Source organism: Capra hircus, chromosome 7, assembly GCF_001704415.2.
Source record: "Capra hircus breed San Clemente chromosome 7, ASM170441v1, whole genome shotgun sequence".
NCBI classification, from domain to species: Eukaryota; Metazoa; Chordata; class Mammalia; order Artiodactyla; family Bovidae; genus Capra; species Capra hircus.
This window is the reverse complement of record NC_030814.1, coordinates 51,006,260-51,141,463: the sequence shown is the minus strand read 5'-3', so window position 1 is coordinate 51,141,463 and position 135,204 is coordinate 51,006,260. Positions and strand designations below refer to the sequence as shown.

General features: G+C 38.3%; 2 protein-coding genes across 6 annotated transcripts; both read left to right on the top strand.

Annotated features, from left to right (window-relative positions):
- Nucleotides 16,001–104,014, top strand: LOC102174022 (serine protease inhibitor Kazal-type 5). Of its 5 annotated transcripts, none has more exons than XM_005683119.3 (36): nt 16,001–16,133; nt 17,408–17,433; nt 21,186–21,313; nt 23,170–23,242; nt 33,300–33,427; nt 35,519–35,582; nt 36,670–36,797; nt 38,541–38,607; nt 44,891–45,018; nt 46,652–46,733; nt 48,062–48,189; nt 49,382–49,463; nt 50,567–50,694; nt 51,129–51,210; nt 51,545–51,672; nt 55,142–55,190; nt 61,400–61,527; nt 63,079–63,163; nt 68,314–68,441; nt 70,102–70,186; nt 71,053–71,180; nt 71,763–71,826; nt 74,100–74,227; nt 75,770–75,866; nt 77,334–77,461; nt 79,120–79,192; nt 80,162–80,289; nt 80,435–80,513; nt 83,329–83,456; nt 84,256–84,328; nt 85,031–85,120; nt 85,230–85,357; nt 86,335–86,434; nt 94,343–94,473; nt 96,569–96,647; nt 103,707–104,014. In XM_005683119.3, exons 1-36 carry the CDS (start codon nt 16,079–16,081, stop codon nt 103,713–103,715), a joined length of 3,465 nt encoding a protein of 1,154 aa, XP_005683176.2. In that variant the 5' UTR covers nt 16,001–16,078; the 3' UTR covers nt 103,716–104,014. The 5 variants fall into 5 exon arrangements, with proteins under 5 accessions (XP_005683176.2, XP_005683179.2, XP_005683178.2 ...); XM_005683122.3 differs by having other exon boundaries at nt 50,570–50,694; nt 103,707–103,727; XM_005683121.3 differs by having other exon boundaries at nt 70,105–70,186; nt 103,707–103,727.
- On the top strand, nt 118,364–121,854 carry LOC102171242 (double-headed protease inhibitor, submandibular gland). The gene is made up of 5 exons (XM_005683344.2): nt 118,364–118,512; nt 119,042–119,163; nt 120,644–120,686; nt 121,139–121,251; nt 121,688–121,854. The coding sequence occupies exons 1-5, from the start codon at nt 118,465–118,467 to the stop codon at nt 121,743–121,745; spliced, it is 384 nt and encodes a 127-aa protein (XP_005683401.1). The 5' UTR covers nt 118,364–118,464; the 3' UTR covers nt 121,746–121,854.

Below are 135,204 nucleotides of genomic sequence, written 5' to 3'. Positions count from 1 at the left end.
AAAGATGTTTTTATTGGGCACAGAGTCCTAGATTGACAGTATTTCCTTTCATGCTTTAAAGATCTTTAAAGATGTTACTTCGCTGTGGTTTTAGTTGTGCTATTTCCAAAGAGAAAACCTGTCGTTCTCCTAGTCTTTATTACTCTATACATAACAGAGCCTTTCTACACCCACCCTCTGGCCCTGTAGTTGCTGTAAAGACTTCCTCACTGTTTTTGAGCAACTTGATAATGATATGCCTTGGTATGGGTTCTTTCTATTTCTTATATTTAGAGTTCATTGAGATTCTTGACCTGTTGGTTTATAGTGTGGAAAATTGGGGGCCATTATTACTTCAAATACCTTTTCTGCTTTCCCAGACCAACTTTTGAGAACTCTAGTTACATTTATATCAGTCTTATATTAGTTGTCCCACAGACCACTGATGCTCTTATCTTTTTCCTCTGTGTTTTATTTTGTATTATTTATGTCATATGTCTTTATATTAATTAATCTTTTTTTGATGACATCCAATTTACCATTGATCATATGTAGTATATTTTAAATTTTGTACTCCAAGGTCCAATTTTTATTTTTTGTAATTTGTATCTTCCATGTCTCTTCTTTATATTTTCAAACATATGGAGCATGGTTATAACTGCTTTGTTGTCCTTGTCTGATAATTACAACATCTGTGACAGTTTTGAGTTAGTTTTAATTGATTTACTTTGTTCCTCCCTATTTTCTTCCTTATTTAGCATGCTTGGTAATTTTTATTGAATACCAGACATTGTTTTATATTATTGAGTAGTGAATGATTTTTTATTTCTGTAAATAATTTTTAATTTTGTTCTCAGATACAGTTCTGTTCATTGAAAACTGAATTCTTTTACGTCTTGCTATTACCATTTGTTAGGTAAGAGGGAAGAAATATTCACACTATAGGTAATGATCACCTACTACTGTGACACAGCCCTTTTGAGTATTCTGTCCAGTAGGGATGAGTTGCCTTATGAATTCTGAGATTTTTCCAGTGCAGTTGATAGGAACAGGTACTAGTCCTGATCCTGTATAAACATAGGGTACTGTTCTCTTTAATCATTTCAGATGGACCTTTCTTTGATCTTGAGTAGTTACTCATATGTGTTTGGTGATCAGTACTCTGCGGAATCCTTAAGGGTTATTCATATTTCTAGGGTTTCCACTGATCAGCTCTCTCATCTCTAATATCCTGCTTTGATAAATTTCAACTGCCTTTACCTTCCTGGAATCTCAGCTGTCTCCTTGACACAGGGTCTGCATGGCTGTACCTGAGCTTCTCCTCCATTCTCTGTGACCTGTAAATGTTCAAAGGACAGTAAGCTGGGGCAATTTTAAGGTTCACCTTGTTTGTTTACTATTTGTTTATCATGGGTCACTTGTCTCCATTTCAAGAGACGACTGTTCAGTATCTTGAAAACCATTGTTTCATGTATTTTGTGTGTTTGTTGTTATTTGTTTACTTCCTGCAGAAGTGTAGTAAGTTCTGCAGTACTGCAGAAGTGTATCTCCAGTTCCTAGTATTTGCTGGAAGCATGAGTCCAGCCTGTTCTTTGGACTGATTTTTCCTTCTTACCATGAGTTCCATCTCCTGTTTCTTGGTTTGTCTGTGGTAATTTTGGATTGTATGCTAGTCATTTTCTGTTTACTTTGTTGGGTGATGCATATTTTTCTTTCCTCTAAATGTCCTTGAAGTTTGTTCTGGAACATAGTAAAGTTACTTGAAAATACGTAGATAATTTCTAGACTTGCTTTTAAGCTTTGTTAGGTGGAACCAGAGCAGCCTTTTGTGGATTATTTTGTCCCCCTACTAGAGAAATACCTTCTCAGATTTCTAACCCAATGACAGATTTTTTCCCCCCATTTTATTGGTGGGAGCACAAGCCATCTCCTCTCCTGTTTAAACTCAAATATTATTTCCTCTGCTTCTTAAGGTGATTTTTTTCCCCCAGCCTTGAGTAGTTTTCTCATGTAGAATTATTTATTATCACGCATTTGAAGACTCTAGGTGGATAATTTGCTGCAAATCTCTCCTTGAAGTTCTCTCCTCTTGGTACCATGCCACGTAAATTTTAGTTCTCTTGGTCTCCCCAACTCGCAGCTTTGTGTCCTCATCTCAGGAAGACTGTTGTGCTCTACCTGTGTTTTCTCTCTCTATGCAACAGCCTACAGACAGTAAACTGTGGCAATGAAGATCTAACTGGGGTTTTATTCTCACTCCCAGGGATCATGGCCTGCATTATCTAATGTCCAATATCAGAAAACTATGGTTTAATGTAGTTTTTATCCTAATTAAAAATTTTTTTTTCAGGGGGAGGAAATCTCCTTTCCTTGTCCCTGTATCTTGGCCAGAAACAAAAATCTTATCATTAAAACAAAATAAACAAAAACCCTGGTGTACCCTTTAGCATGAGCTTCCCAAGTGGTGCTAATGGTAAAGAGCATGCATGCCAACGCAGGAGACGTAAGTGACACGGGTTCGATCCGTGGGTTGGGAAAATTCCCTGGAAGAGGAAATGGCAACCCACTCCAGTATTCGTGCCTGGAGAATCCCATGAACAAAAGAGCCTGGTGAGCTACCGTCCATAGGGTCCCAAAGAGTCGGATATGACTGAGTGACTTAGTACGCATCTCTTAGCACAGATATCAATTTTTTGTTTCTCTTTTCAGAGAATAAAATAGGTATTTTAGTTCTCTTATTTGCCTTCTCATCATTTGCTTTCTAATGAAAGTATGAAAGTGGTACCTTCAAGCATCTTTCTCAGTGTTAGAAAAACCTAAGGGCATAGGGAAAAGGCAATGGAATCTTGATTGAACAGACTTCTGTTGAACTCCAGCTTTCACCACTTACTGTTTGTATCTTTGAGAAAGTTACTATATCTCTAAGTTTCACTAAAATGAGAATGTTAACAATAATGTACGTCCAGCCTGTTCAAAAGCTGATCTTGAGGCCCAGATGAGAATACGTATTCAAATTTTTAACCTGTGGGACTTCTCTGGTGTTCCAGTGGTTGGGACTTCACCTTTCAATGTAGGGGTGCAGGTTCAGTCCCTGGCCAGGGAGCTAAGATCCCACATGCCGAGTGGCAAAAAAAAAAAAAAAAAAAAAAAACCCCACCCAGAAACGTAAAATAGAAGCAATGTCGTAACAATGAAGACCTTCAAAATGGTCTGTATCAAAGAATCTTTAAAAATTGTAATTTGGAAAGCATTTAACACGGTAATATTTGTCCTTTATCACCAAGATTGGTTCAAATTTAATTATTTCTCTCTTTCAGTGTACTTGGTGTCCTTCTGTTCTCTTTATTTTCTTTCTGAATACTTCTGTACTCTTTTCATGTTTTCTTCTTTCTTATCCTAATCTCACTGAATTGGTGTTTAGACCTCATGGGAGAGTATAAAAAATGTATATCAGAATGTATATATATATATACACGTATATGTGTGTATATATATGGATATTAGGAGACTTGAATTCCTGACAGTGGTTCCATTTATGGCTAATAGACATGAGGGAAATCATTCAACTGGGCTGATTTTCAGTGTTACGGACTCTGAATGGAAATAAGACATTATCTGCTTATCTGAAAGAGTTAATGTGAGGATCAGGTATATAAAATATAGACAGCATATAAATATTTCTATATATACATATTATGTACAAATTGGTATTGTACTATTGTTGTTGTTTAGTCTCTGAGTCATGCCCGACTCTTTGTGACCCATGGGCTGTAGCATGCCACACTCCTCTGTCCATGGGATTTCCCAGGCAAGAATACCAGATTGGGTTGCCATTTCCTCCTCCATGGAAACTTTCTGATGCAGGCATTGAACCTACATTTCCTACTTGGCAGGTGGATTCTTTACCATTGAGTCACCTGGCAACGTCCTTTTTGTACTGTATTATTCTATAAATATTATTATAAAATAAATCTTTTACAAAATTACTCTGTAAGTACAATAATGTAAATGCCTTTATTAATGCTAGTAAGTGGATTGAGTTCTCAAATAATTTCCTATACACTTTTATAATACTTCTCAGAAGCATAAGTAGTATTTTCTGTCTAGAAGTGAAAGAAAAATAATTTTCTCTTATACTGTAGGCTAAAGCTGATTAATGCATTTTCCAAGGCTGTTTATGTGGATAAATGTTCACTACATACAACTTCTTGCTCAGAAATATTAAAATTACTTTCTGGAAAATACTTTCTTAAATAGAGGGGTTTAAAGTAAGGACTTGGTGATGCAATGCATTAACATCATGCAGGAGGTGTCACTCAAAAGAAACAAAACCCCACTAAATGCAAAATAATTTCTACATTCATGTTTAGATTCAACTCCTGACCCCAAAATACTGTTAGTTAGCTAACACTTTTAGTGTTTGTTAGTGATATCAGTTCAGTTCAGTCGCTCAGTCACGTCCGACTCTTTGCAACCCCATGAATCACAGCACACCAGGCCTCCCTGTCCATCACCATCTCCCAGAGTTCACTCAGACTCACGTCCATCGAGTTGGTGATGCCATCCAGCCATCTCATCCTGGGTCGTCCCCTTCTCCTCCTGCCCCCAATCCCTCCCCAGCATCAGAGTCTTTTCCAATGAGTCAGCTCTTTGCATGAGGTGGCCAAAGTACTGGAACTTCAGCTTTAGCATCATCCCTTCCAAAGAAATCCCAGGGCTCATCTCCTTCAGAATGGACTGGTTGGATCTCCTTGCAGTCCAAGGGACTCTCATGAGTCTTCTCCAACACCACAGTTCAGAAGCATCAAATTCAGATAAAAAATTTACTAAAGCAAATTTTTGGTTTTCTTAATTATTTAAGGAGTGATTCATGATTTAAAACAAAAAAATATTGGAGTATAGTTGATTTACAATGTTCTGTTAATTTTAAGTGAACAGCAAAGTGAATCATTTATACATATACATATAACCACTCATTTTTAAGATGCCTTTTCCAGATAGGCCATTACAGAGTATTGAGTAGAGTTCTCTATTCCATACAGTTTGTCCTTATGAGTTATCTATTTTATATGTAGTAGTCTGTTTATGTTGATCTCAGTCTCCCAATTTTCCCTCCTTGCCCCTTACTCTCTAATAACCATAAGTTTATTTTTTTTACAAGGAATGATCCATTTTGATTTACTGAATTTTTCATGTGGATGAAGTCTATACATCTTTTTAACTCCAGCTTGTTTTTTTAGAATTGAGATTATCATCAGGGAACGCCCTTCTAGAGGTCAGATATCTTATTTCATGCTAGTTGGACTTGATGGACATCTTTTTAAAAAGATTTTTGCAGATTCAGGAAAACAATGATTTGTATGATTATTTTCTACTTCTTCAATTAGACTATATTTTCTTAGAGATTAGAGACCATATCTTTTATTAACAAGTATAACACTGGGCTCTCACATTATATCAAATAAATGAAGGCATTTATTTTTAAAGAGATGAGAATATCAGACCACCTGACCTGCCTCTTGAGAAACCTGTATGCAGGTCAGGAGGCAACAGTTAGAACTGGACATGGAACAACAGACTGGTTCCAAATAGGAAAAGGAGTATGTCAAGGCTGTATATTGTCACCCTGCTTATTTAACTTATACACAGAGTACATCATGAGAACCTCTGGGCTGGAAGAAACACAAGCTGGAATCAAGATTGCCAGGAGAAATATCAATAACCTCAGATATGCAGATGACACCACCCTTATGGCAGAAAGTGAAGAGGAACTAAAAAGTCTCTTGATGAAAGTGAAAGAGGAGAGTGAAAAAGTTGGCTTCAAGCTCAACATTCAGAAAACTAAGATCATGGCATCCAGTCCCATCATTTCATGGGAAATAGATGGGGAAACAGTGGAAACAGTGTCAGACTTTGGTTTTTTGGGGCTCCAAAATCACTGCAGATGGTGATTGCAGCCATGAAATTAAAAGACACTTACTCCTTGGAAGGAAAGTTATGACCAACCTAGATAGCATATTGAAAAGCAGAGACATTACTTTGCCAACAAAGGTCTGTCTAGTCAAGGCTATGGTTTTTCCAGTGGTCATGTATGGATATGATAGTTGGACTGTGAAGAAAGCTGAGTGCCGAAGAATTGATGCTTTTGAACTGTAGTGTTGGAGAAGAATCTTGAGAGTCCCTTGGACTGCACGAGGTCCAACCAGTCCATCCTAAAGGAGATCAGCCCTGGGTGTTCATTGGAAGAACTGATGCTAAAGCTGAAACTCCAATACTTTGGGCACCTCATGTGAGGAGTTGACTCATTGGAAAAGACTCTGATGCTGGGAGGGATTGGGGGCAGGAGGAGAAGGGGACGACAGAGGATGAGATGGCTGGATGGCATCACCGACTCGATGGATGTGAGTTTGAGTGAACTCCAGGAGTTGGTGATGGACAGGGAGGCCTGGCATGCTGCGATTCATAGGATTGCAAAGAGTCGGACATGACTGAGCGACTGAACTGAACTGAGTGAATATGTGTTATATTCATGTGGGCAATATTATGGAATCTATTGGAATACCATAACACCTAACTTTGGACTTACATTTAAAACTTTTAAAACCACAGTTTGGTAATTTAGTCCCATACTTGACAATTCTCTAATTTATTAATCCTTTTTTATGTCTTAATGAATCAGAATTGTGATATGACACAATGGTTGGTGCTATTTAACTTGCTGCTTTTAGAACAAAATTTTAAGTCTTAAAACCTAGACATGAGCTCCATCTTGACCATGAACAAACCATGTCGCCTGGGGTAAGTCCCTGTGCACAGGCATCCCTCGAGTCTGTGTCCAAATTTCTTCTTATAAGGGCGCCAATCAGTTGGGTTAGGGCTCAACCCTAATGGCCTCATTTTAACTTGATCACCTTTGAAAGGATTTTTTTTCTTAAATACAGTCATGTTCTGAGATACTAGGGGTTGATTAAGACCTAAAAATATGAATTTTGGAGGGACATGGTTCAGTCTATTCCAGGGAGTGTCTGAGATAAGTTAGTTATAGGTGTAGATAGTATGGTCACTACAGTGTGTGGTAGTTTGGAGTTTGGGCTCTGGATTTAACTGCCTCCATTAGTACTGACTGTTAGCATTTGCAACAGCCACTGCTTACAGGCTATATGACTTTGGAAAAGTAATAGAGTTCACCAAACCTCACATCACCAGATGGTCGACACCAAAATCAGATTGATTATATTCTTTGCAGCTAAAGATGGAGAAGTTCTATACAGTCAGCAAAAACAAGACCGGGAGCTGACTGTGGCTCAGATCATGAACTCCTTATTGCCAAATTCAGACTTAAACTGAAGAAAGTGAGGAAAACCACTAGAACATTTAGGTATGACCAAAATCAAAACCTTACAATTATACAGTAAAAGTGACAAACAGATTCAAGGAATTAGATCTGATAGAGTGCCTGAAGAACGATGGATGGAGGTTTGTGACATTGTACAGGAGACAGGGAGCAAGGTCATCCCCCCAGAAAAAGAAAATGCAAAAAAGCAAAATGGCTGTCTGAGGAGGCCTTACAAATAGCTGTGAACAGAAGGGAAGTGAAGAGCAAAGGAAAAAAGGAAAGATATACCCATTTGAATGCAGAGTTCCAAAGAATAGAAAGGAGAAATAAGAAAGCCATCCTCAGTGATTAGTGAAAAGAAATAGAGGAAAACAATAGAATGGGAAAGATTAGAGATCTCTTCAAGAAAATTGGAGATACCAAGGAAACATTTCATGCAAAGATGGGCTCAATAAAGGACAGAAATGGTAGGGACCTAACAGAAGCAGAAGATATTAAGAAGAGGTGGCAAGAATACACAGAAGAACTGTACAATAAAAGATCTGCACGACCCATATAATCATGATGGTGTGATCACTCACCTAGAGCCAGACATCCTGGAATGTGAAGTCAAGTGGGCCTTAGGAAGTATCACTATGAACAAAGCTAGTGGAGGTGATGGAATTCCAGTTGAGTTATTTCAAATCCTGAAAGATGATGCTGTGAAAGTCCTGCAGTCAATATGCCAGCATCTTTTGGAAAACTCAGCAGTGGCCACAGGACTGGAAAAGGTCAGTTTTCATCCCAATCCCAAAGGAAGGTAATGCCAAAGAATGTTCAAACTACTGCACAATTGCACTCATCTCACACGCTAGTGTATTTTACTATGCTTGAAATTCTCCAAGCCAGGCTTCAGCAATACATCAACTGTGAACTTCCAGATGTTCAAACTGGTTTTAGAAAAGACAGAGGAACCAGAGATCAAATTGCCAACATCCGCTGGATCATCGAAAAAGCATGAGAGTTCCAGAAAAACATCTATTTCTGCTTTATTGACTATGCCAAAGCCTTTGCTGTGTGGATCACAATAAACAGGAAAATTCTGAAAGAGATGGGAATACCAGACCACCTGACCTACCTCTTGAGAAACCTCTATAGAGATCAGGAAGCAACAGTTAGAACTGAACATGGAACAACAGACTGGTACCAAATAGGAAAAGGAGTATGTCAAGGCTGTATATTGTCACCTTGCTTATTTAACTTATATGCAGAGTACATCATGAGAAACGCTGGGCTGGAGGAAGCACAAGCTGGAATCAAGATTGCCAGGAGAAATATCGATCACCTCAGATATGCAGATGATACCGCCCTTATAGCAGAAAGTGAAGAAGAACTAAAGAGCCTCTTGATGAAAGTGAAAGAGGAGAGTGAAAAAGTTGGCTTAAAGCTCAACATTCAGAAAACTGAGATCATGGCATCTGGTCCCATCACTTCATGGCAAATAGACTGGGAAACAGTGGAAACTGGCTGACTATTTTTTGGGTCTCCAAAACCACTGCAGATGGTGATTGCAGCCATGAAATTAAAAGACGCTTACTCCTTGGAAGGAAAGTTATGACCAACCTAGACAGCATATTGAAAAGCAGAGACATTACTTTGCCAACAAAGGTCCATCTAGTCAAGGTTATGGTTTTCCTAGTGGTCAAGTATGGATGTGAGAGTTTGACTATAAAGAAAGCTGAGTGCCAAAGGATTGATGCCTTTGAAATGTGGTGTTGGAGAAAACTCTTGAGAGTCCTTGGACTGCAAAGAGATCCAACCAGTCCATCCTAAAGGAGATCAGTCCTGGGTGTCACTGGAAGGACTGATGCTGAAGCTGAAACTTCAGTTTTTTGGACTGAAGCGACTTAGCAGTAGCAGTAGCAACGCAAAGATCTGACTCATTTGAAAAGACCCTGATGCTGGGAAAGACTGAGGGCAGGGGACGACAGAGGATGAGATGGTTTGTTGGCATCATCGAGAAAATGGACGTGGGACTCCAGGAGTTGGTGATGGACAGGGAGGCCTGGTGTGCTGCAGTTCATGGGGTGGCAAAGAGTCGGACTCAACTGAGTGACTGAACTGAAACCTTTATTTTTTTTTTTTTAATTTTTACTTTTACTTTATTTTACTTTACAGTACTGTATTGGTTTTGAAACCTCTATTTTTTAACCTGTAAAAACAGAACAAAATGATACTTACTCCTTATTGTTGTCCCTGTCACTTAGTAAGTACACCTTAACGATGTACTTTATGTATATACTTTATGTAATAATGTACATATGGTACACAAAATGACGTACCATAAATGATAGCAAATTTTGTTTCTTTGCAAACAATTGAATAAAGAAAGCTGAGTGCCGAATAATTGATGCTTTTGAACTATGGTGTTGGAGAAGACTCTTGAGAGTCCCTTGGACTGCAAGGAGATCTAACCAGTCCATCCTAAAGGAGATCAGTCCTGGGTGTTCATTGGAAGGACTGATGCTAAAGCTGAAACTCCAATACTTTGGCCACCTCATGTGAGGAGTTGGTTCATTGGAAAAGCCCCTGATGCTGGGAGGGATTGGGGGCAGGAGAAGAAAGGGACGACAATGGATGAGATGGCTGGATGGCATCACTGACTCAATCACATGAGTCTGAGTGAACTCCAGGAGTTGGTGATGGACAGGGAGGCCTGGCATGCTGTGATTCATGGGGTCGCAAAGAGTTGGACATGACTGAACGACTGAACTGAACTGAACTGAAAGATATTTTCCTAATTTTACTTACAAATCTTCTTATTGCAAGTATGTACATAAAATATTTCAGTATAAAATATGCATTACTCTTTTACCTAAATTCAGTATACTAGCTACTTCAGAATTAAGTCATTGTAATTTTCCCCAAAAGGACTACAGTTCCAGAAACCTGTTTTCTACAGTCAGAATAAATCCTAGGAGACTTCAGAACATACAGAATACCCAGGTAATGGATAGTATAGTTTCATGGAACAGGGGTCTCAGTAGTATCAACGGTAGGAGAAGCTGGATATTGTATTTAAGAACCAATTTAATATGGTCAAACATTAGGTATTGAATCATTCTGTTTTCTTAATCCTAATCTAACAAAAGCAACAATTATATCTATAAATAGTAAAGTCTGTATGCTTAGTGATCAAACAGCACCCATCTCATCTTGATCTTAGATAAAATGATATGCTTATCTCTATAGTCTCTTAGCCTTTCTAGACAAACAGAAAGAAATTCTCATAGAGGGAGTGAAGGTACAAAGAGGTGATTAAATAGATAATCCCAGTAAGGGATTGTAGGCTTCCCTAGAGGCTCAGATAGTAAAGCATCTGCCTGCAATGTGGGAGACCCAGGTTCAATCCCTGGGTTAGTAAGAACCCCTGGAGAAGGAAATGGCAACCCACTCTTGTACCCTTGCCTGGAAAATCCCATGGACAGAGGAGCACGGTAGACTACAGTCCATGGAGTCTCAAAGAGCCGGACATGACTGGGTGACTTCATTATTCATTATAAGGAATTGTAAGTAGAAAAAAATATGGGAGACCCCTACAAGTTAATGGATTTCTCAAGAAAGCAGGTTTACTTAGCAATAAAACCATGCAAGAAGCACGAGACAGACCCCAAAACAAAAAAACAGTGGTGACAGGAGATCCCCATCCCGCCCAGTGAACTCAATAAGTTAATGATCTCCAGGACATTGTTCTCTGCACACATAAAAACAATAATTTGTGCACCTAGCTTGACCATGTAGGGGCAAGAAAAATCCCTTGCTCAACCTGGAGGAGGAGCTGATGATGGAAGCATGACATCTACTTAAGAAAGACAAAGACGGTCTTCTCCCTCTCCCCACTTTCCCTTTGATTATAAAACTGTAGCGGCATCAGTTCTCAGAGCATGGCATTTCTCACTCGCCCACCTGTAAACTTTGCAAGAATCCTATTCTTAAAAAATCACTGCTTATCTATCACTTTGCTCACACTGAATTCTTCTCTGCACTGAAACATAAAGGACTGTGGTAACAGAGCTCTTCAGAGCCCCAGAAAAAAACACAATTGGTTTCAATACCTGTTAATAGGACTTTCTAAAAAAAGAAGTGGGGGGTGGGTAAAGGCTGTTTTCCAGTTAGTGTCTTCAAAAAAGGAGAATACAGACTTGTTAGTCAGGAAAAGCATGAGAATCTTAGGAAAGGAAACAAAGAATTAAGTAAATAAAAAACTAATTCATCTTCTAAGAACTATTAGGTTATATACTTTGTCAATCATGGTCATAGCATGCTTCTTTTCTTCATTATGGGTTTATGGTTGTGTGTATGTATGAATATGTGAGAGCAGGCAATAGTTAGAAAGGACTATGTTAGCAATGGAACACTGTACCTAGTTTAAAGCACTGAAACATCCAGATTCTCTTGAACTGCCTGAAAATCTATGCACTAGCAATGTGCGGTGTAAAAAATAAGAAAGTGGCAAGGCTGGGACTACCACTGAGGCCAGTCCCTACTCTGAGGTTTATGAATGGCACCATTTTTGGCAGGTAAGGAAAGGACAGTGACGCCTGCTCTGCTGCCTCACAGCACTGAATAAACAAATCAAGAGAGCTCATGGAAGACAGACTGTTTGGAAAGATGCAGAAGGTGGTTTAGCTGTAAGGGACTATCGTTATTTATTAAACTGCTGTAATCATCAAGGAAATCTCAGCATAGAAAAAGAGAATATCTGAACAGTGATCTGCTAACTTTGGATTTCAGAAGTAACCTTTGTCTTTAGTAACACTGCTGATCTGTAAAGTCTTGTTTCCTTCCTAGTTTTCTCATCTCTTCCCCCTGTGTGAATATACTTGATGAGAATTCAGAGTCTGGGCCACTTAATACCTGCGTTGAATTGTAAAGTCTATACTTTTTGCAACCTAATTCCATTCCTTTTTAATGGGAAGGAAAAGGGTTGTGCATATTTGATGAAAAACTAAAACAGCTGGAAAAAAAAATTTAGAATTTAAGGAAAGTATTCTGACAATCTAATACAAAAGTACTCTATTAACCCAGCTCTCTAAAACCTCGGTTCCTTTCATTCGAATTTCAAGTCTATGGTTTTCGAAGTAAGAAGTGATTAACAGAGTGTGTGATCAATCACCTCTGGATTTACATGTCTAAAATGAAGTGGAGAAGTAGCTTTGATGACAAGAGCCAGCTGACACATGCTTCTGGTATTGCAGTGCTTGCTGAATCTTCTCGGCGATTTTATTCTCCTGGAAGAGGCTATGAGTTTCAATCCTCTTATGCATCGTTTCATAAGGTTCTGGGTGTCAGTGAGGAACTCTTCTCCAGTAAGAAGGGGAACTAACTCCTTCCATCCTTCCTCATAGCTGGGATACTTCAGAGACACAATCATCTTTCGGTTCTTTGTTACACCCTCTGACCACTTCCACTCCTGGGAAGACTGTCCACCTGGGCTAGGTTTGATTTTCATCATTGCATATTGCACAGTCACCAATTCAACTGTAAGGCATTAAACTTTCCTACCATCAATAATGGGCTTCCCTGGTGGCTCGGGGATAAAGAATCTGCCTGCCAGTGCAGTAGACATGGGTTCAATCCCTGGGTCAGGAAGATGCCCTGGAGAAGGAAATGGCAACCCACTCCAGTGTTCTGGAAATCTCATGGACAGAGGAGCCTGAAAGGCTACAGTGCATGGGGTTGCAAAGAGTTGGACATGACTGACCACACACTCACGCACACAGCATCAGTAAGAGTGTATGATTAGGACACATTTCATATGTTCTACCAGAGCAAATGGAAGATTAAAAAATTAGTATTGGCATGTCGTTATACAGAAGAAGATTTTACAGGAATCAATGATGACCAAAATCTAGCAACAGCTTCGGCAAATTTAAATGGCTAATACTTTGGTTTGTTTTAGGTATCATGGTTGAGAACACAATGATAGGATGAAAAAGAGAGCTTGTATCTTGACTTTTTGATTTTACTTCAGAATGTGTTGGGATTGTTATTTCTATGCTGAGCAAACTTAAGTCTGTCATTATGGACCACGTCTAAGAGATGTTGACTTTTCTTGAAATCTTGGAAATTACCTAGGAAGCCACATCATTATAATGAGATGAAAATGCAAGACCAGCTATCAACTATAAAGCTTATCACATGTACTTGGAATTTTCCTGAACATTACATACACATACACACACACACAATTTACCTCTAACTCTTGATAACAATTGTACAATATAGTTTTACTATCCCTGCTTTACATATGAGGAAACAGGCTGAAAGAAAATAAGTGATTTGCCCAAGGCAACATGGCTGGTAACTCATGATCAAGATTTGAACCCAGGTTTGCTATGAGCCAAAGCCATGTTCATTTCCATTACACTGTATAGTTGCAAAGACAGAAATAGAAAATTTTTCTGATTCCCTGTCCCATTCTCTTTCCATTAAGCTATGACAGATATCAATTTTCTAACCTGTGATAGTAATGCAATCTGAACTTCCTTTCTATGGTCACTAATTTTACTACACTGTTGGAAAGAAATACAGCACAGACTTAGAGACCAATGATTATATTTTATAGGAAAGAAATTATTTCATGAAAGAAAGAAAAAGAAATAGTCTGGCTTTGATGGTATATTCAGAATTTTGACATGACCTCAGCATTGGCTAGCCTTAGATCAGTTTTCTGGAACAATCTTTAAAAGGGCTTTGATCCCATTGAATCCAAAATTTCCTTTCTATAGATTTGGAAATGTGTAGAATACCAGAATCTAACCATTTGGCTTTGATTTCAGTCACCTTTGCATAATTCTCCAGGTGCTTTATTGAATGGAGTAAAATAAACCAGTAGACAAAAGGCATTACTTGTAGAACAGAAGAAGGAACTAAGGGGAAGATACTTTCTCTGGAAAAGTTATCTATACTTTTAAATATTTTGTTTCTTCTTTACTTCTTGGGAAACTAAATAATGAAGTATTACAGGAGTAAACTTAATCTAAAACTGATTTAAGTGAAAATTTCCAAACAGTAATTTGGAAAATGATGGACTGTGGAACTAAAAAGCCTCTTGATGAAAGTGAAAGAGGAGAGTGAAAAAGTTGGCTTAAAGCTCAACATTCAGAAAATGAAGATCATGGCATCTGGTCCCATTACTTCATGGGAAATAGATGGGGAAACAGTGGAAACGGTGTCAGACTTTATTTTTGGGGCTCCAAAATCACTGCAGATGGTGACTGCAGCCATGAAATTAAAAGACACTTACTCCTTGGAAGAAAAGTTATGACCAACCTAGATAGCATATTCAAAAGCAGAGATATTACTTTGCTAACAAAGGTCTGTCTAGTCAAGGCTATGGTTTTTCCAGTGGTCATGTATGGGTGTGAGAGTTGGACTGTGAAGAAAGCTGAGCACTGAAGAATTGATGCTTTTGAACTGTGGTGTTGGAGAAGACTCTTGAGAGTCCCTTGGATTGCAAGGAGATCCAACCAGTCCATTCTGAAGGAGATCAGCCCTGGGTGTTTTTTGGAGGGAATGATGCTAAAGCTGAAACTCCAGTACTTTGGCCACCTCATGCAAAGTGTTGACTCATTGGAAAAGACTCTGATGCTGGGAGAGATTGGGGGCAGGAGGAGAAGGGGACGACCCAGGATGAGATGACTGGATGGCATTACCGACTTGATGGACATGAGTTTGAGAAAACTCCGGGAGTTGGTGATGGACAGGGAGGCCTGGGGTGCTGTGATTCATGGGGTCTCAGAGTCGGACACGACTGAGTGACTGAACTGACTTACTGGACTGTGGAAAGTTAAATCGTACATCTCTAATGTTTATGATTATGATGTTTGGCTAGACTACAGATAAGGCTTGCACATTTAAAATGTCTTTCAGACTGAAAAACTTTAAAAGTAGCTGTGTGCAAGCTTTTTTTTTGGTGGAGAATGTGAGTAGCTATGCACAAGTTTCGATTTCACATCTTTCTGCCTTTACTAATGTATAGTGGTGAAGCAGCATATGGAGTTGAAAAAATGTTGAAATTGTGGTCTTCTCTTCCATCTCAATGGTGTGCTTTTGGGAAACTCATAGCTTCTTCTGTTAGTTTCTGTTTCCCCATGTCTTCAGTGTTTGAGTTTTGATAGTTATCCCTTAGGGTCATTTTATAACTTATATATGAGTCTGTGACACTGAACTGAAACACTCTAGGACAGATGCAGATGGAAGCCAAAGGAACCCTAGGTGCTCTTGCTATCAGCAGCATTCTCCAGATGCCTTTAAATCTTTACCTGACTTGTAGGACAACCCATCTGCCTTATTTTCCCCTCCCTTCTCACTTATGAAGGGAGCTGAATTAGAAACACGTTTGTGTATGAGGAAATGTGTCTAGGGTTGGTGAGAAATTCAGCTCTCATATTGGAATCTGGAGTGTTAAACTTTGAGTTTTGGACATAATCTCTTGCCTTCCAGGGCAGATATCTTGAAAACACATTAGAACTATTTTAGAAATAGCTTTTGTGCAAATCTGCCACCTTGACAGGATCCTAAAAGATGGAAACTAAATTGATGTGTTATATTAAGTTTAGCATGACCTTGAACAACTGGTTTTGCAGTGTTGGCTGTTGTGGGTGTTACCCACAGTTATATTATAAAAGTGAGCTGCGTCTCCACAGCTTCAGTCTTAGAGCACCAGCTGGTGAGCAATGCAAGGAGCAGGCTGGTAACCAACTTACATCATCATTCAACATGAGGATAACCACAGTGCCAATGCTTCTGACCCTGGCTGTTTGTCTCATACAAGGTGAGCAATTTGCCTGTAATCTAAGCCTCTTGCCACATATCCCAAAGCTCCAGGCAGGGACTTCTCTCCCTTCCTCCCTCCTCAGTGTGTGTGTGTGTGCGCGTGCATGTGTATACAAAACCCTGAACTATCTTGCCAGACATAGAGTTTTGAAGAATTACATATGCAACTTTCTAAATAGGGTATCTTTATAAAGGACATGTAGTTTGAGATAATCTGAATTTTTATCCATCAGAAATTCTTCCATTAATTCAACAGTAATTCTGAAAAGCTAATAGAGTCTTCTCTATATTCCCCTCACCAAACATATAAATTCATAGTGATATGAATTATATATATATTATACATATTTAGAATATTAAATGTATGAAACATAATTATATGAATTATGTATACAACAGATATTTAAAACTTAGATGTACTTAATATGTATACTTTAATACTCTACTTATAAATAAACATTAAAAAATCAAATTCAATCATCTGGTTTTAAACCAGTATGCTTTCTAGCAAATTTTATTTTTGTGCTTTCAAATCTGAAATGAATTGAAAGTATTTCTTCTACATGGTAAGGGTCTTCTATGAGTGCCAGGATATAGGTGTTTGCTTTTGCTATCTGAATTTGAAGGGAACACAGATTACCTAGACTTAACTTTCTATGAAGTGTTTACAAATTTTAAAAGGAAACTTCAGAGATGGAGATTGAGGAGACTATTAACACAAATGATACCCACTTTCCTAAAATGAGTGTCTTGGTACCAAAAAAAGCCTGTTAATGAGAGAGCATATTGGTCTGTGATTTTAATTAATCATAATATTTACTCTAAATTTTGTGGCTGTGATGAGGAGACAGTATTACCAGAATCCAGAAAATTAAATTTTATGTATAGGATATAAACTTTATGCTACATTATTCCTTAAAACTGTGATTGATATATTGGAAATGTGTGTTATAATTTTAAAAGAAGTCTACACTACTTTGTTCTGAAAGGATTTTTTAAGAAGTTAGATATTTTGAGGGGGTCAGAAAGTATATGAATATTATTTTTCAAAGAAAGTGGCACTTTATGAATGAGAGATCTTTGTTATTGTATATACTGCCGGTGCAACACCCTCACTTTATTTGCCATGGTGCATTTTAACGTATTCAAATCAATTTGTGGTTTTAAAATATATTGTTGTTAACATAAGCAAGATCCTACACTCAGTGGATTGTTCGTTTTACTTATTAAATGTACAATCCCTTAACTTTGGTTTCTGTATTTTTGTCCCAGATGCTGCCAGTGAAGATGTTAATCAGGTTAGTCCTGCTTTTTCTGTTCATTGAATTCATTCCAAGATCCCTGAAGAAAAATGTTCTGTGACCAACACCTTCATATTAATAATACAGACATATTACACTGATGGGCACTAATAGCTTTGTTAAAAAAAAACACAGAAACAGGTCTTTATGAATCAAGGCATAAATCACACACACACACACACACACACACACACGTGTCAATGCATTAATGATAACAGAGGTTGGCAAGAGGTTGTCTGTCACACTAAAGGAATGCTTTACAATTCCACAGACAAACACATTAGTGAATTATTCTTGTTCAGCTTAACAGCTGAAAAAGTCATGACACAAACAGGAAGCTGAACTAAGTTTTCTTGTGATCACTATGCAAAACGGAGTTGTCTATATCTTGTATATATTCAGTGTATATGGTTCATTCAGTACATATTTACTGAGCATCTTTTGTATGTCAGATCCTGTTTAAGGTGCCAGGAATATAAAAACAAAAAAGAATCCTGCCATCATGGAGCTTACATTGTAAGGGAAGAAAACAGACAAGTTAATAAGTAACTTAGCAAAATATACAGTACATTAAATAATGATTAGTGCTAGAAGGATAGAAGATAGGAATTTCTGTGGATGGAAATGGTATCAGTTCTTCTCAATAGTCAGGTAAGTTTCCTCTGAGAAGATAGCCTTAGAACAAGGATAGCATAAGATGCAGAGGGAGTGAATCATGAAGACACTTGCAACTCACGGCAGACTGAGCAGAAGCACCTGCGTTTAAACATTTTTTAATATATTTGAAAGCCACATTGAGAGAGCCAATTATACACACACGCAGCACAACTGTGCCATTATTTCAGATTTAAAATATTTCTGGTTATGTGGCACATATTTCCTATGTCTCTCAAAGATCATGAACATTAAAAGAATAAAGTAGTACAAAGATTGTTTTCTACACCAAAACTCATAAACATGATTAAAATACTCTTGCTGTATTTTATTGTTAACTATTTTTAAAAAGAAACATTACAGGAATATTCTAGAGAATTCCATTATAGTCTATTATTTCATTAAAGTTTGCTGATTAAAGAGGTTCAGAAACTTCCATTGCATAAGTAGAGTGGGATGATAGGGTAGGAAAAAAGACTGGATTTTTGAGACTCAAAGAGCATGCTTGTTTGGATATGTTATACTCAGCAAAGAAGGGTATTGTGTAAATCTCACTATGCATGAAGAAATACGGTTTTTTTTTTAGAGTCTGTGATAATGGGTGGTAGTTTCCACTGCATACTTCAAATTTTGCACTGATATTTCGCATACTGTTAAATTCTTATTTCACTGAAAAGCATTTTAAAAACAGACATTTAGCCTCCCCTTATGTTGGCAAAAGCAAAAAGAATATGAAAAGTGATTATTTATCTGGAAATAATTCAGATCATAGTCTGAATATTTTGTCAGAAACGAAAACTATTGATTTGCTCTTCCTTACAAATGCTGAATTTTTTTATTTTCCGAGTTCGGTAGCTTGAGGTCTTTCTAGTACCATAAAAACATGTTGAATGTTACAAACACGAGCCAGAGCAGCACAGAAAAGCACCAGAGTGATCTACAAGGATCTTTACCAAATGCTTACATTTGTCATCCCAGAAGGGTAACTATGAAGCCACATCAACCTTGTTGGTGCTTTAACATAGAGCAGGGGTGATGCCAGCTTCTGGGGGGTTATTTTGATGCCTGGGGAGGAACAATGGAAGACAGTGAGATGGATATCACAGCCAGTGAAAGAAAACGGAAAGAGCTTGGCCCTACAGGGCTCCAGTTTTTCTGAAATAAGTGGAGAAAACACAGAAAGCAACAAACAAAACAAAATTGAGCCAAAGACTGGAAATTATATCATGAGTAAACAGTTGCAGAGAAGTCATCTCGCCATCTCAGGACCCATTACGGTCCAGACCTGTTCCTGTTTCAACCCTCTCTATTGTGGTCATTGGGAAGCTATTTCACTTTTCCCAGAGAAAAATGAAACTGTTTCTTTCCATTTTTATGGACTTTTCCTCTTGCCCAAGAGAATACCCTGGATAACCTCATAACTCAGAAAAATAGCACTGAGTTCCATCTTTACTGATTACAAACTGTGAACAAATTTCTAAACCTATTCTCTGGGACTCTGTTGTCCATTTGTGTAAAAAAAAAAAAAAAGAGAGAGAGAGAGAGAAGAGGGTCTTTCTCAGATTTAGGAATTTATCTAATTGTGATATTGGAGAAATCCAATTCAGGAATTATTTTGGTTGATAATGTTCTTTTTCAGTTGACCAGTAGTTTCAGTTGAAACTATTTAAAGCTTCATTCTTCATGAATTTTTGTTTTTAGTATGTTCTTTAAGACCTACCTCACAAGAAATATATTTCTATTACAAAGATACCAGGCTCTTCTCTCATTCCATGACAGGTTTTTTATCTTGACTTTGTAGGTTCAGTTATATCCGGCCAGTTATGGAGTAACTTGCAATATCGACATAAGATACTACAGAATCAGAGACCAGACATGGATCTCAAGAGACCTAGTTGTCAGTCTGCTGCCATAAATTGTTGTTGTGCCACTCAGATAAAATCACTGGTTGGTGATCATAATCTTAGAGATTTCTTAGTAGGTTAGCCTTAGCAAAATTTCCCAGGGCTGGTCTCTGAAATTATGTATTCTTCTTCACCATTAATCATTCTTCATTCTGCAAATGCTATCACTTGCCTCCCAAGTGTAGGATGCTGGGTTAGGTACATCATTATCCATTAGATGGTAAACATCATTTAGGCCAAGGATCCTTCTGCCTTATTTACTGCTATATCCATGACACCTAGAAGAGTATAGTATCCTCACAGTAAGTGTTTGTTGACTAACTGAATGATTACTATAAAGATATAGGAGGTTGAATAGAATTCTATAATCAATCCTTTGGAAGAGGTGCATTTATCAGCATTGGATCAAAGGCTTGATTTAATTACTTATTTTTTCTGTTACAAGGATATTGAAGCCTTTTTTCAAAATAAAAACAGAACAAAATATAGACCAGTGAATTTCCTAAACTAATAGGTAATGTAATATTTAAAATCAGTGCTTTACTAGGTAGTGCAAATGCACCATTAATACTAAGCTCCTAGAAAAAAATTGAGTGTCATATAGCAGGCCTTCATTAAATATATTGAATGAACCTTCTCAGCAACCTTTACATATGCCTTTCAATGGCAATTATTATTGAACTATGATATTAGACATTTTTATATGTATAAGCTTAGCATATTCCAATAATAAGCATGGCAACAACAACAACTATACTAAGCAGGAAGAAGAAGTGAGGTAGAGAACCTAATTATTGAATATCCACAAAGTATCAGGCCCTCTTTGAGGGATTTACATGCTTATGATATTTAATCCACACAAAACTTATGAAGCATGTACACTTATAAGTGGGCCTTTGAGAATTTCATTTGCCATGATTATTGAACCCTGTCATATAGGCTCAGATTTTTTGATTCCAAGTTCCTGTTCTTTCCATTTTGCTAATATGGTTTCAGATGAATGCTTTTAGGTGAATTTTCAGTCTCCAACAAACAATCCAGATTCATTATTTTTATTTGTATTATCTGTATCAAGTTGAGTGAATGTCTTCCATACAAAGAGGGTAGTGGTTATGAAATAACACTCTTCTTAGAAGGTAAAATTTGCTGTGATGAGGTTTCTGTAAACACTGTTTTCATATTTTTCCTAAGGAAACATGCAGTGAATTTCGAGTGTTGATGAAAAATGGAAAACTGTTCTGTTCCCAAGATAAAAAACCTTTTCAAAGTCCTGATGGAATAATGTTTGTCAACAAATGTGCTATGTGCAAAATGATATTGTGAGTAAAGTTTATCTATCTTTCAAGTGTTTTGAATTACCACTATTCTGTGAACTCAATATGTTATCTTTATTTTCTGTCATGTATATTTTTCTGAATCTAAGTTGGTAAATAATAATGCTCAGCAGATGATACCTTTTGTCAGGTAAAGTTGGATAAATGCCACTCACCCACAAAGATTTTATTTATTTATTTTTTTTTTCACAGAGATTTTAATGATCACTCATGGTGTTCCAAAATATCCCAGAGGGCTCAGTATCAATACCTTATGTAGTACTTAGTAGTCTTTTGAGGATGTAGTTCCAAGTTGAGTTTTCTCACCTTGGGAAAAAAGGATTCTTGGGCCTGTTAAGACCTGACACTGTTGTACCCCTGAGAATGACGTGAGAGCCAACCAGGAGAAGTAGGATATACCCTGACTCTGGGAGCTGCCAGTAGGGCTTTAGACATCTAGGATCATGCTAGCATGAAAGGACTCTAGAATCGATTGTGGCTTCCAACTGCCTGTAACACAGAATTAACATCCTGGAAGTTTACTGACATCTTTGCAATGCTTCCTAACTTGATTTCCTTCTCTCCAGTGACACCCAAAAAAAGTTTGGGTTGGAAAAGGAAAATCCTCAAATCAAAGAAACTTAATTTACTTTTGAACAGGGAATTCATTCTCAGTTTCTGACCATCAAAACTTCAACTCTAGTACCAAGACAACACTAAGCTAACCCATTGAAGATAATTATGTTATTACTGGTAATGTGTCAAGGGATTTTATCTGACATAGTTATTAATATTGGGATAACAAAGCTCTGATCACATACACTTCTAATGAAGACATTTTGGAAGATGAAGGAAGGCAGGGGTAACTTTAGGGAGGGGAGACTCCCAGGGAAAGCTGAAGAACCCTTAGTCTTTTGAAAGCTGAATGTAAACCAGTAGGTGTATTACTTACTAAAGAGTTTTCTACTTGTTAACATAGGATGTTTTGATAGGAGACTGAAACTATGAGTAGAATAAATTTATTGAAAAATAAAACATAAATACAATGCCTTTACATATGCAAGGCAAGTTATTTATCACTTTGAAGTCACTCAGTCAATTATTATGTTACTTATGTAAATTATATTGAGATAAACTTGGTTTCTTAACCTAGAAAGAAGGAGCCTGCATGAGGCATTAAGGTTTTCTTTAAATTGTTCAGTTTGCTCTGTGGGTCCTTAAGAGGCTGAAGCCTAAGACCAGACAGGCGAGCAGATTTGGGGTTGATGTGAACATAGCCTTTCAAATGGTACAAATGGCTTTTAGAGCTGGTGACCACCTGGATCTTGGCAGTATTTGAGGTGGGTAGTGTCTTGTGCTGGAGAAGGCAATGGCACCCGACTCCAGTACTCTTGCCTAGAAAATCCCATGGATGGAGGAGCCTGGTGGGCTACAGTCCATGGGGTCGCTAAGAGTCAGACATGACTGAGCGACTTCACTTTCACTTTTCACTTTCATGCATTGGAGAAGGAAATGGCATCCCACTCCAGTGTTCTTGCCTGGAGAATCCCAGGGACAGGGGAGCCTGGTGGGCTGCCGTCTATGGGGTCGCACAGATTCGGACACGACAGAAGAGATTCCGCAGCAGCAGTGTGTTGTGCAGTTAACAATAGAGATTGTTGCCTTCAATAGGAATACATTTAAGATGGATGTATTTCAGTACTAAGAAGTTTGTGGTACCTGTGGTCATTTCTGGACATTCTTCCATTTCTGACAAGTTAGACTGGGCTGAGAACAGCCAAAATTCAGTTTACCATGTATGATGTTAGTCCTAAAAATTGGGCAAGCATGTCTGAGCTATTCTATTCTTTGCTATCTTCCAGGGAAAAAGAAGCAAGATTCCAGAAAAGGTCTAGGCTTTTAACAAGAGCCTCCAGGGCTACTGCCCCAGGAAAGGTGAGACTATTTTGAGTCAACTTGTCATATTTGCTTTGGAGATCACATTCAACTCTATTCAGTCAGATCTGTTTATTTCCTAATTACTAGGTTGTGAAGCCAGCTACTTAGAAGGGAGTGAACAGGGCTTAGTCCAGGGGTGGGCTAAATATCTGGTACAGCTTGTCCATAGGCCCAACCCATGACCCAACTCTGAAAACATTCTGGGAACTAACACATGCTAAGAGCAAACCAGTGTGATGACTGCCTGGCACGGTCATTTCTCATTCCTACTATCCTGTCTTGGTTCCCACAAGGCCTTCATGGGACTACAGAACTAAGTTTAAGTCTCAGAATTTGGACAATTTATGCATCTCTGAGCCTCAGTTTATTCACTTTTGATATGGAACATGGATCAAAAGAGAATCTAAATTTAAAAGGTCAGCTACAGTGTAAAATAAAAAAGCTATACAGATGCAACCCAACACACAACCACTTCCCTTTATACATAATTTTTTCATTATACAAAGATTTTTATTTGTTTAAAAAAATAAAAATTCTAAGCCCTGATTGGGCAACGTCTCTGGCTGGCCTACCACATCTCACAATAAGGTATTGACGAAGCTGGGGCTATCACAAGGTATTCTGACAACTAGTCATATTATTCCAGGTCTCCTATGTAGCTTCTTCTCCAATATCTTCTTTCTCTTCCTCCTCTCATGCCTCTGACACATAACTAAAATGATCAGTCAAGGAAGGTACACCCAAATTACCTTAATATCTCTGGTCTAACCAAGCTAACATCTTCCTTGTCAGTGTTACTCAGGACTGTCTGAGCACCTCAGCTTCCACAATAGACCTAGTCAACCAAAGTCTTTGCCTGGGCTCAAACGGTCTCACTTTTAAAACAATAACACAGTCACCATGCAACTGATCAATAACTACAAACTCTGAGGAAAAGGGGGATGCTTTTATGCTTCCCAAATCTGTGAGGGTCAGAAAAGTTTACTTGATTTTCAAATCTGCCTTTCTTTGTCACATTTAGAGAGAGGCTTATAATGTAAAATCCATTCTCCTCCTCCTCCTCCTCCTTTTTCATCATGAAAAGCCTATATATCAATGGTGCTTAAAAAAATACAAAATACAAGTGGAAGTGACAAAAATCCCCCAAACACACCACACACACACACACACACACACACACACACACTCACACACACTCACAGACATACACATATATAATTTTAAATACTACTGTTTAAAAACATTACTAGTGATGTGTTTTCATATATAGACATATATTTGCTGAATTTTAAAATAAGATTTTTAAGAAAATTCTAGAATATCGAGACATTATACTTCTCTGTTATAATTTTATGCCTGAATTATAATTTTGACTTCTCAATAAAGTTCTTATGGTTACATATTTTGATACCTAGGAAATGATTTACTTATAAATTAAGGCAGTTAATATTTGGCTGTGTGTCTTAAAGTAATTTCTGTCTAGATTTTTACATGTCTGTGAATAGATTAATGCAACTATACAATTTTATTGTTGTTATTTTTCTCCTTACTATAAAAGAAAACAATCTACTCTCTCTGTTTAGATTTCTCCCATCAAAAATTAACCCTGCCTCTTAGAATAAGATGCTCTACCCGTTCAAGAAAGTTTCTCCTACGGACATCCTCTCTCTTACGTCAACAATCTATTCTTCATTAGTGTATCTGTCATTCTTTAACCTTATAATTCTGATATCAATTTGTTGTTATTCCATCAACAAAACTTATTGGCTTTGCCTCCAGATAATTTTTCAATTTGACTCCTTTCATGATTTCCATTCCTACCACCCAAGTTTTCTGAACTTCCATAATTTCTAATCACTAACATCTTTGGTTTATGTAGAAACTTTTGTTTTATAATTGATCAGTTCATTCTTTCAGTATTTCTCATTGATTTAGGTTGCTAGCTTTCTAGTATATTAAGTAGGGTTACATGTATGTGTTTCTAAGTTTCTCATTTGTTCATATTAATTCATTTCTTTAATAACTAATAAAGCAATTCCTCTTCCTCACTTTTTCAAAGTTGACTTACCTATGCACAGGTAATATATTTTCCACATAAATATTTGAAATAAAAAAATTTACTAAGTTTATAAAACAGTCAAACTTGAGTTTGGGAACTCAATATAGTTCAGGATACAGAGAATTTATAAATTAATTTGCATAAAATCGACTTTTTACAATAGTAACTTTCCTATGCCAAAGGCATAGAATATCATATCATTAATTCATGTAATTTTTGTGGCTTCCCTGGTGGCTCAGAGATTTAAGTGTCTGCCTGCAATGTGGGAGACCCAAGTTCGATCCCTGGATCAGGAAGATCCCCTGGAGAAGGAAATGGCAACCCACTCCAGTATTCTTGCCTGGAGAATCCCATGGAGGGAAGAGCCTGGTAGGCTATAGTCCATGGGGTTGCAAAGAGTCAGACATGACTGAGCAACTTCACTTTATGAGATCCACAAAATATTCTCCACAGGTATTTTAATGTTTTTGCTAAGACCTAGAAAATTGGCAATTTTGCTGCTCTTTTGAGTGGTATTTTTGTTGTTTATGGCATTTATACCTGATTATTGTTGGCATAGACAAATTCTATTGATTTCTGTAAGTTGATCTTATATTAAAAGGCTGTATGATACCTTGTTATTTATTATTTTTTACATGTTAATTTTCTTGTATTTTTCTTGGAAGTTGATCACATTATCTGAAAATAATAGAAGTTCTGTAACTTCCTTTTCAATTTTGTTACTTTATTTCTTTTTCTTTCCTTATATATTGGCAACAATCTAAAGTTCATACAGTAGTTCAGCAGTAGCAATGATAATGAACTTCAAACTGCCCTTTATTGGCCTGTCTTAAATGCCATATATCTATAAAGTTTCTCCATTATATATAATGTTTACTATAGGTATTTTTTTCTGTAAACTTTAATAAGTTTACTTACTGAAGTTGCTCAGTCGTGTCTGACCCTTTGCCAGGCTCCTCAGTCCATGGAATTTTCCAGGCAAGAGTACTGGAGTGGGTTGCCATTTCCTTCTTCAGGGGATCTTCCCAACCCAGGGATTGAACCCAGGTTTCCTGCATTGCAGGCAGACACTTTACTGTCTGAGCCACCAGGGAAGCCATAGGTATTTTTTTCTGTAAACTTTAGTAAGTTTAGAAGTTCCTTTCTGTTTTTATTCTTCTGAATATGTTTTAATCATTATCACATGCCTTCTTGGCAACTATGGAAATAATTTTACAATTTTTCTCTTTCAATCAATTAATATAATACATTTCTGGATAACCACACTAATGCTAAATTATTATTTTCTCAGAGTAAATCATACTAATCACATTGCATTTTTAGTACACTGTTGAATTTGCATTGTTAATATTTAGAAAATTTGAAGCTATTTTTTATAAGTGAGATGATTCTCTACTTTTCCCTTTTAATTATTCTCATGTAGTTGGGAATCAATGTAAAATTACCCTGAGGGGTGGCACTTCAAACTATTGCTGAATCAGGGGTTCAGCAAATTCCCTCCCCAAGGAACAACAATAATGAGTAAAATAAAATAAAATTTACACAAAATTGAGTAAAATAACCACTTTAGCACTCTAGAAATTGACCAGCAGCCTAGTTAATCTGATAATCAATTATGCTTGGAAAACTGTTGAACTTTGGTTAAGAATGATGGGAGTCTATGGTCCTCTTACTTAATGATAGTCACTTCTTACCCCCGTGGCTTGGTTGATATGAAGAGTCTACCAAAGAAGAGAAGACTATATGGATCAGTAACTGCATTGCCAATGTTGAAAGGGGTTTATTTAATTTGGAGTTGTGGGCAACTGTCATATCCAGAGATATTTTTGGTTACTCCAGTAAGGAGAATGATTTTACGGTTGTAGCAGTAAGCATATTTCTGGCTAAGTCTTCATAAGGGGCAGCAGAGGCAAAAAGGAACTAAGCAATTCTCAAAGTTCTGGCCAATCATGAAGCTATGTGCAAGCACTTAAAAGACACAAGAATATCCCCAAGAAAAGCAAATGCTGAGGCAGATATAAAAATAGCCTGAGTTTTTAATATTCTCCCATACATACATAGGTCCTTCTGTGGAGGATGAAAACTTTACTGGCTTTGAGAAGTTTGTTCACAAACTGTGTCCAATCACTGGCCTTCTGCTAAGTTACACAGATCTAGGGAGAAGCAGCTCTGAGTCTGCATTAAAAAAGAATTAGTAGGAGACTTCTCTGGTGGTCCGGTGGCTGGGAATCTGTGCTCCCAGTGCCAGGGGCCCTGGTTCAATCCCTGGTCTGGGAGCTACATCCCACCTGCCGTGGCTGAGAGTCTGTATTCTGCGACCAAGAATCCTCATGCTGAAAGTAGGAGTCTGCGTACCACAACTAAAGATCCTCATGCTGCTATGAAGATTGAAGATCCTGTGTGCTCCAGCTGGGACTGGGCACAGCCAAATAAATAAATAAAAGCAAATGTTAAAAAATTAGGAAACTTGAAGATAGCTTAATAAAGTTTAACAGAAGTAGTACAGAAGGAAAAAAATATTAACCAAAATTGTACAGAGTCGCAGAGTCCTTGAGACAAGTATATCAATACATGTGAAACAGGGATGTCAGAAATAAAAGAGGGAGACTGGATAGAACAGTTATTTGAAGAAAAAAATGGCTTAAAATGAATCAAATTACTGGGCTTCTCTGCGAGTTCAGTTGATAAAGAATCTGCCTGCAATGCAGGAGACACTGGTTCGATTCCTGGGTTGGGAAGATCCCCTGGAGAAGGGACAGGCTACCCACTCCAGTATTCTTGGGTTTCCCTTGTGGCTCAGCTGGTGAAGAATCCACCTACAATGTGGGAGACCTGCATTAGATCCTGGGTTGGGAAGATCCCCTGGAGAAGGGAAAGGCTATCCACTCCAGTATTCTGGCCTGGAGAATTCCATGGACTGTGTAGTCCATGGGGTTGCAAAGACCTGGACACGACTGAGTGACTTTCACTTTCATGTATCATATTGGATGAAAAAATTAATCTTTATAGGATTTCAACAGATTCAAGGATTTCAAGGATTTCAACAAATTCTAAATAGGATAAAGGAGATTTACAGCTAGGCTCAGGCTTCCCTGGTGGCTCAGTGGTAAATAATCTGCCTGCCTATACAGGAGATTTGAGCTCCATCCCCAGGTTGGGAAGATCCCCTGGAGAAGGAAATGCAACTCAATTCAGTATTCTTGCTGGAAAATTCCATGGACAGAGGACCCAGGACAGCTACAGTCCATGGGGTCACGAAAGACTCAGACATGACTTATGATTAAACAATACCTCCACCACCACCTAGGCTCCTCATGATGAAAATGCTGAGATCAAGAAAGAATTTTAAAAGCAGCAAAAGAGAAAAGAATGCATTATATATACAGGTTATAATTGATGACTGGCTTGTCATTTAAATAGACTTCCCTGGTGGCTCAGATGGTAAAGCGTCTGCTTGCAATGCAGGAGACCCAGGTTTGACCCCTGAGTTGGGAAGATCCCCTGGAGAAGGAAATGGCAACCCACTCCAGTACACTCTCCTGGAAAATCCCATGGACAGAGGAGCCTGGTAGGCTACAGTCCATGGGGTCGCAGAGTTGGACACGACTGAGCGACTTCACTTCACTTGTCATTTAAAATAATGAGGTTCAGAAGGCAATGGAATGAGATGCTCAAAGTGCTGAAAGGAAAAAAAAATGTTAACCAATATTCTATATCCACAAAAATTATCCTGTAAAATTAAGGCAAAATAAAGATATTCCCATATCAATGAAATCTGAGAGAATTTGTTGCCTACAGATCTTACAAGTAATGATATAGTTCTTTAGTTGAAAGGAATGACCACCAGATGATAACCTGGAATTATACAAGGAAATAAAAAGCACTAGAAATGGTAAATATGGTATACTCTATAAATATATGTTGCTTATTTTCACCTAGCTTCTTCTGAAGATATTATATACAGCAATGATTATAATGCTGTTTTATGGGCTATACAAATAATATATAATATATATTAAAAAAGTACAAAAAGCAATAGAGAAAATAGAGCTACAATTAGGGCAAAGTTTCTATATTTTACTAAAATTAAGTATTAATTGGTAGTAAATTGTGATCAGTTAGGATGCTTATTATAATCACCAGAGTAACCAATCAGAAGTGACATGTATACCTCCAATTAAAAATAAATTAAAAGAAAGAAATGACATGTATAATAAATACATAAAATCAACATGAGAATAAAAGAGACACACTAGTAATATTTAACCCAAAATAAGGCAGTAGTAGAAGAATAAAGAAGTAAAAAGAACGAGAGTGTATTGAAAACAAATAGAAACATAGCATATATAGATACTATCCTATGAATAATTAAGTGAAATGGTTTTGACATCCCAATCAAAAAGCTGACATTGTTATATGCTAAGGGAAGAAAGCAACTGTGCCTCTAGTACATACGCCTTGAATTCAAAGTTTTAGAAAAGTGGATTTTAAAGCTATTTGAACTGGGGCATTTTGGGGAGAGAATATCTCAGATTAATATATCAGTTGATATTTATTCATCTGTTCAACTTTCCTCCTGCTTATTACCCCAGTGTAGATATTTCATATGATTTTTGCAGCCATGTCTCCATTTTGATATCCATACAGACACTCACAGTATGCTTCAACTGCGTTTCTCAATGTTGATACAATTATTTCTAGTATCATTGTGCATGGGTGCTAAGTTGCTATTCTTAAACTATTGTCTTCTCTTTCATCAGCTGTACTAGAAACTATAACCTTAGATTTTTAAAAGAGTATTAATTTGCTTTTGGCTACGCTGGGTCTTCATCGCTGTGGGGACTTTCCTCTAGCCGCACTGAGCAGGGGCTTGCCCTTGAGTCGCGGCGCGTGGCCTCCCTTGCGGAACACAGGCGCGAGGTCACATGTGCTTTAGTAGTTTACTACGGAGCCGCCAGAGAAGCCCAACAGTAGCTTCTAGATTAGTTTTCTCCATAGTTTCTGTTCTTTATGTCATTCATTCCTATTTATGTCTGCTCTGCTGCTCATTTCACAGTGAATTGAGCCATACTTGGTCTTTGAATGTTCATTTTTAAAGTTTCATGACAAGGGTATTTGAAGGTATCAGTGATTATCTACCTCAGATTTGCTCCTGAAGTGTTTTCATGTGTCATTCTTTGCCAGTCATTTCTTAATTTTCCTCCCTCCCAAAGTTATTTAGTAATACATTATTTGATTTTCAAATATGGGATAACTTTTCCATTTAAAATTAACCTTGAATGTTGTTGAATTATGTTCAAAGCACATAGGCCATTTGACATTGATCCTCTGGAATTTCATAAAACTTTGTGGCCTGATAAATATTCTGCTTTTATAAATGTTTTATATGTTCTGAAAAAATTGTTTATTTCCTGTTTCTTGGATGTAGTTTTCTATTAAAATCTAATAACTTAAGCATCTTAATTTTTTCCTTTGATATGTCAGTTTCTGAGAAGTATGTGTTAAAACCTCTAATATCAGTTATTGATTTATGTAATGATTACATTCTATTGCTTATTGTTTGACATATTTAGAACCTATATTATTGAATATATGCTCATGGTTATCATGCATTGTTATTTTCTTCCCTTATGTAATGTCCTTCTTTGTTACCTATGATGCGTTTGGACTGAATTCTATATATTAAGTATTATTCTTGTTGCTTCTGCTCTGTTACTTGTCTTATCCTGTTATATTTGTGTATTTTTCAACTTTAACTTTGTTTAGTAATTTTTTTTCTGCTAAAGTGAGCTAGAAAATATTCAAGGCCAAGCTTCAGCCTCTGCCTTTCCTGGTGAGTGTCAGGAGAGAACAAGGGATAAGTACCAGAGCTGAAGGTTCTAGAACCAGTGTTGCTAACTCTAGTTTGCTGCCTCTTGACCAGGTCAGGAATCCATTTGTAAGCTCTCAGAAATTGTCAGCATCAGGAAGAGGTGTTCTCTGTGGGCTGTGATCCACTAGCCCTTGGAGTTTGGAGGAGGTGGAGGTGGAGTAGTGAATGCTTGCACCTGTTCTCACCACCTCCCACCTGGGCTTTTCATCTGCCAATCACCCTGCCAACACCTGTGACTTAGTAGCTGCTGTTGAGTTCACTGGTGAAGGGGCAGAAGAGGGATGGCCCCAAGGTAATTGCTTGGATCCTTATTCCCTTGCTTCTGCAGTTTCTCCAGAAATAATCTGTGAGAGAAAATCAACAGCTTTTCTTCATGCTGCTGCTTTTTCCTTATGCTCCAGCAACACTTCTCCTCTCTCTTCCTTAAGCAGGAGAATCTAGTTCCTATCCCCAGTCCTTTGCAAGTCTCCATTCCTGGAATGTTCTTCCCACGGATCTTTAATGCCTGGCTCCTCCTCATTAGTCTCATCTCACAGTAAATGTTGCCTTTGCAGAAACATCTGTCTCGACACTATATTTAATATAGCCACCATCTGGGTGCTATATTTCATAGCACTTATTATCATTTAAAGTTGTGTTTACTGTCTATCTTGTCCCACTAGAATGCAAACCCCTTGGAGTATGTATTCCATTTCTCTTTTTTGCTGTGCTAGGGTCATGGTCTAGTGGAATACCTGGAGACTAGTAAATATATAATGGGTTTTGAGGAATAAATGAACAACCAAACGAATAACATAGCACATATGGCCACGGCTTATCCTGTTCTCTATTTTTAACTTCTTCCTAAACATATGACATGAAGAGTGGGCTATGTTTTAAAGATTTTCTTTTCTAGTTTAAATTCTTTTTCCTTTTTAATTGTCTTCTAGGAGAGTTCCCTCTGTGTAATCTTCTGGTTCACAAATGTATTTTACATTTGTGGCTGTGCTACTTTTATCTTTGGTATTGTGTGGCATGCTAGGTCATAGGACCATATTCTAAGTTTTCAAATCTATACTTAAAACATTTTATCATGACAATAATGGCAACAATTTTTTTTGATAAATGTAATATCATATTCTTTGGTTTTAGGTAGAGATTAAATACAAGTTAACTCTGTGTGTTCTTTAGCTAGCTTATGTCACAATAATGAGTTGCCAAATAATGTTTCACAACTATTTCTTTCTTTCCCACCATAAGCCTGTAATGTGGATTGGGTGTGAATTCCCATTTTTCAGATTAGGGAAGTAAAGTTCAAAGAGGTGAAGCGAGTAGGTGGCCAATCTGAGATCTGAATACTAGTCTTCGGTTGTTACCTAGTGTGGTTGATTTCCTCACCAAACAGGTTTGTTGCTTTGTATACATCATATTATTAGAGCAGAGATTTTGGAATTTCTCTCATCATCCCTAAAAGGTGTTTAGCTTCGTTGGCTTATCAGTACAGAAAACATTTAAAATAAGAACAGCAACAACAATAATAAATGGCCAGGATATGTTTGGTACTGTTCTAAGAGCTGTATGTGTGTCAATACATTTAAATATCTTTATAATCCTGAGAATCTGGTAATATATGCATTTTACAAATGAGGTCACTACAGCATAGAGTGGATAAGTAACTGTCCCAAATCACACAACTAGTAGTGGCGGATTTAGAATTATGAACCCAGCAATCTGCTCTTGATCATTACTCTAATCTATAATACTCTAAAAACTTTATTGGAGCTTATAGTTTACAGAGAGCTTTCATATCACTGTCTACTGGGCCTTATGACTACTCTGTAGAGAAGGCAGGCAGATTTTGACAAACAGTTTGCTAAATATCAGAGAAGTGACTTGGCTCACCTCACCCAGATAGCAGGTGTCTGAAATCTTACTGAAATAATTTCCTTTGATATTAGACTATATCTCTGTTCTTGGACCATGTTTTATTATTCATGATTTTGTTAGCTCACTGTAACCTCCTTATTATATTTTCCTTTTCCACTGTATTATACTGTTGTGGGCTTAAAATATTAATTGATTTATGTATCTGAGGAATATCTTCTCTCTTACATTTTGATGTTCCTTGATTATGTCTCTTGCAGTTGAATTGTGATGATTTCAAGCAAGGAGAAAGGGCTGGGGATTTTATCTGTACCCTTGGTGGTACAGCTGTCTGTGGCACAGATGGGAAAACATACAGTAACAGATGTGCGCTGTGTGCTATGAATGCGTGAGTATTCTCCGAAGGTTTTCTCCCTGAAGCATGTTCCCTGTATAATTATGAAACATTTTTTGTACATCTTTAAGGTAACAATTTATTTTGTGGGAGTTAGCCATCTATAAATTATTAGGATCACTTCTTTTACTATTCTTAAGAGAAAAAATATGTATGCAATATGACACTCTATATTTAACAAAGCACACTTGTGTGCAATTTATCAGATGGTTAACACTTTCTGTGAAGTAGACAGATATCTGATATATCTATATCTGTATACACATACACACACAAATATATATTTTTATATATATATACACAGGCTTCCCTGATAGCTCAGTTGGTACTGAACCCATCTGCAATGCAGGAGACCCTGGTTCGATTCCCGGGTCGGGAAGATATGCTGGAGAAGGGATAGGCTAACCACTCTGTTATTCTTGGACTTCCCTCGTGGCTCAGCTGGTAAAGAATCCGCCTGCAATGCGGGAGACCTAGGTTGGATCCCTGGGTTGGGAAGATCCCCTGGAGAAGGGAAAGGCTACCCACTCCAGTATTCTGGCCTAGAGAATCCCATGGACTCTATCAGTCCATGGGGTCACAAAGAGTCGGACACGACTGAGCGACTTGCACTTCACTTCACTTCATACATATATACACATCTATCTATCTGGTTTCTTTCTACCTATCTATTTAGGTATATCTTTTTTTTCATAGAGAATGATTTAATCATCAAAAGATACTTACTTACTACATTCTCAGTAATTTATCATATTAGGGCAATGGGGCTTAATGCTTAACTCCACCCATCTACTCAGTGTTCACCATATATAGCTAAAGCATCTCACTGCCCTGCATCTTGTCCTTGTTCAATTCTTTCTCTGCCCGCAGTGCTGGGTTTGGCTATCAGCTGTCTTCGGCCAACAGGATGGCACACCTGCTTTGCAGGTTCTGGCTTATGATCTCCGTCTCGAATTGACTGCTCTTCAGTTTTAGCAAATACAGCAACCAATGTTTGAGAAGGTTAATTAGAGATGCTGATAAATATTCAGTCTTGAGGTCTACAAGCTTTGTCCCTCCTTATAATAAATATCTTTACCAAGCACAACTGAATTAAATCACTCTGATGTCTCACATGATTGCATTTTCAGAAATACACACTAAAACTGTATCTTCAACTTTCACCAAGGGTCAACATAAAGAAACAGAAAGCAACAATAGGCACAGAAAGAACAAGTTGTTATTAGGAGTGCATTTGTAACACCACTATGACCACACTGTGTATTAGTTCTGACCTTGTTTTATGTGGGGAATCTTACATGTTTTGTGTGGAGAGCTTATTTAAGCCTCTCATTTCTGGTGTATGACTTTTTAATTATACAGTGAGAATCATCTTGCTCACTGCATTTCCTTCTTAGTTCTGTCTGCTAAGAAACTCTGTAATGCCACTGGAATTCAATTTTTATATTTTCCTTCAGCTGATACCTTTTGGTATAATTCTTCTTCCTATCAGTTTTAACTACTTAGTTTTTTTTTCTTTTATTTTTATCATATTTTTATAGGTATATAGATGCTACAGATCTTTTTAGAATAGAAAATGTATCTTATATTTGTGCTACTATGTTCTCAGGCATGCTTTTAATGCTCTTTTAGAACAATATTAATTAGGGCCTTATGTATTTTCCATGAAAAACAAAATATTATCATAACTCCAATAAAGAATGGTAGAATAGTATGCTGGATACTATACACTTGAATTTGATTATTTAAAATAACATCATCATCAACAATAAAATTCCTTAGGTGGCATCTAATGTCTAGTTACAAGATTTATTTCTTAACTATTCTTCTGTATGGATCCTCTCTGGAAACAGGAAAAAAAAATCTGGAAATAACACTTACAAGTCTGAATCTTACCTCCAACATGCTCTCCAAATTTCTTTGTAATTTATAGAAATGGGATTTCATTATAAAGAGTAAGTAAAGAATGCAATGTGATACCTATTTTCAAAAGCAAAGGAGGATCAAAATATGATGAAAAGAAACTGCATATGCTGAGAAGTTCCATGATATTAAACTGCTGTGTCTACTAACTTTGAATTCCAGTGAAACCAGAGCTCAAGTTGGCATAAAAAGTGAAGGAGAATGTGAGAACAAGAAGCCAGAGCAGGTGAGGACAAATGTCAGAATTGGGGGAAACACTGGGGGACTGACTTTGAAAAGAAAGAAGATGCTCTCTTCTTCCTTCTTTGATGGAGGTGTTTGGAAAGAAAGAATTCTTGCTGCACCTGAAATAGAATACTGCTCATTTAGATGAAAAGCAACTGATAGTTCCTGAAACTGGAGTGGATTACTTTGGTAGTTAGACCTTTCATCTCTATTTCTGCTTTCTATGAAGAAAAGAAAAAGAAGAGGAGGGAAGGAGGGAAAGAAAGGAAGCTACATGTATTGTACAAAGGGATCTACTTCAGCTACTGAACCTGAGTAGAAAGCCCTGTCACTGATAGTCAGGATCTCAAGCAGATTACTCAACCACACTTTACCAGTGTTTCCATATCTTCAATGAGAATTGGACCACATACCTTCTTTTGATGCTAAAATTCTGTGAGCCTGTGATAATAGAGGAAGTGAGTGAGTGTCTCTTACACATCACACTTGATTTTTTATAGTTGGATGATTTTCCCAAGTCAAAGTCTGGTGACTTTCTGATATGCAAATACAGCACCTGAGGTTACCTCCACCGAGACATTTAACACATTGTATTTTTTTTTTCAGATTCATTTAAACTATATTTTTGTCCTTTTAAAAATTGAAGTACAGTTCATTTACAATATATCATGTACACCGAAGTGATTCAGATACACACACACACACTCTTTTTAATATTCTTTTCCATTATGGTTTATCATAGGATATTCAATACAGTTCTCTGCAGCACATTGTATTTTAAAAGTCTCTTTGTATCACCCAGTAGATTGTGAATGAGTTCAGGGCAAGGACTGTGTTCTACCTTGGTTCTAGCACATCACAGGTTATCTATGTTTACTAACAAATGAATAAACAAGTACATGAGCTCTGTAGTTAACCATGTGAATTACACAGCACTTAATGACCTGCTTCTACACACAGGCACTGCTCCAGGTAGCTAGTGTGTCCTGGGCAGAGAGGGCCACTGGGCTCTATACAGTTTCTGAAGACAGTGTTGTAAGCATTACCATCAGGATGGTAAATGTCAAGTTCCTTTCTCTGCTCTTCAGGATATATGTAGTGATTTTCGGCCTTATGTGAAGGATGGAAGACTTGGATGCACAAGGGAAAATGACCCAGTTCGTGGTCCTGACGGAAGGACGCACGGCAACAAGTGTGCAATGTGCGCGGAGCTTTTGTAAGTATCCTCACCCCCTCGCAGGCTCCCAGGTGAGTCTGTTGAGCATGCACTTGGTTGCTGATCTGAGAACCACCCCACAGAGCAAGAAAGTCCTTTTCCTGAAGCATTTTATTCTTGGTCTTTATAGGGTGAAATGGTTCCTGCTCCCACAGTGTCTTCTTCTCTTTTTAATTCATATTATCTGATAATGTTTCTTAAAAGGAGTGGATAGAGTGGTTGTACTAGTTATCTAATTCAACACTAATTTGTTTAATTATAATGACTTAAATGCATAGTGTTGTTTAAGGCACAATATTTCAAAATTTAAAAGGTGCTCTCTTCTGGAGTAATCTAAATAAGTCATTTGACATGCCCTACTTTATTCAGGCATGTATAGATACTCTTTCTGAAAATGGCAGTTGAAAATAATTATGTCATGTGCCTAAATGTATTAGTTGTATAAAAGGTGGGGTGGGCTTTATGAAAGGGAAGATCTCTTGGGTTAATCTTTCTCTCAGTGCCTGATGCTACCCTGAGTACTGAGCCCCGGATATGAATAAGATCCAGTTAGTCTTTAATACTCTGGCTGTTAAACAAAGCAAAAATCAGGACAGAGAAAGATTCAACAGATTAAAGAACTTTGCACCTGTCTTTGAAAATCACAGTACGCTATTGTAGAATTCAGGCCTTCCCTGGTAGCTCAGTTGGTAAAGAATCCGCCTGCAACTCAGGAGACCCAGGTTCAATTACTGCACCAAGAAGATCCCCTGGGGAAGGGATAGGCTATGCACTCCAGTATTCTTGAGTATCCCTGGTGGCTCAGACTGTAAAGAATCTGCCTGCAATGCAGGAGACCTGGGTTCGATCCTTGGGTCGGGAAGATCCCCTGGAGGAGGGCATGGGAACCCACTCCAGTAGTCTTGCCTGGAGAATCCCCATGGACAGAGGAGCCTGATGGGCTACAGTCCATGGGGTCGCAAAGAGTCGGACACGACTGAGCAACTAAGTACAGCACATTGTGGATTTCAAAGGCATGTCCTCTCAGGTTTACAAAGCAGAGACTAACTGGTTTCCAGACAGGAAATCAGCCTCATTTCCATGTTCTTATCTACAAGGCATGCACTTTCAGTGCTCAAACCTGCCCTAATTCTGTGATTTTGTGTTTCTTTTCATTCCCTAGCTAAAAAAGAGAACTTGACCTCCTTGACTCCTGGTTGGTTTCTTGCTCCATAGAACTAACTAAGATAGTCATGCCTATTTCTAAGAGAAGACTGCAATTATATAATAGATCTGAAAGGATTTCCAAGCTTTGTTCAATGTAACTTTTTAGTGACAAGGGTGCTTCTACATGAAGAGAAACAAATACTTTACAAGGTATAAAGAGCTATACATAAGGGTGTGTGTGACAACATGTACTTCAGATGCTTAGTTTGGTTTCACCCTTGTCACAGTATTGTTTGAAAGCTCTTGGTTCCGCCTGTTAAAGCAAGTTTTCCTGACAATCTTATGTTTGTCAATCAAGTAGTCACACCCATCCAGTTTTACAGAACAAAGCTTCTAATTGACTGTCAGTGAGTCAGTTTCACACCCACCCTTATCTCTGGCAATTTTCTGGCTCAAACATTCAAGACAGGGGAAAGCTTGTCTCATGTACGTGGATGGGTTTAGCAAGCTAGAGCACAGGGTACAGGACTGCTTAGCACAGAACTGGACATTGAAAATCTGATACAGTCATAAATCAATCACCTATTTTCCTAACAGCTTAAAAGAAGCTGAAGAAAATGCCAAGCAAGGAAATGAAACTAGAATTCGACGTAGTGCCGAAAAGGTAAACTTCTCACAACATAATTTAGTTCCTGTGACATAAATATTAACAACTTATATTTGAACCTTTAAGGTAATTCAGTAATGTCACTGTCCATTATTATATTGAGCTTTTTTCCTTAAAGTTCCCCAAGTTGAATTCCTACTATACTACTCCTAGAATAATCTTCCTAGTTTATTAATCATTAGATTCAACATTAAAATTGCTTTTCCCACTTAAAGCTCAAAACGTGCAGTTTCTCTCCTTGCTTAAAAAAAAAAAAGACAAAATTTATGCAAATTAAATACTAGTTCTTTTCCGCTAGTCTTCTCTTTGGCTTAAATTACTTTTGCTTTGACTAGGTTAGTTTAAAAGCAATATAATATAAATTTGACAGAAATAACTTTAAAACAATTCCAGAGTCTTTTAAACAGTATATTCACTGGTGTATTTCATGTATAATCCTACTAATGCAAGTTAGTTATTCATGTTTCCATTATGGTTATTATGTTCAGAGAGGCTTGCATTTATAAAGGTCATGCTTCTAATTAAACAAAAACTTCAAATACTGATACTGTGGTTTTAAAAATACCTTTAAGGTTTTTTTCAAATTATTCGATGATTTAGCTTTTCAATCTAGTATAAAAAATTATTCCTTTTGTTAACTGAATACTCATTGTGGGTAACGTAGCCTGGATTTCTTAAATCACCCAGGTTATTAAACCTTACTGTCAATGAAAATGATGGTAGTTATTTTGGTAATAAGGTTCCCTGGTGGCTCAGTGGTAAAGAAGCCACCTGCCAATGCGGAAGACATGAGTTCAATCCCCTGGAGAAGGAAATGGCAACATACTCCAGCATTCTTGCATGGAGAATTCCCAAGGACAGAGGAGCCTGGCAGGCTACAGCCCACGGGGTCACAAAGAGTCAGACACGACTGAGTGACTGAACAACAACAAAGTCTTTTGCTGAAAAATGAGGACACTTGAGTTTTAGCCCTGCTCTGAGTGTGTGAAACTGAGCAATTCATTTCTTCTGTCCATATCTCAGTTTTCTTATTAGTAAAATATGGAGGCTGGGTAAATGATTTCAATCGCACCCTCCTGTTGGATTCCGATTCTGTGTCCTGCGCTCTTTTGTGCTAATATAAGGATACTATTTTTGCGGATTGTAGGGCCTGTATTTTCCTAAAGGGACACGCAGGTCCAATTCTTGGTAGTTAAGAGCTGAAGTTCCACTTGATAATGCAATTCAGTGAATCAAATGTCCCGCCCTAAATAGGGCATTCAGAGTTTAAGAAACACAGAACACTCATAATTATGAATACTTTGTTCAACACTCACTGAGACTTCAAAAACACTTCTTTTGTGGTGGTTGTTAAATTTCAGTTTAACACTTTGGGTCATCTTGTGAGATCAATATTTTATTACTTCATCAACAGTTTCTTTCCCCTTGTCTTTCATCCTGTCTCAGCTACTTTTCCTTCTTTTATTCTCAATGGCTGGGGTCATTGTTTTGATGGGGTCATTAGATGTGATTTTGTTGAACGGGACTGCATTAGAGTGATGGCTCAATATTTACCCCATGATTAACTTGTCAGTGGGTTGATCACACAGTATTCCCCTAGAATCTCCTTGGATGAATCATAATTTATAAACTGAAATTATCATTGTTTCTTTTATGGGAACCATTGAGCATTAATTTTATTACCATGCTATGATTATCACGTGACAGTCTTCTGTGTCTGTATTCCTGCTGCTGCTGCTAAGTCGCTTCAGGCGTGTCCACCTCTGTGAGACCCCATAGATAGCAGCCTATCAGGCTCCTCTGTCCATGGGATTTTCCAGGCAAGAGTACTGGAGTGGGGTGCCATTGACTTCTCCGGTCTGTATTCCTAGATTGTTACAATCAGGAAGTTGAGAGCATACCCATTACTCCTCCAAAAACAAGTATCTTCTCATTAGATTCTCTCTTAAAGTATCCTAGTGAAATGTGAGGTTTTTTTTTTTTGTTTGTTTGTTTTAATTAGAGAATACTAGATCTAGGAAAGGTCCTAAAAAGCAGCTGTTCTGAAAACCTCTTTTGTGTTGGTAGTGAGAATGAAGTTTCAAACTTGATGGGACTTTGCTATGGTTTCCCAGTGAGTTAGGGCCACAATTTAATTTCACTTCTGACTCCAAATCACACTCTTTTATTAAATAAGGTTTTTAATTGAAGTATAATTAACATACAGTATCACATTAGTTTCAGGTATGCGTCATAGTGATTCAATATATACATATATATGTCAAAATAGTTTTATTTAATTACATGTATTATAAATATATAAAAAATTTTAAAATATATTTATTCCAAAACATTATATACATCATTATTCATATATACATATATATATGCCCCCATCAAATAAAATTTTATATATGTACACATATATATATTCACACACATATATATATGTGTATACATATATGGCCCTCATCTAATAGAATTTTGAAAACACAGAAACTTTAAAATACTGAAAGCATCAATCAGGAAATTTGTGGATACAGACTTCTTCCGAATTTTGGGATTAAGTCACAACCTTCTTAGGTTTTCTATATAGCTATATCTACTACTGTGGTTTTTCCAGTGGTCATGTATGGATGTGAGAGTTGGACTGTGAAGAAGGCTGAGTGCCAAAGAATTTATGTTTTTGAACTGTGGTTTTGGAGAAGACTCTTGAGAGTCCCTTGGACTGCAAGGAGATCCAACCAGTCCATTCTGAAGGAGATCAGCCCTGGGATTTCTTTGGAAGGAATGAAGCTAAAGCTGAAGCTCCAGTACTTTGGCCACCTCATGCGAAGAGTTGACTCATTGGAAAAGTCTCTGATGCTTGGAGGGATTGGGGGCAGGAGGCGAAGGGGACGACAGAGGATGAGATGGCTTGATGACATCACTGACTCGATGGACGTGAGTCTGAGTCAACTGCGGGAGTTGGTGATGGACAGGGAGCCTGGCGTGCTACGATTCATGGGGTCGCAAAGAGTCAGACACGACTGAGCAACTGAACTGAACTGAACTACTATGGGCAAGAATCCCTTAGAAGATATGGAATAGCCCTCTCAGTCAGCAAGAGTCCAAAATGCAGTACTTGGGTGCAGTCTCAGAAACCACAGAATGATCTCAGTTCATTTCCAAGGCAAACCATTCAATGTCCCAGTAATCTAAGCATAGACCCCAACCACTAATGCTGAAGAAGCTTAAGTTAAACAGTTCTATGAAGACCTACAAGACCTTCTAGAACTAATACCAAAAAAAAAGATGTCCTTTTCATCATAAGGGATTGGAAAGCAAAAGTAGGAAGTCAAGAGATACCTGGAATAACAGGAAAGTTTGGCCTTGGAGTACAAAATAATGCAGGACAAAGTACAACACGCTTTATAATAGCAAGACACGATCCTGCACTGTGACATCACCAGATGGTCAATACCTAAGTCAGATTGAATTATATTTTTTGTAACCAAAGATAGAGTAGCTCTAAACAATCAGCAAAAACAAGACCAGGAGTTGACTGTGGCTCAGATCATGAACATCTTATTGCCAAATTCAGGCTTAAATTGAAGAAACTAGGGAAAACAACTAGGCCATTCAGATATGATCTAAATCAAATCCTTTACAATTATACAGTGAAACTGACAAATAGATTCAAGGGATTAGATTTGATAGATAGTGTGCCTGAAGAACTATGGACAGAGGTTAGTAACATTGTACAGGTGGTGATCAAAACCACTCCCAAGAAAAAGAAATACAAAAGGCAAAATCGCTGTCTGAGGAGGCCTTAAAAATGGCTGAGAAAAGGAGAGATATACCCATCTGAATGCAGAGTCCCAGAGAATAGCAAGGAGAGATTAGAAAGCCTTTTTAGTGAATAATGCAAAGAAATAGAATAGGAAAGACAATAGAAAAACAGAATAGAAAAGCAATAGAATAAGAAAGACTAGAGATCTCTTCAAGAAAATTAGAGATACCAAGGGAACATTTCATGCAAAGATGGGCAAAATAAAGGACAGAAATGGTATGCACCTAATGGAAGCAGAAGAAATTAAGAATGAATGGAAAAATGCACAGAAGAACTATACAAAAAAGATATTAATAACCCAGATAACCATGATAGTGTGATCACTCCCCTAGAGCCAGACATCCTGAAGTGTGAAGTCAAGTGGGCCTTAGGAAACATCACTACACAGATAGTAGAGGTGATGGAATTCCAGCTGAGCTATTTCAAACCATAAAAAATGTTGCTGTGAAAGTGCTGCACTCAGTATCCCAGCAAATCTGGAAAACTCAGCAGTGGCCACAGAACTGGAAAAGGTCAGTTTTCATTCCCAAAGAAAGACAATGCCAAAGAATATTCAAACTACCACACAATTGCACTCATATCACATGCTAGCAAAGTAATGCTCAAAATCCTTCAAGCTAGGCTTCAACAGTACGTGAAGTGAGAACTTCCAGATATACAAGCTGGATTTAGAAAAGGCAGAGGAAACAGAGATCAAATTGCCAACATCTGCTGGATCATAGAAAAAGCAAAAGAATTCATTACACTAAAGCCTTTGACGGTGTGGATCACAACAAACTGTGGGAAATTCTGAAAGAGATGAGAGTATCAGACCACCTGACCTGCCTCCTGAGAAATCTGTATGCAGATCAAGAAGCAGCAGTTAGGACCAGACATGGAACAACAGACTGGCTCCAAAATGGGACCAGTAATCCTTCAGTATGTCAAGGCTGTATGTTGTCACCCTGCTTATTTAACTTATATGCAGAGTACATCATATGAAATGCCAGGCTGGATGGAGCACAAGCTGGAATCAAGATTGCCAGGAGAAATATCAGTAACCTCAGATACACAGATTTTACCACTCTTATGGCTGAAAGTGAAGAAGAACTGAAGAACCTCTTGATGAAAGTGAAAGAGGAGAGTGAAAAAGCTGGCTTAAAACTCAACATTCAAAAAATGAAGATCATGGCATCCCATCCCATTACTTCATGGCAAATAGATGGGGAAACAATGGAAACAGTGACAGACTTTATTTCCTTGGGCTCCAAAATCACTGCAGACGGTGACTGCAGCCATGAAATTAAAAGATGCTTGCTCCTTGGAAGAAAAGCTACGACAAACCTAGACAGAGTATTAAAAAGCAGAGATATTACTTTGCCTACAAAGGTCCATCTAGTCAAAGCTATGGTTTTTCCAGTAGTCAAATATAGATGTGAGAGGTGGATGATAAAAAAGACTGAGCGCCACAGAACTGATGCCTTCTAACTGTGATGCTGAAGACTCTTGAGAGTCCTTTGGACTGGAAGGAGATCAAACCAGTCAATCCTAAAGAAAATCAATTGTAAATATTCATTGGAAGGACTGATGCTGAAGCTGAAGCGCTAATACTTTGGCCACCTGATGGGAAGAGCCGACTCATTGGAAAAGGCCCTGATGCTGGGTAAGATTGAAGGCGGGAGGAGAGGCGGACAACAGAGGATGAGATGGTTGGTTTTCATCACTGACTCAATGGACATGATTTTGAGCAAGCTTTAGGAGATGGTGAAGGACAGGGAATCCTGGGGTGCTGTAGTCCATGGGGTCACAAATAGTCAGACATGACTGAGCAACTGAACAACAACAAAAGATAAAGGTGAGCCTTGATGGCCCACAATTCTAAGTGAAAAGTGAAGAAAATTAGGTTCTCTCTCTAAGGTTTCCACCTGCAGTGTTAGAAATGAACACTGATAAAGGAGGAAGAGTAAATTGAAATGATCCACAGAGTGAAAAACAGAGTAAGCATAACGCTGTTGGATACTGTCTTATTCCTTTTCCCTTGCAGATTATGCAGGTTGTTCTTGACTTGTTCCTATTAAGTGGCTCTTAAATATCTTATCTCACAGATTCTATATTCTGCTTATTGGTAACATTTCTTTTGTCTTGGCTGCTATGTTTTGTTATGTTATTATTTTTTTGGAACCCCATGACAGATCTTTTATTTTTTTCACAAATTTGAAAGTTAACAGTAACTGATCTTAGAAAATATTTCCTCAGCCTTATTCTTTCCTAGGCTTTTTTACCTTTTAGTATATGAACCACATAGTAGATACAAGTACCAAGTAATTTGACAATATAATTTCTATTTTCTCATTAACTCTCCTTAATATATTGTATGTGTTTATGAACACCTTCTGGATAGAACGTTCTTTGAAAATAAATACATGATGTACATTTTTCTAGGTTAAAGGGCAGAAAAGTGCTAAATGTAATTACTTGCCTTTTTTAAAGGATCTTTGCAAGGAATATGAAAACCAAGTGAGGAATGGAAGACTTTTCTGTACACGGGAAAGTGACCCTGTCCGTGGCCCTGATGGCAGGATACATGGCAACAAATGTGCCCTGTGTGCTGAAATTTTGTAAGTATAGATGTGGTTTCTTTGGAGTGACCCAAAAGGTGAAGTGAAGATTGACTAAAATGATGGATAAGAACAGTGTTTATGGGAAGATTTGCTGTTGAGAACTTCTGAGCATTGTTATATCCTCTACAAATCATAATACCACCTAACAAGCAAGCTCTAATATTTCTTTTTTAATACAAGCGGATTCTAGTTTCCAGTAAGATGACTGGATCACAAAGTACTTGTTGACATTTCTTCCCATCACCTCTGTAAGCCTTCTTGTGAGCTAGTCATAGTGTGTGTGTGCGCTCAGTCACGTCCCACTCTTTGCAACCCTATGTACAGATGGAGAGTTAAAAGCAGGCACCAGGACTGATTGTTTTCCTTCAGTAATCACCACATCAGGGCTTCCCAGGTGGTGCAGTGGTGAAGAATCTGCCTGCCAACGCAGGAGACACAAGAGACGTAGATTTGTTCCCTGGGTCAGGAAGACCCCCTGCAGTAGGAAATGGCAATCTGCTCCAGTATTCTTGCCTGGGAAATTCCATGGACAGGGCAGCCTGAAGGGCGATACAGTCCTTAGGGTCACCAAAGAGCTGGACATGACTAAGCAACTGAGCACACACATACATACATTACCCCACTGTGGCACCACAGATGGGATGCCCACAAAAAAAATCCATGTTCATATGTGAATGAGATTAACTCTATCTTTTCATCTTGGACATCTGGCCCTGGAAAAAGAGCAAATCCCACACCACATAAATTAGGACATATATAAAGATGGCTCAGGAAAGGTCTCATCACACTTTCTTTCAGATCCTTGAACTTTATAAGCTCTTTCTTCTGAACTAGTTCTTCTGTTGGTAAGCTAATGTCTCTTTTGTGTATTTCATATCAAAATTATACTTCCTTGGATAAGATCTCTTAAAATCATTAATTAAATCTTTATAACATTTAATAGTTTCATAACAATCATAATAGTTTATATTTGTATAATTATTTCTAGTACTATCACTCTGCTCTACTGGTCTGTAAGTTCTAAGAAGATAGAATATGTAGTCATATTGCAAACTACTATATGCCCAGGGTGCTATCTAATGCTTGCCAAAAAATAATTACTAATCAAATGTTGAATAAATAATGGATGAATGTATGGACAAAGATCCCTGCTCTCAAGAAGCTTAAGGCTAACAGCAATACACGGATGTGTATGCACACACGTGCACGTGTGTGTGCGCGCACACACACTCTCTCTGCCAAAGAGAATGAAAACTATCCTATAAGAGAAGAATATCCAATATGAAAACACAGAAAAGATGTATAACTCATTTCCACTCTGAGGTATGGGGTGTCTTCTTAAAGAAGGTAGAATTTAAGTTGGGGGAGATTTAAAAGAGAAGATGACAAAAAAAGATTGCTACAATGGGAAGAAATGGCAAACAGCAAACTTGAAGGCAAAATGAAAGGGGTTCTTCGGGGAAATAGTAAAGATTTCAGTGTAATCAAGGGCTTTAGGGTGATTTGAAAATGTTTATTCTAAAACTCAGGAACAATTAGTTGTTTGTTTCTACCTGCATCCAAATGACTGTTTTGCTGCTTGAAGATTCAAAACATCTATATTCATTCCCCTTTTCGTTTCTGTCTCCAGCCAACGGCAATTTTCAGAAGAAAAAAATAAAGCAGATGAAATCTTGAGAGAGGCTAATGAAAAAGTTAAAAGAGATACTGAGGTAAGGATTAGTTTGACCAACTTAGTTATGACTTTTACAGGGGGTGTGTGTGTGTGTCTTTTACCCCAGAATGGAATGACTACCTGCTCCAATATTCTGGCCTAGAGAATTCCATGGACTGTATATAGCCCATGGGTTGCAAAAAGTTGGACACGATCGAGCGACTTTCACTCATTCACTCACCATCTTAGCTCAGATACCTACCAGCTTTCCTTTGCACTGATGCATAGGCATCCTGCCTGGTCTCTATACTTCTAGCCAGCATCCTCCTCAATCCTCAAGATTCATCTTCCATGTTGTTTTCAGAGTAGGAAACATCCACGAACCAATGGCATTATGGAAATCTAATGTTTAAAGTATACTGGGCCATTTCACTCCATGAAGAAACTACTTAAAATAGCTCACTCCCTTAGTCCACCTTCTGTCTTCACGTAACTCATATTGTTAAGGTCTCAGTTTCAGTTGCTTTCTCCCTTCAATTCTATGTTACCAAAGCCTTTTGATTTTAGCTATCAAATGCCCCCCAGCTATCCTTTTATGTTTCATTTTCAATTTCTTCCTTCTCTCTTTTACTTCCTTCCCTCTCCCTTCCTCGTCTTCTATAGGTTCCCTAACTTCAGTCTTCAGTCACCTAAACCCTCCACACATCTGACTGGATAAACTTTTTAAAACCAAAATCTGATTAGATTTTGCTCTGCTATAAATATTGTTTTCCTGTTTCCTATGAATAAAGTGCAGAAGTCTTTTCAAAGTTTAGCGGTCTGTTTCTGACTTACCATCAAATTCTCCTTTGACCAGTTCCCAAACCTTCCTCTTTGTGTCCTGATAATTCTTTAGCCACTGTACTCATGGCTGTGATAGATTATCTGAAGATAACCTGTTCTTTTACACCTCTGGCTTGGCATATCACAATTCCTCCTGGAGTACATTTTTTGCCACGCTGTTTTCCTAGACACATTCTAAAGATACAACTCATGTGTAAATTCTTCTGGGAACTTCCTTAAATCATTCTTCCCTTTATGCTGGTGCACACTTAATTTAGACGTGTGCCATATCCCTTAGCTTTTTATACTGTAATCCCTTATCCTCTTCATTCAACATAAAAGGGCCAAATCACATTCATATTTAATCCCTCTAACTTAACACATTTGTTGAATACTTAAGTGAATGAATCTTTTAAGAAGAAATATCACAAATTTTAGAAAATTCTAAACCCTAAAAGTTTTATTTTTTATCCTTAATTCCTCTTTTCTAACATCTTTGATAAAGAATATCATACATTTATAAACAAAGAACCATCTCTAAACTGTCTGATTTCCATTATTCAGAAACTGTGCAGTGAGTATCAGGATCGTGCCAAGAATGGAGTACTTTTCTGTACCAGAGAAAACGACCCTATTCGTGGACCAGATGGGAAAATGCATGGCAACCTGTGTTCCATGTGTCAAGCCTTCTAGTGAGTACAAACTTTTAGATTGTTGAGGGGTAAAAGGATCCTATAGTAATTTAATAGAACTGGCTTGTTTTCAGAACTGGGGAGGGAGCTACAGAAGTTACACAAAGAATGTTAATAATAGAGGCGGGAGGAAGTATCTAGAGCTATTTTTGCCAAGATGTCTGTTTCCCCTAACATCTATTCCTTCGCACTGGAACATCCTGATTTACACAAATATCAAATTCTCCTACTGCCGAACTTCATATTGTGAACCTGTTGTACAAGTTTATAGGCATTTAGTCTTCCCCCAAATTAACACATAAACTGCAGAAATTGATTACTGAAGTTGTACATGAAACATCCATGAACTCATAAAATAGCATGTTTCTTTTTATAATGTGACATTTCTCAGTAAGTTATAATTGAGTTTGGTTTTAAAATCTGGGATTGGGCTCAGTTTATTTGATTGAGTTCAGATTAAGTAGTTCACTACATTTAGTTTGACCTTTTGCTTTGACTGACAACCATGTATGGTTGAAATACCATCAGTTAACTGTACATATCATACAATTCCATTGTACAAAACAAACAGGCTCATTTGGCTTATCAAGGTATGGCAATTATTAATCTTTTTCTATCCATCCTACATTTCCTTATGGAGAACACAGTCATGAGTAAGCAGTACATATAAATTGAATTCATAAAAGCTAGGGTATACATGACGTGGTAGATTGAACATAGACTTGAGATGAAAGCTCTTGGTTAGTTGTGGTCATATCCTGAGATTATAAGCAAAGCCCTCACTACTTCACCTTGTCTCTGTGACAAGCGGACCAGTCAGTGTGCTTTGTTAAGGCCACTTTCAGCCTCCAGGTATAATGTCACTAAGCTAGTCATTTTGGTATCTCCTTGATGAATGCTGATGATTTCCTTTTCTGAGCATGGTCAAGAAAGGTAATTTTCAGAAAGCAAGTCTCCCAGATCCACAAGTATTGCTATCTTTATTTCAGTGTTAAGCAGAAACAATGAAGAAGATATGGTACTTTACCACAATGGAGGCTGTTGTGTGCTGTTTCTCATTAATATGTAGTGATAAAGGGACCACGTTGCTCCTTCCTAAGGAGGGAGGGCAGATTAGCAGTGCAGGAACATGGAGAAGCCATTGCCTGGGTTTGGTTCTATGGATCTGTCCTTTTTCCACCCCCTCATTCAGCCAAGCAGAAGCTGAAGAAAAGAAAAAGGCTGAAGCAAAAGCAAGAAGTAGAAGAGAATCTGGAAAAGCACCCTCATATGCAGTGAGTAGACTATAATTTGAACACACTTCAAAGAACCTAAATGCTGGCATACTGCCCTGCAAAAATCCCCAGAAAACCTTAACCCTTCAATCTAGAGATGACAATTGAGATGCATGCTATGGCAGACTGATCAACTCTTGCTGCTTCAGAGACTAACTGTACAATGAAAAGGACTTATTTGCAGTCTGGGAAAAAAAAATGAGTGCTAGTTCTGCTTTGATCGTGTAACAGACTGGACTAGCTTTTGCTACTCAGTTTTCAGAGACACTTGGTGTGTATTTTCTACAGGTGAATTTTTGAAATTTCACCTCTGAGTTGGGTTAAAAAATACCTTGCACACCTGGAAAAAACATGGGTTTTACCTTTGAAATGCTACAATATTCATTTTCATGGCCCTATGTAAGTTACTGTAACTTGTTTAAATGCTAAAAGTCAAATCTTCCCTAATTTTTTTTTTCTTAATCCAGCCATTCTCCCTAACACAGCTGGACTAAAGTTTCAAAATATCAACCAGCTCGTAATACTTATCTTCTTAAAATGCAGAAATGACTCACTGTCAACTGAAGGATGCATTTTAGTCTCTTTAGCCCTCTTATTTGGCTCCGTACTGCCGTTCAGAAATTCAGGTGCTGCTGTAAATGCCGTGTAGTCTCCAACACGTGCCCCTCAGCTCATTTTAGCAATCTCAAACGTGTATTTCTCAATCTATTTCTTAACCAGGAAAATCCTACTTACTCTTCAAAGTCTCACTCAGATTATTCTAATTCCCAGAAAACCTCTTCCCTGATTTCCACAATGAGATTTCATGGTCCCAAAATTTGGGCTTTCAGATTTTCTTGGACCTGTATGTGTGTACTTATTTCATCCTATATCTAATAAAGTTTACTTGCCTCCCTCTTTTATTATGCATCCTCTGATGTCTTGTTTGTTTCCATCTCTTAGCAAATCATGAGTTTTGCTTCTTGAATTGAATTTCATATTTGAGAGAAACACAACTAAAGTCCTGGACTCAAAAGATTAGTTTCTACCAGTGGAGATGCTCTGAACTTCTGCTTTGAGTGGGGATGAAATGTATTTCTAGATTACCTTCTCTATTTTGGCAGGAGGTGTGCAGTGAATACCGCCAGTTTGTGAGAAATGGGAAACTCCCGTGCACCAGAGAGAACGATCCCGTCCAGGGCCCAGATGGGAAGATGCATGGCAACACCTGCTCCATGTGTGAGGCCTTCTTGTGAGTAGAGCTGCTGCTGGGAAAATGAGGGAGGGTTCTGTCCTTTCTGCTTCATGTCTCTCTCTTTGGGAGCTTTATTCTCTTTCTTAAATTGTGTCTGTTTCTTGTCAATGGCATTTGTATGTGTGTGTGTGTGGCACATTTTAGCACAATGCTGTAATAATCCAAGAATGATTCTTACCTATCACTTGCTGGTTGAGTTCCCATGGGAGTGGAAATGATCTGAAACAAGGATCACAGCCTTGTGGAGTGGGATATGAGATCATCTGAAATCATGCAACAGATCACTAACAAACACACCAATATGCCCAACAGTTCACATAGTTCATAATTTATATCAACTGTAATAATCAAAAATTTGAGTACTTTAGATCACTTTAAATCTGGATCTTCTAGAATTCTTACTCATTTCTCTTTAAATGACTCTCTTTTAGCCAAGCAGAAGAAAAAGAAAAGAAAAAGAAGGAAGGTGAATCAAGAAATAAAAGACAAACTGAGACGACACCTTCCTTTGAGGTAAGAGGACCTTCTGCAACAAGTCAGAGGCATATGGACCTGGGGTCCACAGGTGGCGTTCAGGGCACCCAGAGATTCTCTAAAACCGTATGAAACATGAATGCAGTTTGTGTATTTGCTTTTATGTGTGCATGCATACATGTGCATAGATACCTGTTTCTAGGTTGAGGGTCTATAACTTCCATCATTTAAAATTGCTTGTGTCCTCAAAGTTATTCTCAAATTTACCAACTGATGAACCCAACTTGAGAAAAAAAAGTCTAAACTTCAGGAAATTTTGCAATCTGATCCAACTTGTGTTCAACAGCTCAGACTTCCCTCCTTGATTTCACAGGAGCTGTGCAGCGAATACCGCAAATCCAGGAAGAATGGACAGCTTCTCTGTACTCGAGAGAACGACCCCATCCAGGGCCCAGATGGGAAGATGCACGGCAACACCTGCTCTATGTGCGAGGCCTTCTTGTGAGTAGAGCCCAGGGCTTCTGAAGCTTGGGGACAGGCACCTGCTAAGCGAAGTTTTCAAATAATTATGAATAACACAGTTTCCTCTTAGGCATAGCTAGCCTTTTTTTCCTGTGTCACATTTAAATGAACTGAAAAATTTAAAAAAAAATCCAAAACTAAAAAACAAATGGAGAATTTTCAGTTGATAACTTCTGTGACACAAAGAATCATTTCAGGACGTTTCAGAAAGATCTTTTTTTTCAGAGAAGAGACTACTCTGTGAAAACCACACTAAATGATTTTAGTTTTCTGAAGGATTATTAACTGAAAGAGGAAATATATGAGACTATACATATTGATATCATTATGATATATAGCAGATTTTAGGAATTTTTTGTTTTGGCTCACTATTTTTCTTTCTACTCATTCTGTGTGACCGCAAGCAACAGGATTAAAACTGATGAGAGATACAGGGAGACAGATTTGGATACAACGTGAAGATGAGCTCTGCGATAGCTAGAGAAGGACTGCTTCAGGAATGATGATTCTGTTGTGCAGGAGTTCAATACCCATTTATAAGGACTAACGTATGACTCTATTCTCAATAGACAACGTGCTATGTCCTCTTAAACTGGAGTCAACGATTTTCCTTAAGTCTTTTGCTCTTTGTCCCAAGGGATACTCTATTTTCTATATGCCTAAAATTTATGAAGGAGAAAGCAATGGCACCCCACTCCAGTACTCTTGCCTGGAAAATCCCATGGACGGAGGAGCCTGGTGGGCTACAGTGCATGGGGTCGCTAAGAGTCAGATATGACTGAGTGACTTCACTTTCACTTTACACTTTCATGCATTGGAGAAGGAAATGGCAACCCACTCTGGTGTTCTTGCTGGAGAATCCCAGGGACAGGGGAGCCTGGCGGGCTGCCATCAATGAGTTGCACAGAGTCGGACATGACTGAGGTGACTTAGCAGCAGCAGCAGCAGCAGCAGCAGCAAGCCTTTGACTGTGTGGATCACAATAAACTGTGGAAAATTCTGAAAGAGATGGGAATACCAGACCACCTGGCCTGCCTCTTGAGAAACCTATATGCAGGTCAGGAAGCAACAATTAGAACAGGACGTGGAACAACAGACTGGTTCCACATAGGAAAAGGAGTATGTCAAGGCTGTATATTGTCACCCTGCTTATTTAACTTATATGCAGAGTACATCATGAGAAACGCTGGGCTGGAAGAAGCACAAGATGGAATCAAGATTGCTGGGAGAAATATCAATCACCTCAGATATGCAGATGACACAACCCTATGGCAGAAAGTGAAGAGGAACTAAAAAGCCTCTTGATGAAAGTGAAAGAGGAGAGTGAAAAAGTTGGCTTAAAGCTCAACATTCAGAAAACGAAGATCATGGCATCTGGTCCCAGCACTTCATGGGAAATAGATGGGGAAACAGTGGAAACAGTGTCAGACTTTATTATTTTGGGCTCCAAAATCACTGCAGATGGTGATCGCAGCCATGAAATCAAAAGACGCTTACTCCTTGGAAGAAAAGTGATGACCAACCTAGATAGCATATTCAAAAGCAGAGACATTACTTTGCCAACTAAGGTCTGTCTAGTCAAGGCTATGGTTTTTCCAGTGGTCCTGTATGGATGTGAGAGTTGGACTGTGAAGAAAGCTGAGTGCCGAAGAATTGATGCTTTTGACCTGTGGTGTGGAGAAGACTCTTGAGAGTCCCTTGGACTGCAAGGAGATCCAACCAGTCCATTCTGAAGGAGATCAGCCCTGGGATTTCTTTGGAAGGAATGATGCTAAAGTTGAAACTCCAGTACTTTGGCCACCTCATGCGAAGAGTTGACTCATTGGAAAAGACTCTGATGCTGGGAGGGATTAGGGGCAGGGGGAGAAGGGGACGACTGAGGATGAGATGGCTGGATGGCATCACGGACTTGATGGACGTGAGTCTGAGTCAACTGCAGGAGTTGGTGATGGACAGGGAGGCCTGGCGTGCTGCGATTCATGGGATCGAAAAGAGTCAGACGACTGAGCGACTGAAGTGAACTGAACTGAGGCTTATTTCAGTCTATTCTTGATATTAATGTTTCAGGGATGAGGAAGTAAGACTGCCACCTAGTGGTCATCTCTGCTGTTTCCTCTAGCTACTTTATAAAAGGGAAATGAGTTAAATCTTACAAACAATTTAGACTCGTAATAAAGTTTGGATCAGTTTTCAAATAATGAAGTTTAAGAAACTCCACACTTTTGGAGCTATTTTAGTTTCTTCCATCAATGTAAAAATTCTTTATTCAATTAAAGTTTTATTCTCTCATATTTTAAGGATATATTAGCAAAGGCTATTGCCTTTCTTAAGAATCATGCTTTTCTCCATAGTCATTTCTTGCACACTTTAATAGCATATACAAATAGAGTTCTCAACTTTTTAAGTTTTAATTTGATCAATGAGAATTTATGGTGATTGTAACATATAAAAATTATTTTTGTCTCTATAATATGATTGAATTGTCTGCATTATAGATCAAATTATGCTCTAGACTGAGCAAATTAAACTCAATTTGCAACACTGTTACTTTTCCAAAATGGCTAAGAGCTGTTACTCTCATTTAAACATATCCCTGTTCTTGGAGAGTTAATTTTCAATAATGTTGATAATGCTGATGATATTGATCACTTTTATCAATCCCTTTATTATATACCAGATACTTAGTCTAATTGCTTGGCATGTATCAACTCATGTAATGCTCACAACAGTCCTATGAGAGAAGTATTCTTATTACTTCTCCTATCCTTCCACGCTATCTCCCGCACTTAAAGATGACAAAGATACAGACAGGTTGACACTTTCTGTGTTTCTTGTTCAATTTTGCTGCAAAGTCTTTCTTCTTAATCATCATGCTATACTCCTCCCAGAAACTAAATATTACCACTTTTTATAAAGAGTTTTTTTTTGGAGGGGGACTTCCCTGGTGGCTCAGACAGTAAAGAATCTGCCTGCAATGCAGAAGACCCAGGTTCAATCCCTGGGTCTGGAAAATCCCCTGGAGAAGAGAATGGCAACCCACTCCAGCATAACTGCCTGGAGAATTCCATGGATAGAGATAGCTGGTGGGCTACAATCCATTGAGCAGCAAAAAGTCAGACATGACTGAGCCACTAACACCTTAACTTGCATGAAGAGTTTTGTACCTTTTGCAAATGCAAAAGAATCAGCAAGTAAGAAAGTCCTATTGCAAGTTATTTGCTGAGAAGCTAAATAGGTTTCCTTGTTAATTAAGTGATTATTTCTTGAATACCGTTCTCTTGAGATGAAATAAATCATTCTAATTATTACCCAATAAAATGACACCTACTATAACTGTATCATTGGAGTTGCTTGAGAATAATGAAAGCAATGAATGATCAACCTGTGAGTGTTAAGAATCTACCATATTAAGATTCATTTCTTTTCTCTTTTTTCCTGTTTCTTCCAGTCAGCAAGAAGACAGAGCAAAAGCAAAGGCTAAAAGATACGATACAAAGGTAATTTTATCACAAATTCTTATATTATACCCTGACACGATTTCTCTACAATAACACTCTAGGTATCTCATTAGCATAAATGCTCCCCTGTTTAATTTTTATGGGACACAAAAAGACAAATACCATATGATATTGCTTATATGTGGAATCTAAAAAAATGTGGTACAAATAAACCTATTTAAAAACCAGAAATAGAGTCACAGATCTACGTAGAAAACAAATTTAAAGTTACCTAGAGGCAAAGTTGGGAGGGGTTGTAAACTGAGAGATTGGGAGTGTGACATATACACTTTAGTATATATAAAAACTGGGATTCCCTGGCGGCTCAGGCAGTAAAATGTCTACCAGCAATGCAGACACCTGGGTTCGATCTTTGGATAGGGAAGATCCCCTGGAGAAGGAAATGGTAACCCACTCCAGTAGTCTTGCCTAGAAAATTCCATGGATAGAGGATCCTGGAGGCTACAGTCCATGGGGTCACAAAGAGTCAGACACGACTGAGCAACTTCACTTTGTTTTATAAATAAAATAGATAACTAACAGGAACCTACTGTATAGTACAAGGAACTCTCTCTATATATATAATTTCAGTTCCGTTCAGTCACTCAGTCGTGTCCAACTCTTTGTGACCTCATAGACTGCAACACACCAGGCCTCCCTGTCCATAAGAAACTCCTAGAGTTTATTCAAGCTCATGTCCATTGAGTCAGTGATGTCATCCAACCATCTCATCCTCTTTCGTCCCCTTCTCCTCCTACCTTCAATCTTTCCCAGCATCAGGGTCTTTTCAAATGAGTAAGTTCTTTGCATCAGGTGGCAAAAGTATTGGGAGTTTCAGCTTCAGCATCAGTCCTTCCAATGAATATTCAGGACTGATTTCCTTTAGGATGGACAGGTTTGATATCATTGCAGTCCAAAAAACTCTCAAGAGTCTTCTCCAACACCATAGTTCAAAAGCATCAATTCTTCGGCGCTCAGCTTTCTTACAGTCCAACTCTCACATCCATACATGACTACTGGAAAAACCATAGCTTTGACCAGATGGACCTTTGTTGGCAAAGTAATGTCTCTGCTTTTCAATATGCTACCTAGGTTGGTCATAACTTTTCTTCCAAGGAGTAACCGTCTTTTAATTTCATGGCTGCAGTCACCATCTGCAGTGATTTTGGAGCCCCCCAAAATAAAGTCTGACACTGTTTCCACTGTTTCCTCATCTATTTGCCATGAAGTGATGGAACCAGATGCCATGATCTTCGTTTTCTGAATGTTGAGCTTTAAGCCAAATTTTTCACTCTCCTCTTTCACTTTCATCAAGATGCTCTTTAGTTCTTCTTTGCTTTCTGCTATAAGGGTGGTGTTATCTGCATATCTGAGGTTATTGATATTTCTCCCAGCAATCTTGAATCCATCTTGTGCTTCTTCCAGCCCAGCATTTCACATGGTGTACTCTACGTATAAGCAGGGTGACAATATACAGCCTTGACGTACTCCTTTTCCTATTCGGAACCAGTCTGTTGTTCCATGTCTAGTTCTAACCATTGCTTCCTGACCTGCATACAGGTTTCTCAAGAGGCAGGTCAGGTGGTCTGGTATTCCCATCTCTTTCAGAATTTTCCACAGTTTATTTTGACCCACACAGTCAAAGGCTTTGCCATAGTCAATAAAGCTGATGTTTTTCTGGAATTCTCTTGCTTTTTTGATGATCCAACAGAGGTTGGCAATTTGATCTCTGGTTCCTCTGCCTTTTCTAAAACTGGCTGGGACATCTGGAAGTTCACAGTGCATGTACTGTTGAAGACTGGCTTGGACAATTTTGAGCATTACTTTGCTAGCGCGTGAGATGAGAACAATTGTGTGGTACTTTGGCACTGCCTTTCTTTGGGATTGGAATGAAAACTGACCTTTTCCATTCTTGTGGCCACTGCTGAGTTTTCCAAATTTGTTGGCAAATTGAGTGCAGCACTTTCACAGGATCATCTTTTAGGATTTGAAATAGCTCAGCTGGAATTCCATCACCTCCATTAACTTTGTTAGTAATGATGCTTTCTAAGGCCTGCTTGACTTCGCGTTTCAGGATGTCTGGCTCTAGGTGAGGGATCACACCATTGTGATTATCTGGGTTATGAAGATCTTTTTTGTTTAGTTCTGTGTATTCTTGCCCCCTCTTCTTAATACCTTCTGCTTCTCTTACGTCCATACCATTTCTGTCCTTTATTGTACCCACCTTTGCATGAAATGTTCCCTTCATATCTCTAATTTTCTTCAAGAGATTTCTAGTCTTTCCCATTCTATTGTTTTCCTGTTTCTTTCCATTGATCACTGAGGAAGGCTTTCTTATCTCTCCTTGCTATTCTTTGGAACTCTGCATTCAGATGGGTATATCTTTCCTTTTCTCCTTTGCCTTTTGCTTCTCTTCTTTTCACAGCTATTTGTAAGGCCTCCTCAGACAGCCATTTGGCCTTTTTGCATTTCCTTTTCTTGGGGATAGTCTTGATCACTGCCTCCTGTACAGTGTCACAAACCTCTATCCATAATTTTTCAGGCACTTTATCAGCTCTAATCTCTTGAATCTATTTGTCACTTCCACTGTAAGGGATTTGATTTAGGTCATACCTAAATGGTCCAGTGGCTTTCCCTAGTTTCTTCAATTTATGTCTGAATTTGGCAATGAGGAGTTCATGATCTGAGTCACAGTCAGCTCCCAGTCTTGTTTTTGCTGACTGTATAGAGCTTTTCATCTTTGGCTGCAAAGAATATAATCAATGTGATTTTGGTATTTTTTACATATATATATATAATTTTATATTTATATAAATACATAATGTATGTTATATATATATATAATATATATAGTTGATTCACTTTGCTGTTAACGTAACATTGTAAATCAACTCAGCAGTGGCCACAGGACTGGAAAAGGTCAGTTTTCATTCCAATCCCAAAGAAAGGCAATGTCAAAGAACGCTCAAACTACCGCACAATTGTACTCATCTCACACGCTAGTAAAGTAATGCTCAAAATTCTCCAAGCCAGGCTTCAGCGATACACGAGCCATGAACTTCCAGATGTTCAAGCTGGTTTTAGAAAAGGCAGAGGAACCAGAGATCAAATTGCCAACATCTGTTGGATCATCAAAAAAGCAAGAGAATTCCAGAAAAACATCAGCTTTATTGACTATGGCAAAGCCTTTGACTGTGTGGGTCAAAATAAACTGTGGAAAATTCTGAAAGAGATGGGAATACCAGACCACCTGGCCTGCCTCTTGAGAAACCTGTATGCAGGTCAGGAAGCAACAGTTAGAACTGGACATGGAACAACAGACTGGTTCCAAATAGGAAAAGGAGTATGTCAAGGCTGTATATTGTTATTCTGTATATTTAACTTCTATGCAGAGTACATCATGAGAAACGCTGGACTGGAAGAAGCACAAGCTAGAATCAAAACTGCCAGGAGAAATAGTAATCACCTCAAACATGCAGATGACACCACCCTTATGGCAGAAAGTGAAGAACTAAAAAGCCTCTTGATGAAAGTGAAAGAGGAGACTGAAAAAGTTGGCTTAAAGCTCAACATTCAGAAAACGAAGATCATGGCATCTGGTTCCATCACTTGATAGCAAACAGATGGGGAAACAACGGAAACAGTGTCAGACTTTATTTTTTTGGGCTCCAAAATCACTGCAGATGGTGATTGCCGCCATGAAATTGAAAGACGCTTACTCCTTGAAGGAAAGTTATGACCGACCTATATAGCATATTAAAGAGCAGAGACATTACTTTGCCAACAAAGGTCCATCTAGTCAAAGCTATGGTTTTTCCAGTGGTCATGTATGGATGTTAGAGTTGGACTGTGAAGAAAGCTGAGTGCCGAAGAATTGATGCTTTTGAACTGTGGTGTTGGAGAAGACTCTTGAGAGTCCCTTGGACTGCAAGGAGATCCAACCACTCCATTCTAAAGGAGATCAGTCCTCGGTGTTACTTGGAAGGACTGATGCTAAAGCTGAAACTGCAATACTTGGCCACCTGATGTGAAGAGTTGACTCACTGAAAAAGACTCTAATGCTGGGAAGGATTGGGAGCAGGAGGAGAAGGGAACGACAGAGGATGAGATGGCTGGATGGAATCACTGACTCGATGGACATGAGTTTTGGTGAACTCTAGGAGTTGGTGATGGACAGGGAGGCCTGGCGTGCTGCGATTCATGGGGTCACAAAGAGTCGGACATGACTGAGCAACTGAACTGAATATCATATTTGATTTTTGTCAGGATCCAGCTATGGATGAATACTTGTATTCCCACCTTCAATTATGATTATTAAGTAAATCTTTTGACTCTTTATTTTAAATCTGCATCACATGATTTTATAATTGTACATTTTTACAAGTAGCAGAGCAAACTGTTTTGGATTACTCTCAGTTCAGTTCAGTCGCTCAGTCATGACCAAGTCTTTGCGACACCATGGACTGCAGCACACCAGACTTCCCTGTCCATCACTGACTCCTGGAGCTTGCTCAAATGATGTCCATTGAGTTGGTGATGCCATCCAACCATTTCAACCTTTGTCATCCCCTTCTCCTCCTGCTTTCAATCTTTCCCAGCATCAAGGTCCTTTCCAATGAGTCAGTTCTTTGCATCAGGTGGCCAAAGTATTGGTGCTTCAGCCTCAGCATCAGTCCTTCCAATGAATATTCAGGGTTGCTTTCCTATAGGATTGACTGGTTGGATCTCCCTGTTGTCCTAGGGACTATCAAGAGTCTTCTCCACCACCACAGTCAAATAGTCTTATAGAAAGTTTATCTTTATTCTATTTCCTAACAAGAGTTGCAAAAGTATAAGCCTAATAATTTTGGAAGGTGGGGAGGTGGGGCGGGGGGTGGGGGATTGGGGGGATGGCGAGGTGGGGCGGAGGGTGGGGAGGTGGGGCGGAGGGGGGCAGAAGTCAACAGAAATTGAAAGTTTTCCTTTATACTGACTAATTTTCTCAATAACTCTGTTACCTGGAATGATCTTTTTATTAATATTAGTAATTCAGAACTGAAAATTAGTTCTATCCATAATGTCTGATCAGTTTCTAAAATCCCCTAAGCTTTTTGAATGACCTTAACACATTCCTCCTTCTCGCCACTCCCCCTGTTATTCTTCTGTTTCAAGTATGCATCCTCCAACCCTGGACTCTGTCTGTCAAGTACCTCTCAAAAAGATGTCAATCAGTTTCTCCAGGCATCATACTTTCCTATTTGCTCTCCCCAGATCTTTATTTCAGATATGTCTTTATTTTTAGTTTGAGAATGTTTTTTCTCTTCTTTCTCAGCCTTTTAAAGACAAATGGAGGCTCATAATATTCTTTAGGGGGGCCACATTCATTTAAAAAGGTCCAGCTTTACTGAGATATAATTGAATTAAAACATTGGGTAAGGTGTTACCTTGTATATTTGGTACCTCATAAGTTGGAAAATGCTTGCCACCAAAGCTTTGGTGAACAACTCCATCATGTCACATAATTACATTTGTCTTTTGTGTGGAGAACATTTAGTCTCTTAGAAACTTTTACATATATAATACAGTATTGTTAACTATAATCACTATGAACTAGAACTTATAACTGCAAGATTGTATGCTTTGATTACTTTCTCTCTTTCTCCTCTCAGACACACACACAGTAAACACCATCTAATTCAGTTTCTGTGAATTTGGCTTTTGGGGATTCCACAGATAAGTGATACTATACAGTACTTGTTTTTCTCTGACTTAGCATAATACACTCAAGTTTTGTCCAAATTGTTGTAAATGGCAGGATTTCCTTCTTTTTTTATGAAGACCTAGTAATATTGTCAGTTTTTCCAGGAAGCCTCCTCTTCTAGGTCTGTTGAATTTCCTCCCCTTTGATCATTCCTAGCTTTTATAGACTGTGATGTGCAATACAGCATAAACATATATATTTTATTTTGGTCTCCACCAATTTTATCAGCCTTCCTCTGCACCTCTGTTGTATGCACCCTCAAGAGGATGCTGACGTTAAACATTTTCAGATCCACTAAACAGTCAGTACAATTCTGCGTCCACGATAGAAGACTTTTAAATGCTTTTGATTTACTGCTACATGTAATCACTTTTTTTTTCTTAATTCTGCATTACTTCTTCTTCATAACAGACAGAAGTGTATGAAGGGTAGAAAACCACTCTGAGAGTATATTTTCTTCATTTTCTAGGAACTCTGCAGTGAGTTTCGGAACCAGGTGAGGAACGGAATGCTCATATGCACCAGGGAGAATGACCCTGTCCGTGGCCCGGATGGCAAAATGCATGGAAACAAGTGTGCCATGTGTGCAAGCCTGTTGTGAGTGTCTAAGCTCTTCTCTCCCCTTCATTCTCTTTAAAATTTATCAGCCCTGAGTCTCAGTTTCTCCATCAATGTGTAGAATATAGACCATGACTTGAATGCTAGACAATTTTAAAAGCACATGGAAAAGACATTAAGTAACACTGGATCGCACAATGACAATATTATTCTCTATTCAGCTATCTTTCTTTCTTCTAGCTAAGGCATGGGAAGAGTCTAAATTTAGTGCAAATATGTTTTTAACACCTGACAATCATCATTTGTAACAAAAAGCGACCAGAAGTTTGATGATCTGGGTGAGATTAAGTGTTTGGTCCCCGACCCGTGACATTTTATGATTCTGTGAGTATACTCAGATACCAGTTAAGGGAAAACCAGCTGAACAGAAGTCTCTGGGGTCAGTGTGTAAATACTTCTAAAATAGCCTGAGTAAGAAACGGAATAGAATGGACTGCATTTATCTTTTCAGGGGTATTACCATATGCAGGTGAAATGAATACTCTGATAAGTGGCTTACTGTAAGAGTGAAATCCGTAAGAGGCAGGCCCCACGAGGGATGTTTCCTAAAAGTCTTCTTCTTTAGCCACGGCCGGGTCTTCTGGGCCACTGTTTTTCTAAGTGGAGCCAGAGCTCTATTGTGTAGGACAATACAGAGGTGGGTTATTACCACCTCTGCTTCACCTCCTCTTTAGATTCTCAATCCTCCAGTGAGCCTCACACTAAACTGCTGAAAAATATTTAAATAATGTTTGTGTAAAGAAGTGCAGAGTTATTGCCCCTTAACTTTCACATGTCTTGGTCTAATCTAAGTATATTCACATAGTTCCTTAGAGGAAAGATTAATAGGGGCAGTCAATAAAAAGTGCCCGAGATTCAAGAAATCAGGGTTCTCCTCTTATCTGCTTGATTTGCTAGTACTGTATTGGGTGACTATATTAGATGTGATAAATACTAAGGATTTTTCCAGCTCTGATATGCTATATGTCAGTAGAAAATAACAAGAATGTCAGAATTTTAGGCTCATGATTGACCTCAAAATGTTAGTTGTTGAATCTTCTTGGACTTGAATCATTATTATACTCTAAAACTTGAGTTTCAATTTGAATATTAATCCCATGAAAAAATATTAAAAATTTAAATTCTATATTAAAACATGATTCATTGCCATTATGAGCCCCTCATCTGCTATGGTGTCACCCCTTGCTCTCATCATTAATATGGTAATTATTTAGATATAAAAAGCAATTTTAAATTTTTTAAAAAATTAAAAAGAAAATCAAGGCAACTGTGATTTTTTTTCTGGATCATTGATTGAAGTCACTGAAAAAAAATACTACCCAAGGTTCACATACTGATAAAAAAGCGTACTAGGTTTATTTTTTTTTTAAGGATGATTGTAAACTACTGAATTTATCTGCATTACTGGGAAATTTGTACTGAAGACTAAATCTGACATTTGGTCTGGAAGATTCTTACTCCTTTTTAAAATACATTACTGAAGATAATGAGAAATTGCATTTAGCTTGTATCTTCTGTATTTTATTGCAGCAAACTTGAAGAAGAGAAGAAAAATAATGGCAAGGAAGAAAAGGATAAAGCTGGGTTTGCGAAAGCTAAGAGAGAAGCAGTACAGGTAATTGCTTCATGTCATCAGAGCCACATAAATATTCCATTCTCTCTGGCAAGGCTCCTGCTTCCACTGTCCTCAGTGACTCTGCAAACTGAGGAGTTATATTTGGATCCCCATACTTAAGAAGATTCCTTCTTCTTTACGCAGCTTATCTATCTCATATCTGATCTAGTGCTTGTGCATTTAAGAAGATAACCACCCTTTCCTCCACTGACCACGTGAATTATAGTAATTGCGGTAAAGATGTATCTGAAGGCAAACCAACAGAGGCAGAGTTCAGACTTTTCTCCACATTGTTTTGTATTCGAATGTTTAGTTTCAAACAAAATCCCAGTTAATTCTCTGGAAGATCTTGAGAAAATTACTTAAAAGCATCTTGAAGCCTCAAGTTTACAGTCTATAACCTCTCACATGATGATGACAACAATGATGATGGTCATGGCTATTCATTATGTAGTGGCTACTGTATGGCATGTTGTATAACAATTTTATAACTGATCTTTGTAGTAACCATTCAAGATAAATATTATTATCTGTATTTTTTAAAAAAAGGAACTGGAGGCTTAGATAACAAGTTAGGAAATATATATTTAATGACTATATATGTGTGTGTATATATACATACACACACACACAGTAACTTGCGAGCTAACAACTGAACCACATGTTCTGGCTCTGAAGCCTATGACGCTCTTTAGATGTCGCCCCCAACCTCCAAGTGTGATATTTCTGAAGGCTGTGCTTCCAGTCTTCATCACTCCTTTCCTTTGTCTTTATCTAACTTGGAAGATCTCATTTCTGACTGTTTTTTCTGCTCTCATCTTTGGTTCCAGTCTTTGAAGGAAGACTAATTATTTACAAATATAAGGCAGGTTATTTATGCCACCCAGTGGCTTCTCATCTCACTCAGAGTAAGAACTAACGTCCTTCTGGTGACTGACAATGCTGTATGGAATGTGACCTCTGTTCACCTCTCAGACCCAGTTTCCTGCTCTTCTATCCAGGGCCGTACTGGTCACCTGGTTGCTTCATGGACATGCCAAGCATTGATTCCTGGCTCTCTAGCCTGTGAACTCAACACTGTGGTTAGAGTCCTGGACTCTGGACTCAGACTGTCAGGGTTCAATACTGGCTCCATCTCCCTACCAGTAAGGTCAGACAGATAACACCTATGCATTTTCATCTCATTTATAAAATAATAATATAGTTATCATTACATATATTATGTTTATGGAGTCCCCAGAAACCTACCCAAGAATAACAGCACAGCCCTACACACATATTATGTCCTTAGTATTGTGCATACAGTGAACTCTACCTTCTATGTGGCTTTCTTCCAGCTCAGACACGAGTGTTCATTTCCACCAGCTGTCAAAATTCTGACCATTTCTCATGACTCAGATTAAGTATTTTCTATTTCTTAAAGATTTTCCCCATTTATTCCATAGATGTAATAGCTCTAATATGTATCATTTCTCAATTATACCATTTTAAAATTGTAACATATAGATGCATCTACGTAGTTTATCCAAAGAAACAAAAACCTGTGTTCTAGGTTTTTTTTTTTTTTTAATGGTTTCTCTGACAAATTACCACAAACTGGGTAGCTTAAAACAGCACAAACATATAATCTTATGATTATTTAGGTTATAATCTGGCATGGATCCCAAGGGGCTAAGTGATAGGGCTGGCTTCCTTCCTGGAATCTCTATGAAAGGTCCCGCTCTTTGCTTTTTCTAGCTTCTGGAGGCTGTTGCTGTTCCTTGACTCCTGGACTTTTTCCATCATCTTCAAAGCTGACAACACTGCATCTCTAATTGTTCTCCCTCTTATTAATTTCAAAGACAGGGTACAAGAGCCCTATCATTCACCTTAGTTTAATTTACAAAACAAAGTGCACATATATTATCATATTTTATGTCTGTCGTCATCCAGGTATGGAGGAATACCAGTATCCCCACCTTCAATTATGATTATTTAGTAATCCTTGACCATTTTATATCGACTTCACATTACTTTATAATTTTACAATTTACAAGTAGCGAAGCAAACTCTGTGTCTACTCTCACATAGTCTTACACAAGGTTTACCTTTATTTATTCCATTTCCTAACAACAGCTGCCAAAGTATAATTCTGATAATTGCTTTTTTTGGTGGGGGGGTATAGTTGACACAGCCTAAAAGTTTGCCTCTAAACTGATTCATTTTCTTAGTAATTTTTTGTTACTTGGAACCAACTTTTAGTAATTCAGAACTGAAAGTTTTATCCATAATGTCTGAAGAGTTTCTAAATCCTCATAGGTTTTTCAAATGGTCTTAGCACAATCTGCCTTCTCTCCAGTGCCATTGTTATTCTTCTGTTTCAAATATGCATCTCCCATCCCTGTACTTTATCAAGAAACTCCTAGAAAGTTGTCAGTTTCTCTAGGTATTGTACCTATATTTTTCCCTCCGCATATCTTTGTTTCAGGTATATATTTCTAAGCTTAGGAATGTCTTTGCTTTTTCAGCCTTTTAAAGACAAAAGAAGGGTCATAATATTTATTTTGGGGGCACAGTATTTTAATTTAGAAATGTCCAACTTTATTGAGATACAATTGGATTATAACATTGGGTAAATTGAAGGTGTACACTCTGGACACATATATTGAAAAATGTTTGTCACCATAGCATTAGCAAAAGTTCCATCATGTCACATAATTGCAACTGTTTTTTGTATGGAGAATATGGAATCTCTTAGGAACTTTTAAGTATATAATACAGTATTCTTAACTATAATCACCATGAACTAGAATGTATTCATCTTATATCTGCAAGTTTGTACTTCTGACCACTTTCTCTCTCGCTCACACACACACACACAAACACACATGTAGCCATCATTACTTTCTATTTCTGTGAATTTTGGCTTTTGGGGATTCTACAGATAAGTGATACCATATAGTATTTGTCTTTCTCTGACTTATTTTACTTAGCATAATACATTCAAGGTTTTTGACTCTATGATATGACATTTATTGATCTAATATATGATGTTTATTGATATAGTAATAAATTGACAGTTAAGGAGACTGAAGTAGAGAGGTCAAGGCCAACAGTTGGACAATACACTGTCACATAGTCTTACTGCTATACACTATAATGCCTACTAAATTTTATAGTATTTCAGCTTCATAACTCATTTAAAAAATTTTGTTTTTAAATTTTGGGGGCTGTGCTGGGTCTTCACTGCTGCTCAGACTTTTCTCTAATTGTGGTGCACAGGCTTCCTATCGTGGTGGCTTCTCTTATTGCAAAGCAAAGGCTTTAGGGCACATGGGCTGCAGCAGTTGCAGTATATGGGCTCAGTAGTTACGGCTCCCAAGTTCTAGGGCACAGGCTCCACAGTTGTGATCTGCAGGCTTAGTTGCTCCGTGGCACGTGGGATCTTCCCAGACAAGGGATCGAACTCATGTCTCCTGCATTGGTGGGAGACTTAAAAAAAAAAAATTTTTTTAAGCCTTATTTATTTTAATTGGAGGCTAATTATTTTACAATATTGTGGTGGGTCTTGCCATACAGTGACATGAATCTGCCATGGATATACATGTGTCCCCCATCCTGAACCACCTCCCTCCCCATCCCATCCCTCTGGGTTGTCCCAGTGCACCGGCTTTGAGTGCTCTGTTTCATGCATCAAACTTGGACTGGTCAGCTATTTCACACATTTCAAGGCTATTCTCTCAAATCATCCCACCCTCGCCTTCTCCCACAGAGTCCAAAGTCTGTTCTTTATGTCTATGTCTCTTTTACTGTCTCAAATATAGGGTCATCGTTACCATCTTTCTAAATTCCATATATATATATGTGTTAATATACTGTACTGGTGCTTTTCTTTCTGACTTCACTGTGTATAATAGGCTCCAGTTTCATCCACCTCATTAGACCTGATTCAAATGTGTTCTTTTTAATAGCTGAGTAATATTCCATGTATGTGTACCACAACTTTCTTATCCATTCATCTGCTGATGGACATCTAGGTTGCTTCCATGTCCTAGCTATTGCAAACAGTCCTGCAATGAACACTGGGATACACGTGTCTCTTAAAATTCTAGTTTCCTCGGTGTGTATGCCCAGTAGTGGGATTACTGGGTCATATGGCAGCTCTATTTCATTTTTAAGGAATCTCCACACTGTTCTCCACAGTGGCTTTACTAGTTTGCATTCCTACTAAGTGTAATCCCTCAGTGTAAGAGGGTTCCTTTTTCTCCATATCCTCTCCAGCATTTATTGTTTGTAGACTTTTGGATCGCAGCCATTCTGACCAGCGTGAGATGGTACCTCATTGTGGTTTTGATGTGCATTTCTCTGACAATGAGTGATGTTGATCATCTTTTCATGTGTTGGTTAGCCATCTGCATGTCTTCTTTGGAGAAATGTCTGTTTAGTTCTTTGGCCCATTTTTAGATTGGGTCATTTATTTTTCTGGTATTGAGCTGCATGAGCTGCTTGTATATTTTTTGAGATTAATTCTTTGTCAGTTGCTTCATTTGCTATTATTTTCTCCCATTCTGAATGCTGTCTTTTCACCTCACTTATAGTTTCCTTCATTGTGTAAAAGCTTTTAAGTTTAATTAGGTCCCATTTGTTTATTTTTACTTTTATTTCCATTACTCTGGGAGGTGGGTCATAGAAGATCTTGCTGTGATTTATGTCAGACAGAATACAGTCATTTTATCCAAATTGTAAATGGCAGGATTTCCTTCTTTCTCACGAAGGCCCAATAATATTCTAAGTTTTTCTAGGAATGCTCCCCTTCTAGGCCTGTTGAGTCTCCTCCCTTTTGATGTTTCCTAGCTTTTATAGATTGTGATGTGCAACACATCATAAACGTATATTTTATATTGGTCTCCACCAATTTTATCAGCCTTCCTCTGCACCTCTGTTGTAAGCACCCTCAAGAGGATGCTGACATTAAACATTTTCAGATCCACTATAGAGTCAGCACAATTTTGAGTCCACGATAGAAACTTTTTAAATGCTTTTGATTTACTGCTACATGTATTCACTTTTCTTTTTTCTTCTTACTCTGCATTAGTTATTCTTCAAAACAGACAGAAGTGTAGAGAGGGTAGAAAACCACTCTCTGAGAGCATATTTTCTTCATTTTCCAGGAACTCTGCAGTGAGTTTCGGAACCAGGTGAGGAATGGAATGCTCCTGTGCACCAGGGAGAATGACCCTGTCCGTGGCCCGGATGGCAAAATGCATGGAAACAAGTGTGCCATGTGTGCAAGCCTGTTGTGAGTATCTGCACTCTTCCCTCCCTTTCAATCTCTTCATGATTTATCAGCCCTGTGTCTCAGTTTCTTCATAAATTTGCAGAATATAGACTATTACTTGGATGCTAGACAATTTTAAAAGCCTATGGAAAAGACATTAAGTAACACTGAATCACAGTGACAATGTTATTCTCTATTCAGCTATCTCTCTATCTTCTACATAAGGCATAGGGAGTGTCTTAATTTAGTGCAAATATATTTCTACACCTGACAATCATCATTTGTAACAAAAAGAGACCAGAAGTTTGATGATTGATCTGGGTGAGATTAACTGTTTTTAATGCTTAATAATCATCATTCATAACAAAAAGCAGAAATTGGATGATCTGGGTGGGATTATATCTTTGGTTCTTTCCCCACCCCTGACAATTTATGATTCTTGAGTATATTCAGATACTGGTTAATGGAAAACCAGCTGAACAGAGGTCTCTGGGATCAGTGTGTAAACACTTCTAAAATAGCCTGAACAAGAAATGGAATAGAATGGATTGTATTTATCTTTTCAGGGGCATTACCATATGCATTATTACCATATGAAATAAATATTTGTGTAAATGAGTTACTGTACAGATTGAAAACCTTAAGACTTAGGGCCACATAATAGATGTTTACTGAACTGTGTTCTTTTTAAGCAACATCCATGTTCCTCTCTTACTGTTTTCCTGAGTGGGGCCAGAGCTCCACTGTGTGGGACAATATAGAAGTGCAATCATTATCACCTCTGATTCTACTCTTCCTTAGATTCTCAATCCTCTAGTGAGCCCTGCACTAAAATAAATGCTGAAAAAAATACTTAAATAATATATCTGTTTAAAGAGGTGCAGAGTTATTGCCCCTTAACTGTCATATGTTTTGGTCTAATATAAGTATATCCACATAGTTCCTTAGAGGAGAGATTGACAGAAGCAGCCAGTAGATTAAACAGTGCCTGAGATTCAAGAAATCAGGGCTCTCCTCTCACATACTTGATTTGCTAGTGCTATATTAATGACTAGAATAGATGTGATATATGCTAAGGATTTTTCCAGTTCTGATAATGGCACATGTCAGTAGAAAATAGCTAGAATGCCAAAATCTTAGGCTTATGATTTCCCTCAAAATATCAGCTGTCAAATCTTCTTGGACTTGAATTATTATTATACTCTAAAACTTGAATTCAAAATTGAATTTTAATTCCATTAAGATAATATTTAAATTTTTAATTTTATAGTGAGACATGGTTTATTTTGACTATGGGTCCATCATAGGATTGTATCACTCCTTAGTCTCATCATTATAATTATAATTATTTAGATAGCAATTTTGAAAAATCAGAGCAATTGTTGCTCTTTCTCAGATCATTGATTGAAGTCACTTGACTGATAGAAAAAAGTCCACCCAAGGGTCACATACTGATAAAAAAAAAATACTAGTTTTGTATTTTTAAGGGCAATTGCTAACTATTGAAGTTATCTGCATTATTGGGCAAAGTATTAGCACCTCTTGATTGGATAAGTTTGTACTGAAGACTGAATCTGATTTTTGGTCTGGAAAACTCATTCCTTCTTAAAATATATTACCAAAGAGAATGGAAAACTGAATTTAGTCTGTATCTTCTTCTTCTTCTTTTTTTTTATTGCAGCAGACTTGAAGAAGAGAAGAAAAATGTTGGCAAGGAAGAAAAGGAGAAAGCCGAGACTGAGAAAGTTAAGAGAGAAGCAGCACAGGTAACTTTTTCAGGTCCTTGGAGCCGCATGAACACCCCATTCTCTCTGGGCAAGAAAGAGAGAGACCCCAAGTACTAGTTTTTTTAATAGTTTCTCTGACAAATTACCAGAAACTTACTGGCTTAAAACATTACAAACTTATGACTTTATGATTCTTTAGGTTATAACTCTGACATGGACCCAAGGGGCTAAATCATAGGGTTGGCAGAGCTGTGTTCCTTTCTGGAATCTCTACAGGAGGGCCTGTCTCTCTGCTTTTTCTAGCTTCTAGAGGCCTTCCATGCGCTTTGGGTCTTGGGCTCTTTCCATCACCCTTAAACACTGCATCTCTAGTTGTTCTGTAGGTACAGCTCCCTCTCACTGTGCAGTCTTAACTCGTCCAGTTTTAAGGTTTGACCCTTATGATTTCATTGGGCACACTAAGATAATCCATGATAATGTGCCCATCTCTAGGTCCTTAACTTATTCACAACTGCAAAGTCGCCTTTGCTCTGTAACATGTTCACAAGTCCTGGATATCAAGATTTGGACAGATTTCGGGTCAGGAGCTAATATGCTGCCAACCACAAACTGCTTTACGAAAGGGACAATAAATTACTGTTTTTAATCTCTCACAGTGCCCAGCCCAGAATAATATTTGAATTAAGTTGAAGGTTTTCTAATGAGATAAGTGACAGTAATCTTATATTCCAAATAATGTGTGACCTCAGCATCTGAAAAGTATCTTGTCTAGTATTGACCTTCTGCATCATCATCTTGATGCATCCATTATGTTTGGGGCATTATATCCTAGTCTTCAAAGGGGTACGTGGAGGAAGCATTCAGTATTTCATTACCTGATGCTTAACTCCTCCCTCATTTGGCAGGAGCTGTGCAGTGAATATCGTAACTACCTGAGGAATGGACAACTTCCGTGCACCAGAGAGAACGACCCCATTGAGGGCCCCGACGGGAAAATCCACGGCAACACGTGCTCCATGTGTGAGGCCTTCTTGTGAGTAGAGCTGCGGCCACTGTTCCTCCTAAGCGCTGGAGAGGCTAGGCCTGTGGTAGGCGAGAGAGAGCATGCTGAAGACTTCCTCTCTGAGGCAGACAGTGAAGGTGACCTTTTCACTGAGTTTGGGGATTTACTATTACAAAGCTGTCTACTTAGTGCATTTCTTTAGAGTGTTCTCAGTGTTCTGAAAGGTACTTGAATTGCTATTAAGGGGGGACCATGTACTAAGGGGAAATTCCCCCTTGGCATACAAGGATTGGTCATTTTTGTTCTGCATACATACTGTCATGAATAATCCAAAGATGTAATCACTGGGTGCTGACAAATTGAAAGTACCCTATTGTCTCATCAATTTTTTAAGTATCCTCATTGCTTCCTGGGAAGAAGGACCACATCTTTGTTTTCCAAAGGAAATAGAGTGAAAATTTATTTACTGGTTAGGCACAATACCTGTGCCTTTAGGTAACACTAAAAATAAGAGGTGTAGAAGTAATGGAATATATCTATCTAGAGAGATCCCCTTTAGGATAATAGGTATGATACTGGGAATGGATTGATCCCCCTGCCTTTCTCTTACAGCCAGCAAGAAGCAAAAGAAAAAGCAGCAGCTAAATCCAGAAAAGCTAAGAGAGAAGCTGAAAAGGTAGTTATCCTGGAAGCTTCATACCACAATGAAGCTTTGTAATTTCTCTTTAAAAATAACTCATGGGATCACTGAAGGCCTATGTGCAAGAACTCAAGGTTCAGTTAGTCCAGGCCTTGATAAAATTTTCTTAAAGAGTCAGACAGTAGATATTTTAGGTTGTGACTATTTGGTCTCTGTCGTGACTACTCAACTCTACTACTATAGCTCTAAGGCAGCCATGGATAATATGCTAACAAATGGGCATTTATTTTGCATAAATAAAAATTTCCAGTAACTTTTTAATTTATACAAAAAGGTGGTGGGCCAGGTTTTGCTCACAGGCCATAGTCTGCAAACTTCTAATTTACTCCATTGCCCTATTTTTAAATGAAGATTTAAAATCCAGAGAGAGGAAGAGCTTGCGTACAAAGGTAGTGAGAGTATTGGTATCAGAATCTTTATGTTTTTCCAAATTTGTCACACTTGAAAAATGGGAACAACAGAATTCAAACTTGGACTTCATAACACCAAATCTAGCAGTAGCTCCATACAACATGGAGCTTTGGATGAACGCATTTGGTCAAACCAGGAGGGCCCCTTGCTTTCATTATATCTGGGGCCAGCATTTGAGCAAAAATTAGAGCAACATTCCCAAATAATATTTTCTTGGTTCCAAAAGGACTGACTCCAGGTAGATTTCTCCAGGTTTGTGGTCATTTTCTTGCCCCCATCAAAAACTATTCATGTTAAAAATAATCTCTAATGAAATATCACTTGGAATTCTGAATGATTTGGTTTGTTTTACAACTGTATTTCCCGCAATTGAGAATCTGAATTTTTAAAATATTAGCTCATATGCTTTCCTTTTTTCAACATCAATAGGAGACTAGTCTTCAGCATCAGATGATTTCTGATTTCACATTAGCTACTACCAATAAGCCATCCTCTCATATTTCTTTTGCTAAATATGACCAGTCAGGGAATCTGGCAGTGAACCTTGCAGCAGAGCTGGGAAAAGTTACTCTTGTATTCACTGAGTTTCCACTGGAACTAAAAGTTACAGAAAAAAAAACAAAGTCAATCTTACTTGCCACTGGTAACTAATTATATGATCTTGATTATTTGCTTATTCTATCTCAATTCCTCATAAATTTACTGAGTACTCCTGAGATGTCAGTCATTGTAGATATGTGTCAAAATATATTATCTCACATTATTGTCATAACAATTCAGCACATGTACTGAATACTTAATACTGGCCATTATTATTTTAACTGTGTGGAATTAATATTATTTTCATTTTTTAGAAGAGGCAGTTGAGGCACAGAGAGGGCAAGACCCCTCACCCAAGGTTGCAGGGCAACAGATTAGAATTCTAACAATATTAAATAGCCATCAACACATTGGGTTTGTCTGGACACACATGGTATATTATGTTAAATTCTTTAGGAAAGGGAAAGAAATCAGAATAAGAAATGGTGCAAATGACTGAGAAAGACTGGTACAAAATGACTAAAGTACCTGGGGGTGCTTTGCTATGGGAGGACAAGAGGACTTTCTCCAGATATTTGAAGGAGTCCGTGTGGAAGAAGAAAAATATCCTCGGTTTTTCTGAGGGAAGTAAGATATATTGACTTTGCTTACTGGTTTGAAGGAGCATACTCATCCTATTTGTAATGACATCTTAGGAAAATAAAACCCTATGAATAAGGATCCTATAGGAGTGATTAGAGTTCCTTTCCAAGATCCTCCTAAGTAGCACATGGCTAATGTGTGGGAATGATCTGATAGAAATTCTGGAATGAATTATCTGGAGGGTGATGAACTCCTTATCACTGCAGCTGTTCCAGTGCAAATTACACAGCTTATCGGCAGGCATGACATAAAGGGGATTATCAGGTGAACTTCAAAGTTCTACCTAAACCATAATTCTTAAAAATTCTATGCTGTATACAGTGTTCTTATTGCCTTACAATATAATAGACAATAAAGTCTTGATTAAGAACTGTGTCCAGTCCTCTGAGAACCCAGTTTATTAAGAGATTCTTGCTTATGTGTGACTGCCAGGTTCAGTCTGGACTTGGAAGCTAAATCTCAAGGAAAAAGAAACAGGAACCTCTTTTTAAGACCTGTGGTCTTAGTAGGAATTGAACAAAACAACCGCCAGAAAGAAACATTCATAGGTCATTTTCATTTTCATTTTTTTTTTTCCCTCGGAAGCACTTAGTAGGGACCCAGCAGAGGTATTTTCAAGAAAATACCCAAGCTCTTGCCTTTTCTCCTCCTTTTAGGATGCATGCAGTGAATTTCGGAGTCTTCTTCAAAATGGAAATCTTTTCTGCACTCGAGAAAATGACCCCGTGCGTGGCCCAGACGGCAAGACCCATGGCAACAAGTGTGCCATGTGCAAAGCAGTCTTGTGAGTGTGCAGATGAAGTCCATGCTGTGGGTGGCAGAGCTGGGAGGATAGTATATAGTGTTGGTCCTTTCCTTACATGTATTGTAAAAGCAACAAATGATCATGTGTAAATCATTTGAGGGTGCCTCTTTCTTTACAGAGGCTCAGATTCACAATTCTAGAAACAGACAATAGATGACCAAGTTATTCCACTACATTCTCCATTAGCTCTGGGGCACCGCCTCACAGTGGATCACACCATTTTCTTGATAAAATTCTAAATTCTGTGCTGTTAGGTGGATCCCTTCTCTGGATTATTTTGTAATCCCCATCAGAAAGAACGCACAGATTTTACTACCAATCTAACTCCTCTACCTACATTTTTTTAAAACTCACATTTTTAGGAAATTAAAGATAGCTCTTTACACAAGGCTTGGAAGTACATCTGAAATATTTGTCATTTAACAGTCATTTGCTGAACATCTAGAATGTTTAAGTGTATAATGGTTATATAAAGATGAATGAAATAGTATTACCAGAAATGATATAGTTCAGTAAGGATTAGACATGGGAATAAATTAATATAATACAAAGGAGTAATTGCTGAATGAAAAATGATGTATACAATGTGTTATGGTAGTTCAGGAAAGGGAGAGTTAATAGAAAGCTTTATGGAGGGATAAAATTGGATCTGGTAATTTGGATAATATGTGAACAGTACAGGAAGGAATGAGGATAAAACAGGGAACTGCATAGGTAAAATCTAAGATTAAGGAAGGTGTAGTATGTACATAAAAGAGCAAGTCATTTTAGTTAGAACTTATCCACTTCACCAGCTTTGAATGCCAGATCATGGATTTTGAAGCCAATTCTATATATAGTGGCAAGCTGCTAAAATTTTTCAGCTAGGAGAATAAGTGGCATAAATGTGGTTCCTTCTTGGAAGATTCATATGTTAGCAGTAAAAAGAAAAGCAAGGTACCAAAATTCAGAATACTGTTGGTGGTAGTAGGGAATGACAGTAATCCAGCAAGAGGTAACTAGAACACAGAGCTAGAATAGAGGGTGAGTACATCAACACGGGAGACACAGGAAAGTGAAACCAATGTAAGCAGCTAGGTGAGCTAAAGAAGAGGGAGCAGTTAGGGATGGCTCCAGTGTTTTGTTCTTTCTGAAGGAGAATTCAGGAGAAAGAACACATTCGGTAGAGGAGATAATTATGTAAATAATTAAACACCTCTTTAACATGAGTTGTTTTAGAGAAACTGCTCTGGAGATTCATATGAACATTTACAAAATGCTAATTAATTGCTCACCAAGTCTTGCTTGGGGTTCCGTAAATGCTGGTTTTCTTCTACTGCAATAAGAGTCTTCCAGGCAAAAGGATGCAACATAATGCATTTTTCTATTTTCAGATAAGAGGGCCTGCAATGTAACAGATGTTCAATAAATGCTGGTGAATTCTATAAAAATCTAATTTGGTCATAGGATGAGAAACTCATAGAAATGCATTCCACCTCTCTGTAATCTATTACTCCCTACCTCCCACTTTCTAATTTTCAGCCAGAAAGAAGATGAAGAAAGAAAGAGAAAAGAAGAGGAAGATCAGCGGAATGCTGTGGGCCATGGTTCCAGTGGTGGTGGAAGAGGGAAAGCTAAGGTGAGGGCTGCCTCTAATTCCATAACCAGAGTGGGCTCAGCTCAGTGCACTGGGGTCATGGCAGAGCCTGTGGTCAAAGGCTATAAGTGTACACAGTGCTGAGCTGGACAGCATCCTTGGAAGGACAGGGGATTTCCCCCTTATGACTGCAGAGTAATATCCAAGCAATTTTTAGTTTCTCTAGGGCTCACTCTGACTTCTCTGAACTTGAAAATAATTAACATGATGACCTGATCCCAGTCTCCTGACTCTTCTTTCTGTCGTCTAGTTTGAAGCCAATACATGATCCTAGGAGAGGAAGTGGCATAAATGTAATGATGTTTCACATCACGTGCTCTTCAGGTTCTTTCATTTTGCGCTCTCTCTGACTGGAGCCACTTTTGGGAGGTATATTTGCTATTGTTCCAAGACAGGATAATATGGTGAAAGAACATAGGTTTTTGAGTCAGATGGTTTAGGGTATGAGCCTCCCTTTGTCACCTGGATTTGCAAAGCATTGAATAAATCACTTCATCTCACTCAACTCTATAGTTTCTCTTACTTAGCAGTACTCCTATAGGGATACAGTAACTTAGGTGAGTGTTGACACATTTCCTGATATGTTTTAAATGTCACTATGACAATGTTGCATACAAGCCCACTCCTCAGGCATGTGAACACAACTGCTAAGATCACAGACACCTTGTCTTTGGTCGTATGACCTGGTCACAGCCATCTTATCTCTAGTCATATGACCTGGGGATGTCAAGACTCTCTCTTTGCCTCCAGATCTGACAGGCCCAGTGTTTGCCTTTGAAAAATTTTGGCTTTTCTGTTTGTGCATATCTTCTCCTGTAGGAGGTTGAGTTCTTACTCTCAGGTATAGACTTGTTAAGACTCTTTGCCTATCTTGTCTATAATTTACTCAAGCCTGTCTTTGGCATTTTGCATGATTTTATGCTTTCTCCTAGCACTTCTTTCTCTCTTCTATCTATATTAGAGGTCAGCATTTTTTTTTCTTTTCTGTAAAATGCCAGATAGCAAATATTTTAGGTATTGCAAGTTACACACTTTCTGTTACAACTATTCAACTCTGCCACATCTACGAGAAATCAGCCATAAATAATACTTAAATAAATGAGTGAGGGTGTGCTTCATGTTTTATATATAAAACTTCCTATATAAGAACAGACAGCAGGACAGATTAGTGTTGTAGGCTATAGTCTGCTGACCCTTGATCTATGCGATTAGATCCCAGCCAGCTTTATAATTTCCTTGTGTAAAACCTTAAAAGCAACATTACCCATGACAGCTGACCTCTTAGAATATGGATGATTCCAGCCCCTCTTCTGTTGACAGCAATCCTAGGTGTTACATGCTGTATAAGAGGAGATAGATAAGAACTTCGGACTCAGATTATTTAACAAACTTAATAAACATACAACAGACCAAGTCATCCAGGGGGCCTGCTCTCTTTTCCCTTTTCAGGACCAATGTGCTGAATATCGGGAAAAAATGAAAGATGGAAAACTCAGCTGCACTCGCGAGAGTGACCCTGTCCGTGACGCAGATGGAAAATCATACAACAACAAGTGTGCCATGTGTAAAGAGATACTGTAAGTGCTTTTCTCAACCTGCTTGTCTAAAAGACAGCCACATATTCCTCCTGAATTAATGGCTGTTTCTCATTTGCCTGTAGTTTCTTTCATGAAAACTACCCTCTCTGTTAATTCTCAAATATTATCTCCTTCTCTTGCATCCCCTAAAGAACAATGAGCCCAAGCAAGGGCAGCTAACCAGTGGCTGATTCCTACTCTATTTTGTATCATAATTTTGTGAACTCTAGCCACTGGAGATTTTCTATCAGATCTGTGACTGTAAACTGAATTCCACCAGACTGAATCATTACAAGTAGTCTCTTTTTCCTAGTATTTTGTTAAGGTTCCATGACTTAATGTTTGTTTGAATCTTCAGGTTACGTTGACTACCACTTCCCTAATTTTATTTTATTTTCAATTGAAGGATAATTGCTTTACCGAATTGTGTTGGTTTCTACCAAACATATCAATCAGCCATAGGTTTACGCATGTCCCCTTCCACTTGAACATTCCTTCCACCTCCCTCCCCATCCCATCCCTCTAGGTTGTTTGAAAGAAATGAAACTCAAACTGAGCCCCAGTTTGAGTTCTCTGAGTCATATAACAACCTAGTTCTTATATATGAAAAGGGAGCTCCCTAAAATACACACACACAGATATTCATGTTATATATATTCATACACATTTCTTTCAAGCATAAAGCCAAATGAAACTCTGAAAGAGATATACACATACCAGAGTTCTGTACTGTTTGGATCTTGGATCAGAATCACCTGGGTTATTAAAAGTCAGATTACTGAATCTCAATGTAGATCTTCTCAGTAAAACTGTTGGGATTGACAGTGAAACTGATTTTTAAAATCTCACAGGTCATTCTTAATGTACATGAAAACTTAGGAACCACTAGCATAAATATTTTATCAGAAAGGTAAAAGATTAAAGAAAACCCCCCAAAACCATAATCCTAAGGTACTTCCTATATCACTTGTCTTCTATCTTAGGGTCCAATGATAACCTAGATAAATTGAAATATTAGTGCTAGTCACTCAGTCATGTCCAATTCTTTGTGACCCCATGGATTATAGCCTACCAGGCTCTTCTGATCATGGAATTCTTCAGGCAAGAATACTGGAGAGGATTGCCATTTCCTTCTCTAGGAGACCTTGCCAACCCAGGTATCAAACTTGGGTCTCGTGCATTGCAGGCAGATTCTTTACCATCTGAGCCACCAGGGAAGCTTAGGAACAAGGAATAAGAATGGTGAATTGGTAAGGAATTAAAACTACAACTGATGAAAAAAAGGTGAAAGAACTGAGGAAGCTGGACTTGGAGATCTGAAGCTTACTTTTAAATATCTGAAGGATTAATATCAGGAAGAGAAAATGGATTTAGCAGTCTTGTTCCATGCTTTCCTGAGGATGTCAAGTAAGGATGAAAGCTACAGGGAGATTAATTTGGACATATATAAAGGAGACTTTGAGATTAACTGAATTGATCTCGCTAGAATATCTGTCTTGTAATGGGGAGCTTCTTAATACCCAAGGTGACTGTCCATCTCTGAGAGGTGGAGAGAGATTCGCTATGAAGAAGGTGAATTAGAATATAGAAACTCTTAGGCCTCTTCCAAACCTGGATATGTGTTAACAACACGACTACTGAAATCTTTTCTTTTTTAGGCAAAGAGAAGCAGAGGAAAAAAACAAGCAATCTGTCTACAGATCAAATGGGACTGATTCAGCATCAGGAAAGGTAAATCATTAACCAGGTTTTGGCAAGAATGGTCTTTCTGTAAGTCATTACTTGACTATCAAAAATGTGGAAAGAGCACTCCAGTGTTGGCAGTCAAGATCTTATGCTTAGAAGCTCAGAAGTCATCATGAATGTGAATATCACTGATAACTTGTTCAGTGTGGAAATTTAACACCAAATGGAAATCTTCCAGCCTCACACTTTATAAAACACTTTTATAAAGAGTAGTTTATTTAATTATCTCAATAGCCTGGTCAACTAAGATTTTCCCTATCTCATTTTATAGATGGGGAAAATGAGGTTTGGCTGCTATAACAAATTATTACCAACAATAGCTTAAAATAACCCTGATTCAGCATCATACATTTCTGGAGTTCAGAAGTCCTAAACAGGTCTTACTGTGTTAAAGCCAAGGTGTCAGAGAAAGGCTGCTTTCCTTGGTGGAGGTTCTGGGGAAGATCTTTTTTTTTTTAACTTCTAGAAGTGCCTGCATTCCTTGGTTTGTGGTCATCTTTAAAATCAGCAGGGGCCAGTAGATTCTTTTTTTTTTTTTTTTCCAATGTTGTATCATTCTGACTCTGGTTTTCCTGCCTTCCTGTTTCACTCGTAAGAATTTTTTTGATTACACTGGGCCCACCCAGATAATCCAGCATAATCTTCCCATTCTAAAGTAACTTGGTTATAAAGCCACCTAACCTTGCTGTGTGGGAACTCTACACTGGACCGCAGTGGCGTCCAAGTGATCATTTCTGGAGTATGCAGCCTTACATGGCAAGCAGGAATTAAAGTTGAAGATGGAATTCATCTTCAGAAATTACCACTTGGACACCTCTGTGGTCCAGTAAAGAGCCTCCCACAGCAAGATTAGGTGGCTGCCCAACTCCTGAGTCAAAATCTTCAAAATTTTCAAGCTCAGTCAAATACTATGTGAAAATAGCCATCTCCAATATAATTTTTCCTTCTTTTCAGGATGTATGTGATGAGTTTAGAAATCAAATGAAAAATGGAAAGCTTATTTGTACCAGAGAAAGTGACCCTGTGCGAGGTCCAAATGGAAAGACACATGGTAACCAGTGTGCTATGTGCAAGGAAAAGCTGTGAGTATTTTTCAAAAATGAGCTTTTAATTGTTGAGTCTTAAAGTAAATAATCACTCATCCGTTCAAGACAATTTTTTTTTAAAGCATACCTGAGGTGTTTCTTCATTTTGGTTGAAACATTTCTTCTCATTTTTCTCTTTAAGGGAAAGGGAAGCAGCTGAAAAGAAAAAGGAAGAGGAGGAATACATGAGAAACACAACCGGAAAGGACAATGAAAAACAGGTAATATACGTTAGACATATCTTGTGCTCAGTTGCTGTCACATCTGACTCTTTGCAACCTCATGGACTGCAGCCCTCCAGGCTCCTCTTGTCTATGGGATTTCCCAGGCAAAAATAGTGGAGTGGGTTGCCATTTTCTTCTCCAGGTGATCTTCTTGACTCAGGAATCAAACCCACATCTCTTGCATCCCCTGTATTGGCAAGCGGATTCTTTACTATTAGTGCCACCTGAGCATGCTTCTCGGAGAAGGCAATGGCACCCCACTCCAGTACACTTGCCTGGAAAATCCCATGGATGGAGGATGCAGTCCATGGGGTCGTGAAGAGTCGGACATGACTGAGCAACTTCCCTTTCACTTTTCACTTTCATGCATTGGAGAAGGAAATGGCAACCCACTCCAGTGTTCTTGCCTGGAGAATCCCAGGGACAGGGGAGCCTGGTGGGCTTCCCTCTATGGGGCCGCACAGAGTCGGACATGACTGAAGCGACTTAGCAGCAGCAGCAGCAGAGCATGCTTATACTTAAATTTGGATGAGTGGTTGCAAGCTTGGTTTATTCAACAAATAAACAGAATGCATATTATAGAATGCATACTCTGTCCCAGTTGTGAACATGATGATAAACAAGAAAGACATGACCAGATATTCAAAGAAATAGCATGGAATTTAATTGTCCTAAGAGCAACTCTGCTGCAGTTAACACACATTATAGGAACAATGGCAATTGTCAAATTATTGTTATTATCAACTTGATCTCCCCTCTAAAGTTTAAAAACAATTATGCAAACAGATGCCAAATTTACACACAAGGAGATCTAAAGCTTGGAGCTCCAGCTGGTAAATTCTTGACTTGGCACTCTAGTGCCATCTTGTGTTCAATTTGCGGTTTTAAAAATAAGGTTCAATGCTTTACAACACCAGCACATAGACGATGACACAGTGCAGCCTCTTCTAATCCATCTATGGACTGAGAAAAGAAAAACCGTGAAATTTCCCCAGGAAAGTTTTCCCATTAAAGAGGCAACTTTTCATTAGTTTTATACTGACTAAGCAAAATTAAACATTAGTAATGGTCATTTTTGAAAAATATATTGGGAATATCTGTTACCCATATGTTGGTAGATCAATGGCTTTGAGAAAATACTTTATTGTACAACTTCAAATGATCTCTACTGGACATCTATTCTAGATTGGTAAATTTCTTTCAAGTTTAAAAATATCTATTTCAAGAATTTCAAACAAGGAAAAAACCTATATGTATGTATAGAAAATACCTAGATATTTTTTGTGCCTGTGGCAAAAAGAAAGCTACAGTCTTATCTACAAATGTAAACTAAAATAAACTTTACAAAGTACATGCACCATCATATTTAAATCTTCCCACAATCAATGCAGTAGGTGGTGGTGTTCCAATTTTACAGCTGAGGAAAAAATTCAGAGACGTTAACTACCCACAGATAACAAATAGAAGAGCTAGAGATTTGCACCCAAAGAGCAAAGGCTGCAATATACTCACATGAGTGCTACCATAAACACAGATGTATGTGGCATTTTAGGTACTTGTAAGAGGAAAAAAAAATTCTAGCAAATTTAAAAATGACAGCTATGAGACATTTCATATGTTGATCAGGTATTCAATTCCAGAGAATAGTTAAAATGCTATTAAACAGAGAAAAGTAGGTCTGGAGTTGTTCATGGTACCACAATTTAAAGAAAGGTAACTCCAATCTAGGTTATTGACAGTATTTTTAAAGATAATTTTCCCATATACTGTAACTCTTTGGGCTTAAAAAAAAATGTTTAAGACAAACGTCTATGGATGTTAAAAAATTTCAACAGGGGTCAAATCCTGTGGGCACAGTTCCACTGCCTTCTTTTTAAGGTTCTTATTTTTCAAGGGGTAAAGACGGCAGCTAGCTCCATGTCTTAGAGATGTACCAGGAGTCTTATCTTCTGCCGTGTAAAGGCAAAGAAGGCAAGGAATCTGTAGCCTGGTTATTAATAGGTTTCTGACCTCTGTTCCAACACTGATTTTAATCACTTAATATCTGTGAACTTATTTTCTCTCATCTGTAAAATGGGGATAATGTGTGCTTATCTTACAGATTTTTAAATGACAACCAAAAGAAATCCATTACCACGCACAACAAAATGCTAAAAATATAATACAGATTTGATGAAACAATTAAAAAAAATTGTTCTTGAGGAACAAAGCTAAAACTTTAGATGTTTATATGCGGCTTTTCCAAAGGATGTCTTTCAATTCATTCTAGGGCTTTTTAATGTGTGAAGTAATGAGTTGAGGTGCAGTGCAACAGGTTTGGGGTTCAACCCAATGAAACTATATAAAAATGGCCCAGGCTGCCTTAGGTGGTAGTGAAATTCCACTGGGGCTGACAAGTACTTGAAAGGGATGCTGTGGAGAGGATTCAGACTTCTTAAGCAGATACTGAACATAGTGCCCATAAAATGGGTCCCCAGCCTCCAGGATCTAATGCCTGATGATCTGAGGTGGAGCTAATGTAATAATAACAGAAATAAAGTGCACAATAGATGTAATGTGCTTGAATCATCCCCAAACCATCCCCCAAGCCCCAGTCCATGGAAAAACTGTCTTCCACAAACTGGCCCCTGGTGCCAAAGAAGTTGGGAACTGCTGCTTTAAAATATATTTATCTCTAAAATTTTATTTTCTCTAGATTTTTATTTTCCTCCTCAAGAGTTATGAATTTACATATAACCAACCAATCATATTTTCTGTTTTAAAGATCAGATGATTGTAGAAACCTCTTTTTTGTTGTTGTTCTTATTGGCAGGATCAGTGTCATGAGTTCCGGAACATGGTGAGAGACGGAAAGCTTATTTGCACCAAAGAAAACAACCCTGTTCGAGGCCCAAATGGCAAGACGTATGCCAACAAGTGTGCTATGTGTCAGAGCATCTTGTGAGTAGAGAGGTTTATGAGTTTGATATGCTGTGTCTGCTTCCCAGAAATCAGTTCCTTTTGATTTAAAACTTATGGTGTTTGGCATCACACATTAAAATATATATACTAATAGCTCCTCAGTTTAGAAGAGGATAGTAAGTTTCCAAAGTAGATTCCATAAGAAATTTCTATTTTGAATATTATGAGAAGCATAATCATAGCAGGAGCAGCTGGGATAGGAGAATACCCTGTTGTATCATGCCAACATCACTGACCTTCAAAGAGGAGGTGTCTCAGATAAGCGACATGGGACAGGCCCATTTACTCTGCAGAGCCTCAGTTCCTGCTGTATATAAAGAGAATAATAACTACACAGTAGAGTTTTGGTAGGGATTCAAGGAGATAATATTTTTAAAATGTTTATAAACTTTAAAGCATAATAGCAATGTCAAGAACAATCAATACAGGAGAGTTTTATTGTAATTCAATAATAAAATAAAAAGGAGAAATGAAGCAACTCTCTACCTGACAGTCATAAATAATCCTATTAGGAAAAAATGTAATGACCCTTCAGATGTATATCACTCTAGATGATAGTATAGAAACTGGGTTTATGAAAGTTGACAGCACTGTCACAAATACATTATGAAAACCCTAATGATCAGAACTTATTTGTTTAAAAAGTATCTTATGTATTTTTTAGATACTAGAAAACAGTGTTATATATTCTAATGTTTAGAATTGGAGACATATTTGGTTAAACAATTCAATAATGACTCTGGGAAAACTACTCTGTCCCTTTCATAAAATTTTTCAGTGAGCGAGAAGCTAAAGAAAGAAAAAAGAATGAAGAAGAACGATCAAGAGCCAAGCCCTCAAATGATGCAAAGGTTATTTTTTAAGATATGAAGATAACTATTTTACTTTTCATCCTCAGATTCTTGTCTTCCCCTTCACTTTTTGGATAATAAAGTTGCTAATCTTCTGCTTCAAAGAAAATTGATTTTGCCAATATTGTCATGTTGGGTTATAATAAGATTTATCTCCTGGCTTTGAAGTTTAATGTTTTTTCTTAATTTTATAGAGAATTCTCCTGCAGTGTGTATCGATTATTGCTCTGGTCTCTCCTCTTTGGGAGAATTGTGGACTGAAAAATAGTGGGTAAAATTCTTGACCACCTCAACTGCATGCTTATGTCTGCCACTCTAAATGTGAAATGAGGCTTCATGTTGCTTGTTGACACTGATTTTAACAATTTATGTGAAATAAACTAGTCTCAGTCTCTCTTTTAGCGTCTCTCCTTGATGCCTTTCCCATTTTCTCCAGAGGGTCTTCTGAGCATCAGTGAATCAATAGTGCACGTGCATGGTGCTGCCTTCTCTATTTGCTTTTCAAGATCACAAAGAAGACATCTGCAATCAGTCTTTTACCAGTGATGATAATGACATTCATAGAGTTAGACAACTGTGGGATTGTCCTCTGGTCAAGAGTGTCTCTCCCGTGAAAAGTAGAGGAAAGGAAAGCCTGATGGAAAGGGCGAGCAAGACGAGGAGGTCTTTCAAGTATTGTTTCATGTTTCCCTGTATTTCCAGGACCAATGCAGAGAGGTTCGGAATGAAGCGGAGGATGGGAAGTTTAGAGAGTCTGGGCGTTCCTTGGCCTCCATTGCCAGGATAAGTGCAGTGAGTCTGAGACCAGAGCCAAGAGAGGAATTCCTAAAACCAAGTTTAAGAAAGTAACCAAGTCACAAGGGGAAAAAGCCACGCCCACTTCCCTTTTCTTATTTTCTAGGATGAGTGCAGTACCTTTCGGCAGCATGTGTGGAATGATGAGCTCATGTGCACTAGAGAGAATGACCCTGTGCTTGGTGCTGATGGAAAGTTATACAAAAACAAGTGCTACATGTGCAGGAGTATCTTGTGAGTAACAGGATCCTGTACCCCGTTCAGCTAGTGCGGGGACTGCATTTTTAGAGACTGTTGATTAAATACTCATGTGCTCATGAATCCATGCGGGCTTTAAACCAAGTCTTTAGATGCAGCGCTTTTAAGCTGACAACAGCCAGTACAGGAGAAAGAACAGCTGGACTTGAAGACAGGAAATCCAGATGGAAGTTCTAATCATGATATTTACTAGCTATGTCACTTAAAAAAAAAAGTGTTTTCCAACCCTTAGTATCATAGTTATAAGAAATTATTCCAAATCTGTTCTATAACTAGATCACACTTAAGAGAGGTCTTAAACACGTACACGCACACACACACACACACACACACACACACACACACAGATTAGTCCTTCAAAATAAGTTAGAGTCTCCAAGGCTAAGGAATTTGTTTTTTAGAAAGGGTTTCTAGTTTATTCTGATGAACAACTATATTTGGGGACCTATGAACAAGCTAGATGATGATGGTTCTGAAAAAACACTATGAACATGACCATAATATATATTATATATATGACATATATATATGTATGTATTAGCTCCTCATAGTACATTTCTTGAGGAAGGAATTACCGAAACTATCATTTTTTTATCAGAGAATAAAAAGTACTCTTGCCTGGAGAGTCCCATAGATGGAGGGGCCTGGTAGGCTGCAGTCCAGGACTTCCCTGGTGGCTCAATGCAGGAGACCCAGGTTTGATCCCTGGATCGGGGAGATACCCTGGAGAAAGGAATACTCTAAACAACTTGTCCAAGGTCACACATCTGTTAAGTGAAGGGAGTGCCAAGCCAGCTCCCAGCTGTGTACTTTTCTTAACATGTCTTCCTGGACACTTTCTCATTCAATGTTCTGTGGTTCCATCATATTTTATTAGAAATGTTTAACTTCCAACTAGAAATTACAGGAGCCAGTCTTTGTGGACATAAATTTACTTTTGTCTTCTTTTCTAGTGAAAAAGAAGCTTTGGAAAGGATAAGACTTGAAGAAAAACCATCCTACTTTAGATCTTCTGAAGAGGAAGACAGCCCAGATTCTTCCATTTCTTCTCTGGTAAGAACTGCTGTTTCTAAAAAGTTACTTATTAACTTAATTCACTTATTCTGGGGGTGAGGGGGCAGTCCTGTTGCCACTTGCCCTCCATAAACCTCATTTCAGGTAAAGGCCTAGGAAAGACTGATTCAGTACAGCCTTAAGTCCTTTCAAGGAATCCATGGAGTTCATGCTTAGTAAGAGTCTCCAGATTACTCACTGGTGCATTATTCTGTGCTCTTTGAGATTATCAGTCTTGCTCTAAATGAATTTATTTTGAAATTTTGAAAAGTGGGTGTACAATGCATGTAACTTCTGGCACATGCAGTCAAATAAGTAGTTAGGAGTCTCAACCCTATAATTTCAGCAGACCAGAAAGGCTCCTCACCCACTTCCTACTCCCCCTCCAAACCTAGTCCTTTCCCCAATAACCTGGAAATTTATGCTGAACGTATTTATACTTATTATACGTTTATAAGAAATGTAAAATGACATACTTATATTTACATATTTACATTGACCCTATTTGGGATTGCTTTTCTAGAGCTTTGTCAAGGTCAGGAGTAGAAAGAAGAAGATATAAGAGCATGAAGTATATTCATTCACAAAGGGCAATCTCAAATTGGTCCCTAGAAGGGAGACTTTAGCACTTAGTCTGATGACCCAAAAAAGAAGAAAGAAAGGTATCAAACATGAATTTTATCTAATTATTTGCCCAAAGCAAGTATAATAACAGATGAGTTACACTAACAAAATACTAATTACAAATTTCTAGTAAATCAGACTAGGGATGCTTAAGCATGGAGAAGTGCTAGCCACAAAATCTGCTCGTTTCCCCTCAGCTTTATTGTGTTGTGTGTGTGTGTATGTGTGCTTAATTGCTCAGTTGTATCCGACTCTTTGCGACCCTTTGGACTGCAGTCTGCCAGGCTCTTCTGTCCATGAGATTTTTCAGGCAAGAAGACTAGAGTAGGTTGTCATTTCCTTCTTCAGGGGATCTTCCCGACCCAGGGATCAAACCCACATCTCCTGCATTGCATGGAGATTCTTTACCTGCTGAGCCATTGCAAAGTTCTTATTGTATGTATGTTGACATGTAACATTATGTAAACTTGTGTACAACATATTGATTTGATAGACATAGATTATAAAATGATTACCACTATAGTGTTAGCTAACATCTCCATCACCTCATATAATTACCATTTCTTTTTTTGTGGTGAGACTATTTAAAGTCTACTCACAGACTCTGAGTATATTACACATTACTATTTCCTATAGTTTTCATGTTCCTCTCCAAGGCAAACCATTCAATATTGCGGTAATCCAAGTCTATGCGCCAACCAGTAATGCTGAAGAAGCTGAAGTTGAATGGATCTATGAAAACCTACAAGACCTTTTAAAATTAACACCACAAAAGTTGTCCTTTTCATTATAGGGGACTGGAATGCAAAGTAGGAAGTCAAGAAACACCTGGAGTAACAGGCAAATTTGGCTTTGGAGTACAGAATGAAGCTGGACAAAGGCTAATAGAGTTCTACCAAGAGAAGGCACTGGTCATAGCAAACACCCTCTTCCAAAAACACAAGAGAAGATTCTACACATGGACATCACCAGATGGTCAACACTGAAATCAGGTTGATTATATTCTTTGCAGCCAAAGATGGAGAAGCTGTATACAGTCAGCAAAAACAAGATCAGGAGCTCTGACTGTGGCTCAGATCATGAACTCCTTATTGCCAAATTAAGACTTAAATTGAAGAAAGTAGGGAAAACCATTAGACCATTCAGGTATAACCTAAATCAAATCCCTAACGATTATACAGTGGAAGTGAGAAATAGATTTAAGGGACTAGATCTGATAGATAGAGAGTGCCTGATGAACTATGGACAGAGGTTCGTGACATGGTACAGGAGACAGGGAGCAAAAAAAAAAAAAAAAAAAAGATCATCCCCCCAAAAAAAGAAATGCAAAACAGCAAAATGGCTGTCTGAAGAGGCCTTACAAATAGCTGTGAAAAGAAGAGAAGCTAAAAGCAAAGGAGAAAAGGAAAGATATACCCATCTGAATGCAGAGTACCAAAGAATAGCAAGGAGAGATAAGAAAGCCTTCTTCAGAGATCAATGCAAAGAAATAGAGGAAAACCATAGAACTATAAAGACTAGAGATCTCTTCAAGAAAATTAGAAATACCAAGGGAATATTTCAGCAAAGATGGGCTCAAAAAGGACAGAAATGGTATGGGCCTAACAGAAGCAGAAGATATTAAGAAGAGATGGCAAGAATACACAGAAGAACTGTACAAAAAAGAGCTTCACGACCCAGAGAATCACGATGGTGTGATCACTCACCTAGAGCCAGACATCCTGGAATGTGAAGTCAAGTGGGCCTTAGAAAGCATCACTACGAACAAAGCTAGTGGAGGTGACAGAATTCCAGTTGAGCTATTTCAAACTGTAAAAGATGATGCTGTGAAAGTGCTGCACTCAACATGCCAGCAAATTTGGAAAACTCAGCAGCGGCCACAGGACTGGAAAAGGTCAGTTTTCATTCCAATCCCAAAGAAAGGCAATGCCAAAGAATGCTCAAACTACTGCACAATTGCAGTCATTGCACACGCTAGCAAAGTAATGCTCAAAATTCTCCAAGTCAGGCTTCAACAGTATGTGAACTGTGAACTTCCAGATGTTCAAGCTGGTTTTAGAAGAGGCAGAGGAACCAGAGATCAAATTGCCAACATCTGTGGGATCATCGAAAAAGCAAGAGAGTTCCAGAAAAACATCTATTTCTGCTTTATTGACTATACCAAAGCCTTTGACTGTGTGGATCACAATAAACTGTGGAATATTCTGAAAGAGATGGGAATCCCATACCATCTGACCTGCCTCTTGACAAATCTGTATGCCGGTCAGGAAGCAACAGTTAGAACTGGACATGGAATAACAGACTGGCTCCAAATAGGAAAAGAAGTATGTTAAGGCTATATATTGTCACCATGCTTATTTAACTTATGTACAGAGTACATTGTGAGAAACGCTGAGCTGGAAGAAGCACAAGCTGGAATCAAGATTGCCGGGAGAAATATCAATAACCTCAGATATGCAGATAACACCACCCTTATGGCAGAAAGTGAAGAAGAACTAAAGAGCCTCTTGATGAGAGTGAAAGAGGAGAGTGAAAAAATTGGCTTAAAGCTCAACATTCAGAAAACGAAGATCATGGCATCTGGTCCCATCACTTCATGGCAAATAGATGCGGAAACAGTGGCTGACTTTATTTTTTGGGCTCCAAAATCACTGCAGATGGTGACTGCGGCCATGAAATAAAAAAGCACTTACTCCTCGGAAGGAAAGTTATGACCAACCTAGACAGCATATTCAAAAGCAGAGATATTACTTTGCCAATAAAGGTCCGTCTAGTCAAGGCTATGGTTTTTCCTGTGGTCATGTATGGATGTGAGAGTTGGACTATAAAAAAGGCTGAGTGCCGAAGAATTGATGCTTTTGTACAGTGGTGTTGGAGAAGACTCTTGAGAGTGCCTTGGACTGCAAGGAGATCCAACCAGTCCATTCTAAAGAAAAACAGTCCTGAATGTTCTTTGGAAGGACTTATGCTGAAGCTGAAACTGCAATACTTTGGCTACCTGATGGGAAGAGCTGACTTATTGGAAAAGACCCTGATGTTGGGAAAGATTGAGGGCGAGAGGAGAAGGGGATGACAGAGGATGAGATGGTTGGGTGGCATCACCGACTCAATGCACATGAGTTTGAGTAAACTCTGGGAGATGATGATTGACAGGGAGGCCCTGCATGCTGCAGTCCATAGACATGACTGAGTGAGTGAACTGAACTGATTGCCTATAATCATCACACCATATATTAGAGAGCCATAGTTGTATCTAAAAATTTATATCCTTTGACCAATATCTCCTTATTTTCTCCAATCCCCTAGTAATCACCATTCTATTCTCTGTCTCTATGCGATTGGCTTTATTGTACAGTATTTGTCTTTGTCTGACGTATTTAACTTAGCATAGCATCCTTAGGGTTCATCCAAGTTGTCATTAAAGAAAGGATTTTCTTTCTCATGTCTGAATAATATCCTATTGTTTCTATGTGTGTTTGTGTGTGTGTATCTTGGCTATCATAATAAAATCTGTTATTTAACATTTTATTGCAGTATAACAGTCATAAAGAAAAAGTGTACTATCATAAGTATACAAGTCAATATTACAAAGTGATCACATCTGTGATACTGACACCTAGGTCAAGAAATAATGTATCACCAGCAGACCAGAAATCCCATCGTGCTTATTCCTGTGTAACCTGGTTTTGAGCTGAGCTTTCTCTTGGAGAAGAGAACAACATTCTTTATTCAGTTTGTCATTTAGCCATCATTTATGCATGCTACAAATAATTATCAAGCACTTGTTATTTTCCAAGCGTTACTATGTGTATGATTAAAATGGTGGTGCTGGTGGTTTAGTCGCTAAGTTGTGTCTGACTCTTTTGCAACCCATGGACTGTAGCCTGCCAGGCTCTTCTGTCTATGGAATTTCTCAGGCAAGAATACTAGTGAGGGTAGCCATTTCCTTCTCTAGGGGATCTTCCTGACCCAGGGATTGAACCTGAGGCTTCTGCACTGGTTGGTGGATTCTTCACCACTGAGCTACCAGAGAAGCCTTATGTGAACAATATCCTTAAACAAAATAGACAAAACTCTCTACACTTCGGGAGTTTATATTGGAAAAACATAGATCACAGACGATGTGAGTCAATAGAAAAATGACATAGTAAATGCTGAGATACAATTATAAGTATCTTGTACAGAAAAGAGCTCCCTGAGAAGGTGCCATTTGCACCTCCTAGGGAGATTAATTCCATACATGTAAGTAAGGGAAGAACATTCCAGGAAGAGGAACAGCAAAGCCTTGAGACAGGGCTTACAGTACAGCAAGAAGCCCAGTACAGCTGACACAGAGTGACCTCAGAGTTATACAGGAAGATATCATTAAAATAACAGGAGGCCCTGTTATGTAAGGTTGTGTAGACCATTTTAAGGATGTTGTCTATTAGTCTGAATGAAGGTTTTGAAAAGAGGAGTAACATGATCTATGTTTTAAAAGGATACTGCAACTGGTATATTGAAAATACACTGCAGGAAGGCAAGAGCAAAAGCTGGACAGCTAGTTAGCCACAGCACTAACCAGAGAGGCTGGCTTATGGTGGTAGTAGTGGAGGTCATAAGAAGTAGCTGAATCCTAGGTCTATTTTGAAGGTGGATAATTTGTGCAGAGTTGATGTACTATGTAAGAAAAGAAAGGCATAATTCTGCTTGTTGCTTCTTTATCACCCTTTATTTTGGTAGTTTTCAACCTTGGAGTGGCAGATACCTGAAAAATATTAAGGATGTACTTGGTTCAGTCCTACCTTTGCCAGTGACTTACAGAAGGTGCTTGTTTAAACTCTCCCTGAATATCTCTATTGATATGGAATTCACCTCAATCGAAAGCAGTCCCTTTCGATGTTTGAATTATTTTAGAATACAAATTAGCAAATACTTCTTTATACCTCTGAAATGATTATCAATAGTAGATATACTACTATTAAATATCTATTCAGTGTCTGTTTCAGAAATTAGTTTTCCAGGAATTTCTTAAGTTGTCAAATTTATTGACATTCAGTTATTCATAACATTTTCACATTATCCTTTTAATATCTATATATAAGGCACCACTTTTTAATATTGGTAATGTGTGTTTCTTGACTTTTGTCAATTTTGCAAATAGTTTATCAATTTATTAATCTTTTCAAACAACCATTTGGCCTTCTGTTTTCTATTTCATAAATTTATTCATTTTCTTTGAGCTTATTTTGCCTATTATTTGCTAGCTTCTTGAAATGGAAGTTTAGATTGATTTTAAGATTTTTTTCTGTTTACATATCTACCTAAAACTTTCCTTCAAATCACTGAATTAACTACTGAGTATTTTTTATTTTCATTATCATTCAGTTCAAAACATTTCTATATTCCATTATGATTACTTTAGAGTCATGATTTATTTAGAAGTATGTTGCATAACTTCTAAATACCTAGTAGCTTCATAGCTATCATATATATTACTAATATTATTTCACTGTGATCCTAAAACTTGCATTTTATGACTTCAGTTTTCAAATTTATCAATACTGGCTTAATGGCCCAGAATGTGGTCTATTTTGGCAACAATTTCATGCGTACTTAAGAAGAATGTGTAGTCTGCAGTTGTTGGATATAGAGATCTACAAATATCATTGAGGAAAAGCTGATTATATTGTTTTTCAAATACATATTTTGATATTTGTGTCTGTGGTACTAATTACAAAAAGAAGTATGTTAAATATAAACATAAAGTTTGATAAATTTGCCTTTTTCTCCTTTCAGCTAATTTTTGCCTCATTATCTTAAGACTCTACTGTAGGTACATAAATGTTTGAGATTGTTAATTATGGAATCTATTATTTTATAATTAGAAATCCTCTTTTATCTGACATTAGTTCTTATCCTAAATTCTACTTTGTGTGATATTAATATAGATATATCACCTTTTGTGTGATGAGTTTTGTACATATCTATTTTCCATCCTTTCATGTTCACCCTATTAGTTGAAATATAAAGATAAAAAGTATACTTCTTTTAAATATAATAAGTTGAGTCATTTTGTTTCTCCAGACTAAGAGTCTCTGTTCTTAATCTGGAGTAGTTAGTCCTACTAATACTTAATGTAATTTTTGACACCACTAAATTTGTCTTCCAAAATCCTATTTTTAAAATTTGTTTTTTCCTTTTTCCTGCTTCTTTTAAGATTAATAAATTTATTATCATCATCATCATGAAACTCACAATTCCAAAAAACTACTAAGAACAAATATGTTCCTTTTTCTACATGAAAAATGTATGTATTTTTTTACCTTAGGAAACTAACAATTATCATATACTGAGCACTTAGTATGTGCCAAACACTGTATTATGTATGCATATAAGTGCATTATCTGATTTGATTCCCTCAAACAACAATATGAGGCAAGAGCTATTATTATTCATGTTTTTCAGATGAGAAGCCCAGGCTCAAAGAAGTCAGGTAAATCACTCCTTTAGTTAGTGGCAGAGCTGGAACTCAAACATCCATGTGATTACCTAGCATTTATTTTGAGTCTTTCCTTTCTAGAGTGTATATAACCAATGTCTTCATTTAAAAGGACCAAAAAAAAAAATGGTATTATTTTCTGCATGGGAGTTTTCTCCCTATGGGCATACCTCAGTTTATCTATGCCTAGGTGGCTCAGATGGTAAAGAATCCACCTGCAATGCAGGAAACCTGAAGACCTGGGTTCTACCCCTGGGTTGGGAAGATTTCCCTGGAGGAGGGCATGGCAACCCACTCCAATACTCTTGCCTGGAGAATCCCCATGGACAGAAGAGCCTGGCGGGCTACAGTCCAGGAGGTCGCAAAGAGTCAGACATGACTGAAGCGACTAAGCACAGCACTGCTGCTGCTGCTAAGTCGCTTCAGTCATGTCCGACTCTATGTGACCCCATAGACAGCAGCCCACCAGGCTCCTCCATCCATGGGATTTTCCAGGCAAGAGTACTGGAGTGGGGTGCCATTACCTTCTCCAAAGCACAGAACTATCTTGTAGGATGTCTGCTTTCTAATTGCTTTGTTCTTCCTTGTATCTTGGTTTGGCTACTTCCTTAGTGAAAAAGAAGCTAAACCCAGGAGGTTACCTTACAGTGATGTGAAATGAATATATGAGTTTGTATAACCTATGTTACAGTTCCTTTACTAACTATTCAGTCACACATGATTGAGGAAATCAAGAGGTTTTCACCAAGTCCATATCTCTTAAGTGCCATTGAGGAAATCTACTTTATGTTTTGTTTGCTCAGAATTCTGAGATGTGCAAACACTACCGAATATTACCCAGGATGGGTTACCTTTGTCCAAAGAATTTACAGCCTGTCTGTGGTGATGATGGCCAGACATACAACAATCCCTGCATGCTCTGCCATGAAAATCTGTAAGTATACGAGTCCATCTTCTAGTGTAGAGGTTCTTGACGACAGTGTTGACCCACAGCAGAGTACTGATATGAAAGCCAGGTACTGCAACTAATTATAGAAGTTTAAAATTCAGATGTTGGAATGATCTTGTTCATGCATAAAATAGAGAATATCTATGGGTATGCCTTTAATAAAATTGTTCATATACTTTACTGAGGGGAAGAGAAAGGAAAAAGTGGTGGGGTTACAAATAATTAGAGAAAATCTCTCTAAGCCCATATTCACTCATGGGATTGTGACCATCATCTATACTTTGTATCAAGAGAAAAAAGTTGAGAACCATTGCTATACAGAGTCAGCCCAGGCTCTAATCTCTAATAACCTTATGACTATCTTCTAGTCACCGATTTCCCTCCATTCTCCACCTGTTTCCAGCCTTCATTCCACCAGCTTTAAATAAGGGCATGGTGGCAAATCTTGCCTTTTCTACCACATCCCATCTCAGGAACATGCAGTCCCTGTATGTCCATCCTGTCCTTCTTAGAACACTATAAACAAGGCCCAGGATATGAAGATGGGCCTGATATCCTCCTTTTCAATTCTGGAAAGATATTTGAAATTATATTTATTTCTTTAAAATCAACTAACTCACAAAATAAAAAACATTCTACAGTTCATATATGTAGGCTAAAATTTCAATATGAGTGCTTTATGTGTTATATCTGTAAGTAACACACTTTAATATTCTGTTTCACTGACCTCACTACTTACTATAGAGGTGGTATTATTTTCATTGTATAGAAGGTTAATCTGAGGCTCAGAGTCCAGGTAATCTGTTTAAAATGACAATGCTTTGGAAATAGAACGGACTGGATTGTAACCTTGTTGATTTGGGTTTAAATAGTTTGCTTTTCTGTCTACTACACTATTATTATATCAAAGGTAAACAAAAGGGGATCAAAGATTCCCTTGATAATATGGAGAAAGTTACCTCTTTATACAAAAGAAAAAATGATGAAACATTAAAAATCTGTATGCATAATATCTGTGGGCACATAAATCCCTTGAAGTCCATCCATGGATATTAGACAGTTTTAATAACTAAGGAATCTTAATTCTTAAATGTCTTAAACATTTAAGAAATGAGTAAAACCATTCATGAATCTGTTACAATATGTGTCTTATTCCGTCCCAGAAATCCTTCCATTTCTCCTTACTGTAAATGCCAGGCCCTAAATTGTCCAACCAATGCTCTGCAAACATTCCATCAACTGTTTAAACCTATAATAAGTTATACTTTATTCAAAGGAACTTCAGAAATTACAGAAATGCCCATGATAAAATTACTGATAAAGGATGCCTCAAGATGGATTGTTTAGCTAAAGAACTGAGAGCACATGTTATAAAGAGAAGATTTAGGCTGTCCCAGGCAAGATGGAACATTACTGGTTTCTGAGGTCTTAGAAGAAGCTAGAGGGAAGAAATTTCAATTTTTGCAATGTTCAAAGACCAGATGAACTGTCCTGATAGACAGTTAGTCTCCTATCACCAAAGCAGACAAGTAGATGTTTGCTATATAATATTTCTTATGAGAAAGGCATTAAAATTCATATATCTTAAGATTCTTTCCAAGTATAAAATTCACAATGACCATATAGTTATGTTTTATAACATAGATACATAATTTATATACATTTATGTAAAAGTTATTTTGTAAAATGTATCCTATTTTATAATCCCCAAGTCACATTATAGATATCAAATAAAGTCAAACTCCTCTTTGGGATCCAGTTTTCTCATCTGTAAAATAATGGCTTTTGTGTTAGATGATGTTTATTTCTAACATTCAACAATTCCATGAATATATAGTGTATGGGAGAATGAAATATGATGAAATAGATCCAGGCCTGGGGCATAAATCTGGAGCTAAATCAGAAGAGGGAGAATAAACCTGAATGATGCCTACTAGAAAATGGATACCAGTTCCTACCCCTGATTTCAGTTTTGATTTGATGCCCAAATGTCATTCATATTGATGCTTGGTTGTGTTTTGTTTTGTTTTCATGATAACTGTGAGTTTTCCCAGCTTTGAAACTTCCTGTTCCGTTTTAGAATACGCCAAACGAATACACACATACGCAGTAAAGGAAGGTGTGAGGAGAACAGCATCCAAGAAACAACACCTCTTGACGTGAGTACTCTGGCCTTCAGAATCACAGTCTTAGAACCAGGTAGTTCGGCTGCTGTTCTCTTGTATTAAGTGATGGATGTTTCTCCGGCCAAGGAGATGATAGTAGGTCAGGTAACTCCAGAATTATCTTCATTGTGAAGATAATTAATTACTGAAATGTGTGGCAATAAAAATACAGTAGTTAACATTTCTAAATGCTTATAGTTTACTGGGATTGATAACAGACTGTTTATGAGCAATGTACATACTGCCACCAACACTTCTTTAGAGTAGCTTTTATTTTCTGTGAACTATGATACAGAGGCCAAAAGAGGTCAGACAGGGATAGAAGCAGACTTAAACTTTCCATCCTTGTACTTTGCATTAAACTGTTCCCCAACATGAAAACATGACCTTTTCATTTAAGTCCCTATAAGGATGTTTCTGGAATCAAGATTGTCAGGAGAAATATCAATAACCTCAGATATGCAGATGACATCACCCTTATGGCAGAAAGAGAAGAGGAACTGAACAGCCTCTTGATGAAAATGAAAGAGTAAAGTGAAAAAGCTGGTTTGAAACTCAACATTCAGAAAATTAAGATCATGATATCTGGTCCCATCACTTCATGGCAAATAGATGGGGAAACAATGGAAACAGTGGCAAACTTTATTTCCTTGGGCTCCAAAATCACTGCAGATGGTGACTGCAGCCATGAAATCAAAAGACGCTTACTCCTTGGAAGAAAAGCTGTGACCAACCTAGCTGCTGCTGCTAAGCTGCTTCAGTCATGTACAACTCTGTGCGACCCCATAGATGGCAGCCCACCAGACTCCTCCGTCCCTGGGATTCTCCAGGCAAGAATACTGGAGTGGGTTGCCATTTCCTTCTCCAATGACCAACCTAGACAGTATATTAAAAAGCAGAGACATTACTTTGTCAACAAAGGTCCATCTAGTCAAAGCTATGGTTTTTCCAGTGGTCATGTAGAGATGTCAGAGTTGGACCATAAAGTAAACCGAGCACAGAAGAATTGATACTTTCGAACCGTGGTGCTAGAGAAGATGCTTGAGAGTCCCTTGGACTGCAAGGAGATCCAAACAGTCCATCCCAAAGGAAGTCAGTCCTGAATATTCATTGGAAAGACTGATGCTGAAGCGGAAACTCCAATACTTTGGCCACCTGATGTGAGGAACTGACTCATTTATTAAAGATTTTAAAATTTAAAAAATAAAAAACTAAAAAAAAACCAAAAACAAATATGAAATAAAAAAAAAAAAGAAAAGAAAAGACTCTGATGCTGGGAAAGATTGAAGGCAGAAGGAGAAGAGGATGAGATGGTTGGATGGCACCACCAACTTGATGGAAATGAGTTTGAGCAAGCTCCCGGGAGTTGGTGATGGACAGGGAAGCCTGGCATGCTGCAATCCATGGGGTTGCAAAGAGTTGGACATGACTAAGTGACTGAACTGAAGGATGTTTTGACACACCTTATGGTAATCTCACCTTATTCGAGGTTTTGTTTTCCATAGTTTTAGTTACCCAAAGTTCACAAATACTAAATGGGAAACTCCAAAAATAAATAATTCATAAGTTTTCAATTATTTGCTGTTCTGAGTAGCATGATGAAATCCTGCACTGTCCTGCTCCATCTCACCCAGGAGGTAAATCATCCTTTGTCCAGCACATCCCATCTCCTAGTCACTTAGTAGCTATCTAGGTTATCAGATCAACTCTTGTGATATCACCGTCTTTTGTTCCAGAGACCCTTATTTTGCTAAATAATGCCCCTTAGAGGGCAAGGGTAGTGACACTGGCAATTCGTATATGCCAAAGAGAAGCTGAAGAGTTCCTCTATGTACAAAGTGGAAGTTCTCAACTTAATGAGGAAAGAAAAAAATAATGTGCTGAGGTTGCTCATGTCTTTTGTCAAGATGAATCTTCTATCCATGAAATTGTAAAGAAGGAGAAGGAAATTTATTTTAGTTTTGCTGCTCCATCTCAAATGGCAAAAGTTAGGCTCAGAGGTTAAAGCGTCTGCCTTCAATGCGGGAGACCTGGGTTCAATCCCTGGGTTGGGAAGATCCCTTGGAGAAGGAAATGGCAATCCACTCCAGTATTCTTGCCTGGAGAATCCCATGGACGGAGAAGCCTAGTAGGTAACAGTCCATGGGGTCGCAAAGAGTCGGACACGACTGAGCGACTTCACCTTCACTTTCAAAGACACATTATGTGATAAGTGCTTAGTTAAGATGGAAAAGGCATTATATTTATTGGATGGAAGACATGAACAGCAAATCAGTTCTGACTGGTGACAAGGTGTTTGGCCAGAAAGCATTAAGACTACAATGAGATTTCAGCAAGGAATCCCCTGAATTAGTGACACCAACCCATTTACTATAAGTAAAGTACGGTTACACAGATTCTGGACTGAAAAATATAAACATGAGTGGAGTGGATGCATCTTCCATGAAGAAGCTGCTGCCACATTTCTAGCAGAATTGAAAGGTTGATTAAAGAGAAAGACTATCATTCAAAGCACGTCTTCAATTACAATGAGACTGGGCTCCTCTGAAAAAAAAATCCAATAGAACCCGCATTTGCAGAAGCACAAAGGAGGCACCAAGTCAGAAAAGTAGGGAAGGACAGATTAACTCTGCTACTATGTAGTAATGCCACAGGAGATTAAGCCCGGCAAAGTGTGAAGAGCAAATAACCCACCTGCTCTGAAGAACAAATATTAACTGCCCATGTTCTGGTAACAAAATCAGAAAGCGTGGGGCACAGTCATCTTATTTATGGAATAGTACCACCAGTGCTCCATCCCAGAAGTGAAAAATACTTGGAAGAGAAAGATTGGAATTTAAAATACTACTAATAAAAGACAATGCACTTGGATATCCTGAATCTATCTTCTATGAAAATAAAAACACTTGAGATTGTATTTTTGCCTCTAAATACAATCTCATTGCTTCAGCCCCTTGATCAGAGCATTGTTCAATTTCTCAAAGTCACATACACCTGCCTGGTGTTTAATTACATTTGATCAGCAATTGATGCAGACCCTCATTTGGACAAAAAACACTGCTGGAAATCATTCACTATTGCTGACACGGTTCAGTTCAGTTCAGTTGCTCAGTTGTGTCCGACTCTTTGCGACCCCATGAATCGCAGCACACCAGCCTCCCTGTCCATCACCAACTCCCAGAGTTCACTCAGACTCAGGTCCATCCAGTCAGTGATGCCATCCAGCCATCTCATCCTGGGTCGTCCCCTTATCCTCCTGCCCCCAATCCCTCCCAGCATCAGAGTCTTTTCCAATGAGTCAACTCTTCGCATGAGATGGCCAAAGTACTGGAGTTTCAGCTTTAGCATTATTCTTTTCAAAGAAATCCCAGGGCTGATCTCCTTTAGAATGGACTGGTTGGATCGCCTTGCAGTCCAAGGGACTCTCAAGTGTCTTCTCCAATACCACAGTTCAAAACCCAATTATTCAGTGCTCAGCTTTCTTCACAGTCCAACTCTCACATCCATACATGACCACTGGAAAAACCATAGCCTCGACTAGACGGACCTTTGTTGGCAAAGTAATGTCTCTGCTTCTGAATATGCCATCTAGGTTGATCATAACTTTCCTTTCAAGGAGTAAGTGTCTTTTAATTTCATGGCTGCAGTCACCATCTGCAGTGATTTTGGAGCCCAAAAACATAAAGTCTGACACTGTTTCCACTGGTTCCCCATCTTTTTCCCATGAAGTGATGGGACCAGAGGCCATGCTGACACAGTAACATTCCTCAAAGCTACAATGGATAAATTAGAACCAGAAAGTGTAAATGCTTGCTGGAAAAATGAATGGAGTGAAGTTGTGAATGATTATAAAGGCTTCCTGGGGATTGATGGAGAAGTTAGGAAATTCGTTCACAGGACAAGACAAGTTGATGGAGAAGGATATTCTGATGTGCTTGATGAAGTGGAAGAACAGATTGGATACATCGACAAGTATCCAAGAATTAGGAGCTAGAAGAACTTACTGAGTCATCAACAGAGGGAGAGGAAGACAAAGAAGAAACTGAAGCAGAGCCAGCAATGTAAATATTAGCAAAATTTGCCAGTGTTTCAAGCTGCACAAACATTAAGGCAAAATTACGGAGTATAACCCTTGAATGGAAGCCAGCATTAAAGTCACCCATATGATCACCAAAGGACTGCAACTTTTGCAGCAACACTTTGAATTAGAAAGAGCAACAACTTCTAACTACAATATCCTTTCAAAAGTTTTCCTCAAAAAAACCTTTTGCTATCAAAGATTCCTAACCATGGATATCAGCTCCTGACTTCCAGCCGTGCACACCATCACAGTTTGATGATACAGGATCGCTTGAAGCAGATGATCCTCTGGCTGATGTATTCAGAAAGTCACTGATAGCCTAATGCTATGTCACAAAACCTCCCTCTTTCACATCATCTCAATTACACAAGCACCATATTGTATCATCACAAAAGGGGTGGGTACAGTGAAATAAGATATTTAGAGAGAGAAGGGGGGGGGGACTACATTCACATGTTCTGTTTTAGATTTATTGTTGTTAATCTCTTACTATGCCTAACTTATAAATTAAACTTTATCATAGCTGTGTAGGTATATGGAAAAACAATATATATGAGATTCAGTTTATACATAGTGTATCTATGGTCTCAGGCATCCACTGAGGGTCCTGGAATGTATGCCTTGGGAGTAAAGAGAACTACTGTATTGAGTTTAACACTGTCCCTGATGATGGCATTTGCGTAATCTCCTCAAGCAAGAGGATATTTGACTTGGGTAAAAATATTAGGAAGTTTCAAATAAGAGAAAAATTTTGTTACCAGATAAGTGTAAGTTCGGAGTTTTGGTGTTTTTCATGTATGAGACCTTTGGCAAATCACATAAATATGTAAACCAAAGTTCTCACCGAGTTACTAAAAATTTTTAGTAAATACTTTTAAGCATTTGGCAATAATGGAATTAAAAATGATTCTACCACATTTGAGGATCTCAAGCAACACTAGATGAGACCATATTCAAAAGAACTACTCAGTAAGCACTGATATGGGAAAGTGGAAAAACAAAAGTGCTATAAGCTAGGTGTTTCTGCTTTTACACTGACAGCTGGAAGGCAGGGGACTGGAATGAAATGAAGAGACCTTTGCTGTTTCTTCTTCTGGGTTAAAAAAGTCATTTATCTACTCTGGGTCTTTACACATGTACAAAGAGAGGTTTTAAACTTTTGCCCTAGTCCCTCTATGGTGTTTGCTATCTTACTACGTATAAACTGTTAGTGGTTTGCTTCTCATTTTATTGCCAGAATATACTGTCTCCCCATCTTACAAACACATCTGGTCACATATATCTCAAAACAGGAAGGCAAAAATAATCTTTATGCAAGTCCTACAGACCACACCTTAGACCATGCCTTGCTGTAATCTCACGTAGACAACTTGATGAAAACTACTTTATGAGGAATTTGCCATAAAATAATACTAAGATGTTTTTATTCAAATAATGACGTATCTTGCCAGAGATAAGAACAAAACGTTTTGTAAGTTCCTTCCTTTCATATGAGGGTGTTTTCTTTCCACTGGAGTTATATAATGGATATTACTTACAGTTTTATCTGATGGAACAAATCTTTAGAACAAGAGGTATCCTGGGCATGGACTCAGTTCCGGCTGTATGATTGTTATGTGATCTTGGATACACCAAGGTGGTACGGGTGGGTCATGGCCCAGCATTGCTCTGATAACTATTATGGGTGTAAATCCTAAAGGCTGAAACTTATTGCCTGAAACTAGTTCATGAGTACATGATTCTCTAAGAGAGTCTAGAATCCCAAGAATGAATAAAAGACCTGACAGTCACAACTTTCCTGGAAAAACAGACTGAAAACCCAACTTTTACTCCCTATTCTAAGAAATAGTTTTCATTATACGGTAACTTCTAAGATTTATCTAACTCTTTAGAGAGCTCCCTGTGCTCTTTCCTTTCGCATCCCTGTAGTAGATCTGTATTTAGAGCAGGGATCGTTATCTTTCCCATTTTAAAGAAAATCAGCCTGGGAGAAGTCCTGCCGTTTACCACAAGTTCATTAGAATTAAGTTCTGGGTCCACTGTAGACCTGATTTCATTTCTTGTGGTCTGCCACCATCCTTTAGTTGTCAAGAGATTCTGAAAACCGAGGACTCTACAAAAGGCATTATCTGAACTAAATAAAGATTAGCTACACTGGAAGGAAATTCCTATACTAAGAAAAATATCAATACTATTTTGAGATGAAGAAATGACTATTCTCAATTTCATGACAAAGATTTTCAAGGATTCAAGACCATAAGTTGCCAACTCAAATCAAAGGAGGCTACCCACTCCTGTATTCTGGCCTGGAGAGTTCTATGGACTGAACAACTTTCACCACCAAGAGACTTGGGCCTGTGGAATTGCTCTGCTTTCCACCCCTTCTGAGAACTAAAACGGAGGTTTGAGTTTGTAATAATAATGCTGCTAGTGTTCCAGGTAGTACCAGCAGACAAGATGCAGTTACATTTTAAAAAATTTAAATGCTGACTTGATGTTTTAAATGTTGATTTTAAGAATGTACATGGATGAGTCAGGCAAAAAGACAGCTAATTAAATGCTTATGGCCTAAAACTATAATAGTAAAGCATTAATTGGTAGAGGAATTAGACTTAAGTCCTGACCAAATGCGAGACCTTGGCAAGTCAGTGAACTTCTCTGAAGCTCAATTTCTTCCTTTTTTGAAAAGATATGAATGACACCTTCCTTCTTTCATTATCATGAGGGTCACAAGTAATCAAAAGCAGAGGTCATTTTTGCATCTACCTCAATAGGTAAAATGTACTAGATACTCAATAATTACTCATTGAATCAATGAAATAAAATGTGAAAGTGATTTGAAATACTGTATTCTTGGCAGAATGCAGGAATCTATGGATTTCTTTGACTATGTTATAATAATAAATGTATAGCCAGTATTTCTACAATGTCTTTGAGTTTCTAACATCTAACCCCTTCATCTTCTTGTCTAGGTCAAATGATGCAAAAGTTGGTAAAAAGCCATGAGGGAAAATGTACACCCCAATTCTGAATTACCTACCTTCACCATCTGTACATACAAAGAATTCTCCAGAGCTCATCTTATTTACTATTCAAAGCAATACAGAACTGTTGGGGGAATGGACTCACTGACTTTCAGTCTATTCCATCTCTTTCCTCCTAGATTCTGTGATCTAAGGGCACAGAGACATCTTAACCAGTTTGTGCTGTGGAAGCCTTCTGATCACAATGCTGTCTGTTCAACTGCTTGTTCAATAAAAGTAAACCCAGCAGAATGCCATTTCTGGGATTTTTTTTGTCACTGTCTTTTTTTTTTTTTGAAGAAAATTAACTATACCCTTTTTTTTCTTTAATCCTTTTCTCAAATTCTAGTTGCTCTCAGAGTTTGGTAGAAATGTTTAGAAGAGAAGTGAGGAGGCACCTCACCTCCTAGGCAACCAACAGCTATCTAAAGTCAAAAACCAGCTATGACTCAACCTCACCTTCACTGTTACCTTACCAGCTCCTCTATCTAGCTTCTGTATTTCCATGGATAGCATAACTATCTCAGCTACTTGGGTCTCATCCAAGGACACAAATTAGTAATTTCTCATAGTAATCATGCAAGGAGATCCAACCAGTCCATCCTAAAGGAGATCAGTCCTGGGTGTTCATTGGAAAGACTGATGTTGAAGCTGAAACTCGAATTGGCCACCTCATGCGAAGAGTTGACTCACTGGAAAATACCCTAATGCTGGGAAGGATTTGGGGCAGGAGGAGAAGGGGACGACAGAGGATGAGATGGCTGGATGGTATCACCGACTCGATGGACATGGGTTTGGGTGAACTCTGGGAGTTGGTGATGGACAGGGAGGCCTGGTGTCCTGTGATTCATGGGGTTGCAAAGAGTCGGAGATGACTGAGCAACTGAACTGAATCATGCTACCTCTTGATAATTTCCTGTATCAGAGCCTTGAACCCATACATAGTCTTGGGGAAGACTAATGCAACAAGAGTAACCTATGTATGCAAGTCTGAGCAGCACTGACTAGTAGAAATATAATAGTAATTACACGTGTAATTTCAAATTTTCTAGTAGCTACAAAAGAAATGGGTAAAATAAATTTTAGGAATATATTTTATGTAGCTCAATATATCAAAACTATTATCATTTCAAAATACATACATAATATTATAATCATAATATAATCAATATAAACTTGTTGTTACTAAGTCTTTGATATTGGTATATATTTTAAACTTCCAGCATGTTGCAATTTGGACCAGACACATTTCAAGTGCTCAAGAGCTACATGTAGCCGGAAGCTACTAGTGACCTATTACACATGAGAAAACCACTAGAGAAGTAAGCGCTAGACAGGAGTGGGACAGAACAATGTGTGAGCTCCCGCCTCAATGCTGAAACACTGCCAAGCTCAGACTCTTGCTACAGCTTTCACCTAGTTATTGTTCCCACGCAGATCCTGGGCTGATGCTGAACACACTATAGACGGAGGAAAGTAAAAGCGTGTGTCACTCAGTCGTGTCCGACTCTGTGCGACCCCATGAACTGTAGCCTGCCAGGCTCCTCCATCCATTGGATTCTCCAGGCAAGAATACTGGAGTGGGTTGCCATTCCCTTCTCCAGGGGATCTTCCTGATGCAAGGACTTGGGCTTCCCTGGTGGCTCAGATGGTAGATGGAGGAAGCTATGGGGAACCCATTTACCTCAAACTGTTCTTAGCTCTAGAACTGTGACAGGAATAGTTGGCTTACCTGGATTTCGGAAGTTAATTTTGTATTTATTATGCTGTCCCTTTTCTTTTAGCTAAGTTGCCACTAAGCCAATTATAGAAAAATTTTGTGATCTTTGTCCTTTTTAACTAAAGTGAAGATAAATCATTCCCTAGGGTTTTTTTTTTTCCCTATGATATCATTAAGAAAAAAGAAGGCTTATGTATCATTTTTCAAGCATGAAAACACAGAGCCATTTTAGGGGGGGAAAAGTGAGAAAACAACATTGCTATTTTCTTTGGTAATTTCAGGACATACAGAATGGGTTTCGAGATTCTAGAACATATGATATTGTATCTCTTTCCTGGTTATTTCTGGGAAATCCCAAAACACTATTTTCTTGACCAAGATATACAATTGTTTGAGAAATACTTTATTATATCACTATGAATATTTTATTGAGATAAAAATAGCAAATTCCTTGTACTGCTTTGATCATTATTGTGATTATGGTTATAAGGTTACATGCACAAAATACTATGTTATTGCACACTCAAGACTTAAGCAAGCTTTGACAACCATATTGAGCTCCAGGGAAAGAGTGTGGCTCAGGGATACTGTGAGGTGAAGGATAGGGTAGTCTCGAACTGGATGAGACACAGGAATGGAGAAAGGCCTAAGGACCCAGTGAAAGTCAAGGGTGAAGCAGGGATACAGAGGTCAGGAATGGAATGGGGGCCAAGGAGGCTCCGGAACTGGGGTTAAGGATGTGAATGTGTGAAAGCTGTTTATTTTGAAGACACAACCTGGAGGCAAACACAAAACGTCACCTGTGTCCAAATGGTCACAAGGAAATAGCTGCATTAAGTATTAAGTAAACTAATTTCTGCGTTGTTTCTTGAATTATATCTTGATATCCATATGGGAGGCAAATGAAAACCAGACCCATCTCACTGAGGTTTCCCAAACTAGCTCTAAACTTCTAAACCGGGAAGTGACAAATGATCCTGAAATGGAACTAAAGAAAGCCAAACTATTTCTATTATCTCTTCCTGTCACTACCAAAGACTGACGCATTTCTCTATAACTGATATTTCAGATTTCATTTGCAGAATGTGGGTTTTCAGAGAACTACCACTGTCAAACTCCTTATATGTCCTTTAAGGAACTCACCTGAAGTCTCCCTCTCTCTCTCAAGGCTTCAGAAACAAGTACAGACGGCACTTGTGTAGAACTTTTCCTCTGAAGAGCCAGACAGACCTTGTGAGACATACAATCTCTGTCACAGCCACTCAATGCTGCTGCTGTAGAAATATATGAATTTACATTATGTAAGATCATATGCATAGCTGTGTTCCAATTAACCTGTATTTACAAAAACAGGTGGTGGGCCAAGTTTGACCTGTGGGCTGTAGCTCAGTAACGGTTAAGAATCAGACTCTTTAGCCACATGTAAATCAATGACATTAGAAGGCTTCCTCATACCATACACAAAAATAAACTCACGATGGTTTAAAGACATAAATATAACACCATAAAATTCCTAGAGGATAACATAGGCAAAACATTTTCTGACATAAATCACAGAAATATTTTCTTACATCAGCCCCCCAAGGAAAAGAAGGAAAAAATAAACAAATGGGACATAACTAAACTTAAATGTTTTTGCACAGCAAAGGTAATGTCAACAAAATAAAAAGACCACCTAGGGAACAAGAGAATATATTTGGATATATTGTGACTGACAAGGAGTTTCCAAAATATACAAACATCTCATTAAAGAACAAACCCAATCAAAAGATGGGCAGAAGATCTAAGCAGACATTTTATCAAAGGCACACAGATGGTCAACAGGCACAAGATGTTTAACATCACTAATCATTAGGGACATGCAAATCAAAATCAGGATGAATTATCACCTCACACTGACCAGAATGGCTATTATTGAAAAGCATACAAACAAAAAATGTTGGCAAGGATATGGAGAAAAGGGAACACCTGCATGTACACTGTTGGTGGGAATGTAAACTGGCTCAACCACTATGGAGAAGAGTACGCAGGTTCCTTAAAAACTAAAAATAGAACTACCATATGATTCAGCAATTCCACTCCTTGGTATATGGCTAGAAAAGACAAAAATGCTAATTCAAAAAGATACATGCACCCCCAATGTTCACAGCTGCACGAGCTTGCAATTGCCAACACATAGAAGCAACCTCAGTATATATCAATAGATGATTGGTTTAAGAAGATGTAACTTATATATATATACAATGGAATATTACTCAGCCACAAAAGAATGAAATACTGCCATTTTCAGCAACATGAAGGGACCTAGAGAATATCATACTAAGTAAAGTCAGACAAAGAAAGTATTATATGATATCACTTGTATGTGAGGTCTAAAAAAGAATGTAAGTAAATCTACATACCAAACAGAAACAGACAGAAAAGAAAATTATAATTACCAAAGGTGAAAGGAAGGGGTGGAGGGATAAATGAGGATACAAGATTAACAGATACACACTACTGTACATAAGGGCTTTCCCAGGTGGCTCAGTGGTAAAGAATCTGCCTGCCAATGCAGGAAATGCAAGAGACAGGGTTTCAACCCCTGGGTTGGGAAGATCCCCTGGAGGAGGAAAATGGCAACCCACTCCAGTATTCTTGCCTAAAAAATTCCATGAGGAGCCTGGGGGGCCACAGTCTACCACAGAGTCAGACACGATTGAGCAACTGAACACACAGACACACACACCTAACATAAAATAGACAAGCAACAAGGATTTACTGTAGTTCAGGGCACTATATTCAATGTCTTACTGTAACCTATAATGAAAAATAGCCTGAAAAATATATGTCTATATAGATAGATAACCAAGCCACTTTGCTATATACCCGAAACTAATGCAATATTGTACATTAACTACATTTCTATTTTTTAAAAAAGGAATCTCTTGTCCTTCTTTGTAAGTTATTAGTAGTTGTCTTCTCTTTGCTCCTTTCTATATATTTACATACAAACCACACTTCTTATTCAATGAAAATAATAATAAAAGTAACAAATATTGACATTTAAACATTTAATATGTGCCTAAAACTGAGACAAGCACATAGTCAGACTCACATTTGTACCCCAATCCAACACTCTTTGTGGCCTTGCTGGTTGACTTTGACCAAGGCCAGTCTCATATATAACACAGATTATGGTAAATGAAGTGAATGTACCCTCAAAGAACACTCCCTGTGATCTTTACCAGTAATGGATAATATTTGTTTCCCTCATAGTAAAGAGCATAACAAGACATCTTATTCTTTCCCTGGCACAGAAATACCTTTTTATTTCCAATACTGTAATTAAAGTTCAATATAAATAATATATGATCATAAGTCACTCTTCAAGCATGAAGGGAGAACAGAGAGAAAGACTTGGTCATCTGAAAATCAGTCATAGGGAAAAAAATCTAATAAAACATTAGTCATCCTTGAGGGACTTTTCACAAGATGGTAGTTCCTTGCAGATTATTTTGAGGGATGATGTGCTGTCTTCCTCCAGGCTGTTCTATACACTCTGTCCTATTACAGTCTTTGTAAATATCTTTCAAGCCTAAAGACAATTTACTTTTAAACTTTTTTTCTTTAATGAATTTTAGACCTTCTATCTTTTCAGTGGACTTTTTCAATGGCCTAACAGATGTGCTTGTCGCCATCCTTTACAGCCCTCTCTTTTTAAAAAAAAAATCTTCCAATGACCTCTTTGAAACACAGATCTGCTTAATTCCCCAGTTAAAAAAATGTGTTTGTTTTTTGAAAAATTCCTACTAAGCACCCAGGGTGCACTAAAACACAGTAAAGCAAGACAAATCTGAAACCAAGGCACTGTCTCCCCTATTCCATTTTTCCCTCTATTCAGTTACCACTAAATTTATTAACTCTTTGGTTTAAGCCATCATCCTTTTTATGACTGACTGTAACAACTTTATACATGATCTCCCTGCAGAGTACTGATCTGAAATCCAAATTTGGTAGTATTATGCATAAAACCTTTAAGTGATTTCTCTAGACCCCAAGATGAATAACCAAACTCCCTCTGAGATGCAAGGCCTCTGTCTACATCTTTAGTCTCAGCTCTTATATTATCCTCTTTACCTTCTACCCTTGAATAATTTCCTGGGATTTATTTATATATGTCCTCTCCTCCTAACATATCCTCTTTATTCACCTCTGGTCCTTCTCCCATTTTTTCCTTCCATCTCATAAGGTTCATTCCTTTAAACTCAAGGATACATTTAGTCTCACCTCATTAAATGTGCGGCTTTTTTTCTAGAAACCTTCTACAACTTCTTTCCCCTCTGAATGTGAATTAATTATTCCTCTCTTGTGCTCCCATAACCTCTTCTCCCTACACCCAGATTACCAGCTGTCTCTGTTTCCTAGTTGCTTATTTACAAGTCTGTCTCTCTGACTAGACTGTGACTGCTTTAAGAGAAGAAGACATGGTTTAATATTCTTGCTTCTCTTTCTAGTTCATACATACTGTGATACTTAACTTGGAGCTATTATTAAAGTTGTTGGGTAAAGCTATACTCGTTTAGAGTTTTAAAAGGAAATTTAGAATAGGCCTCTTAGTTACTATCAATACCTACAAGGACTTTTCTTTTAAAAAACTACTGGCAATGATGGTTGGAAACAAGCTAGTTAAATGAAAATACGAACTTATAAAATATATCTCCTCCCCAGACAAAGGCTAGATTCAGGAGGTATTTCTCAGAAATATTAGAAAAGGCTGTAGCTAAAGAGGAATACAAAAACAGTAGGAGCCCAGAAAAAAAAAAAAAAAAACTATGAAGTATATTATTATAATTAACCTTAATTTCAACTAATTAACTGCTCTTAATCAGCTAAATATATGCTACATAGTGATAAAGAAAATCTCAATTATTTTATTTCAGGTTGATAAACTCCTAGATTGACAGAGCCAGAATAAAACTACCCATGCTTTATCCAGCATGTTTAATATATAGGAATCTTAAAGCTAAAAGAGAGGAAGTGATTTTCTGAGCTTACCCAGATGGGAGTAAATGAGATATAAATTCAAGTAAATGGTTTTTAATTTTATGTCCCTTAAATCACTCCCTCTGGCCTCATGAACCACAGTTTACACTTTTCATGAAAATAACTATCCATCTGATTATGTTTTCAGACAAAAGGGTGGCGTTTATATCCAGTGATCCTAGAAAACTGTTCATTACCTACAGAAATGTCACTTCTGTTCACTGGTGGAATATTTGAATTACAAATCTATGGGGTATGTGGCAGGAGAAAGTACACTTGCAGATTTGTTAGCCAAGAGGAACAGAATTAACAATGAAAAGTAAATTCTAATGACTTAACACAAAAGAAGTGCTTGGAATAGTAATGAAACAGAAAACTGCCAGCTAGTATATTCTCATTTCAATTCTTTTTGCTCCTAAAATTTTAAGTGAGAAAAGTTGCCAAAACTCCATTGCAGAAGTCTCTAAAATGAGCTGTTGACAACTGTGCTTGCAAAGGATATTTGCTCAAGTCCCAGCCTCTGGTCACAAGACAGGCATTGATGAATCAAGCAGGAAATGCCACATCCGTCTGTTCCCAGACGCTGTGCCAGGCGCTCAGAAGATATGTAGGCAGTTGGATAACCTCCAGTTACAATTGCCCATTGAAGAATTTCTGGTAGAGCTCTTTCCCCACCCCAACCTCCCCTCCCCTCCCCCCATATTAGCACTTACTTAGAAGCACAAGATAAGACTCTAAAGAAAAACGGGATCGTGATACAGTCATTTTAATGCCAGTATGTCAAATAAGAAACAGTAACACAGCATCAACAACTCAAGCAGTAGTTAAAAGCTATTAACTAGTTTTCTTTGTATCTTTCCTTCACCGTCTAGCACAAAGCTTGCAAAAAATGATATGAATTTTTGCCTTAGAGGGTATTTGAAAATAAACTGGACAAAAACATAAAAATAGGTAAAGTATTACTCCTTGTGTTGCAGCAAAAAATAGAAATGGAGTTTTTCCTCTCCTGAGGACAAGGAAAGTAAAGGGAACAAAGAACAGACTAAAGAAGAAACATAAATGGGTGTGAAAGAGTTAATAACACCTAGTTTTATTTTTTTTTCTTTTAGTTATTTAAAAGAAAAAAATTTGTTTAGTAAAATGCTGCTTTATTTTCACCGTGACTGAAAGTATATTCTCATTAAATATTCATGATCGACCTTGAAGAAAAATCATAGGATGAGGTAAAAATATTATTGAAAAATTGACATTATATAACAAAGACAAGATATTATAAGCACAGTAGGAAATACCAACACAAAGTATGAAAATTTCACTAAGAATGCTTTTTTCTTGACTGCCCTATTGAAAATTTTTTTTAAGTTTTACTTTAACTGTTACTAACCTGTAGTCTCTATTTCACAAAACTAACCTGACACTATGTTAATTACATCTCAGACCTACCACTCCTTAACTCTAGGCAAATTACATCCTGTACCTGGTGCTTTCCTTCCTGGCACTCCCTTTGCAGACCTTGTCAAGCAGTTCAGTAGCTCAGTCTTTTCTGCCTCTTTGCAACCCCGTGGACTGCAGCACACCAGGCTTCCCTGTCCATCACCAACTCCTACAGCCTACTCAAACTCATGCCCATTAATTAAGTCGGTGATGCCATCCAACCATCACATCCTCTGTTGTCCCCTTCTCCTCCTGCCTTCAATCATTCTCAGCATCAGGGTCTTTACAAATGAATCAGTTTTTCGCATCAGGTGGCCAAAGTATTGGAGTTTCAGGTTCAGCATCAGTCCTTCCAATGAATGTAATAAATACAATGAATACAAGCAGACCTTGTAGCTTTCCACATTTCAGAAAGTATGCCCAGTAGGATGAACATGCAAGACTCACTGCTTTGTTCTTTATCACTTACCCCAGACTTGGAGCCCCATCTATAGGATCCCCTCAGATTCCCCATGTGGGGAGGTGGGGGTAGGGTAGGAGGAGAACCATGGTTCTTGAGGCACCAGCCTGCTGCGTTCTTTCTCCGCTAGGCCAGCTGAGGATCAAAACGGCCTTTCTATTTCCTCCAGACTTTGTCTCTGTGTTATTTATTTGGCATCAGAGGGCAGAGAAAGCCAAGATTTGGGTGGTAACATTAGTGGCTTGAGTACTTTAGAAAGGAACACAAAAACAGAAGAAATTAAATTTTCAAGAGAAATCAAAAGGATTCAGTTCTAACACTGACTGAGACTGCTGCTGGCTGCTTCCTGAAGAGGCAAGAGACTGCTGAGTGCCTGCCTATACAAAGGATCTGCTAAACCCTAGGCTCAGGCGTTTCTCAATCTCAGTCAAAAATCACCCTGTCTCCTGTGTGGCATGGAATAGGGAGCTGCCTCAGTGAAGGGAGCCATTTAAGGCTGGCATGTACGGCTGAGATGCAGGTGGCAACCATGCCTGCCCAGAGATAAGAGGGCCTGCTCGCATTTCCCATGCCCTGCTTATGCATTTCAGATCCTCACAAACTCCAATAATGAATGAGACTAAATCTACTCAAATCCAAGCAGAATGAAGAGCTCAGAATTCTGTAATTTTATTTACAGAAAAAGATAGTATTATATATCTACATATACTAATCAGAACTGACACCTACTCTGTGGAACCATGTTGGGGATTGCTAGGAATTCACATGCAGTGCATGTCTGCATCAAGGCCTGGCTACCTCAGAATCACAGCCAACCTAGCAGTTTTGAAACAAAAACTTGTGCCTGTTAAGGAACTGGTAGTAGAAATAGGTGCGGATTTACTGATGGGTTTTTGATATGGGCAATGTATTATGAGGATGTTGAGTTTAGTGTAATTCTACATACTATTTTTAAATCCTTAGTTACTGAATAGATAAAGGAAGAAAGAGAAATGGAGTCTTATTTGTTTGAGCAGATTCATTTTTTCTATGAAGATTTCCAGAAAGAGAAGAACATGAGAGAGAGAGATATAGGTCATTCTTCTTAAACTCTGGATTTAAAGGAATGAATCAATGAAACAAAGTTGAAAAAAAAAAAACTTCATGGAGAGGAAAGCACATACACAAATTAAAACCTAATTGTTGAGAGATTAGATGGTGTGAAAATTAGACAGGATATGAAGACTCCTAAATTTCCCTGAGTAGGGTTACTACTGCTGCGTGACAGCACAGTGGAACTGGAGAGAAGCCTAAAAGTGAGATTAAGCAGCAAAGTTTTGGGGGAGCAAGTTGACCTGGAAGATCCTACAGGATGCCCAGAAGGCACTCCTCAGGAAACAGTAGAGAGCTGAGTCTAGGACCCAGGTAGCAAATCTTCCGTCACCTTATTTGGGAAAGTAAGTCAGGCCAGACATGTTGACTTAGAGCTGTGTGCTTGTGAGAAGACACGAAGCAGTAGGAAGAATCCTGTACTCTAATCAGGTGATCTAATTCACTGAATGGCCTCATCATGGTACTCTTCCTCTTAGAGCCTCACTTCCTTCTTTTCTTTTCCAAATTGATTTCCATGGAGCCTTGAAGTGCATAGTACAAATGCAAGCACTTTTGAGCCCTATATTGCTTCCATTTAAGTTAGCTTTAAAAAAAAAAAAAATCTGCTTCTTTATCATTTGCCTCATAAAAGTACATTTGAGTGTGGAAAAAGTTCCCTTTTTAAATTTGACAACAATAACAAAAATGACAAACATAGACAGCATATTAAAAAGCAGAGACATCACTTTGCCAAAAAAGGTCCACACGGTCAAAGCTATGATTTTTCCAGTAGTGATGTACAGATGTGAGAGTTGGACCATAAAGAAGACTGAGCACCAAAGAACTGATGCTTTTGAACTGTGATGTTGGAGAAGACTCTTGAGAGTCCCTCGGACTGCAAGGAGATCAAACCAGTCAATCCTAAAGGGAATCAGTCCTGAATATTCATTGGAAGGACTGATGCTGAAGCTGTAGCTCCAATACTTTGGCCACCTTATGCGAAGAACCAACTCACTGGAAAAGATCCTGATGCTGAAAAAGATGGAGGGCAGGAGGAGAAGCAGGTGACAGAGGATGAGATGGCTGAGATCACGGCCTCAATGGACATGAGCTTGAGCAAACTCTGGGAGAGGGTGAAGGATAGGGAAGACTGGTGTGCTGCACTCCAGGGGCCACAAAGAGTCAGACACAATTTAGTGACCTAACAACAGAAAGTCTGAAGACCACGGATCCAGTTGTTTGTTCTGGGACTCACCAATTCTCACATCCTGTGAGTCTTTGTTCTCCTTTCTGTTACCTACTTAGAACACGGTCCCTCTGAACAGATGTTTCACTATAATCTGGAAAGATGTCCATTTACCCCATTCAGAAAACCTTCTGGATTGCACTTCATTGTGGTATACATATTTCAAATGTTGATGAAGCCTTGAAATATATGTAAAATGTAAGTATTCAGATTTTTACAATAAATCCATAAGTGAACCGTGAACTTCCAGATATTCAAGCTGGTTGTAGAAAAGGCAGAGGAACCAGAATTCAAATTGCCAACATCCACTGGATCACGGAAAAAGCAAGAAAGTTCCAGAAAAACATCTATTTCTGCTTTATGGACTATGCCAAAGCCTTTGACTGTGTGGATCACAATAAACTGTGGAAAATTCTGAGAGAGATGGGAATACCAGACCACCTGACCTGCCTCTTGAAAAATCGGTATGCAGGTCAGGAAGCAACAGTTAGAACTGGACATGGAACAACAGACTGGTTCCAAATTGGAAAAGGAGTACGTCAAGGCTGTATATTGTCACCCTGCGTATTTAACTTATATGCAGAGTACATCATGAGAAACGCTGGACTGGAAGAAACACAAGTTGGAATCAAGTTTTCCAAGAGAAATATCAATAACCTCAGATATGCAGATGACACCACCCTTACGGCAGAAAGTGAAGAGGAACTAAAAAGCCTCTTGATGAAAGTGAAAGTGGAGAGTGAAAAAGTTGGCTTAAATCTCAACATTCAGAAATCGAGGATCATGGCATCCAGTCCCATCACTTCATGGGAAATAGATGGGAAAACAGTGGAAACTGTGTCAGACTTTATGTTTTTGGGCTCCAAAATCACTGCAGATGGTGACTGTAGCCATGAAATTAAAAGACGCTTACTCCTTGGAAGAAAAGTTATGAACCAACCTAGATAGCATATTCAAAAGCAGAGATATTACTTTGCCAACAAGGGTCTGTCTAGTCAAGGCTATGGTTTTTCCAGTAGTCATGTATGGATATGAGAGTTGGACTGTGAAGAAAGCTGAGCGCCGAAGAATTGGTGCATTTGAACTGTGGTGTTGGAGAAGACTCTTGCGAGTCCCTTGGACTGCAAGGAGATCCAACCAGTCCATTCTGAAGATCAGCACTGGGATTTCTTTGGAAGGAATGATGCTAAAGCTGAAACTCCAGTACTTTGGCCACTTCATGCAAAGAGTTGACTCATTGGAAAACAGTCTGATGCTGGGAGGGATTGGGGGCAGGAGGAGAAGGGGACGACAGAAGATGAGATGGCTGGATGGCATCACTGATTCGATGGACATGAGTCTGAGTGAACTCCGGGAGTTGGTGATGGACAGGGGGTCCTGGCATGCTGCGATTCATTGGGTCGCAAAGAGTCGGACACGACTGAGCGACTGAACTGAACTGAACTGAAAACTGTAGAATCTGGAGAGAAAAGAGGTGCTATTGGAAAATGGAAAGTATGAATGAGAGAAACATATCTTAAAAAATTAGAAACAAATATAGTCATTACTGGAAGATAGTAAGATCTGAAACTGGAAGATCTGGTTTCAGTGAAGATCACAATAGCTGTCTATTTTAGGGAATTTGCTTACCTCCTCCAATCTCTGAATCTGTCCTTTGTGAATGAATTTTTCCTTTATATTAACTCTGTCTTCTGGAGAGCTGATGTGAAGACCACAAGGGATAATAGAGGTGAAAATGCTAAATAATTGGAAATTATTGGGCCTGTGTTATTGAAAAAATACTGGTCATGTGCATAAACAGAATATTTATAGGTATGGGTGCAGGAGAATGGGTCCCACACAATATCATGGTATGATCTTTTTTTAAATATAAATTTATTTATTTTAATTGGAGGTTAATTACTTTACAGTATTGTATTGGTTTTGCCATACGTCAACATGATATGATCTTAAAAGGCATGAGATAACATGTTGAAGTATGGGTTTTCATTATCAGTTCAGTGCAGTCAGTTCAGTCGCTCAGTCGTGTCTGACTCTTTGCGACCCCATGAATCGCAGCACACCAGGCCTCCCTGTCCATCACCATCTCCCAGAGTTCACTCAGACTCACGTCCATCGAGTCCGTGATACCATCCAGCCATCTCATCCTCTGTCGTCCCCTTCTCCTCCTGCCCCCAATCTTTCCCAGCATCAGAGTCTTTTCCAATGAGTCAACTCTTTGCATGAGGTGTCCAAAGTACTGGAGCTTCAGCTTTAGTGACCGAAGTAGTATATCCTAGTTTTTTGTATTTTGTTTTTTAAAGTATAGGCCTAGAAGTGGAAGGGACCAGCTCTCCTAACTGTTAAGAATGTGACTAAAAGAAATATACTTAATCTTTCTGATTTTGTTATTTTATTTGCAAAATAGCAGTAATACTCGTCTTCACATTTCATAAGGTTAATCATTTAACAAGCCTTCACAGAATGCTGTAAAGTGTGTTCATACTCTATAGAAAAGCAAGGTTTATGGTGCTATTAATGTTGTCTACTACAGCACATTTTCAAGAAATGTCCTCATCGCTTCTCTGATTTCAACATTCTTGCATTTCACATAACCGTAAAATCCTTTTACATGTCATTTAAAAGTCAATTTGCTATTCACTTCACCTATGACTTTATTTGTCCTCAAATATAGCCATGCCATTATATCTGCTGAGAGATCAAAGGATTATTATGGAAAACATCTGGTAGTTGGTATCAGGATGTAACTATTCCAACTGTCTGTAACTCAAGATAATAAGGAAGCTTTGACAAATTAAAAGAAACAACCTTGCTTGGATTAACAGCCAATCATTTCAACGACCAATTTTAATGAGGGTAGGGCTCTGAGTGTATATATACATGCATCTGTCAGACTGCTTTTTGTCTGTCTCTCTCTGAACTTCTTGACTCGGGGCAGCGGCTCCCAAATGCCCTCATTCATCATCACTATGAATACCATCACTACTTTTGCCATCCTTGCTCTGGCAGCCACGGCATGGGCTGTCACTCCACCTGGTGAGTTAGGATTCCTTTCCAATATTCATTCTCTTATGTTAACTGCAGTATATTTGGCCTTCAGTAATTATAGAATAGTAAGTGAAAGTGAAATACTGGAGTGGGTAGTCTTTCCCTTCTCCAGGGGATCTTCCCAACCACAGGGATCAAACCCAGGTCTTCCACATTGCAGGTGGATTCTTTACCAGCTGAGCCACAAGGGAAGCCCATAGAGTGTTAAAGTCAAAAGAAAATTTAGTAGGCATCTATTTAGATTGGTCTGATCAACAGAATAGGGGTAAATCAGACCTTCAGGAAGAGGAAGAGAGACTGAGAAGAAGAGGACTGAGAACTTCCTGCTCAGTTCCTCATTAGATCTCTCAGGTTTCTGACTTGCCCTTTTAGAAATCAACTAGGCAGCTCTGAGACCATAAATCCAACTCTCCCTGGGCATGCCCACTGGATCTCCTGGATTCCTCTACAGTTCCTTCTCCAGTGATCAGAGATTCCCACCCCCAACCTCACTTTTTTTTTTTTTTTTTTTTGGTGGGGGCAGGGGTGAGGATCATATTTCTCTGACTTCACCCTTAGCTGGCCTGACTAAAGAAGTGACCTCTTTTCAGTCTGGTCTGGGCAAAGGGATGTTGGGAAATGGATTTTAGTTACTGTGAACAATGAATTCAGCTTTGCATTTCTAACTGTAGAATTTACTATTTCTCTAATTCCTTCTCTCCAAATGCATCTCATCGTAGTCTCTTCTGGTGATCAAGAAATAGGGATAGAGGTGAGTACCTTTTTGGCATGCTCTTTGTAAAAATGAAATCAGGGCGAAGTGTAAATGAGTAGTGAAGGTATCTAAATTGACTCACAGTGGGCTGAAATAATTCCGTGGGAGGTAAACACTGTTTCTACTCCACTTTTCTAATGGTGTTTCTTTAAATGAATCTCTGTGCAAAAGGAGAACAGGAGATAAAGGAAGCTGTTACTTTTAGGTAGTGTTTTAAACTTTTCTCAGTATTTTTCACATTCATTATTCAACTGGACTCTAATGATAACCCTAAAAAAAAAAAAAAAGAGAGAGAGAGAGACTAATATTTCCTGCTTAAACTGCTAATTCTCATTTAAAGACTGTTCTAGGTCTGATTTATTTTTGCAGCACAGCACCTGGTCCACAAAAGGCATTCTAGACATGTTTGCTGAAAAGCTGAGGAGGGAATCTTCCTACTCTCTTCTCACTCTTCACCATCTAGACATAAGAATGATAACAGAATTGAAGGAAGAGAATGCAGAGTATTATTTTGTTCCAATTACAGGTGAACTGCACCAAATACAACTTAAACGGTGCCGGGATTGCGTGCACAAAGGAATGGAGACCAATATGTGGCATAGATCAGAAAACTTACAGTAATGAATGTATGTTCTGTTTCCTAAATAGGTAAGTATTATACTCAATTTGGAGCCCAGTTTTGTTTTGCTTTACAATCACAAAAGTCACATTGGCCAAAATCTACTCAGCTTTTGAAAACATGGTTTGACATCTTACCTTTTGTCATGTTCCTCTACTACTCTGTGGACACTGCTTTGTTTTTAAAAAAAAACAAAAACTAGTTATATTAGGGAGATATATTATGTATATTTCTTTGCTATCTGGCCAAATTCTCATGTATACTATATTACACGGTATCCCTCAGGCATTAGCTGTTACATATAGACATTTTTATTCCCATATTACATTTAAGGAAACTGGGTCTCAGGCAGGAAACCTATTCTTGGTCAAACTTTCATGAATCTCCTGTGTTACATCTTTCTTATCAGCTAATGGAAACTCAGAAGAGAGCTGTTGCTACTTGGGCTGTAAGCCATGGACACAGTTGTTAACACTCTGATCTACCCTTCACACCCCAAAATCATGTTGCTTCTCTGATTGTCTGGGAAAGTCTAGGGAAGAGGATGGAAATACAAACGGATAGTTGAAATTAGTTGGAATCCTCACCACCACCACGCCCACACATTAAATATTAAGTTCTCACTATGAACAACATCTCAGCTTCTAGGAGACTTTATAATAATGATTATTACCAGTCACTCCAGCAACTTGAACTCACTGCTTTCTGACTAGCAGTTAAAATCATGGACTTTGGTGTCAGACATCTGGATTAGAATCCAGGCTTCACTTAGTAGATCTGTGACATTGGGCAAATAAATACCCATTCTGCTACGTACTTCTGTATCCAGTAAGGCAGAAGTTATAATAGTGTTTAGGATTCACTGTGAGAAAACACATCAAATCTTAACTAAGCAGCTGACGCAGTGAATACTCAGAAATGAGCTCTTCTTCCTTTTAATCATTTTCCTCATTCTTTTCTAGCCTTTCTGAAATTTCATAGTCAAATATAATAGCAAGTGCTAGTCAAATATAATAGCAAGTGTTATTCAAATAAACCCCCTCAGAATATGCAATGCCAGAGACTAAACACTGAGATGGGATTGATTATATTATCTCATGTCTTTTTAGAAGGAGGAGATCTAATACTTAGAAAGGAGAAGTGACTATAACAAAATTACACATACTGTAAGTGCCAGATATGGATATGTGACTATTTTAAAACTGCAAAAATATCCACATACTTTATTATACCTTTGATTTCCATCTGAGTATTCATGGACTATTTTAAAAATGCTCAATCTACTCTCCTTTTAGTGTTGATCTTATTTTTTATATTTTAATTTGTTCACAAAATGATCATTTATCAAAGATGTTAAATGACAAATATTAACTAACTTGGGAAGAATATTAACCAGAACTACTTAGTTCAGGTCAGACAACAGAGAATGACATATGACCATGTTTTACTCTGTACATTAAGAAATATCAAATTACTGAATTACCCATTCAGTAAAATCTTCTTTTTCAGAGATAAAGGATCTCAACTCAGGAAACTTCATGATAATGAATGCGTAAGTATACACAAAAATTTTACATATCCTTAATATAAAATGTTTCAACAATTCCTCCCTTTCATCAAGAACAACTGTTTTAAGATATTTATTCTACAAATTATCTATGACTATGAGTAGTCACAGGTAACACACCTGGCCAGCCTAAAGAGAAAATCTGAAATATGATTTCTTGACCCAGAAGACTCCAGAAACTTTATTTATACTCCTTTATTCATAATCCACAGGATGGATTCTGTTCATTAGCTACACTGGGGAATGAGAGAGAGCCTTGAACTCGGGTTGAGCAATCTCTTGCTGTGATGGTATTCTCTCCAATGTTGGGTCAGGCTATGTAAACTGCAGAAAATACATATTTCTGCAAGTGGGATTCTGAACTAATGATCCTCTCAAGGCTTTAAAAGAGTTTCTTTTCTATGATTTAATGTTTTTGTTTTTTTTTTTTTGAACAGAGGGAGGTTGAGTGCACCACATATTCAGAAATATGCACCATGGAGTACATACCTCACTGTGGATCTGATGGGATAGTATATGGCAACAGATGTTCATTTTGCAATGCTGTTGTGTAAGTGCTTAATTCAGTATTTTATTTGTACACACAGAACCAGAAACCATCTTAGCTACATAAGCCAGCTGCTGCTATGAAGCCTAAGAGATAGCTGACTGAAAATCATAATATTTTACAAAAAGAAGGAAAAAGAGAGAAAATGAGAGAGAAAGAAAATGCTTAAGAATAAGAATTGAAGTTAGGGAAAGAGACACTTGATCATCATCATATTATTATTCAGTGGCAGATAAAAGAGAAACTTATAGAATTTTTGGCTCCTAACACTGGCTTTTACTGGTACACTGAATTCCCTTTTTCCGCCATGCTGAAGCTTGGTAATTAATTGTTCAGCATTCATGTTATGTATTCATCTGGCTGGCTTGATCTAAGATGATGTAACTTTCAACTTAAGATTTCCAGAGCCCCCCTTTTAAATATATTATTTTTCTTGTAGGATGAGCCATGGCACACTTTATTTTGTAAAATATGGACCATGCTCTGAGTCTCCCTGATGTTCGATGGCACCAAGTTTCCTTTGGCAGTGAACCAGTTTCTCTAGGATGGCCGTGGGGACAAGTATATGGAACTTGATTCTTCAATAAAAGATTCTCAGCAGAAAAATTGTCAGGCTTATCTCTGTGGATGTAGTTCTTCTCATACCTATGGTCCTTTCCCTCAACTATAAGTCATACAGAAATATTTCCTCTATTTCTACTCAAGGTGGAAGCTAGAAAAGATTATACACACAATGGTAAAAAAAGAATCTGCTCTCAGCATCCCATTAAAAAAACATATTTTTTTAAGTAAACATGGATCAAAGTGTGTATCTGACCATTACTATTACATTACCTTTAGCTACACTAATGAAAAGTGGAAAATCCAGATTTGGAGAAAGATAGAGTGAGAATCCTTAACACTATGAAAGAATCAGAACAGGCTAGGAATAACATAATACTTTAGGTATCACCATCTAAACAGAACTCAGTCACATGTGGGCATCTGCAAAGAAAGGTACCTTATGTTAGGGAAGAGATTATACATACTCTAAATGGTGAAATCACTAACAAAGCCTGAGAAATATGAGGCTATGTGCTGGACTCTCAGGAAGTAGAGATATGAGAACTTTCTCATGGCTGTGTCTCCACAGAGTACTCAGCTGAATACAGTGTGCAGAGATAAATATTTAACTTGGTAAAGAATTTTATAATAGCAAGTCTGCAAATAAGCACACAGTGATGCCCTATAAGTTCATGTTTCCAAAGCACAATGTATTTTTAGCAAGGAGTGGTTAAACACTTGCCAGCTATGCTGTAAATTTTTGTGTGACTTTTCTAACAACACATATAGAAAGGTCACTAGAGGTCAAGCAATGCGTTTTGTGGGGAGAGGGAATACAACGAGGCAAAGAGAAGCATGCATGGCATTAAGGAATTTGCAGGCTAGTCAAAGAGACAGACTTTGTAAGCAGCTGATTACTAAAGATAAAAACGGTATACTTCAGAATTAATAAAATTCCAGTAAGAACTGAAGGGGTGGGGGACAGTCTTAATCACACAATAAGCTTGTATATTATGCCCAAGATGCCATAACAAAATACAGATCTCCCTCCACTTAGGATGGGGTCACATCCTGATAAACCCATCATAAATTGGAAATGTCATACATTGAAAATACACCTTACCTACCAGCCTCACCTACCTTAAATGTGCTCAGAATATTTATATTAGCTTACAGTTGGGGAAAGTCATACAACACAAAGCCTATTTTATAATAAGGTATTGAATATCTTTTTCCTGGTGGCTCAGAAATTAAGAATCCACATACCAATGCAAGAGATACAGGTTCGAGCCCTGGGTCAGGAAGATCCCAGTATTCTTGTCTGGGAAATCCCATGGACAGAGAGGCCTGGTGGGCTACAATCCATAGGGTTGCAGAGTCAGACATGACTTAGTGACTAAACAACAACAACACTGAATATCTCATGTACTTTACTGAATCCTGCAAAAGTGAAAAACAGAATGGCTGTGTGGGTACAGAATGTTTGTCAGCATATGAGCTGTTTACCCTGGTGATTGATTGGCTGGCTGGCTGAATAGGCACTAAAGCTCACTGCCCAGCATCACAAGAGAATACGATACTACTTATCACTGCTGCTGCTGCTGCTGAAGTCGCTCAGTCGTGTCCAACTCTGTGCGACCCCATAGACGGCAGCCCATCAGGCTCCCCCGTCCCTGAGATTCTCCAGGCAAGAACACTGGAGTGGGTTGCCATTTCCTTCTCCATTGCATGAAAGTGAAAAGTGAAAGTGAAGTTGCTCAGTCGCAGCCCCATGGACTGCAGCCCACCAGGCTCCTCCGTCCATGGGGTGTTCCAGGCAAGAGTACTGGAGTGGGGTGCCATCACCTCCTCCGACTTATCACTAGCTCAGGAAAATATAAAAGTTCAAAGTAAAGTTTCTACTAAATGTGTATTGCTTTCACATCACCATAAAGTAAAAAAATTGTTAAGAAACTGTCTATAGCAGAGATTGAGAGGCTTAAACAATAGGAATTTATATTCTCACAGTTCTAGAAACAGGGAAGTCCAAGATTAAGGCACAGAAGGTTTGGTGTCAGGCAAGAGCCCACTTCCAGATTCACAGGCCACTGTCTTCTTGTGGTAGAAGGGGTAAGGGTGATCTCTAGACTGTTTCACCAGTCCTCTAATTCCATTCATGAGGGCTGTGCCTTCATGACCTAACCATCCCCCAACAGTTCTACCTCCTAACACCATCACACTGAGGATTAGGCTTCAACATAAGAATTTGGAGCTGGAGAGGGGGGCTGGGGCAGACACAAACATTCAGGCAGTAACACACGGGAGACTTAAAGGTTGATGGCCATTCTAGGTCATGACTGGAATGGTGGGTACATGGGGGTTGACCCTATAAGAATAAGTAATTGACCTAACTGAAAACAACAATAAGACAAAGTCTACATATTGTAGGCTCCTGGGAGGCGGATCAGCCCCAGGGAAGCCAATGGCAATGGTCAGGCCAGAGAGCGCTCTGTCCCTGGGCAACCTCCAACTTCAATCAGCTTCAGCCAACACCAGCAGCAGGGCCTTTGCCCTGGACCCTGGGCCGCATGTTGACCAACACCTGGTGGCCCGTGAAGCTTTACAGACCCAAGAGGACCAGCAGTGGGAGAAACAGGGCACTGGGCATGTCTTCCACCTAAGTGAAGCAGCTGAAGGGCACTCTCTGGTAGTTAGGTCCTGACAAAATGTGGTCCACTGGAGAAGGGAATGGCAAACCACTTCAGTGTTCTTGCCTTGAGAACCCCATGAACAGTATGAAAAGGCAGAAAGATAAGACACTGAAAGATGAGTTGCCCAGGTCAGTAGGTGTCCAATACGCTACTGGAGAAGAGGGGAAAGATAGCTCCTGAAGCAATGAAGAGGCTGAGCCAAAGCAGAAAGGACACCCAGGAGTGGATGTATCAGGTGGTGAAAGTAAAGTCTGATGCTGTAAAGAACAATATTGCATAGGAACCTGGAATGTTAGGTCCATGAATCAAGGTAAATTGGATGTGATCAAACAGGAGATGGCAAGAGTGAACATTGACATTCTAGGAAACAGTGAATGGATGGGAATGGGCAAATGTAATTCAGATGACTATTATATCTACTACTGCATGCAAGAATCCCTTAGAAGAAATGGAGTAGCCATCATAGTGAAAAAAAAAAGAGTCCAAAATGCAGTACTTGGGTGCAGTCTCAAAAACCACAGAATGATATCCATTTGTTTCAAAGGCAAACCATTCAACATCACAGTAATCCAAGTCTATGCCCCAACAATTAATGCCAAAGAAGCTGAAGCTGAATGGTTCTGTGAAGACCTACAAGACCTTCTAGCACTAACACCAAAAAATGATGTCCTTTTCATCACAGAGACTGGAATACAAGAGTCTCCACAGGGGACTGGAATGCAAACGCATACATACCTGGAATAACAGGGAAGTTTGGCCTTAGAGTACACAATGAAGCATAAAAAGGTTAACAGAGTTTTGCCAAGAGAACGCACTGGTCATAACAAACACCCTCTTCCAACAACAGAAGAGATGACTCTACACATAGACATTACCAGATTGTCAATACTGAAATCAGATCAATTATATTCTTTGCTGCCCAAGCTGGAGAAGCTCTATTTAGTCAGCAAAAACAAGACCTTGAGCTGACTGTGTCTCAGATCATCAGCTTCTTATTGCAAAATTCAGGCCCAAATTGATGAAAGTAGGGAAAACCACTAGGCCATTCAGGTATCAGTTTAGTTCAGTCACTCAGTTCATGTCCGACTCTTTGCGAACCCATGGACTGCAGCATGCCAGGCTTCCCTGTCCATCACCAACTCCTGGAGCTTACTCAAACTCATGTCCATCGAGTTGGTGATGCCATCCAACCATCTCACCCTCTGTTGCCCCTTTCTCCTCCCACCTTTAATCTTTCCCAGCATCAAACCCCTTATGATTATACAGTGGAGGTGATGAATAGATTCAAGGGATTAGATCTGATAGAGTGCCTGAAGAACTATGGACAGAGGTTTGTAACAATGTACAAAAGGTGGTGAACAAAACCATCCCCAAGAAAAAGAAATGCAAGAAGGCGAAGTGGTTGTCTGAAGAGGCCTTAAAAATAGCTGAGAAAAGAAAAGAAGCAAAGACAAAGGAGAAAGGGAAAGATATACCCAACTGAATGCAATGTTCCAAAGAAGAGCAAGGAGAGATAAGAAAGCCTTCTTAAGCAAACAATGCAAAGAAATAGAGAAAAACAATAGAATGGGAAAGACTAATTTCAAGGAAATTAGAGATACCAAGGGAACATTTCATGCAAAGATGGGCACAATAAGGGGTCCCTTTGTGGCTCAGTTGGTAATGAGCCTCCTGCAATGCAGGAGACCTGGGTTCAATCCCTGCGTTGTGAAGATCCCCTGGAGAAGGGAAAGGCTACCATTCTAGCATTCTGTCCTGGAGAATTCCATGGACTGTACAGTCCATATAGTCCACGGGGTGTCAGAGTCAGACATGACTGAGTGACTTTCACTTGGCACTTGGGCACAATAAAGGACAGAAACGGCAAGGACCTAACAGAAGCAGAAGAGATTAAGAAGAGGTGGCAAGAATACACAGAACTGTACAAAAAAAGTTCTTAAGAAACTAAAAAAAAGCCCCACAAAACTTTCCTTTCTACTTAAAGACCCAGATAACCACAATGGTGTGGTCACTCACCTAGAGCCAGACATCCTGGAGTGTGAAGTCAAGTGGGCCTTAGGAAGCATCACTAGAACAAAGCTAGAAGAGGTGAAGGAAATCCAGTTAACTATTTCAAGTTCTGTGAAAGTGCTACACTCAATATGTCAGCAAATCTGGAAAATTCAGCAGTGGCCACAGGACTGGAAAAGGTCAGTTCCCATTCCAATCCCAAAGAAAGGCGATGCCAAGGAATGTTTAAACTATCGCACAATTGCACTCATTTCACATGCTCAAAATTCTCCAAGCTAGGCTTCACCAGTACATGAACCAAGAACTTCCAGACTGGATTTAGGAAAGGCAGAGGATCCAGAGATCAAATTACCAACATAAGCTGGATCATAGAAAAACAAGGGAATTCAAAAAAATAATCTGCTTCATTGACTATGCTAAAGCCTTTGACTGTGTGGATCATGACAAACTGTGAAATATTCTAAAAGAGATATGAATACCAGACCACACTACCTGCCTTCGCATGCCGGACAGGAAGCAATAGTCAGAACTGGACAACAGACTGGTTCAAAATTGGGAAAGGAGTATGTCAAGGCTGTATATCACCCTGTTTATTTAATTTATATGCAGAGTACACCATGTGAAATACTGAGCTGGATGAATCACAAGCTGGGATCAAGATTGCCAGGAAATATACCAACAATCTCAGATATGCAGATGATACCACTTTAATGGCATAAAGTGAAGAGCTAAAGAAGTTTTTGCTGAAGGTGAAAAAGAAGAGTGAAAAAGCTTGCTTAAAACTCAGCATTCAAAAACTAAGATCATGGCATCTGGTCCCATCATTTCATGGCAAACAGATGGGGAGAAACTGGAAACAGTGACAGATTTTTTTTTTAGTGGTGGGGGGCTCCAAAATCAGTGCAGACGGTGATTACAGCCACAAAATTAAATTAAAAGACACTTGTTCCTTGGAAGAAAAGCTATGACAAGCCTAGACAGCATATTAAAAATCAGAGACATCATTTTGCCAATAAAGGTCCGTAGGGTCAAAGTTATAGTTTTTCCAGTAGTCACGTATGAATGTGAGAGCTGGACAATAAAAAAGGCTGAGCACCAAAGAATTGATGCTTTTGAACTGTGGTGCTGGAGAAGACTCTTGAGAGTCCTTTGGACAGCAAGGAGATCAAATCAGTCAATCCTAAAGGAAATCAACCCTAAATGTTCATTGGAGGGACTGATGCTGAAGCTGAAACTCCAATACTTTGGCCACATGATGCGAAGAGCCAACTCCCTGAAAACACCCTGATGCTGGGAAAGACTGAAGGCAAGCAGAGAGGGGGTGACAGAGCATAAGATGGTTGGATGGCATTACCAAGTCAATTTACATGAATTTGAGCAAACGCAGGGAGACGATGAAGGACAGGGAAGTCTGGCATGCTGCAGCTCGTGGGGTCGCAGAGAGTCGGACATGACTTGGTGACTGAACGACAACAACATATTGTAGAGTGTAGTATATGGTAGATAGACTATAGAGTGCATTACTTATGTTTTAAAACAACAATTATAAAATAGTTACATAATTTTCTTTTTTAACCTATAAGTTGAAAAAGTGAGTTTACTTACATAAACTCTGTTCTTGTCTAAACAAAATTTTCCTAGGCAGATATGCAAGTCTGGACAATGTTGTCCTGTGGCTTCCATAAAACACTTGACAAGGGAAAGCCTTTACCCTACAGCCCAGAGTGAGACTGATTACTTGTGTGGTGCCTTTTCTCTGATGGGAGGAAAACCTCTGGGGACCTAAAGGAAGGCAGCTTAGTATTGCAGTGGTGTTATAATTGACTAGAAAATGGGCTAGATTGTGACAATTCTATGGTTTAGACAGAGGAAATTGAGACTTTCCTTTCTACTGGAGAACATGGAATCTTAGGTTAAATACTATGAAGGATTTTTACATCCCTAAAGGTAGTAAGAATCTGCTTTGGCCACACACATCTGGTCAATTAATCTTTAACAAAGGAGGCAAGAATGTACAATGGAAAAAGACAATTGCTTCATTAAGTGGGAAAATTGGACAGCTATGTGTAAAATTATGAAATTAGAACATTCTCTAACATCATGTATAAAAATAAACCCCAAATGGATTAAAGAGCCTAAATGTAAGACTGGATATTATAAAACTCATAGAGGAAAACATAGGCAGAAGACTCTTTGACATAAACCTCAGCCATATTTTTTTGGACCCTTCTTCTAGAGTTACAGAATTAAAAGCAAAAATAAACAAATGCAACCTAAGTAAACTTAAAAGCTTTTGCACAGCAAAGAAAAGCACAAACAAAATGAAAAGACAACCTGCAAAATGGAGGAAAATATTTGCAAATGATGCAACTGACAATGGATTAATTTCCAAAATACACACTGTTCATACAGCTTAATAATAATTTAAAAAACCCAAACAACTAAATCAAAATATGGGCAGAAGACATAAATAGACCAGCCAACAGGCACATAAAAAGATGTTCAACATTGCTAATCATTAGAAAAATACAAATTAATCAGAACTACAATGAGCCATCACCTCATACCAGTCAGAATAGCCATCGTTAAAAACTCTATACTGCACACCAGACAGAATGGCCATCATTGAAAACTCTGGACATGGAGTGGAAAAAACAACAACACCACACTTACACTGTTGGTGGGGGTGCAAACTGACACAGTCACCATAGAGAACAATATGGAGACTCTTTAAAAAACTAAAAATACATCGATCATATGAGCTAGCAATCCCAGTTTTGAACATCCATCTGGAAAAAACTATAATTCAGAAAGATATATGCACCTCTATGTTCAGAGCAGCACTATTCACAGCAGCCCAAACATGGAAACAATCTAGATGTCCACTGACAGAGGAGTGAATAAAGAAGGTGTGGCACATGCATGCAAAGGAACACTGTGCAGCCTACATTAACACAGAAAGCAACGCAATAACACCACTTATAGCCACATTCTGGAGATCAGCCCCGGGATTTCTTTGGAAGGAATGATGCTAAAGCTGAAGCTCCAGTACTTTGGCCACCTCATGCGAAGAGTTGACTCATTGGAAAAGACTCTGATGCTGGGAGGGATTGGGGGCAGGAGGAGAAGGGGATGACAGAGGATGAGATGGCTGGATGGCATCACTGACTCGATGGATGTGAGTCTGAGTGAACTCCGGGAGTTGGTGATGGACAGGGAGGCCTGGCGTGCTGCGATTCATGGGGTCGCAAAGAGTCAGACACGACTGAGCGACTGAACTGAAAGCCACATGGATGTACTTAGAGATTATCATACTAAAAGAAGCAGGCCAGATAGTGAAAGATAACTATCAGATCAATATACTATCACTCCTATGTGAAAACTTAAAAATATATACAAATGAACTTATTTAAAACAACTGAACAGACAGATGTAGAAAACAGTTACTGTTACCAAAGGGGAAGGAGGAGGGAGGGATAAAATAGGAGATTCAGACTAACAGATACACACTACTATATATGAAATTAACAATAAGGACCTGCTGTATAGCATGGGGAACTATATTCAATATCGTCTAATAATCTATAATGGAAAAAATCTGAAAAAGAATGTATATATATATTCTATGTATTCTATTATATAGATACAGATATATATAGATAGATATATGACTGAATCACTTAGCTGTACACCTGAAACTAACACAACATTGTAAATCAACTATACTTCAGTAAAAAAAAAAAAAGACTCTGCTTTGGACTACAGAGTGAGTGAGGAATTAGTTTTTTAAAGCATTCATTTGAGGTGATATTGGAACAAACAAATTGAATGATTTCCTAGCTACGAATAGGGGCCTGACATCCAGGGACAAAGCCCCAAATTGTGGTTTCTGGAAGTAAACCATGGGTATGACAGAAGGTGAAGAAGTCACAGACTAAGGATTCTTTGATCTGGCAGTTTTACCTACTGTCCACTAGTAATGTTAGTTCAACTGGAATTTGGCAGTCATTGAAAAAACTAAAAATATCTCAGTCTGATTTCTTTCCTATGTTTTACTTTTTCTTCTATGAGCTTTAGGTTTAAATACTGTTTGTAGACCTTTCTATGTTATCTTATTTTTGCATCTATTAAACAGTCACCTGGTGATAACATGCAATTCCTTTTATTTAACATGGGGTTGCAAAGAGTCAGATATGACTGAGAGTCTGAACTGTACTGTACTGGTATTGAAAGTACAGCAGTGAAAAAGAATGGCATCTTCTTTACCCTAATGGAGCTTATACCTTGGCAGGAGAATACCATTGCAACCCCAATTCCTTTTATTTAACTGTATAGTCCATGGGGTCTTAAAGAGTTGGACACGATTGAGAAACTTTCATTTTTACTAGGAAAGTTTGCTTCACTTTTACCTAATCAATGTTTGTTGACCATGATGGCTACTCCATTTCTCCTAAGGGATTCTTTCCCACAGTAGTAGATATAACGGTCATCTCAGTTAAATTCACCCATTCCAGTCCATTTTAGTTAGCTGATTCCTAAAATGTCGACATTCACTATTGCCATCTCCTGTTTGATCACTTCCAATTTGCCTTGATACATGTACTAAACATTTCTATTTCCTATGCAATATTGCTCTTTACAGCATCAAACTTTGCTTCTATCATCAGCCAAATCCACAACTGGGTGTTGTTTTTGCTTTGGCTCCATCTCTTCATTCTTTCTGGAGTTATTTCTCCACTGATCTCCAGTAGCATACTGGGCACCTACCAACCTGGGGACTTCATCTTTCAGTGTCCTATCTTTTTGCCTTTTCATACTGTTCATGGGGTTCTCAAGGTAAAAATACTGAAGTGGTTTGCCATTCCCTTCTCCAGTGGATCATGTTTTGTCAGAACTCTACACCATGACCCATCCATCTTGGGTGGCCCTACACAGCATGGCTCATAGTTTCATTGAGTTAGACAAGGCTGTGGTTCCTTGGTATCTCGAATTTTCTTGAAGAGATTTCTAGTCTTTCTCATTCTACTGTTTTACCTCTTTCTTTGCATTGAATACTTAGGAAGGCATTTCTCTCCTTGCTATTCTTTGAAACTCCTCAATCAGATAGATACCTCTTTACTTTTCTTCTTTGCATTTCTCTTATCTTCTTTTCTCAGCTATTTGTAAGGTCTCCTCAGACAACCATTTTGCCTTTTTGAATTTCTTTTTCTTGGGGATGGTCTTGATCCCTGCTTCCTGCATAATGCTATGAACATCCATGCATAGTTCTTTAGGCACTCTATCAGATCTAATCCCTTGAATCTATTTCTTACTTCCCCTGTATAATTGTAAGGGATTTGATTTAGAAAATACCTGAATGGCCTAGCAGTTTTCCTACTTTCTTCAATTTAAGTCCGAATTTGGCAATAAGTTCATGATCTGAGCCACAGTCAGCTCCTGTTCTTGTTCTTGTTGACTGTATAAAGCTTCTCCACTTTTGGCTGCAAAGAATATAATCAATCTGATTTCAGTACTGACCACCTGTAATGTCCATGTGTAGAGCTGTCTCTTGTGTTCTTGGAAGAGGGTGTTTTCTATGGGTAGTGCACTCTCTTGGCAAAACTCTGTTAGCTTTTGTCCTGCTTCATTGTAAACTCCAAGGGCAAACTCCAAGTATCTCTTGAATTCCTACTTTTGCATTCCAGTCCCCTATAATGAAAGGGACATCTTTTTTGGCATTAGTGCTAGAATGTCTTGAAGGTCTCACAGAACCATTCAACTTCAGTTTTTTCAGCATTAGTGGCTTGGCAAAGACTTGGATTACTGTGATGCTGAATGGCTTGCCTTGGAAATGAACTGAGATCATTCTGTGGTTTTTGAGACTGCACCCAAGTACTGTATTTCATACTCTTTTGTTGAGTATGAGGGCCACCCTATTTCTTCAAAGAAATTCTTGCCCACAATAGTAGATATCATGGTCATCTGAATCAAATTGGCCCATTCCAGTCCATTTTAGTTTACTACTTCCTAAAATGCTGATGTTCACTTTTGCCATCTCCTTTTTGACCACTTCCAATTTATCTTTATTCTTTGACTTAATATTCCAGGTTCCTATACAGTACTGGTCTTTACAGCATCAGACTTTACTTCCATCACCAGTCATATCCACAACTGGGCATTGTTTTCGCTTTGGCTGAGCCTCATCACTGCTTCTGGAGCTATTTCTCAACTCTTCTCCAGTAGCATATTGAGCATCTACTGATTTGGAGAGTTCATCTTTCAGTGTCCTATCTTTTTGCCTTTTCATACTGTTCAAGGGGTTCTCAATGCAAGAATAATGAAGTGGTTTGCCATTCCCTTCTCCAGTGGACCAGGTTTTGTCAGAACTTCCACCATGCCCTGTCTATCTTAGGTGGGCCTATATGGCATGGCTCATAGTTTCACTGAGTAAGACAAGGCCTTGATCTAAGTGATCAATTTGGTTGATTTTCTGTAATTGTGGCTTCCATTCTGTCTGTCAGATGGAGACAGATATTGGAGTGTATATCTAGATATACTGGAGTGGGTTGCCATTTCCTTCTCCAGGGGATCTTCCCAACCCTGGGACTGAACCAGTGTCTCCTGCATTGCAGGCAGAGTCTCCATCGCTGAACCACCAGGGAAGTACTATGCCCATACAACTCCTGAGAAACCAGAATCTTGGACAGCAAAAGGCCTGCAGGAACTCATTTAACCAGTGATGTTCTACTAATAACAAATCTGTGACCTGGGACTTCCATGGTGGTCCAGTGGTTAAGAATCTGCCTTCCAATGCAGGGGACTTGAATTTGATTCTTGGTCCAGGAAGATTCCACACGCCGTGGAGCAACTAAGCCTGCATGCCAAGGCTACTGAGCCTCAACTATAGAGAATCGTACACATTGCAATGAAGAGCCCTAGCACCACAACTGAGGCCCAATGCAGCTAAAAATAAATAATTAAACAAAATAATAAACAAAAGCTAACATTAAGATAAAGAAATTTTATAAAAATCAAAAAAATCTGTGACAAAGCAAAGCTGAAAATGGAAATTATTTATTATTATCAGGTGGGAAGTAATTTCACACTGATTATTACCTTTGAAAATGCATACAATGCAATGAATCTGTGCCCATATCAGTAGCCTGAGGCAGGCAGGTTTCAAGTTGTTTAATGTTAGCTCACTTAAACCTCCAAAGAGTTTCTTAGGGAAGGTTTGATTAACCCATTGTGCAAATGAGAAAATTCTGTTCAGAGAGGAGAAATTAAGTTTTCAAGGTGACAAAATATTGTAACTTAACTTTCAGCTTTAAGTCCAGAATTCTTTCTCAACAATGGAGTGCCTCTACCTCTGTGTACTGCAAGATGCATGACTTACTTAGGAAAGTGACAGGGTATATCCAAAATGTTCCCTATTAGACTTACAAGTACAGAGCCTACAGGTTGGATGAAAACCAATTCTTTCATATTCTAGGTGACCCCAGTCCTTTCTGGAAATTTCCAGTAGGTTGTTAGGTTTTCTTGAAACAATGAGACAAATAAACTTGGGTAAATAAAAATTTGTTCATCCCAGCATTGCTAATAATAATGAAATTGGAATCAAACTAGTTGAGCAACTATAGAAGAATTTTAAAATAATAAAAATCCATATATATGACAGAACACAATACTAGGCATCTAAATTCATGTTCTATATGATGACATGTTCTATATGTATTTGAACATCAAGACATTTCTAAGTCAAAAAAGCAGAAAATAAAGTATACTACAAAAATCTGATTAAATATGACAAGATCATGTATACATGTGGATCTCTGTGTATGCATATATACATATTTTTTTTTACAAAACTGGAATGATACAGTTCAATGCAATGTATGTTTCATAGTTATTTATGGGTTTTGAGGTTTCTTGTCTTTTAGTTCTATTCCATTATTTTTGCTTTCTGACTTTTCTAGAATAAACTTGCATTTCCTTGATATAAGAAGTATTGCTTTTTTACGAAACATAACAAAAGGGCAAGAAGTTCAGAAAGCAGGAGGAAACCCACCATGACAAGGCACCTTCCCTGTTACAAAGCTGCAAAGGTCTGGAATGTTGCAGGACATCGCTGGATCCACTGCAGATGGCATCCACAGACCTAATCTGTCACACAACCTCCTCTCTTTCTCAACTGTTCCTACATTTTTTCATTTGGGCCAAAGGTGCTAATTATTGCTGTGGAATATTCTATATTTTTTCTGCTATGCTTCTTCTTTCTGTGGTATGTTCCTTCTGCTCCTGCCTCTTTGGATTGCCTGCCCAGGGCTACCCTGGTCAGTGATCTGTTCTTACCTCCTCCCCCCCATCCCCTACTCCCATTTGGCCAAGTCTTATACACGTCTCAGTGCTCCCTTCCCAGTACCTCCTGCTGAGTTTGCCTTTAACTCACACTAAGTGTTTGGCCTCCCAGGGTCTGCTCAGCCCAGCACACAATGCATCAGTGCATCCCTCTCCTACGCAGCTAAGCTATCCCCCTCTCGAGGCTCTAACACGTGTTCCTCAAAGGAGAGGCATCAGCCACAAAGGAGCACATTACATCTCTCTTCCTTTCTGAGGTAAGTCAACCTGGGTACATGCTGTAGGGAGAGTGGGCATTGTGTTCTAGTGCACCTGGATCTTCCACTGTTAAGCTCCACTCCTGAAGGAAGCCAGGGAAGACGTCAGGAAGAGATGG

Bases quoted from the DNA above. Each gene is read 5' to 3' on its own strand.
- LOC102174022 (XM_005683119.3), top strand. From the start codon at position 16,079: ATGAGGATAACCACAGTGCCAATGCTTCTGACCCTGGCTGTTTGTCTC. The intron at 63,164-68,313 runs GTAATTGCTTCA...TTCATTTTCCAG, and splicing joins CTAAGAGAGAAGCAGTACAG to GAACTCTGCAGTGAGTTTCG. The intron at 84,329-85,030 runs GTTATTTTTTAA...CTGTATTTCCAG, and splicing joins AGCCCTCAAATGATGCAAAG to GACCAATGCAGAGAGGTTCG.
- LOC102171242 (XM_005683344.2), top strand. From the start codon at position 118,465: ATGCATCTCATCGTAGTCTCTTCTGGTGATCAAGAAATAGGGATAGAG. The intron at 119,164-120,643 runs GTAAGTATTATA...CTTCTTTTTCAG, and splicing joins ATGTTCTGTTTCCTAAATAG to AGATAAAGGATCTCAACTCA. The intron at 121,252-121,687 runs GTAAGTGCTTAA...TTTTTCTTGTAG, and splicing joins TCATTTTGCAATGCTGTTGT to GATGAGCCATGGCACACTTT.